The sequence below is a fragment of the Leptonotus elevatus genome, chromosome 19 (assembly GCF_054856555.1).
Source record: "Leptonotus elevatus isolate MCC_2025b chromosome 19, RoL_Lele_1.0, whole genome shotgun sequence".
Lineage (NCBI taxonomy): Eukaryota > Metazoa > Chordata > Actinopteri > Syngnathiformes > Syngnathidae > Leptonotus > Leptonotus elevatus.
This window is the reverse complement of record NC_141257.1, coordinates 7906033-8018307: the sequence shown is the minus strand read 5'-3', so window position 1 is coordinate 8018307 and position 112275 is coordinate 7906033. Positions and strand designations below refer to the sequence as shown.

Here is a 112275-nt window from a genome sequence, read left to right as displayed (position 1 = left end):
CCCACTTGTGTTTGGTGACGACAGCTTGCGGCTTAACTGCGATCCATCTCAGTGTCGACAACTCAAACGAGATGAAGTCTTCGCCGTCGTAACTGTAGTGTTGCCAACCGTCAACCTCGTCAGTCTCGTCGTCCCATTGGCAGCCAGACATCCTCTGGAACATGTGAACACCTGACACGCACACAAACACACAAACACACAAACACACAAAGCAACCTTACTTCTGCACGTCCGACTCGAGTACGTGTGTGTGTGAATAGTTAAAGCAAAAAGTATTCACAAATGAAATGTTTTTGTTGTTAGAAAGTTGAATGTAAACAAACCTCCAGTTTGGTTGAAGCGCTCTTTAAGAATTTCAATGTTGACTTTGTTGACCTGCTCATGACCAATATTGTACTGTGTTTCTGTCTCCCAGTAGTGCGGATCGTCGTCGGTGATTTTGTTCATCCAGTCCTGTTTGGCTTTTGCTTTCCTGCTCTTGCTGTCGTAACGAACAATCTGAACGCCGTCAACATAACCAACCTCGAAGAACGATGGCAAGTTTGGAATGTGAGAGGACGCAGTTTCGAAATATTTGAGCGTGTGAACCACTGAAAGAGAAAACAAAAACATTTTGTTTGTTTGACGTCCAAACTATTGACATCTTTTTGGGGAAATAATTGTTTTTATTGTTGTTAAAACACATATTTGTCTTTTGCATTCATTTCAATACATTGATTGATTTCAGCTCATTCTTACACACAAACCAAACAAACGCTTCCTTAATAAGTTTGCTTATTAATACTTTATTACACAGACATTGCTATTTTGTATGTACAGTGTTCCCTCGTTTCTTGCCTGTGTTACTTTCCAGTTTATTTTATTTTCTTTTCCGTTAATTATATATATTTGTTTATTTATATGTTTTTTCGTTTTGGTATGATTTTTAGTTTATTATGAATGCTTTTTCATTCATCATATGTTCTTTTTTCATTGACAGTCATTTTTCCATTAAAAGTATTTTTTAATTTGCTTATACAACACAGTATATATATTTTTTGTTTATTCTAAACATTTTTCGTTCAATCTATATATTTTTTAATTTATTATACAGTATTTAAGTTAAGTATATTTAAGAGGAGATTAATTCTGTTGATGAAATATTCCAATACAACCCTTACAAGTTTGGAATGTGAGCGAGTGAATCGGTCAAAGCGAGAACAAAAACATTTTGTTTTCTTGCTGTCCACAAATCTTGTCCATATTTGAAATTATATATATATATATATATATATATATATATATATATATATATATATATATATATATATATATATATATATATATATATAATAAATCATTGTTAAATTAACATTTTTTTCTACGAAACATTTACGACACTTAATATATTTAGTTTTTTGCGTTCATTTAAATGAAGCGAATGATTGTTAAAGTTAATTCATGATGAAATTCACGTTTGCTATTTTTCTCCTTTACAGTATACTTCATCACTAGATGACATATTTTGCATATTTCAGTTTGCAGTTCAAGTGTCGCTTCCTTCAACTAAGACGTGAACAATTGGGAGAGTCAACTTGTGCACTTACCAGGCGTCACGCTGTGAATTTGCACAACCACCACAAACAATCCCAACAAGTTCATCTTCCACATCTTTTGCTCCTTTCGGTCCCGCGTCAAAGCAAACCAGAAGACGCCGCTCAAATACCCGTCGATGACGTCACCTGAAAGAATGGCGTCCTTTTGCGCCTCAAATCAAGTCGAGTGTGCGTAAGAAGAGATGAAAAGCAGCACAAGTGTTTTGGGAAGTTTTGGGCTGAAACAGCGACGCTCTCCTTCCTGCTGCTCGGGAACCGGTAAGACAAGGAAGTGCTCCATTCGGGGAAATCACGTGACCACAGACCGGGTGACGTCAGGCCAAGAAACACACAACATACTGTACATAAGCATTTCACTTTGGACAGGAATATGAAAATGAATAAACGTTCAAGATGTGTTGACGCAAAAGTAATAAAATTTAGCAAATTTTTATTTCATTTTGTCAAGCTGAGCTTTGAATAATTAACTGTTTATCGGACGCGTCGGAACGCTTGAAACCGAAAGTGGTAAAGTTCAAGTTTCCTGGCGTGTGACGCAAAATTCCTTGACGCCACGCCAGCAAGAACAACAGCTCGGATTCGCATTCAAGGTGTGCAAATGCTGACTTTCAGCAACTCCTTCAGGGAGGGGGGTCAACGTCAATGCGAGAGGGGGACAGCATTTTTTTCATTAGCGCTACTGGGGGGCGGGGCACACACTAGAAACACACACTTATAAGATATACTGTATACCGGAAGCAAACAAGATGTAGTAATTGTTGGGTAACATGCATGATTATGTGACCTAATTAGGGCACTTGAACGGTGGAAACACTCGCTGTAGAATTGGCGGCTGTGAGAAATGTCGAGAAGGACCCCCGTATGTTGAAATGGTTAACATCCGCGACAGGGTGAGAAAGGAATGAGGTCATCGGGTAGCTTGACTTGAAAGGTGGGAATGCTTGCAGTAAGATGGAGAAAGGGCACCATCTAGGGGTGAAACCCTCATACTAACTTCCTTAGTAAGAGGGTCCCAGACAAGAACTCCTCCTTATCCAACTATCGGGTATATAAGGAGGAGAAGGGCTCATGTCGGGGCTTTTCCCGACAACCTTCGGGGACATGGCTTATCCTACTCGTAAGGTACGAAAAGGCATCGTAATATTGGCTGTTTTTCGTGGCTGTTTTTGAGTGTAGAAAAGAGAGCTGAACTATGCCTTAGATTGCAAATTCGAAATTAGACTTGAGTAGATAGGAGGAAGTCTGGGACAGTTAAGGAAAAGTCATGATTTCGAACCCATTTCTCCTATTGGGCCAAAACTAAGTCCGTTTGACAGTTGTTTTTTTTTATTTACTAAAAAAAGGGGTCCTTCTCCAACATTTCTGTCATTTATCTGGGTTTCACTCTTTCTAACAAATACAATTAGATTATTATTTTTATTCTTTTCCAACTTTAGGAGCACTGCTGGTTGACTTTTATTTGATTTTAACTTTAGGTTGTATTATTTTGATTTTGAATTAGTTTTACTTTTGTTTTTTAATATTTTGATTTATTTTACTTTTGTTTTTCTGAATCTTTTGATTGTTAATTAGTGTAATTTTATTTGTATTTATTTTTATTTGTTTGAAAAACTTTTGGACTTATTTTATTCTATTTTTTATTCCTGATTCGTATGATTTTGAATTTATTTGACTTTGAAAGCTTTTGACTGTAATTTCATTGTATTTTATTTTATTTCTGAACCTCACGAATGAAATACTATATTGTCATTTAGCCAACTCACTTGTTTGATGATCTTCTACGTTTAGAGGACGAACCGCTGTAAAAAGAGCGTGTTTAGATTTGATCCTTATTTCGAATTGGTTACTCAATAAGGGTTTATCTGAAGAAAGACCGGGCTTACGCTCTAAAACCGGGGTGGTGAGAACTTGAAGCGCTTAATGAGAAGAGAATGAGAAGAGTGCAGGGTGCATTGACGGCAATGTTCCTCCAGAGGGCGTGCTAATATGTGATTCAGAGCCGTTTATAGAGGGAGTTTGGCCAACTCGGTTTCGGCAGGGTAACAAGATGGAATCCGTATGTCATGTGACTAGCAGTTGATCAATCACAGCGTGACAAATCACATTGTGATTGGTCAACTGCTTGTCATGTGACATTTGGACGCCATCTTGTTACCCTGCAGAAACAGAGTTGGCCAAACTCACTCTATAAACGGCTCTGATGTGATTGATAGTCAGTAGGATGAACATTCAGTTGAAGTCATTTCTTGGAGACACTTTGAAAACAATGACAGCAGATTAACTGTGGTCCCGACTCGTTCCTGGAGGCAGTGACATTAAAATAACGACAAATGAACAACTGTGACCTGGTCTATTTACTACATGGGGCAATATTGGTAATAATGACAACAATTTGCAAGCAGGTGTGGTCTATTTCCAGGAAGCGGTGACTTAACATGTTTTAAGTGTGCAGAGTTGTCAAGAACCACGCGCGCGCGCGCGCGCACGCACATCTGTGACACCACTTAACAGCTGCCAGCAAAGAAACAAAACTTTTTTTAATTTCGTTAAAATCCCCACAGTTGTGACGTCACATGAATTAAAATAAAAAAGTAAAAACAGCAACAACAGCACCAGAATCAACGCGAGTGTCAGTAAACACAGTTATACAGAGAGAATACCATTTATCTATATTTAAAAAAAGAAAACACAATTAAAGCATGACAGGAATTAACAGTCAGTGTTTAGGAATTCATCTTTATATTAAAAAAGAAGAAGAAGAAGAAACCTGGGTGCAATAGAGTACTATTTGAGCTACATCATATACACTTTGATATATATAAAAAATTTTGTTCATATTGCAAGTGCTTTAAGTGGAGCGGTTCATAACAACAAATCAAGAAAAGCAATGTGTTAGCTTTGTTAGCATTGTTTTGACTCTGAACGCCTGTAAAGTTTTGTGAATATTTTTGATCATAGTAATATCATTTTTTATTCATTCTAGTGGTCATGCTCTTGTGGTCCAAATGCTAAAAAAAAAAAAAAAAAATAGATAAATAAAAATGAGTAAAAAGAGCCTTTGGATTATGCTAGTGTTAATTTTATTTTTTTTAACTGGTGTATAGCTTAGCTCATAACCTAACTTAAAAAAACCAACATGACATTTAAAAACTAATTTTTTTTAAATGTCAATTTAACGCTAACTTAGCCAGCCCAATTTAATTGATTTTTTTGCCGAGTTATGACACTGGCGCGTTAAAAACAATCGCTAAACTTTAGTCTGATTTGACGCCACCTAAAGAAAGAGCTACAAAGAAGAATTTGTTATAATTACGTTGATTTTTTTTGTATAGTTAAAAAGGCGACTGGAGTCTTTTGCCTGAAGCCTAAGGTTTACCACCACCAAGTTTTAGTTTTTGACACAAACTCATCATTAAAATGTCACAAAGAGGTTTGATAAATAAAAATAAGGACTCTGTCTACGCTATGCTAAGCTAACCCTTGCTAGCATTATGTTGGCTAATGATTATTTTGAAGGATGGAAAAAGATAGGAATGTAAAGATTTGGTAAATGCTGAAGTTAATGTCTTTCCAAAAATTTAATAATGTCAATATCTAGGTTATGCTAAGCTAACCTATGGTAGCATCATGTTACCAAATGGTTTTGAAAGATGGAAGCAGAACATTTTGATATATGTTGAATTTTATAGCTGACCAAAAAAACAACAAAATAATTATATGATAAGCTAAAACAAACTAGCATAACATTTTCTAATGATTGCTTTAAAAATGGAAATAGAAGATTTGGTGTCATATTGACGTTTACGTCTTACCTACCAATAGATGAACAAAACATTGTTATGCTATGCCAAGCTAACCTATTGTTTGGCTGGGGGGGGGGGGGGGGGGGGGTAAGCTATTTCTTGTTATATTAGCAACTGTGCGAAAGTGATTTGGGCATAAATGATAAGATTATTTTGTGGCAAACATTTTACAAAGAAGGTGGAGTGACACTTTTTGCTCCCAAATCCGAAACACGGACGACACATCACAACGTCTTTTAACTCATTTCAACGCGTTAGCATGCACATGCGAGATAGGCAGTTGTTATAAAAGAATCTATATTGTTAGCGTATTTACACCACATGTGTGTTGAATTCTTGAGGTCGCGATTGTAGAGTTGGCCAATAAGATCGTCCGGGTTGCATATTCACAAGCTGCAATTATTATTTTTTTAAATCACGAAAAACATCCGACATTACGGCGTTATCGTCGTCCACGGCTGTGCATTAAAACGGACGATCTGATTGGCTGTTTGACTTGCTGTGAGGCTTTCTGTGATTTTTGCAACAATTCCAAGGGAAAAAAAAATTGCACCACGACAGGACGTCAGAATTATGTACAAGCCCTTGTCAAGAAGGGGAAACCAAAATCAGATGTGAATTAGAAAAAAACAAAAAAGTAAACATAGCATTGTCATAAAATAACAACACAGAAAATGTCGTAGAAAAAAGTCCCGACGCCTTTCGTAAAATAAAAACCCAACCTGGAAACATTCCCACCGCTTTCCGGAGACGTTCGCTCCGGAAGTTCAATCAAAGCACATTCGGAAATCCGAAATTTTTGTTTGCTAACATTACTTTACAATTAAAAGGGGAATGGCCACAAGCCCCGCCCCCGTGCTGTCTGTCAATGTGGTTGCCATGGAGACAAGCATAGATATCCTAAACCGATGAATGAATGCGGTATTACAAACTGACCAAATTATAGAAGCAAAAATCTGAAATAAGAAGTGCTTATCAAATTCAACACAAAATGTGATCACAAAATTGATTAAAGTTCAGGAACTAGATGACAATGAGTACTTGGCTTAATTGTTACATGTCACAGCAAGGTGTTCAATTTGGTCATTTTTTACTTATGTTGTTCGAAAATGATTTTGAATCGGGATTCACTTCAAAAGTGACACATTGGATTTCATCACTATTTCTTCAAAGCGATTTCAATATTAGAAAATAAATCAATTTCTTTCACAACTCATGTTGTGGTAAAAGTGGATCCAGATTCAAATGTTTCCAGATTATGATCCAAATTTGCATTTCCACAATTGGTCTCAACTTGTTGAGAAAATGGATTCTGACAGGTTAAAAACAGGACTTTGTGTTTACATGTTCTTGTTACATGAGTGATCCTAATTTAAACTATTGATGCAGATCCAAAAGCGAATCAATTTGAAATTTGGGTGTACTGAACCAAACTGAATTGAAATTGTGAATTTCGGAACTCATGTATGTGTTAGAAAATGGATTTGGACCATGATCAGGTACGAAGGTTCGCACCTAATTTGATTCAAATATGTAAACAATATTGTCCTGGGTCAAATTCTGAATTTAGATCATGATCTGGTTTCACGCTTTAAGTTGATCTGAATCTGTTTTGCTGTTCAGAAAATCAAAACTCCTCCATATAGCAATACAATGAAAACACATTAGCTTATCTTAGCTGCACTGTTTAGCATATTGGCTAACAAGCGTGACCACTTGTCACCAAGCTTATCAAACTGTCAACATACTAGACGCCGTTTTGTATTACGGTATTAGCATTCAACTTAGCAGGTTTGGCTAAGCGGGTAAAATGTTCATTGACTACTATGCTAGTTTGGTAATTCCTCATTGATGGTCAAAATAACCTTTTTAATCCTCAACGCTGGAAACAACCATGAAAGCCGAAGCTAGCTATTTAACAAATGCTTAACAATAACATTCGAACAAACTTATCCCAAGTCCACTCAAATTCATAACGAAAATGATAGCCAACGAAAAATTCCTGCATGCACACCTTTTTTTTTTTCCCAGATCGCGTAGCAAATTCTGTTAGCTAGTTTTAGCGTAATTTTGAGCTGAATCAGGCATGGCCTAATTTTCTTTAAAACACATCCTCTTTACGTGCTAGTTCTTGAGATGTCGATTGTGCTTAGCTAGCATGAGCTACATTTAAATTGCTTGAAAAAAATAATAATAAAAAATAATAGCATGCAAGAAGTGTTCGCGGAGTCCCAGGAAAATCGTAAAGGAAAAAACACAAACAAATGTAAAAATAAAAAATTATATAGTATACGTGTAGGTTTGGACGCACACCATAATGAAACTGCTTCACCCTAGAAATATACACCACCCGACCGCAAGATTTTGTAAAAATCAGGTCGTTTTTGCGGAACCCTGTGAGCTAGTTAACAAACAAACTAACTAGCGATTACATTTTTTATTTTATTTATAACCTCTGTCTAAATGCTATGAACTTATTTTTTGACTAAAAGAAAGAAATAAAAAATAAAGATCTGGCAGAGGGTATCACCAAGATGTGTACACTCGAACTTTGAGTCAGGTTTTTTTTTTTTGCATGTTCTACAGCAACAACAATTCATACAAGATGGTAGCCAATGGCGAGAATAGCACCTCCATTTTAACAAGATGGTGTCCAGTTGTTGTTGTTTTTATGCAGTCCAAGTTTGGGAATATAATCTGAATTGGATTTGAGCCGCTAGTGTGTTAGCGGCTAACGTAGCACCGTGGTCCGGCTTCAGCCCACGAATTACCGGGGCGTCCTTCGAGACATCAAAATAAAAAAGCTAGCAAGAGCATGAAAAAAGTAAAGTAAGGATACAGTATACATATGGAAAGCATCAAAATCAACAAATAACATTTCATTTGTATTTGTTGATATATAGATGTTTCGCAAAACAGCGGCTAATGTTTGACTGAATTGCACGGAAGAAGCACAACGATTTTTACTATTTTTATTTAGCGGAAGCGACGTTAAAGGCCAGCGTCCAATGGAAACATCGGACAGCTCGTGTTTAAGGAGGTCGTAAACAAGCAAACCATGCGACAAATACTTACATGTTAGCAACAGTTTTGTGGTGTAGCGTTCATAAACAAAAAATAGCAAAAACAGGATTAAAAGGTGTGGGAAATAAATCCATCAGTGTTAGTAATGGCGGGAAAAAAGAAAGAAAAAAAGAAAACAAATCTGTAAACTTTTTCTGGGCTTTACGTTGTTTTCCCATCAACTAGTGACAATGAAAAAGAAAAAGCACAATATAATCCATATAACGACGCGCATTTCCCGATTACAATAAAACTAAAACAGTGACCTCATCAGTTAAGTGCTTTTTCCGCCTAGCTACAAAACTTTCAAAGTTTTTCCCGTTTGTTCCATCTTCATATATTCATAAAACGGGAGAAACGTTAAGGCGCTAACAAAGATTTACCAAGTGTCGACGCGTTTAAGTGCCTCGCTTTTGGTTTGAGGCCCTCCTCCGTTGTTAGCATCAAAATGCATCAACAACAAAAACAACAACAAAAGAACCATTTTACGGAGGAGGGCAGGGCTATTTTGTTTTTCGTTCTTTTGAAGAAGTTTTTATCTTTACGTGTTTTTGTCGGCTGTTCTTGGCTTCATATGGAGGTAAATATGGTGCAAAACTAACTTGTAAAAAAAAATTGTACCTGTACAAAAAAGTCTAAATTTGTATCTGTAAAAGTTGTGATTTGTACCTGTAGAAATGACAACTTGTAGTCGAAGAAGAGGACGTCCCAGGCGTGAACATTTCAACATGGTTCAATATACAAACACCGTGTGGAACAGCTTAAACGTTGGTTGACATGCAGAGCACTCCAAGTGGGCAGAAAGAAAGAAGTTTTAGTATGAAGGTAAGATTTATTGTACGTTCGTAGCTCGTAATCTGGTGCTAGCTAGCTAGCTAGCTCATCTCATGTTGTTGTCACGAAAACTGAACACATTGAAGTCACGATTTTTATTTCAAGATTTGAAGCCTACCAGTGTAAACATACGATCAATAATAATAAATCTAAAAAAAAAACCTCATAAACTGCTGCTTAGTGCTTAGATGTGAAAATTACTATAGAGAATGATGAGTTATTAACATTGTTTTTGGATTTAGTTGACTCAGTGTAGGCTCAATGAATTGTATTCTTGTCTGTGTTACTTTCATGAGAAAGAGCAACGGGTCTGTCTATTCATTCGCTATCTCTAAATGGGAGGGCTGGACTATGCTGTGTCGGAAGGGAGTCAGGCTTATTGTTATTGTATTTTTTCTAATCTGATTTATACCCATGGGAACGGATTCTCTTGTATTCATTCAGTTGTAACCAGGTGTGTTGTGGGCTGACTTTTCTATGAACCCTCTTTTGAATAAATAATGATGTGGGCTGGAGAGAAGACACACATTTGAACAGAGCACTGCTTGGGTGACTTCAATTGTGTGATCAGAAGCTTCTGAAAAATATTCACCTTTTGACTTCTTCACCAGGATCTCACCATTCAGTTAATTGAACACGCAAAGAGTACAATACTTAATATTGTCTACTCTAACAAGCTACAGAACCCTATTGAATGTTTTACAAGATAACCGAAACCTATAACCAAAAGTGGACAGTACTCAGCTACTTGTATTTGACTAACATTAAATTCAAGCATCTGCACTCTTACTATCATAATAAAATGAAAACAAAACGTTTGTGGTTCTTTAAGCCGCTACAGGTATTTTAACCGCAACCCTTTATTATCTGTTTTTAATCATTTGATTTTAAATATTACAATTTCTTGATGAATGTCAGTATTTTTGCAATGTATGCTTTGCTAACAGTTTAAAAAAAAAGGCTCTTTGACTCTTCGTTTACTCACAGTACTCAAATATTTGTGCAAGTATTTTCTCTGCACTTTTAATTTCGACTTGAGTTACATTTTCCAATGTAACATTACTCTTATTTAAATATTGGCTATTCTGCTTTTGAAATGCTCGTCTCTCTGTATCACTAAGATGTGAGCAGTGTCACTGTCACCGAGCTTCTTTAACAAAAATAACGAGGTCAAATGTGAGTTTATTTATTTTTCATGAAATGAGAATCTCATAAGTTTCAAAATCTTGCTCAAAAGGTGGAGACAACTGCTGCAGACACTGCTGAAGCATCAGTGAAAAGGATGACCCACTCCATCAGCAAGCAGCCAAGAGACAGGAGATGACACCTGGGGGGTATTCCATCAAGCCGGATTAAGGAAAAGACCTTGGCCTCAGTCTTTTTTTCTGGTGGCTACAATAAAGGGCGACATGTATTTACAGCTCAACACCTATTTAGTCTTATTGTATTTATTTATATTGTTATAGGCTCCTTGCCGACTTGTTGCCATGATCGCTTTTGGCTGCTGTTGAGATGTTACAGTGAAGAATGAATATGTAGGTCAGTTCAAAGTGCTTTACAATAAATCAATAATTAATAACATGATTAATGTGAAATACACATCTAACATGAAACAATTCTACATTTAGTCTGTCTGCTTCTTTTTTTTTGCCAATGATGTTTCCCTCGTCTTATTGATAGCAGCAGTATTGCCTTTTTTGGTGAGTCTTGAATTCCTCATACAGCTCCATCAATAACTTTTGTTCTGTTTGTGAGAAGAAGACTGTTCTCGTCTTGGATGGATGCAGAAACGGCTCTTCTGGACATCAAATAAAACATTTCAAATGATGCACAATCTTGTTTATTGAATGATACATGTTGTTATTTGATCCGACTATTTCAAATAACTCTCAATGTGGATTAAATTGAAAGCATCATTTCTTGACTTTCCCAAAGGTGATTGCAGTGAAATTCTCTCAGAACAGTAACCAGTGTATCAAGGATTCTCATTTGTTGGACTTCACAGCCACTTTGAAGCAGGTTTGATGTCGCACCATGGGCCACCGTCCAGAGATGGATCAAGAAGTAGCTTTGATTGACTGCATGCTGGCATCTGTGCAAACACAATGGTTGGGTCAGCATATTCATACAATAAAAAATAATCATAGCTTCCTGGCTGGGTCATTATCAAAACACAGCCACTGACATTATACGTAATCGGCTAAACGTTTAGCTTTATCTTGTTAGCCAGAAAAAAAAACGAAGATTTTGTCACATCTCAATATCAGAAATAGTGCTAATACTGATAGACACAGACATTGTTCATAAACATTCCCATTTGCATTATTTTTATTTGGCTTCAGTAATGAAGGCAAATGTGGATGTTTAAAAGTGTAAGAGCCTTTTTTTTTAACTGTTTGCAAAGCATACATTGCAAAATACCGACATTTATCAATAAATTGCAATATTTAAAATAAAATGATTAAATACAGATAATAAAGGGTTGCGGTTAAAATACCTGTAGCGGCTTAAAGAACCACAAACGTTTTGTTTTCATTTTATTATGATAGTAAGAGTGCAGATGCTTGAATATAATGTTAGTCAAATACAAGTAGCTGAGTACTGTCCACTTTTGGTTATAGGTTTCGGTTATCTTGTAAAACATTCAATAGGGTTCTGTAGCTCTATAGTCATTTTCACATCTAAGCACTAAGCAGCAGTTTATGTTTTTTTTTTTTGATTTATTATTATTGATCGCATGTTTACACTGGTAGGCTTCAAATCTTGAAATAAAAATCGTGACTTTAATGTGTTCAGTTTTTGTGACAACAACATGAGATGTGCTAGCTAGCTAGCTAGCACCAGATTACGAGCTACGAACGTACAATAAATCTTACCTTCATACTAAAACTTCTTTCTTTCTGCCCTCTTGGAGTGCTTTGCATTTTCAACCAACGTTTAAGCTGTTCCACACGGTGTTTGTATTTTGAACCATGTTGAAATGTTCACGCCTGGGACGTCATCTTCTTCCAAAATGACGCGTAAACTGGTGTGGCTACTTTGTTTGTTTGGAATTGCGGAATTTTGCATGGGCGTCATTTGAGTTCAACCCACGGTCGTTCGCTCAACCAATGAGGTTGAGCTTTAGCCCGCCCAAATCCTCCAGAGCCCGCCCTCTTCTTCTACGAGTACACATCACGGCGCTCTACAAGTACGAATCAGTTTTGCACCATTTGTAGCGAGATATTTGGTGCAAAACTCACGTGACTGGACAGCAGCAGAAAAACCACTTGTGACTCCTAGTGGCGACTTCTTTGACTACAAGTTGTCATTTCGACGGGTACAAATCACAACTTTTACAGATACAAATTTAGACTTTTTACTACAGGTACACATTTCTTTACAAGTTAGTTTTGCACCATATTTACCTCCATACTTTATTGGAGGAACAAAAAAAAAATCTACTCGAGTAAACATGGCACCGTAACAAAATGCTAACAAAAAAACAGCAACAAGCTTTTGGTGAAAATGAAATGAAATGAACAACAACAAAAAGTCGGAAATGAGCTGATGCTTTTTTTCACTTAATTCTATACCTGATAAAACAAACAAAAGGTGAAACATCAAGGTCCGACTATCCAAGTTTGTTGTGCAAATGTTCCCTCGGGAGCAATAAATGAATGTTGTCGGAAAACTGTAAAATAAAAATAATAAAAATGACCATTTCATGATGTTCTTCCTCGACGTTTCCTTCGAACTCTCTTACGTTTTTACGATTTCAGCCCGTACATTTTGTCATTTAAATTACATCGTTAAAATGTTCTTTCCAATGTGTGTCGTCAATTGGATCATTTCTAGCAAATCCTGTAGCGTGACGTGTTAGTTAGGCGACCCCGATACGATCTGGTACCGACACCGGAGCTCGCGCCTTTCTCCGCCTTCAAAGTCAAAACATGGTCTTTTATTTATTTATTTATTTTTACTTTACATACTATAGCCACGGCAGCCAGTTCCTTTCGCATTAAGCCCCCGACCGTTACCAGATAGACTTTAATTTGTCAAAAGCAAACGTCATTTTCCCAAAGTCTTTTGAAAGCTGCAAGTGAAACAAGCCACACACGTGCTGCTTCCAAATCGCTTACTAAAGGTGTGCATGAGGCAAAAAGTCATCTGCAGGCCACTTGAAATTATTTAATATTCCGTTAAAAATATATAAATAAATATGCAAACGGACCAGGTGAGAGTCGACACTCTCCAAAGAGGAAGCGTCTTCTGTCTGTGACGTCATCAGACTAACGCAGGTGTCGACCTAATTATTAAATGAGGTCAGCCACGGTTGTAGGATTTTTTCTCTCTCTCTCTACTCGTGCTGAAGGGGGTTTGAATGTCAGGATAATAAGAACATTGAGGGAGTTTCTTGACATGATACTTATGAGAAAGGTAGCTAGCAGTAGTGATGGGCAAATGAAGCTTTTGTGAAGCACTGAACCACTTGAGCCAATTGTTTTGAAAATAGGTTCATTACTCGAAGCTTCAGTTACAGTGACCTCTACTGGTAAACTGCAAGGCTGCAGTGGATTTAAAGCATCTTTGCTTTGAAAAATCTTTGATGGACTCACACTAAGACCGAATAGCATGTTCTATTGACAAATAAAGACTGATGAATGTGTGTATTTTGTCATTGAGGAGAAAGTGCTGGTAAGATATGGCATAGGTTGGGTGTGCTTGTGTAACTGACAGGGGGTCACGGGGGACACTCAAAGATTTGTATTGAGGTACATTATTTTTTCCACTGTTTTTGGATTGAGCCGGTTTCTTTTTTTGCTCACAACTTCTCCACATTTAGAGAAAACTCGCTCGCAAGGGACCGACGATGCTGGCGTGCATAAAAATTGTTTTGCAAGCTGAAACAGATGAGGGTACACATTTTGGTGGTTCAGCCAGTAAACCAGTGGATCCTCTGATCGGTCCAGGGGCGGCTCAGTCATATAACGCTGCACCTCCACTATAGCGTCTGCTGTGGCATTCCTTCCCTTCCTTGCTTCCGAAGCATCTCTGTCCAGTGCGTGCCAAAGGTTAGTATCTGAAAGACAAACATGACATTAACCATCAGTACTGTAAGGTTCAAGGTAATTAAAAACAATTACAAGTGGATGATGGATTTGCTGGTGCTGGTAGAGCTGATGTGGAGGGCTGTTCTTCTGTAAGTGTGTCAGGTCAGTTGTGAGCATTGTGCGGTCAGTGGTTTTATTGATGCTTGTGCCTGTACTTGATTGTAGAATCCAATTTTTTTGAATCTTGGATCCAGCAGCGTTGAAAGCGTCATTGCTGTTTGGGTTTCTGTCGGGTCAAACCTCTTTTGCATCCCTGACAATACGTTCTGTCCCAGTATTGCACCAATAGTGTCATTCAAGTATAGCCTCAACATTTTTGTCATTGGGATGACCTTTGACCCCGAGACTCTTTTCTCCTCGGACAATTCTACTGTTGCCTGGTAAAAGGGGGCAAGCAATTGGAGGCATGCAGCAACTGTTTGATAGTCCTCAGAGGACAGAGGTCTTACTTGTGTTTTCAGCGTTGCAAGAGCTGCCCCTACTGACTGTCTCTCCTCAAAAAGGCGCTGTAACATGAGGAAGGTGCTGTTCCAGCGTGTGTCCACCTCCTGGATAAGCTTCATCACTGGACGCTGCATCTGCTCCTGCACTTCTGTGAGCTTCTCTTTTGCTGTTGCGCTGGTTCGAAACAAAGTGACAACTTTCCGGGCCCTTGTGCGAAGGTCTTGTAGGCCAGGAGTTAAATCAAGGGACTTCTTCACCACTAAATTTAGTGAATGGGCAAAGCAAAGTGCATGTCTTAAATTGGAACTTCTGACAGAGGCTACCATATTAGCCCCTGCATCCGTTACAATAGAGGTCACTTTGCTTTCAATGCCCCATTTCTCCATCAGAGACCTCATTGCAGCAGTAATGTTAACTGATGTATGAGCTTCAGGGAAAGGCACCACTCCCAAAAGCACTGTGGCCAGCTTCACAGAGTCATCTACATAATGGCAGGTCACTGCTAGATATGCATCCATATTAATGGAGGTCCACATATCAGCAGTTAGGCTCACAGCCTCTACCCTTTGCATGACCGCCTTGGCCTTGGTCTTCTCCCTCCTCATATTTCTGGAGCACCATGTTCTTTAGAGCCCGCCTGGATGGAAGAGTGTATGTGGGATCAAGCAATGCCACAAACTCCTTGAAGCCACAGTCATCCACGATGGAAAAAGGCTGCGAGTCTTTCACTAGCATATTCACAAGAGCCTCATCCAGCTTTGGCTTCCGGTCCACGAAGACAGAAAAATAAAGACGCAAAGAAATAAAAAGAAAATAAGAATTTATGTAAAATTGCACTTAAACGAAGCAGGCCTATGAGTCATGGAATACAGTCATATCATATTGTGTTTGTGTGTCTGGTTAAGAATAGTTTAATACATATAGCATACCTTGATTTGTGTTCCCCTGGTTAACAGCAACTCCATGCTTGGCAGTGAAGTGCCTAATCATGGAGGAAGTATTCCCATGATACTTCAGTTCAGTAGCACACACTAAGCACTGGACCTGTAGAGAAAGCATTTTTAAATACAAATGCAATTTGATTGTATAAAGCTATAGCCAAATGGGTACACTAATCATATTACATATACTGTTTCTACACATGCACCTGACTGAGGTCAAATCAATTGAAGAAAGTAAAAAAGGTAAAGCCTATTTATATAAGCTTTACAACCAAGCGTTGGTTGTTCAGTGGTAAAATTATCACCTGCCACTCGGGTAACTCGGGTTCCATTCCCGTCCAAGTCAAAACGTTTTTTATTTAATTTGCGGCTCGGAAAAAAAAATGCCCTTCGAAAAAATCAATCAATAAATTATTGTCCCCCGGGGATAATTAAAGTTTTTTTCCGATTCTGATCTATATACATAACTTTAAACAGCCAGCACACCGACCTTATCAGGAGTGATCAGATTGAAGTGTTCCCACATTTCAGAACGACCTCTCTCTACCTGGCTGGCTCCAAATGTAACGACGCAAGGCAATGACAATTCAACAGCACCAACAACACACCGACAACCCACGAATAGTACATTGTTTAGAGCGGTTATAAAGGGTTGACGCTCAAATTCAAAACTGCTTTCACCTGTCGAGAATCACGTGATTGGACCGCGAACCAGGCATGTGATTCATTCGGACAGCGAATCAGTCGCTGCTTCGGACGTCATATGTCACGTGACTTTTTCCGCGCCAAAACAAGCTTTGAAGCAGTGGTTCTATGGAATTGTAGTTCATTGTTTGAAGCTTGTATCGAAGCTTCAGTGTCGCACTGCCATCACGAGCTAGCAGGAGAGCAGGTGAAAAGGAAGCGTTAGTTAAGAATGTCCTACGTCCTGTAGGTGAGAAGAAGACGCTGGTGGGCAGGAGGAGCTTCCAGAAACTTGACCAAACTCGGAAAAAAACATACATTTTGCTTCTTTTTTTTCATTCATCATCCTTTTATTGGTCCAATATTTACATCACGAGGTCAAATAAGTGCAAACAACAACATTGTGATAAATGTACCAATTAACTGCTGACTGTTGAAGTGAAAGAAATTCTGGAAGAATCGAAGTAAGGATGATAGAGGAGGCAAACCCACAATCAAAAAATGTGATATAAATCTATTATTGCTATTAACTGCTTGATACCAAGAAAATCCTTCTCACCATGTGACTGACGATTTCATACAAATCAAACGAACAACAAAAGGAACTCAAATAAATCTCCAAAACAAATAAAAATTCTCTCTGTTTTCAAATCCAAGCACTTGGACGGAGACGTCTCTGTCGTGTCCCCACACCTGCACGAAGACGAGCACAGCAAATGGTGGACATGAATCCAGAGTCCAAGAACACGTGGAGTCCGCGTCAGCTCACTCACCGTGTGACGTCACGAGGAACTGGTCCCGGAATGGGCCTCGGGAACCGACTCGGAAGCAGGTTCGGCATCAGGCTCGGAAACGGACTTTGAGGCCGGCTCGGGATCGAGCTCGGAAGCGTCAGCAGCTGCGGGACGCAAAGATAGCGAGAGATGTGGAGCGTTTTTTCGCAAAGGTGGACATCGGACCCGGACAGGACTGCGAAGACGTTTGACTTACAAGCTGGAGCGTAGTCGGCTGCAAGGAAGAAAAGAGGAAGAAAGTTGCGACTTGTGATCCCGAATGTTGCCGGCAGGCAGGCCAACATTTGCGTCCCTCACCTGGTGGGCTTTTGTAGCGCCTGACGAGGAGCACGAGCAGCGGCGCCAGCAGAGCGAGGAGCGCCAAGGGGACAACAACGGCCAGCGTCACCTTAGTGGCGTCTTCCTCTTGACCAGACGTGAGAAGGAAGACGTGTGAATGACACGCAAGGATCGCGTGCGTGCGTGCGTGCGTGCGTGCGTTACCGTGGTTACTCAGGATGCTTCTTCTGTCCAGCTTGGTGACCATGTCGTCCTTGACGCCGGCCAGCTGGAAGACGCATTCGTAGCGGCCCTCCGCGTCGGCCGGCAGCTCCGCTTTCAGGTGGGCCGTCGTCTGGAAGGTTCCGTCGTGGTTGGGGAGGAGCTCTCCCATCTCCACGTCCTCGTGGAGCTCCTCGCCGTCCTTCCTCCAAAACAGGGCGGACGCCGCCGGGTAGAAACCGCTGGCGTGGCACGTGATCGGCGACGAAGGCGTCTTCTGCAGCAGCGACACCACCGGCAGCTCTGCCGGGCAAGGGATGGAGAAAATGTGTGAGAGGAACAAAGAAGGAAAGAAGGAAAAGTGTGGAGAAAGTGGCAGATGGAGTGGATGTGTGAGAGGAGAAAAAATTTATAAGCATAACAGATGGAGAAAATTTGTGGGAGAATGACAGACAGAGAGAAGGTGTGAGAGGACCAAAGACGGAAAACAAGCGCGAGAGTATGACAGGTAAAGTGAATGTATGAGAGGACCAAAGAAGGAAAGAACAAAAGATGAAGAGAACAGAAGAGAAGAGAGAAAGTGGGAGAATGACAGAGAGACCCTGAGAGAGGACAAACTTGAAGAGTAATGTGAGAGGACCAAAAACGGAAAGCGTGTGTGAGAAGAGAAAAGATGGAGAGAAAGTGAGTGGATGACAGATGGAGAACAAGTTTAACCCGTGGGCGTTATTTTTTTTTGATTAAATTCTTGTAATTGTTGCCAAAATCTGGCATTTCCTTTGAAGTGTGATAACTTAGTCATTTATGAATATTTTTTTCACTTTCAACCGCTCAAAATGTTCACTGGCATCAGACCTATCTATACATATATAGTTTAAAAAAAATATTCTTTTTTTTAATGCCCTCTATGGACAATAATAGCTAACAGCAAAATTAACTATGCTGTGTATATATATATGTAAAATAAAGGTCTAATTTGAATATTTCATATGACATATTTAGAGGCTTGAATAAGTCCATAAGTCATAACAATATCATTTTTTTATGCATGCCCAGTTTTTCACAATGGCATTTTTCTGAATAGCACAAAACTCTTGTAATTTTGCCAAAATCAGGCATTTCCTTTGAAGTGAGATAACTTAGTCATTTATGAATATTTTTTCACTTTCAACGGCTCAAAATGTTCAGTGGCATCAGACCTATCTATACATATATAGTTTTTATTTTAGTTTATTTTTTTAATGGATTTTTTTATGGACAATAATAGCAGTATTATGCTAATAGCAAGACTAACTATGCTGTATATATATATAAAATAAAAGACTAATTTGAATATTTCATATGACATAGTTAGAGGCTCAAACAAGGTCATAAGTCATAACAATATAATTTTTTTATGCATGCATTTTGTATTCATTTATTAGCCTTTGGCGCCACCTAGTGGATTTTTGTGTTAACACTCAACACACAAATTCCTCTATTTTCATGTTTATGACTCGTCAAAGAAGCGATTGCATCAGTAATCACGGAAAATGCATTATAACACATCAGGTTTACAGCATATCAAAAACTGTGATTTATAATGGGAGTCAATGAGCCAAAAACGGCCATTATTACAACAATTTAGTGTGAAGCTCTCCCTCCTGTTTGGTAATAATTATAAATTACAGCATGGCGCCAATTTGAACTTCTACATTTTTAAACAATCCTGGTAAAATGTCAGGTCCCTAGTGTATTTTTTTCAAATGCTTTTTCTTTGATAAAAAACAGAAAAACAGAAAAAAGCCAGAAAATGGACAAATAACGCCCACGGGTTAAATGGACAAGGGTGACTTTGGATGATAGGGAAAAAGTTGAGTTTAATTTTAAAGCCATGATTATCATTATTACTGGATGAGTGATAAAAAGGAAAAAAAACAAATAAAAAAAACCATGGTTCGTTACCATCAATAAAACAGTTAAAGTTCCGTTTCTTTTGATTTGCCTTTGCACGCTGTTATTAATCCCAAGGCAGAGGTTCCAAAAGGGATGGATGGTTGCGCTATCTTTTATTTTCCGGGGGGGTAAAAAAATGGGTGCTATATTTAAAAAGTGATGTTTTGGTGCACAATCGAATGGGTATTGTTAGAGTAAAATGCCTCCGAAGTTGCTGGTTTGAGGCAATGTGTTGAAACCAAACAATGATTTTGTTCACAATTATAATTGGGTATCTTCCCTTGTAGAGTACGACATCCCTAAAATGTTTTGTTAAAATAAAATACCAATGGTAATATATTCCAAAAACAAAAAAATTATTAGGCAATTAATTAGATGCTGCTGAGCTGCTCGTCTTTTGACCTTTGCAATATGGCGGCCACGTAGTCGCACTCGGACGAATGGGGTCCATGCCACGGACTTCCGACTTCCGTATTTTACACCTCAGCGCCTTTTCCGGCCACTGCCGGCCGCGTTCCAACACCCGCGCCCCCCAACTGCGCGCTCCCGCTCATTGGCGGGAGGGCTTCTCGGCTATCTGAAATGCTGCGGACACCGAGACAGACACGACACCCTCGCAGCCTCGCACCCGTCAACGGGAACGCGCAAGCGAGGGGCACAAAGGCGGAAGCGCAAGTTCTGGGACGCGGCCCACACGTCGATAACCGTAAACGGAAACATGTTGATGGGTAAAACCCCGGAAGTCCCGCCTCCTCCGTGGCATATAGTCCATCGTATGCGATATGTTGATTGGCACGAGCCATATCGGCCTTCTGCTGGAATGCTATTAAAACGCTAACCGTTTTGTCAAGCGGACACTTGACGTACGGTGGCGTTGCCTTTGTATAAGTAACCAATTTCCTCGTTTTAGATAAATGTTTACACGTCTTGAATACGTGGTTGGCCAACACCTGTGATGCCGTGGGTGATTTTGGCGGCTTTTGCCGTGGGGCGGCTACTTCCTGGTATCAGTGTCCAACTGTCTATATATATATATATATATATATATATATATATATATATTTTTTTTTTTTTGTATGTGGGTGAGTATGTGTATGTGCGTGCGTGCGTGTATTTGTTAGCTCACCAAAAACCTATTAGAAAAAAATCCCATAGCGTTCACCTAAACCGAACACCGCCGTCAGGAGACCCGAGGGGACCAAAGAAAACCAAGGAAGGTGAAATCCAGCACCGACCAGACACCATCCACCGGGCCACCCACCAGAATTCTTCCCCAACCCCAGAAACATCTCAATTTTAACAAATCCCAAAAAAAAAAAAAAATCAGGGAGACCTCAAGAGACCGAAGGAGAGACTGAGGAAAGGAAGGAAGGACAGACGAAGCCGAGTCAGATCCACAGACACCAGCCTCCACCGATTCAATGACCTGAGGAGGAAGCAGATTGTGTCTGAGTTTCGATAGATGCTGGTGTGGTGGATCTGGCATGCATGAAAATCTCCACCTAAGAGGGGAGCCGTCGACCCCTGCCAGGACAGAGCAAGCGCAACACCTCAGGGCCCCCCAGGCCGCGGCAGCGCCAAAGGACGACCCCCGGGCCCCACCAGGGCCACCGGCCGGAGAGCAAACCCAGGAGCAGGAGCGCCCCCACCCCAACACGGCCCGCGCCCCCGACCCAACGCAGCATGACGGGGCACTGCAGGCCCGCCAGGCACCCCACCGGCCCCCAACCCCCGCACCCCCCACGACCCCCGCCCCCCATCCACCCCAACCCAGCCCCAGCCGCCCCCAGGTCCCCAATCCACCAGACACCCCCCCACCCCCAGCACCCCCCACCCCGCAACCCCCACCACCGCCCCCCCCCCAACAAAGCCGCCCCCACCCCGACCAACCGGCAGCCCCCCAACCCCCGACCCTCAGCCCCCGGGGACCACCCGCACCCAGGCACCGTCGCCGAAGAGGGGCCGGACAGCGGAGCGGAGAGGGCAGCCGCGCCCACCCCACCCCCCGCTGCGTGGAGGGACGGAACACCGGGGGCAGAAGGGGAGATGGGGGCACCGGAGGACGGCCGACACCCCCGAACCCCAGGCCCAGCGGGGGAAGGCCCCGGTCGTCACCCCAGCGTTCTTTGTGAAAGTTAACCCCTGTTACTGAGTCCGCCAGCTCGCCGACTGGCGAACTCTACCCCTAAACCGTGAATGTGACCCCACCCAGTGTATATACAAGTGTGTGTGTGTGGTGCATTAAAATTAGGAGCAGGTGAACCGGAGCCGAGGGAAATGATATTCCCACGCTCCGATCCACCCGCCTCCCAAGCATGTTACTGATCCGCCCCTTGCCCCTCATTTTGGTGGGATTTGGGAGAGGGAGACAAAGTCAGTTAAAGCTGCCCTGCAAGTCGTTCTTAAAGAAAGAGTTCTTCCAGAAGAAGTACTGCTCACTTTACCGCTCATAAAGCATCCGTAGGGAAGGATGATTCCTGACCCCCATGATCTTCATGGCAGTCCGCACCAGACCGGCAATCTGTGACCTTGACTGCACAGTCAGGTTGCCGTACCGGTCCGCAATGCCGCATCTGATGATACTTTCCAATGCAGCCCGGTAGAACAACAGCATGATCCTCTGCTCCACTCCATAGACCCTAAGTCTGCGTAGGAAATAGAGACGCTGTTGGAGTTTGGAGCAGAGACTTCCAACATGTACCCTCCAGCTGAGTGTGTTGTCAATGTGGACCCCCAGATACCTGTATGAACCCACCTGGCTGATGCGATTGCTTTTAATGACGACTGGCCCGTGGTCACCAACAGCTTTTGGATCAAATATCACCTCCTCCGTCTTCCCCACATTGAGCACAAGATGATTCTGGTCACACCACTGGACAAATTTCTCTATTTCTGAGAAATAGTCCAGTGGGCGACCGCCGGCCTGCAGCAACACCTGTGATGCCGTGGGTGATTTTGGCGGCTTTTGCCGTGGGGCGGCTACTTCCTGGTATCAGTGTCCAACTGTCTATATATATATATATATATATATATATATTTATTTATTTATTTTTTTTGTATGTGGGTGAGTATGTGTATGTGCGTGCGTGCGTGCGTGCGTGCGTGCGTGTATTTGTTAACTCACCAAAAAATCCCATACCGTTCACCTAAACCGAACACCGCCGTCAGGAGACCCGAGGGGACCAAAGAAAACCAAGGAAGGTGAAATCCAGCACCGACCAGACACCACCCACCGGGCCACCCACCAGAATTCTTCCCCAACCCCAGAAACATCTAAATTTTAACAAATCCCAAAAAAAATAAAAAATCAGGGAGACCTCAAGAGACCGAAGGAGAGACTGAGGAAAGGAAGGAAGGACAGACGAAGCCGAGTCAGATCCAAAGACACCAGCCTCCACCGATTCAATGACCTGAGGAGGAAGCAGATTGTGTCTGAGTTTCGATAGATGCTGGTGTGGTGGATCTGGCATGCATGAGGGGAGCCGTCGACCACTGCCAGGACAGAGCAAGCGCAACACCTCAGGGCCCCCCAGGCCGCGGCAGCGCCAAAGGACGACCCCCGGGCCCCACCAGGGCCACCGGCCGGAGAGCAAACCCAGGAGCAGGAGCGCCCCCACCCCAACACGGCCCGCGCCCCCGACCCAACGCAGCAGGACGGGGCACTGCAGGCCCGCCAGGCACCCCACCGGCCCCCAACCCCCGCACCCCCCATGACCCCCCCACCCCCCATCCACCCCAACCCAGCCCCAGCCGCCCCCAGGTCCCCAGGTCCCCAATCCCCCAGACACCCCCCCACCCCCAGCACCCCCCACCCCGCAACCCCCACCACCACCCCCCCCAACAAAAACGCCCCCCCCTCCCCGACCATGTGTGTGTGTGTGTGTGTGTGTGGGGTGCATTAAAAATAGATAGGGGGGGGGGGCGGGGACACGGACAGGGGACCGCAGCACTGCTCTATACCGCGGTCCCCAACCGATGGCACCCCCATAAGCCCCCCCCCCAGTTGTGTGGTGCATTCAAATTGGAGGGGAGTTGTAGGGTGAAGACGGTGTTTCCACCCTACCCCACCCCCCCAAAGTGTGTTATGTGCCCTATATGACTATAAAAGTGTATTGTGCAAACCTAGTGTAGTGAGTTAAGAGGAGCGACCAGCGGGGCCCTCCCCAACCGGGCGGGGGCAGGAGGCGCACCCGCCCACCAAGCCCCCACCCACCCCACCGGGACCCCGGCGGGCATATGGGACCAGCCACCCCCGCCGGCCGAGACCCGGGCCATGGATGGAGCCCCCGGCCCAGGGGAGGGGAAGGAAGGCATACCGGGGAGGGGGAGGGGGGGGAGACGACAAGAAGGGCAAGGGGCAGCGGCAGGGCCGCAGAGAGCGGGGGAGAGGAGGAGGAAGGGCGACGAGGGAGAAGGGACAGGGAGGCGGAAGACGGGCGGGGAGAGGCGAGGAGGGAGAGGCAGCAAGGGGGAGGAAGGGGGAGGGGAGAGGGAACCACGGGGCACCCCGGCGGCCCACAGGCCCCGAACCGCGTCGCCGGGCCCAGAGCAACGGACCGCGCCGGAGCGGCGCCGCCCCGGACTCCAGGGAGAGCCCCGCAACGCAGCACCCCCCAAGAGACCCAGGGAACGGCCAAGACGCAGCCGCCACCCAGCAGCCAACAGAGGGGCAGACCCGCCCACGCCCCGGGGGGACAGCACCTATAGAATTAACCCACTGGCATGCAGTGAATCCGAATATTGACCCTTAGTGCCCATTGGAGGAGAATTTGCTCGATCCTGTTGGCAGCAGCCGGGTTCCTAAAAACACAACCATTAGTTACAAATTGCCAAATACAGAAACATCAATGCAAGTTATCACGCTGTGGTGGCTCTCGCTAACAGGCAGAATTAAGTAACCAGGTTTAGGTTAAAAAATTCTATATACGTAGACCATGTTTCTTTAAATTTTGACATTTGGTTTTTATTTGAGGCAGATATTTTTTCCATTAAAATGTGATTTATGAGGAGGTTAGACCATTGGTCGATATTCAGAGTTTGTTTATTTTTCCAGTTAACAAGAATAGTTTTTTTTGCGATAGTAAGGGCTACAAGTGTAGATTGAAATTGTTTATGTGGTAAGTCAGTTGTTGTTAAGTCACCTAGCAAACACAAGTTTGGAGAGAACGGTATCCTACAGTCCAAGACAGCGGAAAGTTTCTCTAAGACTTTAGTCCAGAAACACATAACCGGAATACATAACCATAAAGCATGAAAATAAGTGTCTGTAGTGTTTTGTAAACACTGGAGACAAATGTCGGAGTCTGAGAGTCCCATTTTCTTCATCATATATTGAGTAATGTATGTTCTGTGAATAATTTTATATTGGATAAGTTGTAAATTTGTGTGTTTTGTCATTTTAAAAACGTTTTCACAAACTTGAATCCAAAAGTCAGATTCCGGAGCTATAGACAAGTCTGTTTCCCATTTCGAGATGGGTAAAGACGTTTGATCAGTATATGAAAGTAACTTATATATTTTTGAGAGTTTTCTTGTTGTTGTCGGAGAAAACTTGGTAATATCTTGAGCTAAAACAGGCGGTTGGAGCGTACCCTGAAGTGTTGGAATTTGTTTCTTTATCATACTTTTAATTTTCAAATAATGTAAAAAATGTCCGTTTTTTATTTGGTATTTTTGGAGCAAGGATGTATATGATATAAACATATTATCTGAGAAGAGATGGTGGAGATGTGTAATTCCTTTCTGCTCCCACACACTCAAATAAAACGATTGGTTGTTAATTTGAAAGTCGGGGTTATGCCATAGGGGAGAAAGCCCGCAGGGCTCCACTTGGGCTTTTGTCATTTCTAGTGCCTTCCACCAGGCAGTCAGGGTGGCGGAAATCATTGGATTTTTAAAGCAGTTATGTCGCTTAATCGATGTTGTAATAAAGAGTAAATCTAGGAGTCTGAGGTTATTACAATCCTTCTGTTCTAGTTCCAGCCAACAGTTAGTATCTCTATTGGGTTGTGCCCATAAAATAATATATTGTAGCTGGTTGGCTATATAGTAGTGCATAAAATTTGGTGCCTCTAGACCTCCTTTGGATTTATTTTTCTGAAGAGTAGATAGACTAATCTTTGCTTTTTTTTTATTCCAGTAAAATTTTGTAACGGCTGAGTCCAACAACTGGAACCAGTTAGCCGTAGGTTTAAATGGAATCATTGAGAAAAATAGTTTATTTGGGGTAAAACTTTCATTTTAATAGTGGCTATTCGTCCTATTAGAGAAATAGGAAGATTATTCCAGCGCTCCAAGTCACTATAAATGCTATCCAGAAGTGGAGTAAAGTTTAAATTAATTAAATCAGTTAATTTAGGTGAGATTTTTATGCCTAAGTATTTTAAATTACCTATAGGAAATGAGTAGTGTGGGTCCTGGCTTGCAGGGTTCCATGAATTTTCTGTAATAGGTAGAAGTGTTGATTTTGTCCAGTTAATAGAATAATCTGATAACTGTGAGAATTTAGTTATTAAGTTAAATACTTCCCCTAACGAAATAGCAGGCTTTTCTAAATAAAGTAAAATATCATGGGCATATAGATTAATTTTATGTTCTGTTACCCCAGAGTGAATTCCTTGAATCCTTCTTTCCTGGCGTATGGCTAATGCAAGCGGTTCAATAAATATTGCAAATAATAAAGGCGACAGTGGGCATCCCTGTCTTGTGCCTCTCTGTAGAGTAAAACTCTGAGATATAATCCCATTAGTAGTAACAGTAGCTTTAGGAGAATCATATAATACTGACACCCAGTGAATAAATGACTTCCCAAAGCCAAATTTATTTAAAACAGCAAAGAGGAAGGACCAGTTAACTTTTATCAAAAGCTTTTTCTGCATCCAATGATATAATAACTGCCTTTTTATCATGCCGCTGTGACATACTAATAAGGTTAAAGAGCCTTCTAATATTATTAGTAGAGTGACGCTCTTTAATAAAGCCTGTTTGGTCGCTATGAATGATTGTCGGGATTACTGTTTCTAATCTAGATGTAAAAGCCTTAGTGATAATTTTAATATCAGTGTTAATTAGTGAAATCGGACGGTAACTTGATGGAAGGGTGGGGTCTTTTTCTGGCTTTAATAAAAGTTTAATTGCTGCTGTATTCATGTGTGGGCGTATGTGACCCTTAGTTTTAATTTCTGTTACTACTCTTAAGAATAGTGGAGCAAGCATTGACCAGAAGTGCTTTAAAAATATAGCCGGATAACCATCCGGGCCGGGTGCTTTGCCATTTGGCATACTATCTAGAGCACTGTACAACTCGTTTATAGTAAGTGGTGCATCTAACATATCTTTATATTCAGTAGTTAACTGAGGTATATTTAAGCTACTGAGGAACGCCTCAATATGCTCTGGGTTAGGCTTATTAGTTTCTGAGTATAGGTTGTGATAATAATTATAAAAAATGTGATTAATTTCTTCTGGTGATTGTGTACATTCACCAGTTGTCCCTTTAATAGCCGTTATAAGCGATTTTTCCCGATTACGTTGAAGTTGGTTTGCAAGAAATTTACCTGATTTGTTATTATATTCAAAGTTGTTGTATCTCAATTGTTGTATTATAAACTGTCTTTTTAGTTAACATATCGTCTAACTGTATTTTTGTATTTTGTAAGTCAGTCCATATTTGGTTATTTGGGTTTATTGCGTACTCATCCGTCAGTTGTTTAATTTTATCTTCCAAGTCTTTTTCTAATTTTTGATCCTGTTTCTTTTTATAAGATGAATATGATATAATTTTACCTCTAATTACTGCTTTCCCAGCTTCCCAGAGAAGAGCTGGAGATAGGTCTGGAGAGTCATTTATTTCCAAAAAGTCTGCCCATTCTTTTCTTATAATTTTGTCAAATTCTGCGTCGTTTAGTAGTGAGATGTTAAAACGCCATGTAGGTGGTGGTTTAAAGGTATAATCAACTTGTAGGGAAAGGGAGACTGGTGCATGGTCGCTAATAATAATAGGATGTATTTTTGTAACAGTTTTATCAGCAATAGAGTTATTTGTAAGAAAAAAATCAATTCTTGAAAAGGACTGGTGCACAGCGGAAAATAAGGTAAATTCCTTCTTATTTTGGTTTTTAAGTCTCCTGCTGTCGACGAGGCCAAAGTCATCATATATTCCCCTATTACTTTTGTAGATTGTGATCGCCTTATACATGTTGTTTTATTAGAACGATCTATTAATGGATTTAAGACTGTGTTAAAGTCTCCTCCAATAATAATAGTAGAGTTCGCTGCTAATTCAAACAGCTTAGAGAAAAATTCATGGAAAAAGGCCGGATCATCACTATTAGGGGCATATCAATTACCAAATGTATATATTTTATTAAATATAGTCACCTGAATAATAATGTATCGGCCCTCTGGGTCTGTTATTGGATTATTTAGAGTAAAGAGTAAATTCTTATGTATGAGTATACAGACTCCCCTTTGTCTACTGTTATAAGGGGCAGAGTACGCTTGGCTAAAATTCTTATCAATAAGTAATTTTTCTTCAGATTTTTGTAGGTGGGTTTCTTGTACATCTTGTTTTCTGTAACGGTGGACGGCCATCCAGTCATCGTGACTTCACTATGCAGTGTCTTGCCCCGGGTGGCTCCTTTTGAAACGGGTCAGATTTATTGTAGCAACCGGCCATAGCAACGCTAAGCTACAAGCTCGGTGTGGGGTCTGCGTGAAGGAATGTCGCCGTGAACGCGTCGGGCACTTTTTTTCTCACACAGGACAAGAAGAAATACTGAAGTGTCGCTAACCGAGCTTGTGTCCATTCCATGGACGTCTGAAGCGGATAATATGGGATGCGGCGGCTCTAGCGCCACCACGGTGGTCCAACCTTTACGACCCACGGACGAGGTAAGGAAAAAAAGTTAACCCCGCCCCCCTCTGTGGCACTTGGGAATAAATGCTTCTTTTTTTTTTGTCATGCGAATGTTAAAAATAACTTAAGAGGTCAAAAACTCACGGCATAGTTTCCCAAAAATATATAAACCTAACCATGTACATATTGCCAACTAGCACTTTTTTTTTTTAAAACACAAAATCAATAGCTTAATGCTTAATGTATAATGTGAAATGCCATCGATGCGCTAACAGAAATTAGCATCGATTCTCAACTGCAACTCAACACACACACGAAGCATTGATTGTGTTTTTCAGCCAAATAGTTCTGTGTTTTACAGACAAAATTGGAAGGTAAGTACAGTAGCTATCACTGTGTGCTCTGTCACCAGGACGACCCGAGAAGCAGATGCAACCGCGGCGACTCGGCTGTGTCCAAACTGACCGAGGATAGTGGCGTGGTGGAGTATGGCGAGACTTTACCCGGCGAGGTGCCCGTGAAGCCCCCTGGCTTAATGGGGCGGGACGTCCCGATGCAAGAGCGCCCCATGTCCGGCGATATCCTGGAAGAGTTGCAGAATGAGGGGATCGTCCCGGTGAAACCCAGTAGAGAGACGGCCTCCGGGCAGGCCTACACCATCTTGGTGGGTAGACATGGGGCGGTGACCCCGAGATCAGGCACAATTGGAGAAAATGTGTTCGTTCTTGAGGGTATCTTATCTCTTTATTCTTAACTTGTGATGTATGTGAGAAAGCCGCAAAATCTGCCTAGTAACAAGTGACTCAAACGGGAACGATGGCTGAAACATTGTTTCACTTCATATTTTCCCATGGATTTAATATATCTTAATGTGTAAATGTAATTATACTATATGGGACCACCATTTGAAAATAAATAAAGTGAGTTTATGAGACAAAAAGTCATATGTACAGTATAAAAAAATGGTTCCATTACATATTTGTGTGTGTGTGTTAGCTGGACGACAGCGATGGTATCAGACGACGGCCCCCCGCCAGACTGGAGTCCCTCAGGGTCAAACGTCTGCCAAGCAAGGAGGAGATGGAGGAGAAGATGCGGCTCACCAACGACAGACGCAAGGTTCCTAGCACAACACCTGCTAGAAAGCAACACAAAAAAAAGTCATCAAAAGCCTACTAGAACATGTCAATTTGATCTGGTGTACTGTTAGTTAAAATTGAAATGGTGGCATGTGTTTCCCATTTAACACGAGATGGAATGTTTGTTGATTCAACAGCCGCATCTCCAGTTGTAAGAGGGTGTGCACTCTTTTGCAACCACATTATCTCCAGCGGTGTTTTTTCTCCCCCTTTTTTCCAGTTGAGCTTTAAAGGTTATACTTTAACTGTGGAAAAAGTTTTCAAGTCTTGGTTTCATTTTTTCCCCCCCATCACAAAATCATTTGAACAGGGGTGTGTAGACTTTTTCTAATCACTGTAGGTTCCACGTTAAGAGCCAACCTTCAGTTTTGTAAATGACGTGTCCGCTTGTGTTTTCAGTCACGGGAAGACGAGCTGATGGCCCGTTTGAGGAGCAAATCGGCCCGCATGCAGCGAGCCGCCGCCTTCGAACGCGTGCAACAAGCACCCGAGAGAGGAGAAAGCGCGGGAGACGAGCGCCGTGATGATGAGGAGTCCACGCTGATGGAGGTGGCTGAGCTCCTCTCGGCTTCGGGGGAGCTGGAGGGCGACTCCAGCTTCCAGCGAGGAGACGACAAGGAGATTTTTTCAACCAAGAGGACGAGGTGACGATGCCGAAGTCTTTCTTCCTTCACAACATCAAACTCCATTTTTTAAAATCCATTGTGTCTCAATTCTAATTAGTTTTTTTTTTATTCATTTATTTTTGAATTGAAATCATGTTTCAAAGTATTTTTTTTACACTTTAAAACGGTGAATAACATTTGTTATATTATATAAAATATTTTTGAGTGATTTTTTTTCTTTGTAATGTAAGAATTTGTGTTCCTTGTATATAGACCACAAAATGTATTTATTAAAATCCTATTTCATTTAATTCTGGTGTTTTGTGCTTTCATTTATTTTTAAATTATTTTTGCCATTTTATTTTTCATGTTTTTTCCATTTTGATATATTTGCTATTATTTGCATTATAATTATTTGAATTTTATTGTTTTTTATTTTACATTTTATATTTATTTGATCTCATTTATTATTATTGTTTAAATTTAATTCATTTTAATTCTATTCAATTGGATTGTATTATTTGTACTTGATTGTATTTGTTTTTATTTTCAATTGTTACTTTTGTTTTTTTCATTTCATTCAGTATATCTCTTTACAATCGAAAGCGGTACGAATCCATTTGGAAAAGATCTGCAAATCTTGTTTTCTTTGCACACCTGAATGCGAATCCGAGCTGTTGTTCTCGTTGGCGTGTCATCAATTGTGCGTCTCACGCCAAGAAACTTGACCTTTGCCGCTTTCTGTTTAAAGCGTTCAGGTCGCGTCTGATAAACAGTTTATTATTCAAAGCTTAGCTTGGAAATGACAAAAATAAACATCACTGGCAAGTTTTCTTACTTTGCCTTTAATACAGCTTTTTGGTTTTGGTTGTAAATCCTTGTTTCAAGTGAAATGTGTCTGTATTTGTTTGTAGGCGCTGCTGCGTGGCTGACGTCACCCGGTCTGTGGTCACGTGATTTCCCCGAAAGGAGCACTTCCTTGTCTTCCCGCCTCCCGAGCAGCAGGAAGGAGAGCGTCGCTGTTTCAGCCCAAAACTTCCCAAAACACTTGCGCTGCTTTTCATCTCTTCTTACGCACACTCGACTTGATTTGAGGCGCAAAAGGACGCCATTCTTTCAAGTGACGTCATCGACGGGTATTTGAGCGGCGTCTTCTGGTTTGCTTTGACGCGGGACCGAAAGGAGCAAAAGATGTGGAAGATGAACTTGTTGGGATTGTTTGTGGCGGTTGTGCAAATCCACAGCGTGACGCCTGGTAAGTGCACAAGTTGACTCTCCCAATTGTTCACGTCTTAGTTGAAGGAAGCAACACTTGAACTGCAAATAATCAACTGAAATATGCAAAATATGTCATCTATTGATTAAATATACCGTAGAGGAGATAGATAGCAAACGTGTTCGACAAGTGTATTCAAATTGTAACATGTCTGGCAAATAGAAGTCGTCAAAATTAATGAATTCTGATTGTCTGTTCTTGACTTATCCATCGAAAAGTTTGTAAAAATCAACTTTAATGATCATTCACTTAATTTAAAAGAACACAAAAAAAGACAAAAGTTTAGTGTCTTAAACGTTTCCTATAAAAAAAAAAGATGTTTTAGAATTAATTTGGAATACAAAATCATTTCAAATATTGACAGTCCAAAATTTGTGGACAGCAAACAAACCAAATGTTTTTGTTTTCGCTTTGACTGATTCACTCGCTCACATTCCAAACTTGTAAAGGTTGTATTGGAATATTTCATCAACATGATTAATCTCCTCTTAAATATACTTAATTTAAATACTGTATAATAAATGACGACATTTTGTATGAACGAAAAAACATTTAGAATAAACACAAAAATTATATACTGTCTTGTATAAGCAAATTAAAAAAAAAAGTTTTAATGGATAAATGACTGTCAATGAAAAAAAGAACATATATGACGAATGAAAAAAGCATTCATATAATAAAAATCATACCAAAAAGAAAAAACATATAAATAAACAAAAAATGTATATATAATTAACGGGAAAAAAAATAAAATTAACGGGAACGTAACACAGTCGAGAAACGAGGGAACACTGTACATACAAAATAGCAATGTCTGTGTAATAAAGGATTAATAAGCAAACTTATTAAGGAAGCGTTTGTTTGGTTTGTGTGTAAGAATGAGCTGAAATCAATCAATGTATTGAAATGAATGCAAAAGACAAATATGTGTTTTAACAACAATAAAAACAATTATTTCCCCAAAAAGATGTCAATAGTTTGGACGTCAAACAAACAAAATGTTTTTGTTTTCTCTTTCAGTGGTTCACACGCTCAAATATTTCACAACTGCGTCCTCTCACATTCCAAACTTGCCATCGTTCTTGAGTATTGGTTATGTTGACGGCGTTCAGATTGTTCGTTACGACAGCAAGAGCAGGAAAGCAAAAGCCAAACAGGACTGGATGAACAAAATCACAGACGACGATCCGCACTACTGGGAGACAGAAACACAGACCAATATTGGTAATGAGCAGGTCGACAAAGTCAACATTGAAAAATTGAGAGAGCGCTTCAACCAAACTGGAGGTTTGTTTACATTCAACTTTCTAACAACATAAACATTTCGTTTGTGAATACTTTTTGCTTTAACTATTCACACACACACGTACTCGAGTCGGACGTGCAGAAGTAAGGTTGCTTTGTGTGTTTGTGTGTTTGTGTGTTTGTGTGCGTGTCAGGTGTTCACATGATCCAGACGATGTATGGCTGCGAATGGGACGACGAGACTGACGAGGTTAACGGTTGGGAACACCACAGTTACGACGGCGAAGACTTCATCTCGTTTGACGTGTCGGCACTGAGATGGATCGCAGTTAAGCCGCAAGCTGTCGTCACCAAACACAAGTGGGACCAAGAGGACGTCGTGAATCAATACAGGAAGCATTCCTTGACTGAGATTTGTCCTTCTGAGTTGAAGAAGTTTGTGAGCTATGGGAGGGACTTCCTGATGAGAACAGGTACCAGCACGCCCCCTGGAGGAGCATGGCTGACATGGCAACATGCACTCTCGACTTGCCCCTCTCACACATTCTCCATTTTCCTCACCTCGCATGTTCTCGATTTCCTTAATCATCTCACACATTCTCTATAACTTTCCTTATTTCCACACATTCTCTCCATCTTTCCATCACACGTTTTTTCACACATTGGATCCTCTTCTGGCCATTTTTCTGCTCTCACACATTCTATCCATCTGTCTCTCACACATGCTCTCCATCTTTGGTCTTCACTCATGTTTTCTTCATTCATTATCCTCTCACTTTCTCTCCACCGTGTTCTCTTCCGCCTTTTGTCATCTCTCCATCTTTCTACATTTTTCCTTGTTACACATTATATCTTCATTCCCCTCACACACATCTCTATACACTTGATTTCCCCTCTCAAACATTGTCTCTATCTTTTGTCCTCTCACACATAATGGCTATATTTCTTCCTTTCACATAATCTCTGTTCTCTTTCTGAGTTGACTTGCTCTCCATGGTTTCTCCTCTTAAACTTGTTCTCCATCTGTCATCCACTCACTTTCTCTCCATCTTTTCTCTTCTCACACATGCTTTCCGTTTTTGGTCCTCTCACATTACTCTTCAAGTTTGTCCTCTCTTAGAGTCTCTCTGTCATTCTCCCACTTTCTCTCTCCTCTTCTGTTCTCTTCATCTTTTGTTATTTCCTTCTTTGGTCCTCTCATACATTCACTTTACCTGTCATCCTCTCACGCTTGTTTTCCGTCTTTGGTCCTCACACACGTCCTCTATATCTTTCTCCTCTCACACATTTTATCTGTCTGTCATTCTCCCATAAATTTTCTCCATCTGTTATTCTTTAAATTTTTCTCCTCTCACACATCCACTCCATCTGCCACTTTCTCCCCACCTTTCATTCTTTCCTTCTTTGTTCCTCTCACACATTTTCTCCATCCCTTGCCCGGCAGAGCTGCCGGTGGTGTCGCTGCTGCAGAAGACGCCTTCGTCGCCGATCACGTGCCACGCCAGCGGTTTCTACCCGGCGGCGTCCGCCCTGTTTTGGAGGAAGGACGGCGAGGAGCTCCACGAGGACGTGGAGATGGGAGAGCTCCTCCCCAACCACGACGGAACCTTCCAGACGACGGCCCACCTGAAAGCGGAGCTGCCGGCCGACGCGGAGGGCCGCTACGAATGCGTCTTCCAGCTGGCCGGCGTCGAGGACGACATGGTCACCAAGCTGGACAGAAGAAGCATCCTGAGTAACCACGGTGACGCTCGCACGCACGCACGCACGCACGCACGCACGTGATCCTTGCGTGTCATTCACACGTGTTTCTTCTCACGTCTGGTCAAGAGGAAGACGCCACTAAGGTGACGCTGGCCGTTGTTGTCCCCTTGGCGCTCCTCGCTCTGCTGGCGCCGCTGCTCGTGCTCCTCGTCAGGCGCTACAAAAGCCCACCAGGTGAGGGACGCAAATGTTGGCCTGCCTGCCGGCAACATTCGGGATCACAAGTCGCAACTTTCTTCCTCTTTTCTTCCTTGCAGCCGACTACGCTCCAGCTTGTAAGTCAAACGTCTTCGCAGTCCTGTCCGGGTCCGATGTCCACCTTTGCGAAAAAACGCTCCACATCTCTCGCTATCTTTGCGTCCCGCAGCTGCTGACGCTTCCGAGCCCGATCCCGAGCCGGCCTCAAAGTCCGTTTCCGAGCCTGATGCCGAACCTGCTTCCAAGTCGGTTCCCGAGGCCCATTCCGGGACCAGTTCCTCGTGACGTCACACGGTGAGTGAGCTGACGCGGACTCCACGTGTTCTTGGACTCTGGATTCATGTCCACCATTTGCTGTGCTCGTCTTCGTGCAGGTGTGGGGACACGACAGAGACGTCTCCGTCCAAGTGCTTGGATTTGAAAACAGAGAGAGAATTGTTCAATTCTGACGTTCCTGTTGGTGTATTGGTGATTTATTTGAGTTCCACAGGTTGCTTTCTTCTTTCTGTCTTGAACTTTTTGTCCGTTTGATTTGTATGAAATCGTCAGTCACATGGTGAGAAGGATTTCTTCTTTCTTGGTATCAAGCAGTTGAATAGCAATACTAGATTTATATCACATTTTTTGATTGCTGGTTTGCCTCCTCTTATCATCCTTACCTGATTCCACATTTTTCCAGAACTGCTTTCACGTTACCAATCAGCAGTTAATTGGTACATTTATCAGAATGTGAGGCTGTTGTTGATTGTACTTATTAAACCTTGCGATGTAAATATTGGACCAATAAAAGGATAACAAAATGGACTGCACTTTTTTTTTGTTATGATCTCACATGAAGACGGCATGTCATTAGTCAAGTCGGACACAAGATGGCGCTGTTTCCTCTTGGTGACTACCGTACAATTTGAGGGGACCCTTTTATGTTCATTTATGAAAAAAGACAATGTTATTGTTCATTTACCAAGAGCATATTCTTTGCTACATGTCACGTGACATGTCTGATTTTAATCCCCAGCTTAAAGCGACAGTACCCGCTTGCTCAGCTTGTTTGTGGGCTGACCCAAAGGAGGAGTTGTGGGCTTTTTTCTCTCCTCTTTCCTTTTTTAGGAATGGGCTCGCTGTGCATGTGGGAGAGAGCATTCACTTGGGACCAGCAGAAGAGGCCTTTAAGAGACTCTTGATCACGTCATTACAGCACCCGTAGACACGCGCCTTTTGATCCAGAGGGAGACAGCCCGCATCAGACTTCCTCGTTAACTCGCTCGTTGTGCGTAATTGATGCTAAAACCGCAACATCATCACACCCTCATAACTATAATACCATCAACATTCGATAATGACATGTTCTGCCATCATTGTGGCGATTAAAGACATTCAAACCAATCTCCGGATTCGCTGCAGTCTTTCTAACCGAAGACTTAGGCCAGACGAGTGTCGACCCAGCATGCTTACAATAATATTCTACAAGTGGTCCTTCGAGCCGGATCTACACGAGCTGCGCTATGGCCACATCCAGAGACGTCTACGATGGGCAGACACCCTCGAGTCCCCGTCCCAGCAGAGTGCGCCGCATTCCCGGACATCTGGAGGACTTTCAACCAACTAAGCTACTAATGACTAATACAGCGTCCACACACCCAATATGAGAGCGGCAAGAGGAAAGCCATACGAGATCCTCTGTGACAGGGCTCCAAACTTTCGGGGTGCGGACAGAGAACTGCAGAGAACCTTCGAGGCACTGGAGCCAGCGTTGAAAGATCAGTTAGCTGAGCAGAGCATCACATTTAAGTTCAATCCGCCCCTTGCCCCTCATTTTGGTGGGATTTGGGAGAGGGAGACAAAGTCAGTTAAAGCTGCCCTGCAAGTCGTTCTTAAAGAAAGAGTTCTTCCAGAAGAAGTACTGCTCACTTTACTAATAGAGGTGGAGGGCATTCTGAACTCGAAGCCCCTTGGCTATGCCACTTCTGACATTGCAGACACTGAACCCATAACACCTAACCTCCTGTTGATGGGGCGGCGAGATGCATCCTTGCCACAAGCTGTTTATGGAAGCAGCGATCTGATTGGACGTCGCCGTTGGCGACACAGCCAGATACTTGCAGATCACTTCTGGCTTCACTTCACCCGAAACGACCTCCCTAATCTTCATCCAAGACGGAAATGGAGTACCTCCAACCCAGACCTCACTACAGACCAAGTCGTCACGATACGATACGATACGATACGATACGATACGATACGATACGATACGATACGATACGATACGATACGATACGATACGATACGATATACTTTTATTTTCCCCGTGGGGAACTTTTTCCTGGACTCCGTCCAGCTGCAGTTACAGTAAGGAAGAAACAACAGAATAGAAAGAGATCAAATTAAAGTTAAATAAGAAGTGCAGCAATAAGAAATCTTCACAGAAGTATACATGTGTAGAGAAGTACATACATGAGGACTGCACATGCACACACCCATACACACACTCCTAAATATATATATATATACATGAGTATGTACAGCACGGCTGCATATATTCCACACACACAACATTGCACCATTTATCTATTATAGTTAATGTCGGTTGTTAAGCAGTTTGATGGATGTCGGCAGGAATGAGTTCTTGTAGCGGTTCAGCCTGGTTCTGGGGGCCCTGAATCTCCTGCCGGAAGGCAGTAGCTGGAACTCATGATGCAGAATGTGAGTCGGGTCGGTAACGGACCGCTCATAAAGCATCCGTAGGGAAGGATGATTCCTGACCCCCATGATCTTCATGGCAGTCCGCACCAGACCGGCAATCTGTGACCTTGACTGCACAGTCAGGTTGCCGTACCGGGCCGCAATGCCGCATCTGATGATACTTTCCAATGCAGCCCGGTAGAACAACAGCATGATCCTCTGCTCCACTCCATAGACCCTAAGTCTGCGTAGGAAATAGAGACGCTGTTGGAGTTTGGAGCAGAGACTTCCAACATGTACCCTCCAGCTGAGTGTGTTGTCAATGTGGACCCCCAGATACCTGTATGAACCCACCTGGCTGATGTGATTGCTTTTAATGACGACTGGCCCGTGGTCACCAACAGCTTTTGGATCAAAGATTTTTTATTTTTTTAATGCCCCCTATGGACAACAATAGCAGTATTATGCTAATAGCAAGACTAACTATGCTGTATATATATATAAAATAAAATACTAATTTGAATATTTCATATAACATAGTTAGAGGCTCAAACAAGTCCATAAGTCCGTTCCGTTCCGTTCCGTATTCAATTCCGCTTATCCGGGGTCGGGTCGCGGGGGCAGCAGCTTTAGCAGGGAAGCCCAAACTTCCCTCTCCCTAGCCACTTCAGCCAGCTCCTCCGATGGGATCCCAAGGCGTTCCCAGGCCAGCCGTGAGACGTAGTCTCTCCAGCGTGTCCTGGGTCGTCCCCGGGGCCTCCTGCCGGTAGGACATGCCCGGAACACCTCCCCAGGGAGGTGCCCAGGAGGCATCCGAACCAGATGCCCCAGCCACCTCAACTGGTTCCTCTCAACGTGGAGGAGTAGCGGCTCGACGCTGAGTCCCTCCCGAATGACCGAGCTTCTCACCCTATCTCTAAGGGAGAGCCCGGCTACACTGCGGAGGAAACTCATTTCGGCCGCTTATATCCGGGATCTCGTTCTTTCGGTCACGACCCACAGCTCGTGACCATAGGTGAGGACAGGAACGTAGATCGACCGGTAAATCGAGAGCTTTGCCTTTCGGCTCAGCTCCTTCTTCACCACAACGGACCGATACAGCGTCCGCATCACTGCAGACGCTGCACCGATCCGTCTGTCGATCTCCCGCTCTAACCTACCCTCACTCGTGAACAAGACCCCAAGATACTTGAACTCCTCCACTTGGGGCAGGACCTCATCCCCGACCCGCAGAGAGCACTCCACCCTTTTCCGACTGAGGACCATGGTCTCGGATTTGGAGGTGCTGATCCTCATCCCAACCGCTTCACACTCGGCTGCAAACCGCTCCAGTGAGAGCTGGAGATCACGGCTTGAAGAAGCCAGCAGCACCACATCATCTGCAAAAAGCAGAGATGCAATGTTGAGGCCACCAAACCGGACCCCCTCGACACTCCGGCTGCGCCTAGAAATTCTGTCCATAAAATTTACGAACAGAATCGGTGACAAAGGGCAACCTTGACGGAGTCCGACCCTCACAGGAAACAAATTCGACTTACTGCCGGCAATGCGGACCAAACTCTGACATCGGTCGTACAGGGACCGAATAGCCCGTATCAGGGGGCCCGGTACCCCATACTCCCGAAGCACCCCCCACAGGACTCCCCGAGGGACACGGTCAAACGCCTTCTCCAAGTCCACAAAACACATGTGGACTGGTTGGGCGAACTCCCCCGCACCCTCAAGGATCCTGCCGAGGGTGTAGAGCTGGTCCACTGTTCCACGGCCGGGACGAAAACCACACTGCTCCTCCTGAATCCGAGATTCAACTTCCCGACGGATCCTCCTCTGCAGCACCCCCGAATAGACCTTACCTGGGAGGCTGAGGAGTGTGATCCCTCTAAAGTTGGAACACACCCTCCGGTCCCCTTCTTAAAAAGAGGAACCACCACCCCGGTCTGCCAATCCAGAGGCACTGTCCCTGATGTCCACGCGATGTTGTAGAGACGTGTCAACCACGACAGCCCCACTACATCCAGAGCCTTTAGGAACTCCGGGCGAACCTCATCCACCCCCGAGGCCCTGCCACCGAGAAGCTTTCCAACCACTTCAGTGACTTCGACCCCAGAGATAGGGGGGCCCACCTCAGAGTCCCCAGACCCTGCTTCCTCAAAGGAAGGCGTGTTGGTGGAATTGAGGAGGTCTTCGAAGTATTCTCCCCACCGATTCACGATGTCCCAAGTCGAGGTCAACAGCACCCCATCTCCACTATACACAGTGTTAATGGCGCACTGCTTTCCCCTCCTGAGACGCCGGATGGTGGACCAGAATTTCCTCGAAGCCGTCCGGAAGTCGTTCTCCATGGCCTCACCGAACTCCTCCCATGTCCGAGTTTTTGCCTCAGCGACCACCGAAGCCACATTCCGCTTGGCCAGCCGGTACCTGTCAGCAGCCTCCGGAGTCCCACAGGCCAAAAAGGCCCAATAGGACTCCTTCTTCAGCTTGACGGCATCCCTTACCGCTGGTGTCCACCAGCGGGTTCGAGGATTGCCGCCCCGACAGGCACCAACCACCTTACGGCCACAGCTCCGATCGGCCGCTTCAACAATGGAAGCACGGAACATGGTCCATTCGGACTCAACGTCCCCCGCCTCCCCCGGGACAACGGAGAAGCTCTGCCGGAGGTGGCCGTTGAAACTCTTTCTGACAGGGGATTCTGCCAGACGTTCCCAGCAGACCCTCACAATACGTTTGGGCCTGCCTGGTCGGACCAGCATCTTACCCCGCCATCGGAGCCAACACACCACCAGGTGGTGATCAGTTGACAGCTCCGCCCCTCTCTTAACCCGAGTGTCCAACACATACGATCGCAAATCCGATGACACGACTACAAAGTCGATCATCGAACTGCGGCCTAGGGTGTCCTGGTGCCAAGTGCACATGTGGACACCCTTGTGCTTGAACATGGTGTTCGTTATGGTCAGTCCGTGACGAGCACAGAAATCCAACAACAAAACACCGCTGGGGTTTCGATCGGGGGGGCCGTTCCTCCCAATCACGCCCCTCTAGGTCTCACTGTCATTACCCACGTGAGCGTTGAAGTCCCCCAGCAGAACGAGGGAGTCCCCGGGGGGAGCGCTCTCCAGCACACCCTCCAAGGACTCCAGAAAGGGTGGGTACTCTGAGCTGTTGTTCGGTGCATAAGCACAAACAACAGTCAGGACCCGTCCCCCCACCCGTAGGCGGAGGGAGGCTACCCTCTCGTTCACCGGGGTAAACCCCAACGCACAGGCGCCCAGCCGGGGGGCAATGAGTATGCCCACACCTGCTCTGCGCCTCTCACCGTGGGCAACTCCAGAGTGGAAGAGGGTCCAGCCCCTCTCGAGAGGATTGGTACCAGAACCCAAGCCGTGTGTGGAGGTGAGTCCGACTATATCTAGTCGGAACTTCTCAGCCTCGCACATCAGCTCGGGCTCCTTCCCTGTCAGAGAGGTGACATTCCATGTCCCCAGAACTAGCTTCAGTAGCCGAGGGTCGGACCGCCAAGGCCCCCGCCTTTGGCTGCCACCCAGCTCACTGCACAACCGACCCCTTTGGCCCCTTCCACCGGTGGTGAGCCCATGGGAGGGGGGACCCACGTTGCCTTTTCGGGCTGTGCCCGGCCGGGCCCCATAACAATATAATTTTTTTATGCACGCATTTTGTATTCATTTATTAGCCTTTGGCGCCACCTAGTGGATTTTTGTGTTAACACTCAACACACAAATTCCTCTATTTTCATGTTTATGACTCGTCAAAGAAGCAATTGCATCAGTAATCACGGAAAATGCATTATAACACATCAGGTTTACAGCATATCAAAAACTGTGATTTATAATGGGAGTCAATGAGCCAAAATCTGGCATTATTACAACAATTTAGTGTGAATCTCTCCCTCCTGTTTGGTAATAATTATAAATTACAGCATGGCGCCAATTTGAACTTCTACATTTTTAAACAATCCTGGTAAAATGTCAGGTCCCTAGTGTATTTTTTTCAAATGCTTTTTTTTTGATAAAAAACAGAAAAACAGAAAAAAGCCAGAAAATGGACAAATAACGCCCACGGGTTAAATGGACAAGGGTGACTTTGGATGATAGGGAAAAAGTTGAGTTTAATTTTAAAGCCATGATTATCATTATTACTGGATGAGTGATAAAAAGGAAAAAAAACAAATAAAAAAAACCATGGTTCGTTACCATCAATAAAACAGTTAAAGTTCCGTTTCTTTTGATTTGCCTTTGCACGCTGTTATTAATCCCAAGGCAGAGGTTCCAAAAGGGATGGATGGTTGCGCTATCTTTTATTTTCCGGGGGGGTAAAAAAATGGGTGCTATATTTAAAAAGTGATGTTTTGGTGCACAATCGAATGGGTATTGTTAGAGTAAAATGCCTCCGAAGTTGCTGGTTTGAGGCAATGTGTTGAAACCAAACAATGATTTTGTTCACAATTATAATTGGGTATCTTCCCTTGTAGAGTACGACATCCCTAAAATGTTTTGTTAAAATAAAATACCAATGGTAATATATTCCAAAAACAAAAAAATTATTAGGCAATTAATTAGATGCTGCTGAGCTGCTCGTCTTTTGACCTTTGCAATATGGCGGCCACGTAGTCGCACTCGGACGAATGGGGTCCATGCCACGGACTTCCGACTTCCGTATTTTACACCTCAGCGCCTTTTCCGGCCACTGCCGGCCGCGTTCCAACACCCGCGCCCCCCAACTGCGCGCTCCCGCTCATTGGCGGGAGGGCTTCTCGGCTATCTGAAATGCTGCGGACACCGAGACAGACACGACACCCTCGCAGCCTCGCACCCGTCGACGGGAACGCGCAAGCGAGGGGCACAAAGGCGGAAGCGCAAGTTCTGGGACGCGGCCCACACGTCGATAACCGTAAACGGAAACATGTTGATGGGTAAAACCCCGGAAGTCCCGCCACCTCCGTGGCATATAGTCCATCGTATGCGATATGTTGATTGGCACGAGCCATATCGGCCTTCTGCTGGAATGCTATTAAAACGCTAACCGTTTTGTCAAGCGGACACTTGACGTACGGTGGCGTTGCCTTTGTATAAGTAACCAATTTCCTCGTTTTAGATAAATGTTTACACGTCTTGAATACGTGGTTGGCCAACACCTGTGATGCCGTGGGTGATTTTGGCGGCTTTTGCCGTTGGGCGGCTACTTCCTGGTATCAGTGTCCTACTGTCTATATATATATATATATATATATATATATATATATATATATATATTTATTTATTTATTTTTTTTGTATGTGGGTGAGTATGTGTATGTGCGTGCGTGCGTGCGTGCGTGCGTGCGTGCGTGTATTTGTTAGCTCACCAAAAACCTATTAGAAAAAATCCCATACCGTTCACCTAAACCGAACACCGCCGTCAGGAGACCCGAGGGGACCAAAGAAAACCAAGGAAGGTGAAATCCAGCACCGACCAGACACCACCCACCGGGCCACCCACCAGAATTCTTCCCCAACCCCAGAAACATCTAAATTTTAACAAATCCCAAAAAAAATTAAAAATCAGGGAGACCTCAAGAGACCGAAGGAGAGACTGAGGAAAGGAAGGAAGGACAGACGAAGCCGAGTCAGATCCAAAGACACCAGCCTCCACCGATTCAATGACCTGAGGAGGAAGCAGATTGTGTCTGAGTTTCGATAGATGCTGGTGTGGTGGATCTGGCATGCATGAGGGGAGCCGTCGACCCCTGCCAGGACAGAGCAAGCGCAACACCTCAGGGCCCCCCAGGCCGCGGCAGCGCCAAAGGACGACCCCCGGGCCCCACCAGGGCCACCGGCCGGAGAGCAAACCCAGGAGCAGGAGCGCCCCCACCCCAACACGGCCCGCGCCCCCGACCCAACGCAGCAGGACGGGGCACTGCAGGCCCGCCAGGCACCCCACCGGCCCCCAACCCCCGCACCACCCATGACCCCCCCGCCCCCCATCCACCCAACCCAGCCCCAGCCGCCCCCAGGTCCCCAATCCCCCAGACACCCCCCCACCCCCAGCACCCCCCCCGCAACCCCCACCACCCCCCCCCCGCAACCCCCACCACCACCCCCCCCCCCCAACAAAAACGCCCCCCCCTCCCCGACCATGTGTGTGTGTGTGTGTGTGTGTGTGTGTGTGTGTGTGTGTGTGTGTGTGTGGGGTGCATTAAAAATAGATAGGGGGGGGCGGGGACACGGACAGGGGACCGCAGCACTGCTCTATACCGCGGTCCCCAACCGATGGCACCCCCATAAGCCCCCCCCCCCAGTTGTGTGGTGCATTCAAATTGGAGGGGAGTTGTAGGGTGAAGACGGTGTTTCCACCCTACCCCACCCCCCCAAAGTGTGTTATGTGCCCTATATGACTATAAAAGTGTATTGTGCAAACCTAGTGTAGTGAGTTAAGAGGAGCGACCAGCGGGGCCCTCCCCAACCGGGCGGGGGCAGGAGGCGCACCCGCCCACCAAGCCCCCACCCACCCCACCGGGACCCCGGCGGGCATATGGGACCAGCCACCCCCGCCGGCCCCCGGAGCACCGAGACCCGGGCCATGGATGGAGCCCCCGGCCCAGGGGAGGGGAAGGAAGGCGTACCGGGGAGGGGGAGGGGAGGAGGGGAGACGACAAGAAGGGCAAGGGGCAGCGGCAGGGCCGCAGAGAGAGGGGGAGAGGAGGAGGAAGGGCGACGAGGGAGAAGGGACAGGGAGGCGGAAGACGGGCGGGGAGAGGCGAGGAGGGAGAGGCAGCAAGGGGGAGGAAGGGGGAGGGGAGAGGGAACCACGGGGCACCCCGGCGGCCCACAGGCCCCGAACCGCGTCGCCGGGCCCAGAGCGACGGACCGCGCCGGAGCGGCGCCGCCCCGGACTCCAGGGAGAGCCCCGCAACGCAGCACCCCCCAAGAGACCCAGGGAACGGCCAAGACGCAGCCGCCACCCAGCAGCCAACAGAGGGGCAGACCCGCCCACGCCCCGGGGGGACAGCACCTATAGAATTAACCCACTGGCATGCAGTGAATCCGAATATTGACCCTTAGTGCCCATTGGAGGAGAATTTGCTCGATCCTGTTGGCAGCAGCCGGGTTCCTAAAAACACAACCATTAGTTACAAATTGCCAAATACAGAAACATCAATGCAAGTTATCACGCTGTGGTGGCTCTCGCTAACAGGCAGAATTAAGTAACCAGGTTTAGGTTAAAAAATTCTATATACGTAGACCATGTTTCTTTAAATTTTGACATTTGGTTTTTATTTGAGGCAGATCTTTTTTCCATTAAAATGTGATTTATGAGGAGGTTAGACCATTGGTCGATATTCAGAGTTTGTTTATTTTTCCAGTTAACAAGAATAGTTTTTTTTTGCGATAGTAAGGGCTACAAGTGTAGATTGAAATTGTTTATGTGGTAAGTCAGTTGTTGTTAAGTCACCTAGCAAACACAAGTTTGGAGAGAACGGTATCCTACAGTCCAAGACAGCGGAAAGTTTTTCTAAGACTTTAGTCCAGAAACACATAACCGGAGTACATAACCATAAAGCATGAAAATAAGTGTCTGTAGTGTTTTGTAAACACTGGAGACAAATGTCGGAGTCTGAGAGTCCCATTTTCTTCATCATATATTGAGTAATGTATGTTCTGTGAATAATTTTATATTGGATAAGTTGTAAATTTGTGTGTTTTGTCATTTTAAAAACGTTTTCACAAACTTGAATCCAAAAGTCAGATTCCGGAGCTATAGACAAGTCTGTTTCCCATTTCGAGATGGGTAAAGACGTTTTATCAGTATATGAAAGTAACTTACATATTTTTGAGAGTTTTCTTGTTGTTGTCGGAGAAAGCTTGGTAATATCTTTAGCTAAAACAGGCGGTTGGAGCGTACCCTGAAGTGTTGGAATTTGTTTCTTTATCATACTTTTAACTTGCAAATAATGTAAAAAATGTCCGTTTTTTATTTGGTATTTTTGGAGCAAGGATGTATATGATATAAGCATATTATCTGAGAAGAGATGGTGGAGATGTGTAATTCCTTTCTGCTCCCACACACTCAAATAAAACGATTGGTTGTTAATTTGAAAGTCGGGGTTATGCCATAGGGGAGAAAGCCCGCAGGGCCTCCACTTGGGCTTTTGTCATTTCTAGTGCCTGCCACCCGGCAGTCAGGGTGGCGGAAATCATTGGATTTTTAAAACAGTTATGTCGCTTAATCGATGTTGTAATAAAGAGTAAATCTAGGAGTCTGAGGTTATTACAATCCTTCTGTTCTAGTTCCAGCCAACAGTTAGTATCTCTATTGGGTTGTGCCCATAAAATAATATATTGTAGCTGGTTGGCTATATAGTAGTGCATAAAATTTGGTGCCTCTAGACCTCCTTTGGATTTATTTTTCTGAAGAGTAGATAGACTAATCTTTGCTTTTTTTTTATTCCAGTAAAATTTTGTAACGGCTGAGTCCAACAACTGGAACCAGTTAGCCGTAGGTTTAAATGGAATCATTGAGAAAAATAGTTTATTTGGGGTAAAACTTTCATTTTAATAGTGGCTATTCGTCCTATTAGAGAAATAGGAAGATTATTCCAGCGCTCCAAGTCACTATAAATGCTATCCAGAAGTGGAGTAAAGTTTAAATTAATTAAATCAGTTAATTTAGGTGAGATTTTTATGCCTAAGTATTTTAAATTACCTATAGGAAATGAGTAGTGTGGGTCCTGGCTTGCAGGGTTCCATGAATTTTCTGTAATAGGTAGAAGTGTTGATTTTGTCCAGTTAATAGAATAATCTGATAACTGTGAGAATTTAGTTATTAAGTTAAATACTTCCCCTAACGAAATAGCAGGCTTTTCTAAATAAAGTAAAATTTCATGGGCATATAGATTAATTTTATGTTCTGTTACCCCAGAGTGAATTCCTTGAATCCTTCTTTCCTGGCGTATGGCTAATGCAAGCGGTTCAATAAATATTGCAAATAATAAAGGCGACAGTGGGCATCCCTGTCTTGTGCCTCTCTGTAGAGTAAACCTCTGAGATATAATCCCATTAGTAGTAACAGTAGCTTTAGGAGAATCATATAATACTGACACCCAGTGAATAAATGACTTCCCAAAGCCAAATTTATTTAAAACAGCAAAAAGGAAGGACCAGTTAACTTTTATCAAAAGCTTTTTCTGCATCCAATGATATAATAACTGCCTTTTTATCATGCCGCTGTGACATACTAATAAGGTTAAAGAGCCTTCTAATATTATTAGTAGAGTGACGCTCTTTAATAAAGCCTGTTTGGTCGCTATGAATGATTGTCGGGATTACTGTTTCTAATCTAGATGTAAAAGCCTTAGTGATAATTTTAATATCAGTGTTAATTAGTGAAATCGGACGGTAACTTGATGGAAGGGTGGGGTCTTTTTCTGGCTTTAATAAAAGTTTAATTGCTGCTGTATTCATGTGTGGGCGTATGTGACCCTTAGTTTTAATTTCTGTTACTACTCTTAAGAATAGTGGAGCAAGCATTGACCAGAAGTGCTTTAAAAATATAGCCGGATAACCATCCGGGCCGGGTGCTTTGCCATTTGGCATACTATCTAGAGCACTGTACAACTCGTTTATAGTAAGTGGTGCATCTAACATATCTTTATATTCAGTAGTTAACTGAGGTATATTTAAGCTACTGAGGAATGCCTCAATATGCTCTGGGTTAGGCTTATTAGTTTCTGAGTATAGGTTGTGATAATAATTATAAACAATTTGATTAATTTCTTCTGGTGATTGTGTACATTCACCAGTTGTCCCTTTAATAGCCGTTATAAGCGATTTTTCCCGATTACGTTGAAGTTGGTTTGCAAAAAATTTACCTGATTTGTTATTATATTCAAAGTTGTTGTATCTCAATTGTTGTATTATAAACTCTGTCTTTTTAGTTAACATATCGTCTAACTGTATTTTTGTATTTTGTAAGTCAGTCCATATTTGGTTATTTGGGTTTATTGCGTACTCATCCGTCAGTTGTTTAATTTTATCTTCCAAGTCTTTTTCTAATTTTTGATCCTGTTTCTTTTTATAAGATGAATATGATATAATTTTACCTCTAATTACTGCTTTCCCAGCTTCCCAGAGAAGAGCTGGAGATAGGTCTGGAGAGTCATTTATTTCCAAAAAGTCTGCCCATTCTTTTCTTATAATTTTGTCAAATTCTGCGTCGTTTAGTAGTGAGATGTTAAAACGCCATGTAGGTGGTGGTTTAAAGGTATAATCAACTTGTAGGGAAAGGGAGACTGGTGCATGGTCGCTAATAATAATAGGATGTATTTTTGTAACAGTTTTATCAGCAATAGAGTTATTTGTAAGAAAAAAATCAATTCTTGAAAAGGACTGGTGCACAGCGGAAAATAAGGTAAATTCCTTCTTATTTTGGTTTTTAAGTCTCCTGCTGTCGACGAGGCCAAAGTCATCATATATTCCCCTATTACTTTTGTAGATTGTGATCGCCTTATACATGTTGTTTTATTAGAACGATCTATTAATGGATTTAAGACTGTGTTAAAGTCTCCTCCAATAATAATAGTAGAGTTCGCTGCTAATTCAAACAGCTTAGAGAAAAATTCATGGAAAAAGGCCGGATCATCACTATTAGGGGCATATCAATTACCAAATGTATATATTTTATTAAATATAGTCACCTGAATAATAATGTATCGGCCCTCTGGGTCTGTTATTGGATTATTTAGAGTAAAGAGTAAATTCTTATGTATGAGTATACAGACTCCCCTTTGTCTACTGTTATAAGGGGCAGAGTACGCTTGGCTAAAATTCTTATCAATAAGTAATTTTTCTTCAGATTTTTGTAGGTGGGTTTCTTGTACATCTTGTTTTCTGTAACGGTGGACGGCCATCCAGTCATCGTGACTTCACTATGCAGTGTCTTGCCCCGGGTGGCTCCTTTTGAAACGGGTCAGATTTATTGTAGCAACCGGCCATAGCAACGCTAAGCTACAAGCTCGGTGTGGGGTCTGCGTGAAGGAATGTCGCCGTGAACGCGTCGGGCACTTTTTTTCTCACACAGGACAAGAAGAAATACTGAAGTGTCGCTAACCGAGCTTGTGTCCATTCCATGGACGTCTGAAGCGGATAATATGGGATGCGGCGGCTCTAGCGCCACCACGGTGGTCCAACCTTTACGACCCACGGACGAGGTAAGGAAAAAAAGTTAACCCCGCCCCCCTCTGTGGCACTTGGGAATAAATGCTTCTTTTTTTTTTGTCATGCGAATGTTAAAAATAACTTAAGAGGTCAAAAACTCACGGCATAGTTTCCCAAAAATATATAAACCTAACCATGTACATATTGCCAACTAGCACTTTTTTTTTTTAAAACACAAAATCAATAGCTTAATGCTTAATGTATAATGTGAAATGCCATCGATGCGCTAACAGAAATTAGCATCGATTCTCAACTGCAACTCAACACACACACGAAGCATTGATTGTGTTTTTCAGCCAAATAGTTCTGTGTTTTACAGACAAAATTGGAAGGTAAGTACAGTAGCTATCACTGTGTGCTCTGTCACCAGGACGACCCGAGAAGCAGATGCAACCGCGGCGACTCGGCTGTGTCCAAACTGACCGAGGATAGTGGCGTGGTGGAGTATGGCGAGACTTTACCCGGCGAGGTGCCCGTGAAGCCCCCTGGCTTAATGGGGCGGGACGTCCCGATGCAAGAGCGCCCCATGTCCGGCGATATCCTGGAAGAGTTGCAGAATGAGGGGATCGTCCCGGTGAAACCCAGTAGAGAGACGGCCTCCGGGCAGGCCTACACCATCTTGGTGGGTAGACATGGGGCGGTGACCCCGAGATCAGGCACAATTGGAGAAAATGTGTTCGTTCTTGAGGGTATCTTATCTCTTTATTCTTAACTTGTGATGTATGTGAGAAAGCCGCAAAATCTGCCTAGTAACAAGTGACTCAAACGGGAACGATGGCTGAAACATTGTTTCACTTCATATTTTCCCATGGATTTAATATATCTTAATGTGTAAATGTAATTATACTATATGGGACCACCATTTGAAAATAAATAAAGTGAGTTTATGAGACAAAAAGTCATATGTACAGTATAAAAAAATGGTTCCATTACATATTTGTGTGTGTGTGTTAGCTGGACGACAGCGATGGTATCAGACGACGGCCCCCCGCCAGACTGGAGTCCCTCAGGGTCAAACGTCTGCCAAGCAAGGAGGAGATGGAGGAGAAGATGCGGCTCACCAACGACAGACGCAAGGTTCCTAGCACAACACCTGCTAGAAAGCAACACAAAAAAAAGTCATCAAAAGCCTACTAGAACATGTCAATTTGATCTGGTGTACTGTTAGTTAAAATTGAAATGGTGGCATGTGTTTCCCATTTAACACGAGATGGAATGTTTGTTGATTCAACAGCCGCATCTCCAGTTGTAAGAGGGTGTGCACTCTTTTGCAACCACATTATCTCCAGCGGTGTTTTTTCTCCCCCTTTTTTCCAGTTGAGCTTTAAAGGTTATACTTTAACTGTGGAAAAAGTTTTCAAGTCTTGGTTTCATTTTTTCCCCCCCATCACAAAATCATTTGAACAGGGGTGTGTAGACTTTTTCTAATCACTGTAGGTTCCACGTTAAGAGCCAACCTTCAGTTTTGTAAATGACGTGTCCGCTTGTGTTTTCAGTCACGGGAAGACGAGCTGATGGCCCGTTTGAGGAGCAAATCGGCCCGCATGCAGCGAGCCGCCGCCTTCGAACGCGTGCAACAAGCACCCGAGAGAGGAGAAAGCGCGGGAGACGAGCGCCGTGATGATGAGGAGTCCACGCTGATGGAGGTGGCTGAGCTCCTCTCGGCTTCGGGGGAGCTGGAGGGCGACTCCAGCTTCCAGCGAGGAGACGACAAGGAGATTTTTTCAACCAAGAGGACGAGGTGACGATGCCGAAGTCTTTCTTCCTTCACAACATCAAACTCCATTTTTTAAAATCCATTGTGTCTCAATTCTAATTAGTTTTTTTTTTATTCATTTATTTTTGAATTGAAATCATGTTTCAAAGTATTTTTTTTACACTTTAAAACGGTGAATAACATTTGTTATATTATATAAAATATTTTTGAGTGATTTTTTTTCTTTGTAATGTAAGAATTTGTGTTCCTTGTATATAGACCACAAAATGTATTTATTAAAATCCTATTTCATTTAATTCTGGTGTTTTGTGCTTTCATTTATTTTTAAATTATTTTTGCCATTTTATTTTTCATGTTTTTTCCATTTTGATATATTTGCTATTATTTGCATTATAATTATTTGAATTTTATTGTTTTTTATTTTACATTTTATATTTATTTGATCTCATTTATTATTATTGTTTAAATTTAATTCATTTTAATTCTATTCAATTGGATTGTATTATTTGTACTTGATTGTATTTGTTTTTATTTTCAATTGTTACTTTTGTTTTTTTCATTTCATTCAGTATATCTCTTTACAATCGAAAGCGGTACGAATCCATTTGGAAAAGATCTGCAAATCTTGTTTTCTTTGCACACCTGAATGCGAATCCGAGCTGTTGTTCTCGTTGGCGTGTCATCAATTGTGCGTCTCACGCCAAGAAACTTGACCTTTGCCGCTTTCTGTTTAAAGCGTTCAGGTCGCGTCTGATAAACAGTTTATTATTCAAAGCTTAGCTTGGAAATGACCAAAATAAACATCACTGGCAAGTTTTCTCACTTTGCCTTTAATACAGCTTTTTGGTTTTGTTTGTAAATCCTGGTTTCAAGTGAAATGTGTCTGTATTTGTTTGTAGGCGCTGCTGCGTGGCTGACGTCACCAAGTCTGTGGTCACGTGATTTCCCCGAAAGGAGCACTTCCTTGTCTTAACGGTTCCCGAGCAGCAGGAAGGAGAGCGTCGCTGTTTCAGCCAAAAACACTTGTGCTGTTTTTCATCTCTTCTTACGCACACTCGACTTGATTTGAGGCGCAAAAGGACGCCATTCTTTCAAGTGACGTCATCGACGGGTATTTGAGCGGCGTCTTCTGGTTTGCTTTGACGCGGGACCGAAAGGAGCAAAAGATGTGGAAGATGAACTTGTTGGGATTGTTTGTGGTGGTTGTGCAAATCCACAGCGTGACGCCTGGTAAGTGCACAAGTTGACTCTCCCAATTGTTCACGTCTTAGTTGAAGGAAGCAACACTTGAACTGCAAATAATCAACTGAAATATGCAAAATATGTCATCTATTGATTAAATATACCGTAGAGGAGATAGATAGCAAACGTGTTCGACAAGTGTATTCAAATTTTAACATGTCTGGCAAATAGAAGTCGTCAAAATTAATGAATTCTGATTGTCTGTTCTTGACTTATCCATCGAAAAGTTTGTAAAAATCAACTTTAATTATCATTCACTTAATTTAAAAGAACACAAAAGTTTAGTGTCTTAAACGTTTCCTATAAAAAAAAAAAAAGATGTTTTAGAATTAATTTGGAATACAAAATCATTTCAAATATTGACAGTCCAAAATTTGTGGACAGCAAACAAACCAAATGTTTTTGTTTTTGCTTTGACCGATTCACTCGCTCACATTCCAAACTTGTAAAGGTTGTATTGGAATATTTCATCAACATAAATAATCTCCTCTTAAATATACTTAATTTAAATACTGTATAATAAATGACGACATTTTGTATGAACGAAAAAACATTTAGAATAAACAAAAAAATTATATACTGTCTTGTATAAGCAAATAAAAAAAAGTTTTAATGATAAATGACTGTAAATGAAAAAAAGAACACATATGACGAATTAAAAAGCATTCATATAATAAAAATCATACCAAAAAGAAAAAACATATATAAATAAACAAAATATATATATATATATAATTAACGGAAAATAAAATAAAATTAACGGGAACGTAACACAGGCGAGAAACGAGGCAACACTGTACATACAAAATAGCAATGTCTGTGTAATAAAGGATTAATAAGCAAACTTAATTAATGAAGCGTTTGTTTGGTTTGTGTGTAAGAATGAGCTGAAATCAATCAATGTATTGAAATGAATGCAAAAGACAAATATGTGTTTTAACAACAATAAAAACAATGATTTCCCCAAAAAGATGTCAATAGTTTGGACGTCAAACGAACAAAATGTTTTTGTTTTCTCTTTCAGTGGTTCACACGCTCAAATATTTCACAACTGCGTCCTCTCACATTCCAAACTTGCCATCGTTCTTGAGTGTTGGTTATGTTGACGGCGTTCAGATTGCTCGTTACGACAGCAAGAGCAGGAAAGCAAAAGCCAAACAGGACTGGATGAACAAAATCACTGACGACGATCCGCACTACTGGGAGACACAGACACGGATCAATATTGGTAGTGAGCAGGTCTACAAAGTCAACATTGAAAGATTGAGAGAGCGCTTCAACCAAACTGGAGGTTTGTTTACATTCAACTTTCTAACATAAACATTTCATGTGTGAATACTTTTTGCTTTAACTATTCACACACACACGTACTCGAGTCGGACGTGCAGAAGTAAGGTTGCTTTGTGTGTTTGTGTGTTTGTGTGTTTGTGTGTTTGTGTGTTTGTGTGTTTGTGTGTTTGTGTGCGTGTCAGGTGTTCACATGATGCAGTGGATGTTTGGCTGCGAATGGGACGACGAGACTGACGAGGTTGACGGTTGGGAACACTACAGTTACGACGGCGAAGACTTCATCTCGTTTGAGTTGTCGACACTGAGATGGATCGCAGTTAAGCCGCAAGCTGTCGCCACCAAACACAAGTGGGACCAAGACGACGCCTGGAATCAATACAGGAAGCATTTTTACTCTGAGATTTGTCCTTCTTACTTGAAGAAGTATGTGAGCTATGGGAGGGACTTCCTGATGAGAACAGGTACCAGCACGCCCCCTGGAGGAGCATGGCTGACATGGCAACATGCACTCTCGCCTTGCCCCTCTCACACATTCTCCATTTTCCTCACCTCGAATGTTCTCAATTTCCTCTCACTAATTTCATCATCTTGCACTCCAACTTTCCTCATTTCCACACATTCTCTCCATCTTTCCATCACACGTTTGTTCTCATATTGGATCCTCTTCTGGACATTGTTCTGCTCTTACACATTCTATCCATCTGTTTCTCACACATGCTCTCCATCTTTGGTCTTCACTCATGTTCTCTTCATTCATTATCCTCTCACTTTCTCTCCATCTTGTTCTCTTCCGCCTTTTGTCATCTCTCCATCTTTCTACATTTTTCCTTGATACACATTATATCTTTATTCCCCTCACACACATCTCTATACACTTGATTTCCCCTCTCAAACATTGTCTCTATCTTTTGTCCTCTCACACATAATGGCTATATTTCTTCCTTTCACATAATCTCTGTTCTCTTTCTGAGTTGACTTGCTCTCCATGGTTTCTCCTCTTAAACTTGTTCTCCATCTGTCATCCACTCACTTTCTCTCCATCTTTTCTCTTCTCACACATGCTTTCCGTTTTTGGTCCTCTCACATTACTCTTCAAGTTTGTCCTCTCTTAGAGTGTCTCTGTCATTCTCCCACTTTCTCTCTCCTCTTCTGTTCTCTTCATCTTTTGTTCCTTCCTTCTTTGGTCCTCTCATACATTCACTTTACCTGTCATCTTCTCACGCTTGTTTTCCGTCTTTGGTCCTCACACACATCCTCTATATCTTTCTCCTCTCACACCTTCTCTCTGTCTGTCATTCTCCCACAAATTTTCTCCATCTGTTATTCTTTACATTTTTCTCCTCTCACACATCCACTCCATCTGCCACTTTCTCCCCACCTTTCATTCTTTCCTTCTTTGTTCCTCTCACACATTTTCTCCATCCCTTGCCCGGCAGAGCTGCCGGTGGTGTCGCTGCTGCAGAAGACGCCTTCGTCGCCGATCACGTGCCACGCCAGCGGTTTCTACCCGGCGGCGTCCGCCCTGTTTTGGAGGAAGGACGGCGAGGAGCTCCACGAGGACGTGGAGATGGGAGAGCTCCTCCCCAACCACGACGGAACCTTCCAGACGACGGCCCACCTGAAAGCGGAGCTTCCGGCCGACGCGGAGGGCCGCTACGAATGCGTCTTCCAGCTGGCCGGCGTCAAGGACGACATGGTCACCAAGCTGGACAGAAGAAGCATCCTGAGTAACCACGGTAACGCACGCACGCACGCACGCACGCACGCACGCACGTGATCCTTGCGTGTCATTCACACGTCTTCCTTCTCACGTCTGGTCAAGAGGAAGACGCCACTAAGGTGACGCTGGCCGTTGTTGTCCCCTTGGCGCTCCTCGCTCTGCTGGCGCCGCTGCTCGTGCTCCTCGTCAGGCGCTACAAAAGCCCACCAGGTGAGGGACGCAAATGTTGGCCTGCCTGCCGGCAACATTCGGGATCACAAGTCGCAACTTTCTTCCTCTTTTCTTCCTTGCAGCCGACTACGCTCCAGCTTGTAAGTCAAACGTCTTCGCAGTCCTGTCCGGGTCCGATGTCCACCTTTGCGAAAAAACGCTCCACATCTCTCGCTATCTTTGCGTCCCGCAGCTGCTGACGCTTCCGAGCCCGATGCCGAGCCGGCCTCAAAGTCCGTTTCCGAGCCTGATGCCGAACCCGCTTCCGAGTCGGTTCCCGAGGCCCATTCCGGGACCAGTTCCTCGTGACGTCACACGGTGAGTGAGCTGACGCGGACTCCACGTGTTCTTGGACTCTGGATTCATGTCCACCATTTGCTGTGCTCGTCTTCGTGCAGGTGTCGGGACACGACAGAGACGTCTCCGTCCAAGTGCTTGGATTTGAAAACAGAGAGAGAATTTTTCAATTCTGACGTTCCTGTTGGTGTATTGGTGATTTATTTGAGTTCCACAGGTTGCTTTCTTCTTTCTGTCTTGAACTTTTTGTCCGTTTGATTTGTATGAAATCGTCAGTCACATGGTGAGAAGGATTTCTTCTTTCTTGGTATCAAGCAGTTGAATAGCAATACTAGATTTATATCACATTTTTTGATTGCTGGTTTGCCTCCTCTTATCATCCTTACCTGATTACACATTTTTCCAGAACTGCTTTCACGTTACCAATCAGCAGTTAATTGGTACATTTATCAGAATGTGAGGCTGTTGTTGATTGCACTTATTAAGCCTTGCGATGTAAATATTGGACCAATAAAAGGATAACAAAATGGACTGCACTTTTTTTTTGTTATGATCTCACATGAAGACGGCATGTCATTAGTCAAGTCGGACACAAGATGGCGCTGTTTCCTCTTGGTGACTACAGTACAGTTTGAGGGGACCCTTTTATGTTCATTTATGAAAAAATACAATGTTATTGTTCATTTACCAAGAGCATATTCTTTGCTACATGTCACGTGACATGTCTGATTTTAATCCCCAGCTTAAAGCGACAGTACCCGCTTGCTCAGCTTGTTTGTGGGCTGACCCAAAGGAGGAGTTGTGGGCTTTTTTCTCTCCTCTTTTCTTTTTTAGGAGTGGGCTCGCTGTGCATGTGGGAGAGAGCATTCACTTGGGACCAGCAGAAGAGGCACCAACAAGAGAAGAAGACAAACACGAGTTGTCCTCATGCTGATGCAGAAGCCCCCTGACCACCACCACGTCCATCTACCTCCAGGCTGGAACTCCCTCCTCCTCCTCCTGCTCCTCCGGCTTCCAACAAACACTCAAGACACTTTGCACTAACTTATTTTTCTAAAATTTATTATCATTATTTACCCCCCTTTTTTTTTTTTTAATTAACGATGCACACCACGCAAAAGGACACCACCTACACCAAGATCTTCGTCGGAGGGCTCCCCTACCACACCACCGACTCCAGTCTCAGGAAGTACTTTGAGGTGTTTGGCGAGATCGAGGAGGCCGTGGTCATCACCGACAGGCAGACCGGCAAGTCTCGGGGCTATGGATTTGTGAGTACCCGAACCCCCGAATAATTACAAGAATTGATGGCGATTGCAAAAATGCCGCAGGATCACATCCGACATTCTCGCTTGCGCACTAAGGAGATGAAAAAGTCTCATCGCAAAACATTGTAAAAGCTTTATTATTGACTGTGCAGGTGATGATTCTTAACTGTCGCTCAAGTGTGGGAAAAGGATGCGTTCAGCGCTATGAAAGAAAACTAAAATAAAAGTACTCAGCATTTGGTGGTGGTTGGGACCAAAATAAAAGCATGTATCCATATTTGATTGAGAGGATTATGTTTGTATCATTTAAATAAAATGAGTATTCCGCCCTCGATGATATAATCAATTTTACTTTTTTTTCTTCCTGATACGTTAACTTTATTTATTTATTTAATTAGTTTACAGTTTTTCATAATACAAATACCCCCCTCCCCTCCCCTCCCCAATACATAAATATAACATTTAAGATACATGCTATATCTATTAGGGATGGGTCCCTAAAAATGATGCAACATCAACTTTTTTTTTTCTCACATAAAAAAAAAATCACATCTAGAATTTAAAAATATAATATTCCTGTCCAATGAATACCACGCATGAGATTTTGTTTTCCCTTTACAATACATTGTAAAGGGTCTTGGTCGTGATTAACATCAAGGAAATCAAATTGATAGTTTAAAAAAAAAAAAAAAAAAAGGTCAAATGTTTGTATATAACCTACATGCTGATTATTGGCGGAATGACAAATTTGGCTCATTGTCACAGCACTAAAAAGCATGATAATAAAAAAAAACCTACAAAATATCAAAACATCTCATGTTAGCTTAAAAGAATCAGAGAAACTAGCGTTAGCTTAAATGGTGTGTATTAACGCTAACGCAAGAGAGTATAAAACTGCTGATCCTCAGGTAGAATCAACAAGAACAACAACATGACATCCACGGATTTGCCAGTTTTGCTCCCGCCGCATTGTTCAGTAGGCGTACCAAGGAATTCCTGGCGCGTTCCCTCACCATTAATCCTCAAATTCACACTTCTCGTTCCAAAATAGCCAAATAGGCCGCTTCTACGTGCGGTACCGTCTCCCCCGACAACCTTTGCAGCCAGCAAAGCCCGGCCAGTTGTAAACAACAACCTCACTTGGCCGACGTGTGTTTTCCCATTCCCCCGATTCCCCAAAAACCAGGTGACCATGGCGGACCGCTCGGCCGCCGACCGGGCCTGCAAGGACCCCAACCCCATCATCGACGGCAGGAAGGCCAACGTCAACCTGGCCTACCTGGGGGCCAAGCCTCGAGTCATGCAGCCAGGTGGGAACCCGCGTTGGTTTCATGTGTAATTGTTTTGCCAACCCCAGTACTTCAAATAATTGTGTCACAGCCTTTGATTTATTTTTATGTGTATTTAGGCAAAGCACTTTACTAATTGATTGTTTTGACTCTACAAGGTGTAAGATTGTTTTGCTGACTCCAGTACTTTGGTCAATGATTGGGTCCTATGCAGTATTTTATTTATTTTTATGTCAATTTAGATCAACACAACTTAAAAACACCCAAAGGACACAGTTTTAACTCTACAAGGTGTAAGATTGTTTTGTCAATCCCAGTACTTGGCCTAGCAGAAGATCTTTGCAAATAATTGTGTTTTAGGCCTTATATTATTTATTTTTTACATCTATATCTTTGGAAAAACATATATATTTTAACAAGTCATTGTTTCAATCTACATGTGTAAGATTGTTTTGCCGATCCCGTTACTGGGACTAGCAGCGTGATACTGCAAATAATTATAGTTATTTCATGTATTTTTACATATATTTAGGCAAACAAAACCTTAAAAACACCTAAAAGGTGCATTTTATTAATTTACAGTTTTAACTCTACAAGGTGTAAGATTGTTTTACCAACCCCACTACAATGTTTAATACCTGTAAGATTGTTTTGCCGAACCCAGTGGTCCAACCGGGTTCAGTGTCTTAACCCATTTTTTTCCTGATTATTATTATTTTTATGGATATTTATACGATCCACACCTTAAAATCGCAATGCGGGCGTATTTTACTAACTGGCTATTTTAACTCAACAAGGTGTAAGATTGTTTTGCTCAACCTGGTAGCAAAGTGGTACTACAAATAATTCTGCCTTAACTATTATTTTATGTATTTGTATGTGTATTTAGGCAAACTGAAAACACACCTGCAAACTACTTGAGGGGCATATTTTAATAAGCCAACATTTGAACTTGACAAGGTTTCCTGTATAAGATTGTTTTGCCAACCCTGGTGCTCAGTCCAGCAGAGTGGTACTGCAAATAATTGTGCCGTTATCATTATTCTATACATTTTTACCTTCATATCAGCAAAATATATATTTCACAGACACCTTAGGGTGATAATTAAATCTGTTTGAAATTTGCAGGTTTCACCTTCGGGGTCCCTCAAATCCACCCTGCGTTCATCCAAAGGCCTTACGGGTAAGTTAAGACTGATCCATGACCACGGGTCGATGCAATTTAAAAAAACACAATTGAATTAGAATCTTATAAGATTGGATTGTGTGTGTGTGAATGCATGTGTGTGGAGAAAGTTCCAGTCTGACTCAAGGTTGTGTGCGTGCGTGTATGTGTGTGTGTCTCTCTCTGGTCCGACAGCTAAACTTTGTGGGCTAATTGAAAAGCGTAGAATCTGAGAAAAGGGTGATGACATCCGCATGTACGTGATTTTAATTTCATTTTCTTTTTGGAGTTGTATGAAGTGGTGCTGTTAGCTCCCCAACTTGCGTGCTTTCTTAGCGTAACGATCGCCAGTAGTTGGATTGATGACGTTTTTTGGGGTGTTTCCTGTGTGCTTTCGTCTCTTTTTGTTAACGGTGCACTCTTTGCATGTGATAATAGCATCTTCCTGTTGTTACTAGCAGATTGACGCCCCCTCACCCCGACCCCCCTGGTGTTTTTCACGTTATTATTTGTGTGTTTTTGTGTGCGTGTGCACACAAAAGTTGCAAACAAATCTCTTTCTCTATCTCTCTCTCTCTCTCTCTCTCTTATTCTTATTCTCTGCGATGGATGGATGGAGCTTTTTGGTCACATGGTGCGCTTGGTGTTAACGAAAACAAGCGCGCCCATTGTGGTGGCACAAAGCCCCGAATGCTGACACTGCAGTCGCATGAAGCTCAGTGTGTGCGTGTGTGTGTGTGCGTGTGTGTGTGTGTGTGTGTGTATGTTTCAAAGGGTCTCTCTCATTCAAGCAGTAAAAAATGTCAGCGGCCTTTTAAACAGGATCTTACGAGACACTTGATTAGGTACACCTGCACATTATAATGCTTTTTTTTTTATGACAGTTGCACAATATTTTTGTTATCGTGGCTGAAAATGTATGCACTGTCCTTACTTGGGTGAGGGGAAAACATTTCAGTCCAAATTTTGTGAGTTGTGGCGTGCCGTAACATCGTCCAGCTGAGTTGCATTAGCGCCGCTCGCCGTTTGTCACATGACGTTCCCAAGGATTTTCCAATTAGAAGATTGAACACACAACGCTCTCTTCAGTCTTTCCTTTTTTTCTTTTTTTTTCTGGGCCGCCTAATAGTGGACCTCCCCCAAGGCTGGACTGTGAACAAATGATTCATGGGTTTTCCTGCGCGAAAACCCCCCCCCGGGCATTGACACAGAATGTGGGTATGAAGTTGACCTTAAGATTTTCCACCTGTGGAGGTATCAGAATGGCAACGAGGCGGGATTCTGCCATTTTACAGCCGGTCCCAGATTTCCGCTATTCCCTTGAAAGCTGCCACACCCGCCATTCTGAGCTGTTCTAAGCTCTCTTTGCCAGATTTTGCTGGGTCATTGTTTGTGAAAAAAAAAGAAAAAGAAATACAAAGTTGACCCTACAGTTTTCCACCTCTGGAGGTAGTATCAGAGCTGTAACAGAGGTAGCTGCCACTTTGCAGTTAGTTCCTGTTTTTTTTTGTATCCCCTTTCACACAGAGACCATTCGACCCCTAAAGTCGAGAAATTTGCCCACCATTCCACAAAGTCCAGCAACGTGAGGAAATTGTTTGTTCAAAGCTGTCTTTATCTCAGATAATCTGCGATTTTCCACTTTTGGAGGTAGTATCAGACTCTGGAGGCTACCACTCTCCAGAGTGACGACTATTCCCTTCCACATTTGATCTCTGGAGCCGGAAATTTGACACCCACCTTTGTCCCTGCCCATTTCGCCTAGCCAGCTTTCACACAGTCCAGCAACGAGGGAAAAAAATGGTTAAAAGCTGTACATGAATGGAGGTACAAACTTAACCTAGAAGTCTCCGTTCTTCTGAGGTAGTATCAGAGCCATAACTGTAAAAAGCTGATTAAAAAAAACGTGGTCTTGGCAGACAGCGTGAAAGGGGTTTCAGCAAATCACGTTTGCTGTGTTGCTGTTCTTGAATGGACCGCCAATCTGGGAATTTCCCCCATTTTGGAGGTGGAACCAGAGTAAAACCTGCTAAGACTTGAATTTTGCAGACAGCATGAAAGGGGTTTTAAATGAACACTGGTTCTAATTGAATCAAACGTGAAACCATTGTGAGCTCACTCTTGCTTTGAAGTCCGGGAGGAGACCCAATAGGGCTTGGATGGGGTGGGATAAGGCTACGTCCTGGAGGGTAGAATGTGCTCATTGTTCATAGTTGTTGATTTAATCAAAACATCCCCCTTGTGAGCCCCCCGCCCGAGTCCCGCCACCTCGCCAGCTCTTTTTGAAAACTGTCCAGCTGTCAAAGTGGGGCTGACATTTTCACAATGCTGCGCCGGGGCTCATCGCCTGCGTCCCGGACCCGGACACCACCGCTGTAAGCCGACCCTAAAACCCCCCAAGCCCCACTAAACCCAACCCCACCCCCTCCACCTACAACACACCCCCACCTTCCCCCCTCTCCCAGATCATGTGAACATGCAGGTCCCAGTCCATGTGCCAAAGCAACAGGTGGTGCTACAAACCCTTAAGTCCATTTTAGCCATTTTAGCCTTTTGGAGAAGGCGCCATGACAACAGAAATGTTTTGTTTCTGGTTGTGCCCTGTCATTTGTTTCTGTTTTTGACACCTCCACTTCCTGCTTGGCAGTGTGGTAGCGATCAAGCTAAGCTAACCGTCTGGTTTTGTCCCGCAGCATCCCGGCGCACTACGTGTACCCTCAGGCCTTCGTGCAGCCCAGCGTGGTGATCCCGCACATGCAGCCCACCGCCGCCGCCGCCCCAGCCCCCGCCACCTCCCCGTACATCGACTACACCGGAGCAGCCTACGCTCAGTACTCGGCCGTCAGCGCGGCGGCGGCAGCGTACGAGCAGTATCCCTACGCCGCCTCTCCCGCCGCCACCGGCTACGTGACCACCGCGGGGTACGGCTATGCGGTCCAGCAGCCCCTTGCCGCCGCCGCCCCGGGTTCTGCCGCAGCAGCAGCCGCCGCCGCCGCCGCCTTCGGCCAGTATCAGCCTCAGCAGCTGCAAGCTGACCGCATGCAATAGCAGGAACGGGAAGTGGATTCTAGATGCTGTGCTTCAACCAAAAACAAGAAAAAAGTCGCCGTACAAATATGATAATGATCACTTTTTCGTAGCTTACTTCTAGAGAGGAACCGCAGGAACTAATCCCTGTTACTTAAGCCTTCAAAGTCCTATTGCTGTCTTTTTTTTTTTGTATATTTATTATTGTCACACACACTGAGGGTTGTTCTTTTTTTTTTTGTATAATCAGGGAAAAAATGAAGCTGTTTCCAGCATGACCTCCTGTCGGGACATTTGAGGCGCTATCCTTGACGGCCACCCCGGTCCCCTTTGACCTATGCAAAGCTAAAACAGAAACTAGCAAAAATGTTGATAAAAGGCGGGTCTATATTGAAAGGTTGGGGCAAGGGTGCTGGCCCAGATGGATCTCTTTGTGATAAGAATGTATCACTCGTAACTCCAAAAATAGAGCAGTCACATTGATTTTTGGCTCGTCAATCCTGTCGGTATCAGAAAAAATATACCCGGCAACTGTCTGCTTCGGGTCTGTTTCTCTCTGGGACAAACTCTGCGTAAAGGGCGGCTGGCTATAATGTGGAAGTTGGAGCAGGTTTGGGAAGGGTGCTGGCCCGAGCCTCCAGATTGATCACTTGTTGCTTGTTCGTTGAGCTTTGATGAGAAATGAAGCAAAAAAAACACATTGTTAGCATTCAGCTGCGGCCCAAAGTGGGCGGTGGCTTCTTGGGGGCGACCAAGTTCACAGGGCCTCCCACCAGCCCTACCAACCACAAAAGTGCCAGCAAAAAAATCTACCAGGACACCGTCTGTGCCAGGGTGTTTTCCCCTGCTGTTGAAAACTCGAAATGCTGTTGTTGCCATTGTGACCTCCAGCCAGGATATTTGATGGCTACTTTGAACCCACATGATCTACTCGAAAGCTAAAAAGTAAAAATGCTGGGGAATGAATGGAGGTTGCAGACGATGACAGAAACACAGCTGCTGAGCTGGGAGGGGCATGTGGCAACATCGAGCCTCCTCGCTACCCCCTCCCTGCACAGGCGGATCACTCTGGAACAGGAACGCATCACTTGTTGCTCATTTGTTGAGCTGTCACATTTTAATCCCCCTGCTGGGCCCTGCTTTTTTTTTGGGTGGGGAGGGGGGATTGAGTTTACAGGGCCACCCACCAGCCCCGCCAAACCCTCCAGTGTCAGCAAAAATCTACCCGGCAACCGCCTGCCTCAGTGTGCCTTTCCACTGCTATTTAAAACAAAGAGACAACTGCTATTTAAAATATTTATTTTTTATTTTGTTTTTGTTTTTTGAGAGTAGTAGTGGCGGTACTGTATTAATAATATTATTGTGTACTCATCTCAAGGCATATAATATATATATATATAAGTTATTGATTTTAGATTTAGTTTTAATATAATTATTATTATTATAATATATTAACATACTCAACCAAAAAAATGATTTAGTAGCTATTTAAGATACAATGCACTGTACTTTTCTTTTCTTTTTTAGCTTAGTATTGGTTAGATATTTTTTTAATGGATAAACTTTATTTAAATGCATGCAGAAAACAAAAAAAACAAAAAAGTAAAAATGCTGCTTTATCCACTAGAATGTAAAGTCATTGTAGCTGTGCTTTATTATCATTATTATTTTTATTTTTGGTTCATATTCATCAGACAATGTTGGGAATTTTTATACTTGAACTATTTCTTACAAGGGAAACGAGAGAGAGAAAAATAATAAACATTTTAAGGAAGCTTTTCATTGTCACTGGATGAAAATATGTAAAGTGTTAATAAATATTACAAAAACATTGACAGAAATTGGAATAAAATGTTCTATATTTCAAACATTTCCTTTGACTTTTTCTTATTATTGTTTTCCCACGTGCCCCATTTGTTCCACCATTTTGAAGAAGACCGGACGCTATTTTGGAGGACTGCATTCTCAGGTTAGCGTCGTTATCTTCACGCATGGCGACGCGCTGATGAGGACACGCGAAGACAACTATCAATGATGCAGCGCTAATCAATAAGTCATGCTTTTCACCGTGTTAAGGGAGAACAAGATGGGAGTGTTTCTGTCGTGTGACATCATCCCAGAGAGGGATATCTACCTATCTATCTATCTATCTACTCCTGCTAGCTAGCTAGCTAGCTAGCTATACATGTATCTATTAGTTATGTAAGTAAATTAAGGTAACATGTATATCTTAATGCGTATACACATTATTTTTGGAACCTATCTGGGTTTTTTATTTAAATGAGAAAATTGTATTCATTTTTCCATGGCAATTAATATTGTAAAATATTCTTACCCAGTCCCTGTCTAGGCAGTTAGCTACCTAGCTAGCTAGCTAATTTTATGTCAATTTATCTAGAGCTAACTATCATCTATGTTAAATCTTATCATGCGTTCCCCCCCCCCCCCCCCCCAATGTTCTTTCATGTTGAATGTTGCTGACGTAGATTATTATGTCATGTTACTCGGAAATATGTTTTAAACAAATATGAGCTATTTGTCTTTCTACAGTTTTCATGTATTGAGTTTTATAGGCTATAGTGTGTTACACAGTTAAAACAAACTTTTTTGAACTTGAGTCATTGGAAATACACACACGGGACATAATATTGCTAATGTAAAGTGAATCCCATGTATCTAATTATTAGATACATGAGATTCACTTATTAAACAATGGCTATTTATTTAACAATACAACATTAAGAATGATTATTGATTGGAGACTGTTCCTTGTGCTTGTGTGCCTCGCTCCCTGTTGGTTATTTTTAGCGTGTGTGCGTGTGTGTGTGTGCGTGTGTGTGTGTTCTGAAAGGTTCTGCTCGGCTGAACTAGGACATCCCAGACGGACGGGAAGGCAGGCAAGCAGGCAGCACTCTTGGCGTGTTCAAGAACAAGAACAAGAACAGCACAGGAGGAGGTACAGTACACGTTCTTGTAAAAAAAAAGAAGTTGCATTGGAGTGTGTGTGCTATATTATGTGTGTGGGCGTGCACGTTGGAAATAGACGGACAGACTTTTTCCAGTATCATACCATGACCTTTTTTATTCCCCCAACCCCAGTGTTGGCTACGAGCTACATGTTTAGTTGCACTTTGAGGAGTTGAAATGTTTTTTTTTCTTCTTTAAAACGTGAATGTGAATTTTGTGGTTTGTTAAAAAAAAAGAAGACTATTTTAATTTTCTTTCATAGTTTCCTTCTCCTTATTTGCTTTTTATTGGTTTTTAGAATAATTGCTTATTAGTTTAATTTATAAATGAATTTCTTTATTGTAAATATTTTATTTAATACGAATTATTTTTGTTTATAAAGTATTTTCTTGTGTGTTTTTTAATTAACTGCTCATTTTCTAGTATTTATTATAATTAATTTTCCAGTATTTAATTTACGTATTTTTATAAATGAATTTCCTCATTACTGTTATTTTATTTTATTTTATGTAAAGCCTTATTTTTTTTGTCATTTAAAAAAAATATTTTCCTTTCTTACTGTTATTTTATTTTACCTATATCATCTTAGTTTTAATTAAATATTTTACTTATCTATTTATGTTTTTCCAAATCACTTTAAAAAAATGCTTTATCGTATATTTTTTATTTATTTATTATTGTTTGTCAAATATTACCTGCTTTATTTAGCCTATTTTATATCCTTTGGTTTTCATAAATGCTTGAGTGTGATTCATGTTTCAAACCTTTCTATAAATAACAGATGTATTGATCGCTCACCTCATCATTGATCAGGTGTACCTAATATTGTGGCCTCCACACACGGCGGCCTTTTTGAATAAGCTAAACATCCAGCAAGCTGAATTTAGCCTTGCAAAAGATCAAATAGCAGAGCCGCACGTGTTCTAACTCAGCTGTCGCTTGGCGTCTGCTGTGATGCACCTGTCTACTTCCTGACTACTAGTTGCTATGGAAACAACAGGCAGAGACTCACCAGCAGCCCATTAAGCGGCAACAGTTGTTGTTGTTGAAGTTGGCATGTGGCACCCTGAGGTGAGGTCTCAGCGACTTGGCGTTGAGGCGTTCGCCCGCTCCGGCATTGCTGCCGCATTAGCACACACTTTTATTCTTGACGTGAATGCAAACGTTGACGCTGATTTATGGCCGGCAGATTAGCATGCGCTTGCTAGCTTGCAGTCGCTTGGGGAAACCAATCAAATATTAGCTTTGCGGTTTTACTTGTCGCTACATTTAGCAAATGGATGTCAATCAAGGACAAATTACAGATGTTATTTAGCAATACTTGGAAACCATTTTTTTAGTTACCATTTTTTGATTGACTTGATTCATTTCAACTTCAGGTACCCGTCCGGTCATGGAGGCTTTGACGGAGCGTCTGGAGCGAGCCGTGACTCGACTGGAGCAGCTGACATCGTCAACAAGTCTGCCAAACGGCGACTGCATCAACAGCATCAATGGCGGTAAGACAAATATGCTACGAGGGTTCCCTCTAGTGGTGCGCCAAAGAATCACTAAGTACAGTTTAGTTGTATTCAACGTTTTCATACATTAACTTTGCAAATAATCTTGATTTTGATCTTTTGTGTAGCTACAATTTTAGCTCATGTTAACGTGCCAAATGTTTGAACTGATTCCAAATGTTTGTGTTCGCGACCAGCTGCGACCGGGTGTGTGGACGCCTTCGACATTCTTCTGAAAGGTCCGCTAACGGACTACGTGAACGTCAGCAGGACCATCGGGAGCGACGTGGAGAAGCACGTAAGTCCGCAGCGTCATCAAGAATCATGACGTAGCAGTTGGCATGTATTATTCCACTCCGCTGTTCAGCATTGTGTTCCAAATGATTTGTCAAAATTACCATGAAATTCAATTCAATTAGAAATGAAATAAAAAAACAACAGTCCTTTAAAAACTACTCTAGGGTTTACACAATTTACAGCCGTTATGTCTCCACCATGTCCTTGGACCGACGCAAATTGGACCACTTAACGGTGGGCAAAAAAATAACGTGTGTGTGCGTGTGTATGTGTGTGTCCGTCTGTGTCCCATCACTGATTGGAGGGAGTGCAGAGTGACTCACTTTAGGCTCGCGTGGCTCCTTTTAAGGACAAAAGCCTCCCTGGTGTTTCCCTTGGGAGACCTCTTCCCACACACACACTTTAATTTCCAAGTATTAGAGTGAATCAATCACGTCCCCCCCCCCCCCCCCCCCCCCCCCCCCCCCCCCCCCCGCACAGGCGGAGATGGTCAATGACGCCCTGCTGATGCAAAGGAGCTTCCTCAAAATGGCGGCCAAGCACCAGGAACCCGCGCAGGTATGACGCCGAGCTGTACCTATTATTATGGCTCAAGTAACAACTCTCGTGTTATGAATGTGCTGACTTTTCATTGGTGAGTAGTGCTGGCAAAGCATCATGGGAAATGTAGTTCAGACTACTGATTTATTATTTACAAGCTATTCAAGGCCGTAGGATAGCAAGATTTGATAACTATTTTCATATATAAACACACAAATGACACATGCACTGACTAGATACATACTAGACACACACGCATACTCACTCACACACGCACACACGAGCTCCGACCTCTCCTTCCAAAGGAGCAGCAGCCCTCAGACTTTTTATGGGCATGGTCTATATTTGAGGCCTGTTGTCAGTGTGTGTGCGCGCGCGTGTGAGACCGTTCACTCCTCTGTCACCACACAGTGTCTTAAAGGCATGCTTGGATGAGTTTGGTGAGAAAGAAAATGCAAAAAGCATCTAATTAGGCGCCGATTGTAGCAAGAAGAGTGGAAGAGATAGGTGTCCCAATACTTTTGTTTAAGTCAAGCAGAGGCATCACATAGTCAACAACATAAAAAAAAAAAAAAGCTAGTTTTCCCCAGCATCATGAAATTTGGTAGATGCCTGAAAGAGCACAAGAAGTCTGCCATTTTGGTTTGAAGCAGACATTTTGGGTTTAATTTGCCATTTCCTTCAACAATTGTTTTTATTTTTTGTCCAATTGTTACGATACAGACAGACGGACGATCAGGGCTGGACTGGCACAAAAAAAATCGGCCCTGACATTTTGACTTAGGCCCGGCTCAGTCCGACTTTTGCCTAACATGTAGTTCTGCCACTGATGTTAATTGATGACGTTTCAGTTTGCTATCTATATTCGAAAGAGATTAACAGACTGGTCCCTCTAAATTGTGGGGTAAAATGTAGGAAAATTATCATTAAAATTCAGTCCATCGGCCCCAAAATGAGGGCGGCCCACCGGGCATCTGCCCTGTAAACCAGATGGCCAGTCCAGCCGTGTGGACGATGCTGTATTTTGTAGAATTTGAGATTTTGTCATTGCGTGTAGGCACAAAATTGTGGCAAAATTTGATAATGATTTGAAGAATTTTGGGGGAAAAACGACATCAATTTTAACAATCAACATGAAAGTAGGTGGACACGAAAAGTCTTGAGGACTGCAATCAGCTATTTTGGTTTGATGCGGCCATTTTGGGCAAATTCCCAAATTTGATGTCACTTTTAGGATTTAGTAGGATTCATGAAACATTCAAACAATAATTGATTTAAAGAAACTGGATTACAAACGCTGATGATATCTTACAAAGCAGATTAGTTTATCTCATAACAGTGAACTGCGACAGCTCTCTGGCCAGTGCCTGCTCGGCTGGATCGGGACTATACACAAAGTCTCCGGGCAGGGCTTCACCTCTCAATTTGCACGCGTGTGAAAGGTAAAATGTAAACAGTGAGACGTGAGGTATGCCTTACAAGGCCACAGGGATCTCCTCGTGCGCTCCGGAATGTTGCAGGAAGGGAGTGATGACGAGCAAGAGGAGGAGGAGGAGGAGGAGGAGGAAGGACAAAATGGCGTGGCGGGGATCAGATGGAAAAATTTGCTGTTGTTAAAAAGTGCAACTTCATTATACACTAATTGTACGTTTAATGTAATATTTCTGTGGAATAATGTTGCTTTTTTTCAGCTCTTTGATTGTAAATGGGAAGAACTCGGCATAAAGGTACTTAGTTAAAATGAAGGAAAATATGTAAAAGGGTGAGACAAGGGCAAAGCTAGAATTCAATCAAATTCAGTGCAGGTCTGGATATTTTCCCCACTGTTTTTAACGCTGCAAGATTTTTGAAACATTTCCTTCATTTTCTAGAAATAATTTCCAAATATTTAAATGAAAGTTGTGTTTGGGGCGGAGCTCTGCGGTCCACCAGTAACTGCGTGACATCAGCTCATGGCAAGTCATCGTGAGAGCGTTTGCAGCTCCGTGCTACGAATACAATCATGTCACACGAGCTAAACATAGCATTAATAACACCCCGATACATTCTTGCGCCATCCGCGCAAGTTGGATTTAAAGCAGAAAATGACAAACGGCGTCCTGAACACAATCTGTCTGGTGTCCGTAGACGGAGCTCCACGACCTGCTGAAGCCCATTTCGGACCACATCCAGAAGATCCAGAACTTCCGGGAGCGCAACCGCGGCAGCCAGCTCTTTAATCACCTGTCGGCCGTCAGCGAGAGCATCCCCGCCCTCGGCTGGGTGGCTGTGGTACGACTATGGGTTGAAGGAGAAAACTAGATTTTGTGGTCGACTATAATGTGATGAAAGTCGAATCAATTCATCGAGGTCTTCACTCTCTAGAACCAAAAGCCGGGTCCTTACGTGAAGGAGATGAACGACGCAGCCACCTTCTACACCAACAGAGTGCTCAAAGACTACAAGGAAACGTAAAGGCACTTTGATTTGATCTTACAAGTCAGGCACACGCCCACCAGGCACACATTTTAGTCATAAAATCATTACATTTGACAAAATTAGAATTTTTCTGTTAACCACTGCATCACAATGCAAATTGTTACCCCTGCAGGTTTACTATCATTTTTTATTTTGATATTGTATAAAATATAATAAAAATAACATTTTATTTTTCAAAATGTATGTTTTAATATAAGTATTATTTTTATTTTATAAAATAAAATGCGCCTTTAGAATAAAATGTAAGGCAAAATACTAAAAAAAAAAACATTTTGGTTTAAAAATTTATAAATTAAATGTAAAACCTCACTAACTAATTTTTAAGATTTAATTAATTGCATAATTGCCTAAAATAAAATTTTCATACTTTCAATGTTGAATACAAATAATGTAAAGCACTAAAAGTTATCATTTATTCTAATATTTACAATTAGCAATTTTCAACATTGTCTATATAGTTTTGTATTTTATAAATTTTTCTCTACTGAAATAGAATTCTAAATATTTTCTGTATTAACATTTTGTAGGATATGATGAAAATTAGATTTATTTTATTTGATGTATTTGATCAACTTCATGTTGCATTTAAATGTATTTTATCCAATTTAAATGAAATTAATTTCGTCTGTTTGTGTCAGCGACAGACGTCACGTGGACTGGGTGCGCTCGTACCTGTCCATCTGGACCGAGATGCAGTCGTTCATCAAGCTCCACCACATCACCGGGCTGCTCTGGAGCAAGACGGTCAGTCTGCACCGACGCAACATTAGCATTAGCATCCAGGCTAATTGTAAACTTTTCCACATGATGGAGCAATGCATTCATAAAAATAAAAATAAACATGAAATGTTCAATTAAAAAGTGTCCTTTAAAAAGCTAAAGCGGAACTAACACGGGACAAGTGGGATGAAACTTGAGTGCTGATCATGGCGCTCGTGTGTGAGTCAGCTGTTATGCTGAAATGTGTATGAAAGGATGTAGTTTACAAGTCGACAGGTGGTCCTCAGAGGGGGAATGAGGATTTTTGACAAAGGGGCCCGTATGCCGGCGGTAACCTAAACTGCAGGGCCGCCAAATAACGCTCAAAGTGCTCACCAAGCCTTTGTCCAGCTGTCCTCATCCCCGAGGACACTTCTACGCACTTTTTTTGGAGTTCATTGGAAATAGGATCCAGTTTTGGTCCAATTCAGTTCTGATGGGGACTCGGACAAACAATATCAATACAATTGCGATGTTCGCAATCCAGTTGTTCCATATAGAACTCTTTTGTTCTGTCTACATTTTTTGCGAGTAATTCCACCATTGACCACTAGATGGTGGCACACTATGTTGTTGACAGTGTAAAGATCAGTTTGTTTTGAAGATTATTGAATGTCCATCCTCTTCATACCTGCTTTTTATGCCTACGGAAGGTTTGTTAGTCTTGAATTAAAGAGATTTTTACAATAATTTTGGTTTTATCCATTGCTCTTTTTTCAATATATGTGTTTGTATTATTTCAAAAGTGTGTAAAGACCTTTAAAAAATGTATTGCTGTAAATGCTATAAAAACATGCTTAGGGAATATTTAAATAGAGTAATAGATTTGATTTATTGCTGTGGTGGCATAAAAATATGAACAAAAATAAAATATAAAATGAAATGTCTTGTGCAACACTCCCCCCTGGTGGGTAACTTTATATTACACTAATCATTCCTCTGCTGCAGGGTCCCCTTGCCCCGGTCTCCCTCTTCAAAAACCCCAGCGCTCCCTGCCCCCCACCTCCGCCTCCACCACCTCCGCCCGCACCCCCAGCCGAAGACCCCCAGCCCGCCGGATCCACCTCGCACTCCGCGCTATTCGCCCAGCTCAACCAAGGCTTGGACATCACCAGAGGTGGGCTCCCCTGTGGTGGTCCACAAAGTCACTTTCTGGTCTTCACTCTCCTAAATCCATCTCGTAGGTCTGAAGCACGTCTCGGACCACCAGAAGAGCCACAAGAACCCGCACCTGCGCTCCCAGGAAGCATCGAGTGGGAAAGCCGGGTCCAAGAAGACGTCCCCACCGGCGGCCCCTCAGAAGAAACCCCCACTGCTGGAGCTCGAGGGGAAAAAATGGAGGGTGGTAGGTGGAACCAGGAGTTATTTTTCGACCAATCACAGGGGGTTTTACTAAAATGAGGTGTGGTCTACGCAGGAGAACTTTGAGCACAAACACAACTTGACCATCGAGGACACGGAGCTGCGGCAGGTGGTCTACGTGTTCGCCTGCAATGACGTCACCCTGCACGTCAAGGGGAAGTTGAACTCCATCATCGTAGGTAACACAATCCTCGAAAATTCACTGAAGTGATCTACGGTGGCTCCCTCTAGTGGCACACTAAAGAATCTCTGCTTGAATACGGTTCAGTCATGTTTAATGTTGATGTTTGATAAATTAGCATTTCATCTGTAAGAACTGACTCGCGCGTGTTTAGATAACTGCAAAAAGCTTGGTCTGGTGTTCGACGACGCGGTCGGAATCGTGGAGATCATCAACTCCAAGGCTGTTCAGTTACAGGTGAGAGTCCAGTCAGGGTTTCAAAGAAGGCCTCAAACCAGGATTAGAGTTTCGAGACTGGCAATAAGTGTAGGTGCCAAGTCATTGTTTATTGTGGTGTATCGCTTGCCAGGTGTTGGGAACAGTGCCCACCATCTCCATCAACAAAACGGAAGGATGTCAGCTGTACCTCAGTCGCCAGTCGTTAAGCTGCCACATCGTCAGCGCCAAAAGCTCAGAGATGAACATCCTCGTACCGCACGATGACGACTACGTGAGTGTCTGTGAACGTCAGCGTGTGTGCATCCAGACAGGAAGTGAGTCAGCCATTTTGTTCTATCATTTTTGTTTTCCAGAAAGAACTGCCGGTTCCCGAGCAGTTCAAGACCGTCTGGGACGGATCCAAACTGGTGACAGAACCCAGCGAGATGGCAGCTTGATTGATGGTTAGCATAGCAAATGCTAACAGTTAGCCTATTGGATGTTTTTTCCCTCTCTTATATTTTAATCAAATATACAAATATAACAATGCCAACAAGAATTACAAAAATAAAGATATTCGACTAAAACTAGCTCTTAAATTCTTGAGGGCTTGCTGAAAGAAAAAAAAAAGGTAATCATGCCCTAAAATGTATATAAATATCCCCGTCAGATATTGTTGGGGGGAAAAAACTAACTCTTTTTTTGTCCAAACCCCAACTAAATTCTTGTGAGAATATTGTTAGCTTGCAAAATTTCCCAAGTCATTTACCGTCACGATAACAATTTTTAAAAAAGTGCTCAATAAAAATAGTTTTCAAACCAAGTTTGTTAAAAAAATAATAATAATTTTTAAATTGTTTTCCTAAAACTTTCAAAAATGAGAAGTATGCTATGAGGCTAACAATATGATGATCTGAAACTAAAGATAGCTCACAAATGGAAACATTTACATTTTCTGCGCCATATAAGGGCAAGAATAGGTTGCTGTTCTCTAATGTATCTGTTTATGAGGTCAGTAGTTTACAAATACAGTATAACAACTTATATGAATGTCAGCTGTCACTTGGTTGCGTTAAAGCACCTGTTACATGGAGTTAGTGTAATAAAAGAAAAGCTTTAATGTACATGAAAGTAAAAATGTATTTTTACAAATAAAATGTGTCTGCTGTTCCCCTGTGTCAATGTTTAATCACCATATTTCCCTGAGAGTCTTGCGTGAAGAGCGCGTCGAGGTCAGAAAAAGATTTTGTGGGTTTCGTCGCGGCAGTGGCGACAACGTCGTCGTTGCGGTTTTTGAGGGGACTCCTCCAAGCTCGGTGTGCCATCACCCGAAAGCCGTCAGAGTCCTGTGTGAACATCAGGCTGTCCTCGTCCTCACGCTTTCTCGCTCGCTTCTTTGGAGGAGAAAACGACTCGGCGAAGAGGCTGTTTTCTTTCTCGGCATTGTGAGGAGAGTGAGCAAGTTGAAGCGGTTTCTGAGTGGAGGTTTTGCCTTCTGCCTCCAACCGAAAGGCCTCTTCGCTTATATCAAAGTCTATTAAGATTTGATTTAATGGAACAGGGGATCTTTGACTCCTGCTTATCTGGTCTGGGTTGTCCTCTTGGACTTTACGTTCTGTTTCGTCTGGTTGTTTTTCTCTGACTTTTTGGTGGATGTTGTGTTGTATCTCATCAAGTTGCCTTTCTTCGTAGATGTTCTCTTCAATCTCATCTGGTTCCTCTTCTTGGATTCCGCAGTGAATGTTCAGCTCTTCATCCTGATCCTGAACGTCATCATGCATCTCACCGTCCGTCTCACGTCTGCGTTTTCCGTCCGATGCCACAACTGACTTATTTCGAGGTGAAAAGTAGCTGGATATAGAACTCTGTTTGGTCCTTGGCATCTCCGTCTTGGTCTGCGTGAAGTTGAACACCACGGCCAAGCTGTACCGGGGACCTTTGGCCAGAGGGTTGAGCATCTTGGAGATGGGACGGACTGATTTTTTCTGCAACAAATTATTTATTTGTTTTAATTGGTGAAAAGGTGCTCAAGAATGTCTACCATCTTGTTCGTTATCGCCAATAACCTGCTTAGCTTTTCCTTTGAGCTCCACGGTGTCCAACCACACACCACATTCTTCGGGTGCAGGGTTCGACTGAACCCCTTTAGATGTCTTCATCGTGGAAGCTTAAGGAAAAACAAAACAAATGCATTATTTTATTTCGCTGACACGACACACGAGCTGTTGTTAGGCTTGACTACGTCTACTACAACGAACGCGAAACAGGTACCCGTCAATTCTAAACGCTCGGAATGAATTTTGAACCTAACATTTTAAGCGACTTGATAAACACAATTGTTTAAACTCTTTATATTTACATTTTACTTGTTCACGTCGCCTTTTTTATTTGGTCTTCCTTGTTTGAGTCTGGCGCTTCGACGACAAGCTGCCTCTGACGTTTGACTGTCAAAAAATGTATAGGCTCCTATGCGTGAAACGGCTTGGGAACAACACTGACCTGTAATATTGTTGTATTTAGGTGTTATAAAAATTTTAAGACTCATTTTAACCGTCCTATAGTATGATTTTAAAGAAAAGAATCGTCCATTTTCTATCAGGCGCGCTGGACGCACCTCCGCTGGTCCTGACAGGAGGGAGTGTTTACACTGATGTGATAGCAGCTTCACGGAAAAGGTAAGCGTCTTTCTTTTTTTTTATATTTTCGTTTATAAATCCGGTTAGAAATCTAACTTTGATCATTTCAAGACACATGGAGTGACCTTCCGACGTATAACGTAACGTTAACACGGTCAAAAGGTTACCTTTTAACTACATATGTCAAGTTCTGGCAATTTAAAAGGCCGGTGCTACCAATTAGCACTGAAAGCTAACTTCTAGCTAGCTTTTTACTGTAACAAAACAAGGGCGACAAGCTACTTGTTTGTCGACATTCTTCAACTGGGGGATTTTATCCGTTGTTGTTTCATTTGAAAGATTTTGAAAGTAATATGAGGATTATTATTCGAGTTTCGAGCTAGTGAAATTTGTCGTGGCAATGTGTTATAATAATAATAATGATAATGATAATTTACCCACTGAACAGTGACACAAATTCTTCTTTTCTTAGATTAAATTTATACATCAAGAATCATGTTCCATGGCATACCGGTTACAGGGGGCATGGGAGGAGGTAAAGTTCATTTTATTAAAATACCTTTTTTTTTTTGCAATTAAATGCAAATGTGGTGTCTCTTGTAAGACACATCTAAAGTTGTGGCCATGTCTTCTTCCAGGAGCTCCACCCAATAAACCTGAGCTGTACGAGGTAAAAGTTGAGCAAATTCACAGTTTCTCTTAATTATCGTGACCTAATTTGTTTATTTTTATCATTCCAGGAAGTGAAATTGTACAAAAATGCAAGAGAAAGAGAAAAGTAAGTGTCACAACGCACGCAAAGCTTCCTGTTGTTTTAAGGGATCGTAATGAATGTGGGATGCTTCTTTGTGAAGGTACGACAACATGGCAGAATTGTTTGCTGTGGTCAAGACCTTGCAGGCCCTGGAGAAAGCCTACATCAAAGACTGCGTCACACCCAATGAGTGAGTTGGGAGTAAGTATTTTTTTTTAAGTATCCAGTTTTCTGCTTGTGTCCATGCAGAGTTTTCGTTTGTAGGTACACCGGCTCGTGTTCCAGACTCCTGGTACAGTACAAGGCGGCGTTCAAACAGGTGCAGGGCTCCGACGTGGGCTCCATCGACGACTTTTGCCGCAAGTACAGAGTAAGTTTTTTCATAAAAAATAAAAATAAAGATACAATCGGTGCAACTGGGAACAGATTATGTCACGTTTATTTGATATTTATTTCGTCTGGGTGACAATGATGGATGGAAAAAAGTCAAGTGTGTTCCACTTTGGGGTCTCGCTGTATGTCATCAGCCAATTTTTGTTGTTGTTGAGCGCTAATGCTAATGAGGTACTTATAGTGATCCCTTTTCTGCCCTCTTCTAGCTGGACTGTCCGCTGGCCATGGAAAGGATCAAGGAGGATCGGCCAATCACCATCAAGGACGACAAGGGCAACTTGAACCGCTGCATCGCCGACATAGTTTCCGTATGTTCCCACTTCAATCAGCTGGGATGGGACACTCATGACGGGATATTTCCAAATGAAATGATGGAGTGTTCATGTGATCAGGTTGAACGTTTAGTGGCTCAAGTGGATTAATTTATTCCTCTGGCCAATCATTGGAAATTGCACTTAATCTCAGCTAATGATGCATAGAGGCGAGGTCTTTCTTTCTTTCTTTCTTTCTTTCTTTCTTTCTTTCAGGTACTACTTACTCACTCGTTTGTTTTTTCCACTTGTTTTTAGCTGTTCATCACTGTGATGGACAAGCTGAGGCTGGAGATCAGAGCCATGGACGAGGTAGGTGTTTTTTTTTCGTTAACATTGGCGCGCACAAGTCTGTAGATCAACCACACATCGGAAACGACCAGAACGCTAATGATCGCTAAAGAAGCCAACACACAAGAAAAGACCGTCTTTGATACTGTGCAGGGATAACAATGTCAATCTGAGGGAGGCATTTATTTATTTAACACGGACTTGCATACAACATTGCAGCGAGACCGCTCGTCGGGAGTGTACCAGAACACTAATTGTTGTTAAAGAAGCCTTCACCTTAACACCTCCCTCACATAGAAGTTCAGTTACCTCTATGCTATATTTAAAAAATCATATTAATATCGTCCAAGGAACACACAACATTGTGAAGTGTCTACATTTCGGGAATCCGATGCCGTTTCTACCTAACATAAGATTATCCTTAATACCATACAGGGTACTGGGCTTCTATTGAAGGGAGGCGTTTCATTTATTTAACATGAGCGCACACAACATGATGAAGTACATTTCACAGTCTAACAAAAAGCTAATAGTCGCTAAAGATATCGTCTCCGTATACCGTAATATCTCTAATACAACGTCAAGTGAAGTTATTTTTGTGCCTCAGTGTTTGGTTAGCAACAGAATTACAACGCTTGAATGTTTAACTGGACTTCTGTTTGGATTAGATCCAACCGGATCTGCGCGAGCTGATGGAGACCATGAACCGAATGAGCAACATGCCTCCCGATTCGGAGGCCAAGGACAAAGTCGGCCGCTGGTCAGTCCCTGGCAAGTCCATTTGGCAAAGCACGTGCCCGCCATTTTTAACGACGCCTCGTATGTCATCAGGTTGAGCACCCTGAGCAGCATGTCGGCCTCGGATGAGTTGGACGATAGCCAAGTGCGCCAGATGCTCTTTGACCTGGAGTCGGCCTACAACGCCTTCAACCGCTTCCTGCACTCCTCCTGAGCCAATCGCGTTTGTCAGATTTGGTCACATGACCTTTGTGTCCTTATTGATGTTCGGTACCAACGTCTTATTTTTTCACTTTATTTCTTTCTTTCTTTTGTCTATTTTTCCCCCCCTCCTACACTATTATTGTGTCAGCAGAATGACAGGGAAATCACAATATATTATAAATAATTGGGTTTTATATCCTATTAAAACCTGAAAGAATTAGATTGTTAATTAATGTACAGTAGTTTGTTCGAGTTCTCGCAGTGTCTTCTTTTAACCAATCAATCCCCCCTTGATCTGATTTAGGGACTACAGTAAATATTTATTGACGTATCGTTGTATATACAAATGTTTGGATAATGACATCTAAAACCATACACACTTGTCTTTTTACCAAATAAAAGTTGCAATATACCTCAAAATCTGATTTTTTTGTGTGGTGGGATTTCATAATCTGGTTATTACATAGTCATTTATTTTTTATATATATATATATATATATATATATATAAGTAACGAAAATAGTAAAAAAGTAACAAATAAATGATTACTTTCAAACAATTTCTTCTGCGGGTATGTCACATTTATTACCAGCAGGGGCCGACAAAGCTAACACCTTCTTAAGTCTTCCGATATATTGGACACAAAACAATATTTTACTTCCTCTTTAGAATTTCACTCAAGCGATGCAACTCTGATGAAAGGTGATAAAGCAGCACGTGCCCCTCTCTTACGTCAAGCGTGTCACCATGACAACAGCGAACGCAGGACGTCACCATAATCGTCGCTGCCCGTTGGCCGGGTGCTGGCCCTTTAAACGACACGCGCCGTCCGGTTTCCACGACGACAAGTAGAGACAAAACTCACCCCCCAGGCTCCCACCAGCACCTCGGTTCGAGCCCGACTCGTCGCTACACGCTACACAGCCGACCGGGAACCATGCTGCGGTCACTCGGCTCTAAACTGGCCGCGAGAAGGGAAGCGCAACTTTAAAATGGCTGTTTAGCGTCAGACATAAAATGGCTCCACCTGCTTGTCTCCCCTTCCCCGGCCGATTTCGTTTAACATGACTTGCTAACCACTTCAAACTACTAAACAGCCATTAAAGCTATCAAAGTAACATTTTAATGGCGTGGAAGGAGTAAAAAGAACAACTTTGTTGGCTGTAGAATCGTCACCACTTCCGGCTAGCCCCGATCACTTTGCAGTCATCCGATTATCGTCCGACTTTTGAGGCACCGTCGTGGAAGGAAAGTGTGGAAGTGTTCAAAATGAGCAAAAGTGTGAAATCCGGCTGCATGCCTGAAGTGGAGGAACATATATCCACGAAGTACGAGATAAAGAAAAGACTTGGCAAAGGGGTGAGTTGCTTTTTACCACTTTTACGGACGGGACATGAACGCATCGTCCAGTTTTTTGTTTACCTCTTTTTCCATGCAGTTTCCCCCCGTTTTATTCGGAAGTTTATTTGCTTTGGAAGGACAAATTATTTGCTCAGTAGAAATTTCCGATTCTACTCCTCCCTTGTATAATTGCCACAAACTGTAGTTAAAAAAAAAACAGTCATTGTTTTGCTCAAACTTGCCAACAGGTTGTGACGTAGAAAAGTGGGCTACTGTGTGTCACGTTACACAGCTGGTTCTTGTACACCTGAGGTGGAATTATGCACATTTAAATACAGTTAGTAACTACATACAATGAATGTGGAAAAACCTGTAGTTCTCAGCATGAAAACATATTGTGCCAAGTTCTCCGTTGCAAATAGCATATACTCGCTAATCCTTTCAACTAATTGTGCTTTAATTTGTATAACTGCAGTAATAAACCATTAGAGACAAAGTACAAGGGCTGGCAATTGTTTTAACTCGGAAAAACATGTATTAAAAATAAGAAATGTCATGTATACTACTCACTAATATCTTGTAACAATTGTCCTTTATTTGTTTTAATATGATTAGATCCGATGAACAATGTTCGGGTTTACCAATTGTAGCTAGGAAAAACACGTTTGAAAAAATAGTTGTCCTTTAATTTGTTTATAATTAAATTTAAGAAATAAAGTATTGGGGTGAAGATTGGTTTAAATAAAATGTTAAAAAAAAAAAAAAACATAATTTATTCTTACTTTAATAAAAAAAAAAAAGGGATTTGAAACAATAATTAGCAAATTATGTTTTATGTTTAATATTGTTTTGTGTTTGTGTGGCAGGCGTACGGCATCGTTTGGAAGGCGGTGGACAGGCAAACGGGCGAGATTGTGGCGGTGAAGAAGATTTTCGATGCCTTCAGGAACAAGACGGATGCTCAGGTGGCCCATTTTGTACATCATTTAATACGCGTACCATCAGAAATTCAAATTCACCCAATGATGACATCATTCAGGATGCTTGAGAGCCTTGAGTTTTTACATCCTGTTTTTTTGGTTTTTACAGCGGACCTTTCGAGAAGTCATGTTCCTGCAGGTAAAAACTGTCCCATTGCTATTCTGCAATCCATGAAAATAAAGGTGTAGCGTTTTTTTTATTTTTTATTATTATATAACCCCTTTGACCTTCGTTGTGTACAAGACCTTGACACACTTTCAGCCTGTTAACATTTAACCAGCCTTTATGCCGGTTTCATAAAATTTGGTAGGCTTGTCCATCATGAGTTGACCCACAAAAAAACCTGCGTGAAAAAACACAGGATGTCTGCCACCTTGGTGCGAAGCGGACATTTTGATTTGTTTGTCATCTTTTCCCAGTTTTAATTTGGTCGAGAATCTTGAGTAGACCAACAAAAAAAAAAGTCTCAATTAGCCATGCTTGAAAAGAGACAGGAAGTCGTCCATATTTGTTTGAACCGGCCATTTTGGGGTCATGTTGGCCATGTACACTACACTAATTACGCAACGTTCTGTTGTTGTGTGCTCAGGAGTTCGGAGATCATCCCAACGTGGTCAAACTTCAAAATGTCATCCGGGCACAAAATGACAAAGACATTTATCTCATCTTTGAGTACATGGGTGAGTTCTGGAATGAGCTTCTGCGCTTCTAAAATGCGTAATAATTTCACCCCCCCCATCCAGACAGCGACCTGCATGCAGTGATCAAGAAAGGAACGCTACTGAAGGACATCCACAAGCGTTACGTCATGTACCAGCTGCTCAAGGCGGTCAAATATCTGCACTCAGGGAACGTCATCCACCGGGACCAAAAGGTGCCCTTCCAGCATGTTTGATACACTTCCAGCCATGAAAACAAACTGGGTGACCATGTCTCAGGAAGTCGGCCATTTTGATTTGCGTACAAAAACACTGCAGCTCTGCTTAGCTTGTGTTTTTTTTTTTCTTCCTTCTTTTCAGCCTTCCAACGTGCTGGTGGACTCGGACTGCGTGGTCAAGCTGTGCGACTTCGGCCTGGCCCGATCGCTCAACCAGGACCAACATGACAGCGGCAACCCAGCGCTGACGGAGTACGTGGCCACCAGGTGGTACCGAGCCCCCGAGATCCTGCTGGGGTCCCCCAGGTACATTTTTGACTTGTTCAAAGGGGTAACAGTCCTGTAGAAGTGTCAGAAACGAGAACTCGTGGTTGTGAAGGTACACAAAGGGCGTGGACATGTGGAGTCTGGGCTGCATCCTGGGGGAGATGTTGCTGGGAAAGGCCTTGTTCCCCGGAACGTCCACCATCAATCAGATTGAGAAGATCATGAGCGCCATCCCGCACCCGTGTCCAGAAGGTGACCAAAACGCCAACACGAGCATGTCTTGCAGTTATTATGTTTTTTTTTTTTTTTTAACAAATGTTTTTCAAATTCCCAGACGTCCTAGCCGTCAAGTCTGAAATCGGGTCGTCGGTCATTAAGAGAATATTACAAAGGTGAGGCAACTTTTATTTTTTGTATTCTATATTTATTTAATCATGAAATCCCCGTCTGCCCTTGGCCAGGCCGCAGGTTCTTTTGGAGGATCTCCTGCAGTCGTCGGTGCCACCTGACGCTCTGGACCTCCTGAAGAGTTTGCTGCTCTTCAACCCTGAAAAGAGGCTGACTGCGGAAAAAGCCCTCCAGCATCCTTACGTGGCCAGGTACTAACACGACAGGAGAGGGATTCACTTCCTTCCAATGCACTGATTGTCATGTGATCGATGCATCATGATACCATTGATATGCAATGTCAATTATTGCGTAATTGTAAATATTTCAATATCAAGGATTTTCTTCTCTAGGTACCCTTGTTGTCTGGTGTAGTATTTGATGTGCAATATGTGCTGCTGTTTTCGGAGGTTCCACAATCCGGGCAAGGAGCCGTCTCTCAACTACGACGTAGTTCTGTCGCTGGACGATGACGTGCAGTTGTCAGTGGAGCAATATCGCAACAAACTATACGAGGTACAAACAAAAATTTTGACTTCGGAATTCAATTTGTTCTGTGAGCAATACAATAATTCCGTTTACTAAGTGTAAAGATGCTCCTTCACTCACAGAAAGATTTCAAGCCTAATTTAAGGTTTATGTCATCTTTTTTGACATTACAAATTCCCATTTACTATTTTTTTTATGGATAATTTTAATTCAAACCTACCAAGTAAAACTTGTCTAACAAAGACGTCTAAAATGTCTAACAAAGCTTATTTATGTGAAATGCATAATTTGCAGGTTTATGTATTTAGTATTAATAAAGTATGCTTACTTATTAATTTTTTTTTACGTTTTTGGGATGTCTGCATTTAGTTTAATCCCAAAAACATAAAAGTGTAAAAAATTGGGGAAAAATTTGACATAAGTGTTTTTCACATACCACTATATTCATCGTGTATAGATAATCTGATTATAATGCAATTCAAACAATATACTTTATGTATTTTAAATAAATACTCTCATTATTACTATTTTAGGGTAAATATACTTAATACTAATTACGTAAACCTAAGGATTATTCATTTTAAACAAATAGGCTTTATCAGAGTAATGAATGTTTATCATATAAGGTTTATTTGGTAGGTTTGTGTTAAAATTATCTTTAAAAAAAAATTCAATTGGAATTTGTCATGTAAAAAACAACAACATACATTTTAAGTTAGGCTTTAAATATTTCTGTGAGTGTCGTGAGTGCTTTCATTTTGTATTTCTGTGTTTGACGCGTGCATCGGCAAATGAGGTTTGTTTTTCCACTTCACGAAAGCGGCTTTGCGTCTGAAAGCTCCCTTGTGACAAATTGGATCTGGCAAACAAAGCCACAATTTGCCAATTAATTAATTGATAAATTAATTTATTATTTAATTACCAGTGCCCAATCTTGTGAATTTTCAAATTGCGAGCAGTCCCAAAAAAAAAGGGCTTTGCTTGCCAGATAAATTTTGTTTAATTAATGATTTAATTAATTACAAGTGCCCTATCTTGTTAATTTTTCAAATTGCGAGCAGTCAATTAAAAAAAAATTGGCTTTGCTTGCCAGATAAATTTTGTTTAATTAATTAAAAGTGCCCCATCTTGTGAATTTTTCAAATTGCGAGCAGTCAATTAACACATTTTGTCTTTGCTTGCCATATCAAATTTGTTTAATTATTTAAATAATTGATTATAATGTTGCTGCCTCGCAGATGATTCGAGAGAAGAAAAGCCATCAGGGCAGGCTCCGGCTCATCCACCCCACCGGCAATGATAAAGTTGGCCGGAAGGACCAAGGAGATGACAACCAGGATGTAAAAACCAAAAGTGAAAGTCCACACAAGGCAGAGAACGCATCACCACCACCACCGCCGCCTCCTGCGGACAAGACGGACCCTTCAGAGAACCCCCACCCGGGCATATTTTACACTTATAACCCCATCACACACGTGCCGAGTAGGTCTGAGGTTAGCCACTAGCATCGTCAAACTAGTAGACTAAACTGTAGCGCTGATTGTCTTCATCCAGACGGTTTTATTCACTCAACCGCAGCCAGCACGAGAGCGGCAAGACAGAGGAGCGGCAATGCCACCCCGTCACCAACAGAGGGCGTCAGAGATAACACAGTAAGTGTGTTTCAGTGGACACACGCTTACATTTTTTTTTTAAAGTGTTCTTCCTTCCCCACAGTCCATGGACCAGATCATCAAGCGCGGCCGCTCAGCCCCGGCGCACCCCAACCGCGCCTTCTCCCTGACGCTCAACCATACCCACAACAACCCGCTGGTACGCAAGACCGAGTCGCCTGCGGGACTGAGCATCACCAACTCTAACCCGGTGAGCGAGAGAACGTTTGTGGCTATTTTAAGCACTCGCTGTTCTATTTTCTTATTTCGTTGTTCCCGCGCAAAACCAGCGCTCCGCCTCCCAGGCCCGCGACGGACGAACGGCGCCTCGCTTCAGCAAGAAAGTTTTTCAGAATAACTGTAACGTGTCGGCGGCGGGCGACCCCCGCGCCAAGCTGGGCAGCTACTGCCAGGCGTACGGAACCATCAGCAAGACGGAGCTGGACAACCTGCTTCAGGCGCGAGCGTACAACCAGTAATGAGTTTTGCCTTCACCAGCTAAGATGTGAAGAAGAAAAACTCCTGAGATTGTGCTTGTTTTCTGTGACAACAACACATGTTGGTGTTACTTTACAGTTCTGTAAGGAATAATGCGGGGGGGGGGGGGGGGGGGAAACAATTTCTAATCGATGGGTTTTTATGAATTTTATGTGTTTTTGTGAGAGGACAACTTTCAGCCGTTGTTTGTGCATTGTTTCTAGGCAATGCGATTTTGTGATAAAGCCAACTTCTCCTTGATTTAAGATGGAACGCTCGCGAGAGTAGCAGAGCTTGTAAAAGTTTTTCTTGTCGCAAAGAAATTTTGAACATGTTCAAAAACCTGACCAAAACCAAAAATCTTCACAAGCATTCACAACATCTTTAATTTTCATTTATAGGCAATTTTGGTCACTGAGGAAAAGACAAAAATTATTGTCAATGGGAAGAGAAGAAAATATCTGGTAATTGGGCATTTTTTATTAGATAAGCCAATTTCTTCTCCATTAGCTTTAGTAAGAGAAGACAATCTTGGTCACTGGGCTTTTGTGAGGAGAGAAGACAATTCCACCTCAATTTGCTTTCATGAGAAGCGAAGACCATTTCTCATCAATAATCCTTCTTGAGAAGTAAAGCCAACTTCTGACCAATTTTTTGCTCAATTGACTGTAAGAATACCAAACTGGATAGGTAACTCAAAGAGGCCTCCATGGATGAGTAAGAACGTCATCTGTGCTGTTAATAAAAGTTTTATGATGACATTTACGTGTATTTGTATTTCCAGTGTGTGTGTGTGTGTGTGTGTGGTGGGGGGGGGGGGGGGAGATTAACCACGATATTAGTTACCTGCTTTTGCCTTTGTTTTTACCCATTTAAAAAATTCAAAAAAAAAAAAACATTACATCAGCTGGAGTTGAGATAATCACATAACCAAGAACATTCTAGCTCTAAGTAGAAATTCTGAAAGGTGGGCAAATAGATACGCAGTCGTTTTTGTCATGTGCCTTATAAACAAAACAAAACTGACATTTGGGTTGAGATAACGGCAAACCACATGACTAGGAACGTCACTCCGGCATACGTTGTCACGTGACCACGTCGAGCGGTGACGTAATCGACTGGCCCACTTTGACCGTTGGAGGATCCGCCGCCGCGACATTAACGGAATTTTTAAAAAAAAAAATACATACATAAAATCACCGCACAACCTCCAGCGAACGTTCCAGAAGGACATAAGAACAAAAATAAAAGAAACAGACGGTAAGTCGCACTATTTGGCTGCGAGTTGTTCACCTTTCAGCCGTAATAGCGGTTTTTTGTTGACGGGTGCCAGCTAGCTTAGCAAGTAACATCTCGCCTTGTTGACGTTTAAGCGTCGCACAAGCAGAAATAAACAACGTAATTTGTCGGGTTGAGAGTTGAGCTAAAAGCCTTATATTTTAATGCTCGAAAACGTTCACGCGGTGTGAGGTTACTGGAAAGCATCGTCATCAGCGCGAGATAACGGCGATCGCCCGGATAACCGCTCATCACGATCCATTACCACTCAGTGGTCGCCATTTCTTTCCATACGGTTGCATGTTTAATTTGAGCGTTAAGGTTTTGAGTGTGTCGCATTCGTCTGCCCAGGTGAGGCCTCGGAGTTGTTGGAGGTTTGCCCGCTGCGGGTGCTCCATGTTTAGATGTTTGTGTTTCGCTTTCTCCGGATGACGCAGAACGCCACCTTGGCGCTACTTACTTCATTCAAAAACATTTCAATGGGACTTATTTTGATCTATTTGCATCGAAATTCACGTCTTTATTGTTATGTTAAAAAAAAAAAACGTACAGTGGTTATTATTTTTACATTTGCAGAAAAAGGCTGCTATGTGGTCATTACTTTGTAGTTTGCATGAGTGCAGAATTGTGGATTTTGTTAATCATTGGGGCTAAATAAAACATTGGACCAACATCAAGCATCCTTCAGTTTAGTGTGTCATGAATGTTATGCTTTTGTTTTGTTGCCAGTCAAATTGATCCATATATAACCTGAGTTTGAAAAGATGTTATAAGCAGTTTTCCAGTTGTGCTGTAATCAGCAAGCTTGTCCTCATTGCAGTCTCGGGTTTGCGAGCCTGGAGCCCATCCCAACCGACTTTGGACAAGAGGTGCGGGGCATCCTGGACTGACTGGTTGCCTGCTCGTCAGACAATTCTTCTGTTAACCTAACTTCTTGGTTCTCTCCACATATGTTCAAGTTCAATTAATGACGTCGATCGGGATACGCTGCACCCCCCACTTATTTGGGACATTATTGCTGTTCTTGAGTTTAAACATTAACAGGGAGGTTACGATTGTCAGTGTACAAATTAGGCCACTGTGGTGAAAATGTTTTGTTGAAATGATTGACCATGACTGTAAATAATTCATCAGTCTTATCATATCCCAACGATTTGAGCTTTGGCTAAATACAGATATTTTCTCTGTAATCTGTATTAGATTAATTTCCAATAAAGTCATCCAGTGGAAATCGACTTTTTAACGCTCAAAACTTTAACAAAAGAGTTACGATTGAATTGTGGGTTGTCGATGACCAAATTGAGAAAGGAAAAATAAAGAGTTTTGACTGTAAACATATCCGCCGGTCACAAGGCCAGGCGTCAGCGCCTCGGACATCGCCGGCAGGGATGCTGCTGATGCGGCATGTCTGATTGACGGCAGCCTGACACGTTGCTGCATTAGTTGCCTGCCACACACGGTTGATGTCCCTTGTGACACCAGCCACGCCACGCTACGGTACTCAAAGACAGTTCAGCGTTCGCTTTTTCCGCAACGAGTGCGATTAGCGAACCGCCATGTGACCACCGACTAGCATGTGTCCACGAGAGTCAGTTATGTCTTAATGTTTATTATTTATAGCACTGTGGATTGGAAACAGACCTAAAAATACCTCCCTTGAAAAACAAGTTTAGCAACTGTCACTCGTGGACGCTGCGTTAACTCCTGTCCTGTTGCAAGCCAAAACAGCAGCACCTATTGATGCTTGTAATCCTTTGCATCATGTGACATAAATTAAAAATGAGAGTTTTTATGTCATTAACTCATTCACTGCCATTGACGGCTATTGACGTAAAAAAATCATTTGAACTATTTCTATTAGTTTAACATTTTTTCCACTCTTGTTAACAAGAGTATGAAAACCTACACATGTTTTTTTTTATTGTACATTTAGAACAGATAGAAAATTTATGATTAATCATGAGTTAACTATCGAAGTAATGCGATTAATTACAATAAGAAATTTTAATCGCCTGACGCGATTAAAAAGAAAAGAAAAGGTGATTCAAAATGAGGAGCGTCAGGCGATGAAATATTTTAATCGTAATTAATTGCATGACTTCACGAGTTAACTCGATTAATCACAAATTTTATATCTGTTCTAAATGTACAAAAAAAATTAGGTTTTCATACTCTTGTTAACAAAAGTGGATTTTTTTTTAAATTTAATAGAAATAGTTCAAATGAATATTTGACGTCTATAACCGTCAATGGCAGTGAATGAGTTAAAATGGCAGACTGGCCTTTTATTTTTATATATTTTTCAATTACCACTCTAGCCAGTGTTGCTCAGGCATGCACATAACATGTTGCTAGGCATTCGTTAGGGCATTGTGCTGGACTAATTGTGTTTAACTCCACCCGATCCCTCCCTCCCCCAACCCCCCCTTGTTTAACTCAATTCCAACCCCCCGCCTGCCACAAAGGACTTGATCCACATTGGCAGAGCGTCTCCATTAAGAGGATTGGAAATGTACGTGTTGGCTGTAAAGCTGCGCAAAAAAAAAAAAAAAAGTATCCTTCCCCTTAAGTCATTGTGATCTAACATTTTGGGATGTTGGACTTTGAGGAGATGACATATTTTGTCACATGATTTGGCTACATCTGCTGGTTACGCAGATGACCTGGCACAGTTGTGTAAGCGGAACGTCCCTTCTGCCTCTGTGCACAATCTTGTTGTCTTAATGGTTGTAATCTGTTAAGTGTGGGTTCGTCCTGTCCCCGAGTTTTGTTCCACTGATGATCATCATAAGGATGATCATCACATGATTTATTTATTTTTTGGTAGGATGTGTTGTGAAAGAAGAGGCTTTACTTTAAAAAAAAAAAAAAAAAGAAAGAAAGAAAGAAACTGGATTTGATCAATTTGCCAGTCCAGTTTGCTATATCACAATGATTTCTTTGCACCCAAGCAGGCCTGTTGCCGGCAGCTTTAATAGTCTCAAAGTCGGGTCTCATCCGGAGCCAAATTAGATTAATAATACATTTGGTTGCCAAGGCAGTGCACCTCGCTCCATGGTAACCAAGACTAGCGTGCACTTGCGCGTGTGTGCTGAGCTGGCTAATTAGCTTGTACTACCATGATGAGGAAAATCTTGTAACTTTTTACTGCACACGCGGTTTTAAAAAGGCCATTTTAGACTCATTTTGGCCATTTCTCAAAAAGTAAGATGGGACTCATAGATGATGCTAAATTAGCTTTTTTTTTTTGTGGTAAAAATTTCATGACCTGGTAGCACAAAAACTGTTTTAAAAAAAGAAAAGAAAAGTGGACATTTAGGAACGAAACGTGAAATGTTTTTCTGCGCTCTAATTTTCCTAGCTTGTTCCTGAGCCGCCCACGACAACATGTCCCAGGACAAGAGTGGCTACCCCATTATGGGGGAGTCCAACCCACTCCACAACAACGTCTACGGACCCCCGCAGCAGGGGTTTGGCATGCCGCCGCCCAACTACAACCAGGCCCCCGGGGGCCCGTATCCGCCAGCCGCCGGCTACGGCCAGCCTGGCTTCCCTCAGGCGGGCTTCTGCCCCGGTCCGTACCCGCAGATGCCTTACCCTCAGATGCCCTACCCGCAGGGGCCCTACCCCCAAGGCCCCTACCCTCAGGGGCCCTACCAGCAAGGACCCGGGCAACCGGGCTTTCCCGGGGACCCCTCTGGTGAGTCAACAAGCCAAGGAAAGAATATTTTCAATTTTGGATAGCTTCATGTTGATGAACGTTTGTTTTCCCAGCACCTGGTGACAGCCCCGGTTACCATGGCGACGTGCCCCCAACATACTACGACAACGAGGAGTTCACCAACTCGGGCTTTGAGGACAAGAGCATCCGACAGGCCTTCATCAGAAAAGTAATTTCCTGCGTTAGCAAACTTACAACAGCTTGCCTGTTATCCAGGGCTTTAGCGCCATCTTGTGGCACCATAGCGACAAATAACCAGAGGGTCTCCTCCTCCTCTTCCTCCTCCTCCTCCAGGTATTCATGGTCCTCACCGTGCAGCTGCTGGTCACCTCCTCCTTCGTGGCCATCTTCACCTTCGTCGACGAGGCCAAAGTGTTCGTGCGCCTTAACCCGTGGACGTACTACATCTCCTACGTGGTCTTCCTGGTGTCCCTCATCGTGCTGAGCTGCTGCGGGGAGTTCCGACGCAAGCACCCCTGGAACTTGGTGGCGCTGGTAAAGACAAAAAAAAAAACAACAACAAAAAAAACAAAAGGAAAAGAATGGTGCCAAATATTCACAAGTACTTAATTTACACGCCCCCTCCCTCCCTCCCTCCCTCCCTCCCTCCCTCCACCAGGCCATTCTTACTCTGAGCCTGTCCTACATGGTGGGCATGATCGCCAGCTTCTACGACACGGACACCGTCATCATGGCCGTGGGGATCACCGCTGTGGTTTGCTTCACCGTGGTCCTCTTCTCACTGCAGGTCAAGACAACACAAATGAGGATGATCGTTACGCGCGGGTCACTCACTGGACACAGCATTGCATCCCCACTAGTCTAAATATGGTATTCTGGTTCATATCGCGGGAGTGGAATATGAGTTAAGCAGCAAAATCCAGCCGTTTTGATCCATCTCAGTGGGCGGCCATTTTGCCACTTGCTGTCGACTGAAGATGACATCACAGTTATTCGGGGCTCGTGTGACAACCAATCATAGCTCAGCTTCAGAAAACAGCTGAGCTGTGATTGGTCGTTGCCTGAGCCTGCCCTGAGAAACTGCGATGTCATCTTCAGTCGACAGCAAATCTGAAAATGGTCGCCCACTGAGATGAATAAAAATGGCTGGATTTTGCTTTATAACTTATATTCCACAAATATAATATTAATCAGAATGTCATGTCATGTTGCTCGGGTGTCTGGTAACAACTAATCGCAGCGCAGCTTCAGAAAACTGGTGAGCTGTGATTGGTTGTTGCCGGAGCCCTGAGCAACAGTGATGTCATCTTCAGTCGACAGCAAGTGGCAAAATTGCTCATATTGCACACATGTAATATTAATCAGAATGTTATGTTTAGTGAGGTTACATATAACATATTATTGTCAAGGAATTTTTAAGGATGACTTCCACTTTAATGTTAATCGTGCTCCATGAAACATTTATGAACCATACCATTTTTCTCTCACTGTTGCACATGTTAATTGCTTTAAATTAGAGTCAAGTGACTCAGCTATTAATTAACAGCATCGCTCATTTTGTACTGTGTCGTCTCAATTTTCAGTTCTGTTCTTATCACAATCTTTTTGATCACTGCCAAAGCCAAAAAAAAAGAAGCAAAATTGTGTAGTATGACACTGCAAAGGGAATTCAGAGATTTGTTTCTAAATACTTTATACACCACCATTTTCAGTTTCTAAATGGCGCCACATGACTTGATTTAGAGCGCCTTGTTGTAGGCCATGAGTGTGTACGTCACAGTGAGAAATGCCGAAATGAGAAGAGGGAACTTTTTTGTTTTGTTTTGTTTTGTTTGTTTGTTTTTTTAATCTGACTTTGCGCCACTTTAGAGCGCCGCGTTGTTGCAGCGTGGAAAAGCGCCACGTGACCTAGTGAGATTTACCGTATTCTAGCCACCAAAAACTTTTAGTGGATATTTTTTTCATTTACGAGGACTTAAATCTCTTTGATTCTCAGTGAATGAAGTCACTCGTAATGTTTGAACTGACATTTGTGTTTTTTTCAATCTCCTTATTTTTTTTTTCGTCCTTCAGAGCAAGTACGACTTCACTTCCTGCCAAGGCGTGCTGTTCGTGTGCCTCATCGTCCTCATCCTCTTCGGCATCCTCTGCATGTTCATCCGCCACAAGATCCTGCACATCGTCTACGCCTCGCTGGGTGCTCTCTTGTTCACCTGCGTGAGTTTTGTGGGGGAGAATAAAAAAAAAAAAAAAAAAGGTTTTGGATACTTATTTGAAGTTGTTAATGCATCTTTTTTTTCTTTTTTTTTGCGGTCTCAGTTCCTAGCTGTGGACACGCAGCTTCTCCTGGGCAACAAGAAGCTGTCTCTGAGTCCCGAGGAGTACGTCTTCGCCGCCCTCAACCTCTACACGGACATCATCAACATTTTCCTCTACATCCTGGCTATTGTGGGACGCTCCCGCGAATGAGCAAAGAGCGAGAATGTGGGCCTGGGGGAGATGCCTTCCTTTTTTTGTTGTCTTTTCACCCCCCCCCCCTTCCTTCATTCTGCTATTTAATTTACTGAATGTTTTTCGCCAGTATCGCCCTAATGTTTCCCTCCCGCTTGTGACACTCCCCGCGATTCCACTAACACAAAATGGTGGCTCGCCGGTGACCTCACCCCCACCCGTTGCCATCCGTTTTGGCTGCGCACGAGACGCGTCTTTTATGTCCCGTGGGTGTTTGGCACGGACAAATGGAAATATCCTCCTAACTGTTAACTGCATGGCAACAGCGGGAAAACATCCAACGTCCATTTATGTAGGTACAAGTGAATATCTCTTGCTTGTTAGTCCGGCTGTAAATAGTTCCGCGTACCTCTATACTCGCCACCCTACACTCATTTGGGGACGTCGCTTTAAGGCAGGGGGGTCCGAAACAGAAGGATGCGTGGGCCATTTTGATTCCTAGAGCCTTTTGTTTGATTAAAGTTGCGAGAAGCAAATGTCGAAACAATTTGTTCTTCATAGGGGGTGTAACGGAACACCCCAAAAAATGATGTGTATACTCACTGTTGGTACAGTAAAGAAACAAAGTACTGCACACTTTCCACTGAAATGTGAAAAACTTGAAAACTGCACAAAATTCTTCTAATAAATGGGAGTATCAAAAACAAAATAAAACTACACTAAAATACAAAAATAATATATCACAGCTTAATTTTTTTCTTTTTAGTACGTGCAGCATCTGTCGACGCAGAAAAGTGCAACAGTAACTTTTAATCTGTAAAAAACGCAAATGGCCTTTTTCACGGTGTGACGCCGTTTCAAATGAGGTAGTTTGTACCGCTGAAAAAGCGTGCCGCTCGCCAGATGATGAGCTGTAATGTTTGTTTGCGTAAAAATCAACACTAGTCATGAGTGTTTTTTTTTTTTTTAGAAACATTTCAGCTATTTCTTGTGAAAGTCCCACTTTTTCCTTTTGTAAGCTGTTGCTTTTGTATGTTCTGGTCGTATTTAAAAATTGTATTTTCATATATTATGTTATATTGCTTTCACTTAACTCAAAAAGTGAAAATTGCCCTCTGAGCCACTGACACCTATGCTCAAACCTTTCCTGCGCGGTAGCGCAGCATTGTAAAAACAAAAATGACAAGCAAGCCTTTTTCATGTTTATCCCCCCCCCCCCCCCTTCTTTTCTAATTGGTTATTAGTGTGGAGTGAATGTTTTTCTTTTTAGTGTTGTATTTTTCCATTAATACGAAGTATTGGTAATGCTGCTCCACTTTTTTTTATTATATATATATATATATATATATATATGATTATTTCGGGAATGACCACTAATGAAGTAGATATACGCTGGATTTACACATGCAATCAAGACAAATGCATGATAACTTATTTATTTATTGAGCTTCATGTAAATGACAGTTGAGTTGAGTTATGAACTCAGAGCTGAAAATGTAGTATAAACACTGGTTTAACAAAGTGACACTGAAGGTACCGCCGCAATCTCCCGCTGTAGTTTGTATTATTTATCTTTAATTTTATTGTCATCCCTTGCATGGCCTGTCGCATGTGCATCGTCAGCACAGTGCAGTTTGTATTTGGGAGGGTTTGTTGTTTGGCAAAGATGTTTGTATCTAACGCAGTGTGTAGATGTACATATAAGTGCTTTGCTGTGTATAGGCCAGGTACTCGTTTGCATTGTATATAATGCATTCAGTTTGGGTGAAAATGCATTCCTCCTCACGTAGTCGGCTTTACATTAAAACATACCATGTGGAACATGTAATGCCATCTGTTGTTTTTATTTTAACACTTGCCTCAGGGAAATGCGGCACACGTTGGACTGGTCAGATCGTAGGGCACTATATAGGCAAACAACCGTATTTACAATTTCAAGTTTTCAGTTCACCTAAGATTACTTTTGGCAGAGAAGTGGGGCACACCTTGGACTGGTTGCAATTCATTCAATCGCAGGGCACATTTAGACAAAACAGTTTTCATACTCAGGCCTGTTGACAGTTATAATAATAAAGCGATCAACATACAAATTCCACAACTTAAGGCCTGAGGTTCAAACCCAGAACCACTCAACAGTGACGCAGATGTGCTACACACTTGAACACTGCTGCCACCGTGAAACATCTCATGTAAAATGGATGGTGGGTGTTAGTAAAATGCCCGCCGGTGAAGTGTAATATAAGTTTCTGGCGCCTAATTGCTTGAAACTTCCAGTGGACGAAGTGGACATCATACGAGCTCGTTAAACGAGGCATTTACAGCAAAAAAAAAAACCAGTTAATTTCCTGGACAGTGGACATATACATGGGCGATTCCGCAGGTGAGTCGACTACTACTTATTTTATTACTTGGGTAGAACATGAAAAATACGCAGTGCGACTGCTAGTTGTTATCAGTTGTTAGCGTTGGTAAAATTGCAGCTACTAGCATTAAGTTAGCTTCATTAGCTTAAATATATTGTAATATACGCTGTTAAATGTGTAACATTCGTGTATTTAGAGTGCTTTATTTAAGTCTAATGTGACGTTGTTGTAATTGATATTTGGACAAGCTCACTCTATGTGACCATATTGCACTCCGTTGCTCGTGGCTAAGCTAAAGCTAAAATGTATTTATTGTCAAAAGTGGCGCTTAACTGACTAATATCTACAGTATGCTTATAATTATTAAATAATGGCTTTACCGGTACTGTATTAACTGATAGTAGTCGATACTTTTAAACATTTATTTTCTTGTCTTGTACAGGGTTCAACATGGAATACATTATTACCGCTAAAGCAGGCGAGCGTATCTAAATTGTGTTCAAATATTTTATACACAAGTACATAAACGTCTTAAATTATCTAAACTGTTGATCCACTAGGTGGAGGTACAGACGAGCCCAACATTGAACAACTGAAGCTAAAACTCGCTTGCCTGCAACAAGGTAGTCAACCTTTTATTTCTGAACACATTGTTTTAAATGACATGTTTGGTAATTATTTATACAATAAATGTTGATCAAAATGATCCTATTTGCACTATGTATTAATGCGATGTGGACGATGGTCTCCAATGGAAAGTTCAGACTCAGCAGTAGTGACATCTTCTGGCCTAATTTATTTATGTTGGCTAATGTGAGGCTATTATATTATCAAAAATAAACGTTAGTGTCCGTTCAGTGCAGTAAAAAGAATCAGTTACATTTTTATAATTTTTTTAATATCGTGTTTTTTTGGATAGACTCTAAAGTGACACAGTTTGATACTTTGGATAAGTATTTCCGCTCGACTCTTTATTTAAAAAAAACAAAAACAAAGAAGGAAGGATGCAATTTGTTTGCATGGCGTTTATAGTACGTAGTTCTCACACTTCGTTCTATTTTACGTTTTGGTTTTTAATTTGATTTGAGCGGAAGTTGCTCTCTCCTGTATTTCCGTTTCCGCTTTTTTTTTTTACGTCGGTGTGTTTTACCGTCTGCATTTATTAACACAACATGCTAGCCACAACACGTGACAAGTATGTGCATTATTATCTTATTTAGGGTTTAAATTTGATGTTAGCGTCAAAATGTTCCCCCCAGAAAGTTCAGTTTGCTTCGTTTATCGTTTTGCGCCAATAAGAACGCATGCTTGCTATGACGTCAATACAAAAATTTAGCATATATTATACGTTTAACCTTCGAAATCAGTACAGAAATAAATGTCTCGTCGTGTTGTGACTCGTTGTCCGACATTTTCAGTACGTAGCCATAACGAACTTACCCCTCTCTCTTTTAAAGAGGGACGGCTAACAGAGGAAGGTGAAACCGTGAGTTAGTTGGCTGTACCTCGAAATTAAGTTTGCGATTTGGCGATGCAAATGTTGTTATCAGTGAGGTATATCCTTACCTGTTACTCCTTCAATGGAGTATCAGAACATGATGAATGGAGGTTTATGAGGTATGATTAATATCTCTCTCCTGCTTGGACTGCAACACCCTTGCAGGAGCCATTCTGATTTATATCGATGTTGAAAATAATATTATTAATTGTCTCTTAGGTTAGTTTCCTGTTTGAGATCATCGAGTAATGCTAAAGAACATTAAGTTCCGTCTTTAATTTTACTTCTGCTTTTCCTGGTTTCCCTAACTTGTTATGTGTTTGTGTTGGATGTGTTCCTAAAGGCAAAAAAGTCCTAGTGGAGGAAATTATGGAGAGGAAATCACTCATTCAGGTTCTACAGAAGGAGCTTGCTTCACGTAAGGAGCTCATATATTGTCATTACATACGTGGAACCTTCAAAGCAGAAATTCCCTTGCAAAAGTAGTAGGAATTATCATTAAGACGGTGGTGTAGTGACGACAACGACGGAAAAAATGAATAATGATATGATAACCAGGAACCAGGACAGACACGGTAATGGAATTCTAACTACATAAAAAGCCACAGAGCTTTACTAAATGCCACTAGGGGGCAGTATAGCACAGTCAAACACCTCCATGTTCCCTCGCCATAATTTCCAACAGCTTCTTACTTATATCACGCTGAACTTTTCTTACACTTATATGTGAGATACTTTACATATATTTGTCTTAATTTCTTTAGAAAAACGCCCATTTGAAAATTCTACTTCGGAGTGTTCTCTGTCTGTTGCTGCCAGCATTTGTAATGGGATCGTGTCTTAGTAGAGTACATTAAAAAGTCTCTGTTGTTGTTTCAGTGCAAACAGAGGCCTACCAACTGGAGAGGACCGATCACCAAAAAAGTGGTACTGCATATTCACGCTTAGTTTATGAAGCTGTCAATCAGTCTGGTGATAAAAAGGCCTCTTTTCCTCAAGAATTGTCACAGAAGTTGCAGTTCCAGTGCGAGGAATCTGAGCTCCAGTCTGTCAGGTGATCTCTCACATTCAAACCGGAGGAACGACATACCTAAAAGTCCTGAAGACATTATTAATTTTCTAAGATGAACATGTGTTACTTTCACACTAGATGGTAGTCATTTATTATGGCCCTCGCCAAGTTGCCTTCCCTCTGTGGAAAATACGTTTTTTTCCTAGTTGATTGATTCTGTATTGGTTGGTTAGCTTTTAAGCAGAACATGATTTGGAAGATTGACTTTTTAAATTGTGTGTAGTATGTAAGAAGTACATCTTTTGCCAGCTGCATATTTTGAAAATACTTTCTGAGCAAGAGTTTGTGAATCAGTGAAGCTTGCATGTGTCGTATTTTTACATTTTTGCGCTACCTGACGTCCATTTTAGGCTTGCCAAGCAGAACAAGAAGAGCGAAGAACTCCTGGCACAGTACCGGTATGAAATCCAGGAGTTGAAGCTCATGCGGCGCAAGCTTCGGTGCATATTAACCATCAGTATTATCCACCATTATTTATTACTGTACATCTACCGTAACTTAAAAGTGTTGAAACTACAGGATGAAGTTTGAGAATCAGCTCCATCAACTGATTGTCCAGCACAAGCAACTGCACGCCATCATTGTAAGTTGACCAGTTTTCCAGCACCTTGTAATACTATTAATAACTTAAACGTTCTTCTTATTGAATTTCCAGAAAGATTCTCAGCCGAAGAAGTGAGGCAGAGCATTGGCTCAAGGTAAATAACCTTAGCGCATATTATGTTTTTCCTGGCGAGCTTACTCTTATTTTCTCTTTCCAAACCTTTAATTTTTGTTCCATCGCTCTTGCAGAATGTGCGACTTCAGCCTCACCTGATGACATACACCCCAAGGACTTACAGTGCACATGGACTTGTACTTTAATGGGAAAAAAATAGGGTAGTTTCCTTCTTTTGTCCCAAGTTGACCCAAGGTAACTATCAAAATGTTCCCCTGGTAAATCTGTTGGATTTCTCTGCTTCATTTTATGTTTTAATAACCTGTTTCAGACCTGTTAAATTCTTAAGCCAAAGCGTTGTCACTTCTGTAATTGCAAAAGTGCCCAGACAAGCATTATTGGCTTTGAAGAGGTTTAATAAAAAGTATTTGCAGCATACTTCAAATACAATTTAATAACACTAAATGACTACATATTCAAATTTTATTTAAAAAACCCAAATATGAATACAAGGTTCTTAGATACTACAGTGTGACAAGTATTTGTTAATTAAAAACAACCAGCCAATTCATTATTTCGAATATGTACAATCCCACATATAAAACTGTGCAGCAAAAAACAAAAAACTAGACCAGCCTAAATCTTTGGTTCATGCGCAAAATCCGACCGAGGTGTCAACGACATCCAAAATGAGTTGAATAAGTCACGTCGGCATAACGTTTGTATCCTTTCGCATCTCGCTCCAAAGGCGGGAACACGGACTTTCTCCAGTTCAAGTCGAAGCTGTAAACATGTGTATGTACATTAAATAACTATCTCAAAGCCAAAAACAACTGCACCTAGCTTAGCTCTGTTGCGCCGACCTGTTGAGAGTCTTGCACGTTGACTACAGGCTCAGTATGAGACATCAAAGAACCCTCCTGTTATGGCGCGGTTCAAATGTGAAAATCTAGAAAAAAATATTTTTTTAATACAAAACGAAATTTACAATAAAATGTTTTATGCCGGCTTTACCTTCTTATTTTCTTTTTATTATAAATATTTTTATATTATGGTTTCATTTGCATTACTTGGCAGATAGACACAAGTGGGGTAGAACTGTCTAATGCAGGGTAGGGTGTGTGCATATTTGATAATGAACTCATAATCACAATAAGACAATGATTAAATAATTTTTTTTTTAAATATGACTGAGGGCTTTCATTATGTAAATGCTCAGTCGACCAAATCAAAGAACATTGTTCATCCTATGCGGGCCATACTTTGTCCACCCGCTCTAATATATACACAGTTTCCTCTTGGCAAATATACGCTTATTCCCACTTTATTTCATATACATCTTATCTTATTTCATACCAATTAAACACAAAATGTTTCAACATGGATACGTGTGTCATCTCCAATTGACATAACAGGAGGGTTTTAATAGTTTCGAACTGTTAATATTTGTGTTAGATTTTGGCACACATTCCCGGAAGGAAAACAAAACAAAAGACAAAGTACATGTTTTTTGTTGTTGAATGGCGTCCGCTCAAATTGTTTTTTAACTTCCACTTTCAGTCAACAAGCCCGCACCAAGCCCATCTTCTCTTTTGCACACTATCCACTTTCGGTCGCGTTATAAGGTCAAAGTTTTACCAGTGTTTGGCAAACAGGCGCATTCTGCACCCATTGATTTTTTTTATTTTTATTTTTATTTTTTTTTGCATTTTTCCATGTTGTAGTTTCAAGCTTTCTTCCGGGTAAAAAACAAACAAACAAACAAACAAATCCAGCAGGAGAGGTTGCTGTGTTGGAGCGTTGTTGGCACGATAGTAGGTTTGATCAACGCCCTTTGGTCGATTCCCACGCCGTCATCACCCGGGCATCTCTTTGCCCGTTATCCTAGGGTATTCCCCATCTGGTAAAAGAATAACAATGCAGTTGGTGGTGGTGTTAATTTAAATAGTTGAACATATTTGAGGTGACTGAATTAATACTTTATTGGGAACTTTTTATTGCTCACAGCATTTTAGAAACTTAATTCTTATGTGTTTTCATTAAACCAGTTCATATTGCCGTATCGAAACAGATAAAAGATCTAAAGATTAAGATCTTATTTTTGTTCCAAATATCATTTCTACATTTTACGCCTAAAGCTGGGCATATACTGTGTGAAAATAATCCAGTTTCAAAACCAGTTCTGAGGTTTTTTTTGATTGGGGCACTTTTCAAGTCTCAATGTGCGTCGAAAAACAAAGATTAGGTGACACAAACAAGGTTGGCTAGATTACTGAATGTAAAGCAATCAAATGACAACGTTGTGCTAATGTAATTTTACGCCGCTGCACAAACTAGTGCATTGCGCGACATTCGCAACCTTGAAAGGTCGTCACCTGAGGACCCCCTGCATTTCACCTGTTAAATTTGACTTGCATGATTTGGATTATAAAACCAACACATGGTACAAATCATAGGTCATGTTGCCAAGCTACCACCCAAAACCACTTGCAGGATGGTCTATTCTGTTGACAAAATTTTTGTGATATTGGGTTTTGGAGTGAAACTTCAAGATGAAACTAAAATGCACTATAACCTTCACAGGTGTACTTAATTTAATCCTATCCAAACCTTTGACCACTCGCATTTACACATCATGAGACAAAAACGATGCGTCAACAATACGTCACACCATAGGAAGGCCTCAAACTGGAAGTAACCTTTGAGCTTAGCGCACCGTAGGCAGGTTGCAACAAGATACTGGAAGACTGAAAGCATCACATAATGTGGACCGCCTTGTAAAGTTGGAATTAAGTGTTTACAAGTTTAAAGGTCAAATTAGGCTAACTTCTAAAGGCCGTTTTAGGCATTTAAGTTTTATCTTGACATTTTATCGAGATACGCCCTCCTAACTTCTCGTGTGGAGGGTGTATCTCATCTCTGTAAATGTCATCATCGTACATAGCAGCAAACTACCTCAAAGCGGCTGTAGACCTTCTTCTCCTTCCTCAGGCTCTCTATCCTCTTCAGTAGCCCCTCCCTTTCCTGTACAACGCCTTGGGGTCGCAGCAAGCGGTTCTTCTTGGCGGTGAAGTCGTTGTCCTTCGCATCGCGGTCTCCATCCTCATGTCGGTTCTTCTGGCTGTTTGCTGAGATCTGCTCCAGGATGACTTTGGTGTCGTCGCGGAGGTTGCTGTTGAACAGCACCGAGCTCCCGGAGGACTGGTACCGTGATGAGCCTGACGTGCCAGGCAACGTCCTGTGGTTGGCGGTGGTCTGATCGGCAGCGCTGGATCCTGTGTCCTTGTTTTGTTTTTTATTATAATCTTCCACTATTTCTTTCACTGTGCTCATACCACCCCTATCTTCTCCCGACGACTTCTTCTCCTTATCCTTGGGACCCAACAATCCCTTTAGCCTCTGAGTCTGTTTCTTCAGGAAGTCAAGCGTCTTGCCGTCCCCCTTTGCATCGCCAAGCGTGTTTATGGATGTGTTGGATCCCATAACTTTCTCTTTAGAGTCGTCGTGTGGCAGTGTGGAGGAACTATGAGAGCGAGTCTTCTTCAGCTCGCTCTTCTCGGAGTCCGTAGCATCCGTCAGGATCTCCTCACCACAGGAGACCCTACGAAGATGAAGTCCCTTAAGCTTAAGCGGGTCCCGTTTAAAGATCTTGGGCGACGGAAGGGGCTTTAAAGTCTTGAATATGTCTTTCTTCTGACTGTCCGACGAGTTATCCTCCTTGTGGGTTTCGGGAGGCTTCGCACTTACGAAAGGCTTGGGAGAGAGTAGAGACGGTTTGGTGAGCGAAGATCGCCTATTGATTTCCAGCAGCTTTTCTGAGACTTCCGGTTTCTTTGTCTCGGATTCTTTCGAACTAATAGCAGAACTGTCTGTTGTAATTGCGGGGGAATTGTCCGAATAGTCTGTCTTCTTCTCAGCTGGCTCGGGGACTTTTAGCGATGCTTCAGTCTCTATTTTGGAGGCTTTTCGCTTAGCAGCTACGTCTTTGAAATACTTAAGTCGACTGGCAGGGTCATTGATGTTCAGTGATGATGATGTGTCAGTGCTGGAGGTCTCAACAGTTAGATTTGACTCCATGTGCTCTTGAGGTTTCTGGAACTCATCTTTCCCTTCTGATATGTCTGTCAATCGTTTCTCGCTTTCATTTGCATCCCCACTTTTCTCCTCGTCCTTCTCCTTACTCTGTTCCTCAGGCTTTTTTTTCCACTCGAAAGGTTCCCGAGACGACAACCGCCGCTTCTCTAGGATCTGGGCCACGATGGAGGATTTGCCCTCGTCCTCCGTGGCGGATTTTAGGCCGCCGCTCCCACTGTGCATTTCTGCTTTAGACGATGAGAATATGAGTGACGAGCGTAGACGTGAGCTACGCTGAAGGAGCGGGTTTATCCGTGAGCGGAAGGAGTCATGTTTGGAAAGGAAGAGTTCTGGAGGATCCTTGGCTTCTTTTTCCCTACTGTCCTCTTTAGCAGAAGCCCACTTATCATCTCTCTCCCATTCTTTCTCCACTTCTTTCTCACTTCTATCCAGCGAAACTGAAGAAATCAGGTTCTTGCTGGTTGACTCCTTGCTTGTGTCATTAGGGATGATGGGCTTCCCAAAGCGTGGTTTTTGGATTTCCGCTCTGGGCCAAGGGGCGACATTTGGTGGTTCCTTTAGTCCATATTGGGAGCCTGAGCTATCACTGGGGTCCTGAGAAGGTGGGCGATCTTCAAATGCGTCAGGCCCTGCGGGTTGATTCAGACCCTCTTCTCCGCCGTCCTCATATGTACTCAGATATGAGTGGATCCTCCAGTTCCGCAATCCATGTCGGACGCTTGCATCCTGGCTGTGTTCCTGATCTGACTGCTTTGGAAATGACTTTTTGTCTGGTAGGTGAGGATGTGTTGGTGAGCTCTGGCAAGCATACGCCTGACCAATGGTTGGCCTCTTCTGGGCGGAGCTCCCTCCATACCTTCCAGCGACCGGAGGTGCATGAACACCATCGGGCCCGCTTAAATCATCGGAGGAAAGATGTAAATGGCCTCTCCCATAGTTTCCTGTGCTGAACTCTAGGTCTGAGCGAAATGAGCTTGAATCTGAATACTGGTCGATGGGTAGATGTGGAGGACGATGTCTGTCATAGTGTCCGTGGCCAGAGCCTGGTCCAGGACCTTCACTGTAGAAATTGTGTCTTGGGTCTCTGTAAATAAAATACAATTAAATACAATTCAGTGAGATTTATCAGTGGCTATGAACGCTAACACCGAAATATTGGGGGTCGAAAAGGCAGTATACCTGTGGAAGTCTGTCTCATCCAGATTGTTCATGACCCTGTGCTTCATGTAGTGCCTGGAGGGCATGTAATTGTCCTGGGTTCCTTCTGCGTAGCTGTGCCTCTTGAAGCCGCTCATCTCTATCTGCCGGGACACGATGGACCGTCCCTGCTCCAAGTAGGACTGCTGTGGACGAAACTGCTGCTGGGAATACTTCCCAATCATAATTCCCGCCCCATGCTCGATGGTGTGACGAAAGGGGTCGTTTCTTCGGAAAGGAAGTGCCAGGTTGCGCTCCTGATCTCCGTATGGGAAGCCCGAGGTTATCTCGGGCTGCCTCCGGAAGCCCAGGGGGTTCCGTAAGGACTGAGTCCTCTTTAAGCCCAACTGTCGGCTTAAGTAACTGCCGGTGTCTGGGACTGCAAGCGTTCCATCCGACGGGTCGATGACGAGGGGCTCCGACTGAGCGTAGAGGATGCGAAACTCTTCGTCGAACGTGGCCACCAGTTCTCCAAGAAAAAGGTGAGCGATGCAGCGATTAATCTTCTCATACGACCACATGAAGCTGTAAAAAAAATAGTAAGAAAATGATCTTAATTATATGATAACTAGAAAGGAATCCAACAAAAAAATCCCAAGGAACAGCACTCACCTGTAATTACCACTGAGCACAGCCCTGCAGTCAGCCAATAAGAACCGATCTTTCATTTGCCCCTTGAAAGACTTCCCTGTTCGGGATCGATACGTTATTCCTGCCACAGTCCTGACACGCATCATCTGTCAAATTTAAATACATCGTAATGTGTCAGGTTTTATATTATTGAGGCAGGCCTACCTTACTGGATGATAAGCATCTGACAAAACACTTACCTGGATTAAGTCCAAGTTGACCTTGCAGTTGCTCACCATGGAGACAAAGTTATGAGCTTCCTGCTCGTCCAGAAGAATATAAACCGGAATGTGGCGCGCCGTCGCGTCCAAGAGGTCGGCGAAAATGTCCACATCCGTAAATGTGTCCATCACTACTGCAATAACCTGAAAAATAGAATAAAATGATTACTTGTTAATTGTTATACAAATCAAATAGTCTGACTGAAATCAGTGACAGTGCCACTCCAGTCATGTAGACTAGAGGACGGTAATATGCATGACCTATGTTGCTTTCCCACTACAACTACACTGTGCCAGGTGGAAATGGCAAAAATGACACTGTATTGAATAAATCAGACATGATGAGACAAACCACCAGGGTCTCTATTATTTAGATATTGGTGTGTTGGAGAGATTTTATCAATCCATTCAATCATCAATCAATTTTAGCAAGTGTCCACTGGAGTATAATGCCGGGTGACAGACAGGGTTAGACTACATCCATTTAAAATCTCCATAAGCAGCCAGTTAGTAATCGTGCTATGTTAAAAAGCTGTTTCCAGACTTAAAGAGTCTGAAACATCTTCAGACTTGAACCTAAAAAAAATCATACGGTGCAAAACTGTAAAACCGCAACGTATTAATCACATTAAACGACTGACACAATGACAATGGGAGATCAACTCCAAACACAAGCCGCCAATGCGAGCAGGTCTAACTAGCAACTACTCATGAGCCCTCACATCTGGTATGTGCATCTCTTCTTAATTACCTCTCTTTAGCCCTCGCCAAAGCCTGGCAGCCAGACATTTGTCGGGAAGGGCGTAGCAGCAAAGTTGGCAGTGTCAGATTAAAAGTACAATTATTCTCACAGAGGGAGCATTACCCAAACATGCATGAGTCAGCAACGCTCTGGCTGCTCAGTACATGCGATAAAGACAAGATAGGATACGACATGTTGATTTATGACATGTGTGGGTTGCACACTTGCTTTTACGTGGTGTCCTGACTTGAGTGCACACTGATTGCCGGTTCATGTGGGATGCTTTAAGCTGCAGGTGCCACGTTTCTCCCAAAGCTGGATCAGCATATTTTCTTACCTGGCGAGCATTCTTGATGAGTCTCCTGGCCTGCTCCTTGATGCTTGGCATGCTTGGCTCGGATGGGTTCACCAGAGTGGTGACCTCTGTGGGCCCGATGAAGCTGTTCTGTGTCAACGGCCACCCGAGGTCCAGGCCCGGAGCGGGCAGGTCGGACTGCATTGGCCAATACGTGTCGGACGAGCCCTCCACATTGTGGCCTGCCTCCGGGGACCTCAAGTCAGGAACGCTGTGGGCGTGTGTGGGCTCCTGGATAGTGGATTTGATGTGCTCAATTTCAGCTTGTGCCAGAAAGCTGACCACATCCGCGCACTGGAGGAACTCATAGTAGCCCTGGTGGGGTAAAAAGCACACAATCAACTCATAGTCTTGGCACAAATATGCTTGAAACACCCCGGAATTCTTTCTTCTTCTTTTTTTATTACCGGTGTATCGTTCTCTATCAGTGCGTCAATGGCAAGTCGGTATTCCTCCTTGTAATGCGGAGGCAGGTAGTTTGGGTCCAGGGGGTTATCACCAATGGATGAACTCTGAGACCCGTGAGCCATGGTTGGAGATATGAGTAGGATGTCAATGTCAAGGTCGTTGGTGGGGAACGCGGAACTCTACAGCACAAAAAGCAAGAGAAAAAGGGATCACGACACGTCAAAGGTTGAGTTTGCTGAAAACCACAGAGTGAGAATTGGTGAGCAATAAGTAGAAACATTTGGAGCAGGAAAGGTATGCAGAGGTGTATGGACAGGTTCTCTTGCTAAGATCTCTGCTGAGTCAACCTGTCACAGCCGGAAGACATTCAGACGCCAAGTCGGGAGGGATAGCGCGATGAATACGTTGCGAAATAGACACAGTTTTGGCTGTGAAAACAGATACAAATAAGTTTCAGCCAAAACTCAACTCAACTTCAACACTCACTGTTTAGTGCTTCCGTTTTGACTCGGTCCTTGTCATTTCATTCAACCCTCAACAGTTTAGTACAATGTTACGTTTGCCTTATGAGTTTTTCATTTCATGACCAAGCTCGTAACTACATTTACAAATCATTTTCCCCATTGCAAGTAAGGAATTTAAATTCAATCTGTTCCAGCTGTCTAAAAACACAATTTTGTCATTCTGTTTAAAAAAAAATAAAAAATTGTAAGTTGAGATACTACAATATTTGGAAATACCACAGACATGAAACCTCACTCACAGTTTGTAAAGAATGACCCTCTGCATATCAACACAAGGTCAAACAAGTCACCTACCCTTAACTAATAATGAGCCCCAACTGTAGTTTTTAGCCTCTCTTGCAAACTCAGTTTTTATTATTATTCCGAAAATGAATGTGATATAAATGTATGTATTTTAGAGGTTAAGAACAGAAACCCCTTCCCTCAAAACTCACCCTGTCGCGCCCCATGGAAAGTTTGAAAACAAATCAGCCCTCGACACCAACTTCCCCAATCAATTCGAAATTAGGCTGGCGATTCTCAAGAATCCACACCTGAAAAGGATTATTAAGCCGGCCATTTTGCTTTGAAGTAGCCAATTTTCAGTGAATTCCAGGATTTAAACGTTGCCAAATTCCTATTAAGGAATTGGTAATGCTCCCAAGCTGTATTCCAAGCACAGCATTGTGAGTGATGTGTAGAATGCGATCAGCTGAGCCAACCAGGTCCCCCCCCCCCCCCACACACACACACACAACCCCCAATTGTTTTAAAATTGAATTTGGCCCTAACAGCTGCGTACGAGATGTCTCATCTGGTGGCGGCGGCACTTTACGAGCTCCTCGAGAGAGAGTTCGCTGGGCACTTTTGAGACTGTGAACTTGCGGCTCCTGTCTCATGTTCCCGAGAGAATTCAGACTCGCGGGTATGCTGCGAAAGTCACATTTGTCTTTGTTTTGAGTCAGAACCGAGGCAAAAACCACAATCCTGTTCAGCAACTTGTTGCAGCACGGTTTTTGACTGCGTGGCTACGTCTCCGTGGAAACGTACGGTCTGTCATACTATGTTGGGAGGCTGATTGTCAGTGTGTGCACAAATGATCCTTGTTATTTAGGAGGCCAAGTGTTTTTGTTCAAACTTAAAGAGCGTGTGATCTTTCCACATTTGTGGCTGTGATAGCCAGGCGGACCTAAGAGAGGTTGCAGGCAGGGAGAGCCAAATTTACTAAACGTGGCCCAAGTGAGTCACCAGGTAGCTCTTTTTTTTTTTTTTTTTTTTCTAGCCGGTGAATCATCAGGGAGCAAAATGGCCGACTTCCTGCTTTCTTGAACTTGAGCATTTGTGGTGTGGCCCACTCTTTTAAAGTATGTTGCGCATACATGCTACTTCACATGGAATCATTTCACAACCCCCAAATATTTGATTGTTGAATAAATCAAGCTGCCTCGGTCGGTCGGGGCTTGATCCGTTCTGCTGAATCATCACATTTGAGTTGCGTGATGAAATTCCCGCGTGTGAAGAAATAATAACGCGGAACAGGGCCTGGAGGTTTCCGAGTCAGGCTCTACTGCGGAAAAAAAAAGAAGCACTGATGAGCCGCTCTCTCAAAAGCCAAACCCTCCCACCTGGCTTACTCGTTGGGATAGTCAAACAAACACGGTCTGCTCGCTTTGTTTTGACAGCAACATCAAGCTGCTGAAAGTGACGCAGCGCTCGGGATCGTACACTGTTCCTCCCGTGGCGAAGCGAAGTGACTCTGGACAAGGACATGGCGGCCTCGACGAAGGCTATTTTAAAACACAACAGGCAACGACAACGTCGTTGGACGCACATGCAGACCAGAGGATTGTCAAAACAACGCCTTGGGTTAGGGTATAGGTTAGGGCTTCCAAAAAAAAAGGATTTAATTACACCGTTCCTCGCTTCCATGTGAAACTCGGACAAGGACACTGCCGCCTCATCAAAAAACTTGTCAGGCACGTTTACATGACAACGACAAGTATATGTTCATATCCAGAACACAGTGTTGTCGAAACATTATTTTAGATTAGAGTAAAGATTAGATAAGCGTCAGGCTAAGTGTCCGGATCAGGGTAAAGTTAGGCTAAAGGGATTAGGGTTTAGAGGGAATGACAACTTTTCTACTTTTTCCACCTTAACTCGAATATTGACCGCATGTAACACAGTAAATTTTGTAGAGCAAATTTTACTTTGAAAAAGACTACATTCGGTGCCAGTCTAAACAGAGTAAACTTTATACTTGGAAGAGAGTAAAATATATATTTTTTTATTTTTTTAACTCAACCGTTGACTGACCCATGCCAGTCTTACTCGCAGGTGTCAGGTGGAAAACTCGTATCTCAATTTTGGGTCTCCTTTGGGACACATCAGCAATATGTTCGCTAATAATAAGTCTAGCATAGCTCAAGTAGTAGAGTGGCCATGGTTTTCCATGCTGAAGGTTGTGGGAACGTTCTTCCATCCAAGTGTAAAAGTTTACTCTTTTTAGAATGGGAACGAATATAGTCTTTTTTGAGTCGAATTTACTCGATGAAATTTACTGTGTAGTTTGTTACCTTGATGTAATTCTGCATGACCAGACATCGGTGTTTATGCCCTTCGTTTTCACCGTTTTACAAATTTTGACAGAGAAAATAGTATTTAAAAAAAAAAAATTGGAATATTCATGCTAAATCGTCTTTTGGCATAATGAAGATTGGTTTCAAATTGACTTTGATATAATTCCATGTCCTTCATTGTCAACGTTTTTCACATTTAGATGGAAAACAATGCTAACATATTAAGCTCTGTATTCAAATGTTTGCATTTCAAGGCTCCAAACTGTCGCCGTCATTGAAAACTTGCCTGTCTTTGTTATCAGTCAGGCCTTCAACCTCTGGCAGGTTTCTAAGCCCGATGTTGAGATGAGCTCATTCTTGGCATTCCTGTGTTGACATTTACATGAGATACCGTTCGACAGAAGATGTTCGCCCACACCCAAAAAAATGAATTTCCATCTCAACACCTGAATCAGTAACCCGGCGCAGATCGAAAACTTCATCTGACGTCTCCTAACCCGCCTCGCCCTCTCGCGCCGATCGGGCATACCTGCCGTTCATTTGATTAGATCATTCGGTCCAGCAAGGAATACCTGAGAACAGGTTGGGAGGGACGAGCCAGTTCATGCGCTGGCTGCACTGTCGCCGCTTCTCAGCGGCGGCTGGCGTTAACGCGCCCGGACAGACGAGCACAAACAACGCACGCCGTAGCTTTCCGCGTTTCGTCACACCTCGGCGGAACTGTTGAGTGCCGCACAAAAGGCAGGATTCAAGGTCGAGTTCGGTGTATGGAAGCCAACGGTCCAGGGCTTAGTGCTGTTTGCCGGCACAAAACCCAACAAAAGACATTTGAACTCTTTGTATGGTAAACATTGAAACGCAGTGGTGGCTTGACCTTCAAGTGCCCCAACTTATGAATTCTTCTAGTTACAAGCTGTTGACTTTTTTCTCACGTTGTTGTTTAGGGACCTTTTTCTCATGATAAAAAAACCTTGGACTCAGGACTTTTCATACTACAACGTTATTCACATAATATTGCAACTTGATTGCTGTAGTAATTTTTACTTAAAAAATATATAAATATATATATAATTCTCGCGATTTTTTTGAACTTTTCTCTCAAAATAGTTCTTTCTTGCAGTTGCTACAACCTTTATCTCAAGATGCAAACACATTTTTCCTTGTAAAATATTGATCTTTTGTAATTTGTTTGTTGCAACTTTATTCCCGTAATCTTACCATTTTATTCCACTAGTATTCTACCTTTTTTTCTGACACAGTTTGTTCCTCGCAGTTGTATCTCATGATGCTTAGGATTTTTTTTCTCATTGTTGTAGCAGTTACATTCTTCTTGTGAATTTTTTTTCTTCTTCGCTGGTTTCCCTGGAAATGATTCGTGTGAAATCTGCATTGCTGCCCCTGTGGTTTCCAGGCGGTACTACAACATTCTGTCCGTATCCGCCAGCTTCGGAAGTCTCTTATCTAACGCAGAGCATGAATGGACCTTTTCCAGTATCTTTCAGAACAGAATGAAACCACTTTAGCCTGTGGCTACCCCAACAAAGACCACATCTATAAAAAGAAGCACCGCAAGAAATTCTTGCCCCAATACCGACTTTCCCCCCTTGTAATTACACACACTGGAGTACTGTTTTCCAAGTGAGTGACTCACCGGGAAAACATGGGCAACCCGATTTGAATTAACGCTTTTTTTTTTTTTATGACTGCAAACCAAATGTGATGTGTGCAATAATGACTGTTATCGAGGTATCAAAGTCCACAGGCGAGGAACGTCTCGAAACTGGGTTGACTTAATTAGGCACACCTTTTTTTTTGACTATCCTGTCTACTTTGAATTAGTTTTTAAGGTATGTCCATGGGCAGTAGTTTACCTGGAGGATGTCGTCCTCCAGCCTGGACTGCAGGTCAAAGACATTCTACTTTTTTTCCGACTGTAACTGCACCCACACATACACACGGTGAACTATACAATACAATCAGAGAAAAATATGGAAACTTTTTTTTGCAAAGCAGAAGGAGGAGTGCAGAAAAAAACTGGATAGGACATAGGAAATGAAATAAAACAGCAGCCTTATATATAGGACAGAATACAGTAGAATAGAATGGAATGTGGAGCATGAATAGAAGCGTAAAAGTCAAGTCAGGAAGTAAATTGAATAGAGCCAGTTTACCGACTTGATCTTTTGTCCAACTTCGTCTCGCCTTCCATTTACCTCCAAACTTGTACAGCGTCTTCCCTTCGTTTCCGCATTTGAACTTGTAAAAAAAAAATAAAAAAATTTAATTGTCAAATCCTCCACCGAGGCGAGGCTCCAGGCCCGAGTCGACTGTTGTGCGTGCGCGTGTCCGTCCAAGTGCACCCTCGGGGCCGCCGCCACTACGGCGAATGAAGAAGGAGGGACCGGGACGCTCCGTGAGAGGCTCGAGTTCCCCCGCTCACCGGCCGAGAGACTCCGCCCAGAGACGTCTTTGGTGGGAGAGAGACACTCGGAAGCTCCCGCTAGAAGCTCCGCCCTGAGTGGCGCTTGTGAGTAGTGCTGCCCCCCCCCCCCCCAACTCAAAAATGGCTGCTTGTTGTTCATTGTTATGAAACTTGTTGTAAGTTTACTACAATTAATTCATGTGTGGTATATTTGTGAAATAATTGTATTGTAAGTGTGCTACATTCCTCTTGTTACAGTTTGCTGCTAATTTGGCAGTTAGACAATAACACAATTTGAGATCATATGGCATCTAATTTCACTGTTGTGCAAATACGTATTTTTTTCCCTTTAGACATTTTTTCATCAAAAATTTACATTTTCTTTTTTTTACTTAAAAATGTATTTGTTGACTTTTTTGTTAAGTTGTTCTCTTTCTTAAATTATTTTTTTCATTAAAAAAAGAAAAGAAAACATGTAATTATTTACTGTCGTTAGAAAAGAAAAGAAAAGAAAAAGGTCCTCTCTGGAAAATTATTGAATTTTGACTCCAGAATAACAACATTCTGGTACATTTGTTTTGTCTAATAACACATTCTAAGATGATTACCTTCTAAAGTAAATGTTGCTATTATGTTAATGATTGCACAATGCAGTGTCAATTTGTCACCATACGTACATGACCTTTGATTGTGTGTGGCCTGCATGTGTTTGCTTGTCACAAATGGATGTGTATGACCATTTTATATGACTAAATCAATTGATACTTGGTTGTTTAGCTTTAAAGTGACTACATTGTTGTTACTTGTTAATAAGTGAGTGATAAATGCATCACAGGACAATAGAAATGACTCACTTTACTGATCAGGTCGCAGCTTGAGTTATTTTAATGATGTTCTGTTTACTCAGTACACGCCTACCTTAGGTTTTGCATCCCCAGAATATTTTCCATTAATTTCCATAATTAGAAAATAAATTTTAATTAAACAATGTCATATATTTTTCTTCGGAATATTTTTTTTAATAGACGTTTTTTTTCTAAATGTAAAAATAAGTGTTTTCCCCACCAGAATAGTTGCATTAAATCTTGACTTTTCTTTTCTTTTCTTAAATATTATTTAAAATAGAGATTTTGTTTTCCTCCAGAGTATTTCTGTTGGCTTTTGAAACCTCTCGATTTTATGCATTTCTTTTTTTACATAAGTCAAAGTTAATTACAAAGAGGCATTTTGTTTTGGCTTTTGAATCTTGACTTATTGTTTTATTTAATAGTAAAAATAGGATGTATTTTTATCCCCAAAATAGCTTTTATATTTTTTTAATTCATAAATGTAAAAACAATTATTAATTCCCCCAATTCTCCAGAATAGTTTCCTTGAATTTTGCCAATGTTAACATTCTTTTCCCCCCTCCTTGTCTTTCTATCCGTGTGTAGGACTGATTAAGTGAACTTTAGCTTTCTTTATATGGCTTTCATCCTGAACACACCTTGTTCCATGTGCACTCCGATAGCAACGCGCACACACACACACACACACACACACACACACACACACACACACACACACACACACACACACACACACACACACACACACACACACACACACACACACACACACAGGGGCCACTATTTCCCAAGGGTGCGCCACCTGTTTGAATGTGTGTTCACCAGCCATGTTTTCAAACTCTCACCATACCTTTGTTTGTGCTCAACTACTCGTTCAAATGTGCAACTCTACCATGTTTGCCTTCAGCACGACTGCATGAAAACTTGAAGCGGGAGTAACAAAGGAGGGCGAAAAAGACGCTGCAGACGGCAAACAGGTACATACACAAACGGCAAGGCGGAGGGCGCGGCTGCTTGGAGGAATGCGCCGGAGGCATCTCGCCACACCTTCCCGAGCTCCCCCCTCCCGTGTCCCTCCTGCCATCTTGCCTCGGCTGAGTCACCTGCTCAACCTGTATGCTTGCAAGTACAGGCTGGAAGTCCCAATGTTGGCCACACACACCTTGAAACGCAAGCAAACTTGAAAAGTGGCTGGGGAGGGCGGGGTTTTATTTATTTTTTGCACTACTCAACTAAAGATGGGACAGGCGTACAATTCAAATCAGTTTTCTCCACTGTGATAAATGGAAATGCCTTTCATCCATTCCAGCCATCCAAACCAAACC

The 112275-nt window shown here is 42.5% G+C and overlaps 14 protein-coding genes, 1 long non-coding RNA gene and 1 other non-coding gene across 39 annotated transcripts in view; 12 read left to right on the top strand and 4 right to left on the bottom strand.

Moving 5' to 3' along the window:
- The window catches only part of LOC147157742 (major histocompatibility complex class I-related protein 1-like), a 4307-nt gene extending 2415 nt beyond the window's left edge, over window positions 1-1892 (bottom strand). Inside the window, exons 1-3 of one of the 2 annotated variants that reach the window (XM_086062557.1) lie at window positions 1587-1892; window positions 324-590; window positions 1-171 (exon numbers count right to left, since the gene is read on the bottom strand). The exon at window positions 1-171 is cut by the window's left edge and continues 108 nt beyond it. In XM_086062557.1, the coding sequence (XP_085918683.1) occupies window positions 1-171; window positions 324-590; window positions 1587-1650 (502 nt within the window). In that variant the 5' untranslated portion in view covers window positions 1651-1892. The remainder of the gene's footprint in view (window positions 172-323; window positions 591-1586) is intronic. The other variant, XM_086062558.1, reaches the window with a different exon arrangement.
- A 200-nt stretch (window positions 1893-2092) lies between these two features.
- LOC147157741 (uncharacterized) lies at window positions 2093-11123 on the top strand. 2 transcript variants are annotated; one of them, XR_015091209.1, is made up of 3 exons: window positions 2093-2185; window positions 9137-9286; window positions 10533-11123. It is a non-coding gene; the product is annotated as an uncharacterized LOC147157741 (long non-coding RNA). The 2 variants fall into 2 exon arrangements; XR_015091210.1 differs by having other exon boundaries at window positions 2168-2185; window positions 9118-9286.
- Window positions 11124-16785: 5662 nt separating this feature from the next.
- LOC147157740 (uncharacterized) lies at window positions 16786-18048 on the bottom strand. The gene is made up of 5 exons (XM_086062933.1): window positions 17735-18048; window positions 17549-17656; window positions 17448-17465; window positions 17231-17355; window positions 16786-17150 (listed from the first exon to the last, which is right to left on the bottom strand). Exons 1-4 carry the CDS (start codon window positions 17901-17903, stop codon window positions 17240-17242), a joined length of 411 nt encoding a protein of 136 aa, XP_085919059.1. The 5' UTR covers window positions 17904-18048; the 3' UTR covers window positions 16786-17150; window positions 17231-17239.
- Window positions 18049-28433: 10385 nt separating this feature from the next.
- On the top strand, window positions 28434-30343 carry LOC147157739 (stathmin domain-containing protein 1-like). The gene is made up of 4 exons (XM_086063447.1): window positions 28434-28558; window positions 28936-29187; window positions 29520-29642; window positions 30062-30343. Exons 1-4 carry the CDS (start codon window positions 28499-28501, stop codon window positions 30308-30310), a joined length of 684 nt encoding a protein of 227 aa, XP_085919573.1. The 5' UTR covers window positions 28434-28498; the 3' UTR covers window positions 30311-30343.
- An 886-nt stretch (window positions 30344-31229) lies between these two features.
- On the top strand, window positions 31230-35554 carry LOC147157738 (class I histocompatibility antigen, F10 alpha chain-like). 2 transcript variants are annotated; one of them, XM_086062672.1, is made up of 8 exons: window positions 31230-31522; window positions 32564-32830; window positions 32983-33261; window positions 34233-34532; window positions 34619-34726; window positions 34810-34827; window positions 34920-35044; window positions 35125-35273. In XM_086062672.1, exons 1-7 carry the CDS (start codon window positions 31459-31461, stop codon window positions 35033-35035), a joined length of 1152 nt encoding a protein of 383 aa, XP_085918798.1. In that variant the 5' UTR covers window positions 31230-31458; the 3' UTR covers window positions 35036-35044; window positions 35125-35273. The 2 variants fall into 2 exon arrangements, with proteins under 2 accessions (XP_085918798.1, XP_085918797.1); XM_086062671.1 differs by having other exon boundaries at window positions 34810-35044; window positions 35125-35554.
- A 12958-nt stretch (window positions 35555-48512) lies between these two features.
- LOC147157737 (stathmin domain-containing protein 1-like) lies at window positions 48513-50422 on the top strand. The gene is made up of 4 exons (XM_086062257.1): window positions 48513-48637; window positions 49015-49266; window positions 49599-49721; window positions 50141-50422. Exons 1-4 carry the CDS (start codon window positions 48578-48580, stop codon window positions 50387-50389), a joined length of 684 nt encoding a protein of 227 aa, XP_085918383.1. The 5' UTR covers window positions 48513-48577; the 3' UTR covers window positions 50390-50422.
- A 900-nt stretch (window positions 50423-51322) lies between these two features.
- Window positions 51323-55651, top strand: LOC147157736 (major histocompatibility complex class I-related protein 1-like). Of its 2 annotated transcripts, XM_086062255.1 has the most exons (8): window positions 51323-51591; window positions 52628-52894; window positions 53076-53354; window positions 54330-54629; window positions 54716-54823; window positions 54907-54924; window positions 55017-55141; window positions 55222-55368. In XM_086062255.1, the coding sequence occupies exons 1-7, from the start codon at window positions 51528-51530 to the stop codon at window positions 55130-55132; spliced, it is 1152 nt and encodes a 383-aa protein (XP_085918381.1). In that variant the 5' UTR covers window positions 51323-51527; the 3' UTR covers window positions 55133-55141; window positions 55222-55368. The 2 variants fall into 2 exon arrangements, with proteins under 2 accessions (XP_085918381.1, XP_085918380.1); XM_086062254.1 differs by having other exon boundaries at window positions 54716-54924; window positions 55222-55651.
- Window positions 55652-55883: 232 nt separating this feature from the next.
- Window positions 55884-63739, top strand: rbm24a (RNA binding motif protein 24a). Its single transcript, XM_086062256.1, has 4 exons — window positions 55884-56391; window positions 57575-57698; window positions 58806-58860; window positions 61536-63739. Exons 1-4 carry the CDS (start codon window positions 56224-56226, stop codon window positions 61888-61890), a joined length of 702 nt encoding a protein of 233 aa, XP_085918382.1. The 5' UTR covers window positions 55884-56223; the 3' UTR covers window positions 61891-63739.
- Window positions 63740-63782: 43 nt separating this feature from the next.
- cap2 (cyclase associated actin cytoskeleton regulatory protein 2) lies at window positions 63783-73320 on the top strand. 5 transcript variants are annotated; one of them, XM_086062309.1, is made up of 14 exons: window positions 63783-63838; window positions 64721-64825; window positions 66216-66335; window positions 66533-66633; window positions 67113-67190; window positions 69300-69443; window positions 69537-69622; window positions 70295-70394; window positions 71358-71526; window positions 71594-71754; window positions 71827-71950; window positions 72107-72189; window positions 72302-72442; window positions 72525-73320. In XM_086062309.1, exons 3-14 carry the CDS (start codon window positions 66230-66232, stop codon window positions 72606-72608), a joined length of 1377 nt encoding a protein of 458 aa, XP_085918435.1. In that variant the 5' UTR covers window positions 63783-63838; window positions 64721-64825; window positions 66216-66229; the 3' UTR covers window positions 72609-73320. The 5 variants fall into 5 exon arrangements, with proteins under 5 accessions (XP_085918435.1, XP_085918431.1, XP_085918434.1 ...); XM_086062305.1 differs by having other exon boundaries at window positions 70289-70394; XM_086062308.1 differs by having other exon boundaries at window positions 63802-63838; window positions 64678-64825; window positions 70289-70394.
- Window positions 71832-78568, bottom strand: aunip (aurora kinase A and ninein interacting protein). Of its 3 annotated transcripts, none has more exons than XM_086062311.1 (3): window positions 78343-78568; window positions 74217-74317; window positions 71832-74135 (listed from the first exon to the last, which is right to left on the bottom strand). In XM_086062311.1, the coding sequence occupies exons 2-3, from the start codon at window positions 74307-74309 to the stop codon at window positions 73329-73331; spliced, it is 900 nt and encodes a 299-aa protein (XP_085918437.1). In that variant the 5' UTR covers window positions 74310-74317; window positions 78343-78568; the 3' UTR covers window positions 71832-73328. The 3 variants fall into 3 exon arrangements, with proteins under 3 accessions (XP_085918437.1, XP_085918436.1, XP_085918438.1); XM_086062310.1 differs by lacking the exon at window positions 78343-78568 and adding an exon at window positions 74510-74588; XM_086062312.1 differs by lacking the exon at window positions 78343-78568 and adding an exon at window positions 74422-74563.
- On the top strand, window positions 74763-77902 carry vps28 (VPS28 subunit of ESCRT-I). 2 transcript variants are annotated; one of them, XM_086062313.1, is made up of 10 exons: window positions 74763-74825; window positions 75259-75321; window positions 75425-75456; window positions 75527-75564; window positions 75641-75730; window positions 75805-75910; window positions 76140-76241; window positions 76503-76556; window positions 77204-77295; window positions 77367-77902. In XM_086062313.1, exons 2-10 carry the CDS (start codon window positions 75282-75284, stop codon window positions 77485-77487), a joined length of 675 nt encoding a protein of 224 aa, XP_085918439.1. In that variant the 5' UTR covers window positions 74763-74825; window positions 75259-75281; the 3' UTR covers window positions 77488-77902. The 2 variants fall into 2 exon arrangements, with proteins under 2 accessions (XP_085918439.1, XP_085918440.1); XM_086062314.1 differs by lacking the exon at window positions 74763-74825 and adding an exon at window positions 74868-74948.
- Window positions 78239-84062, top strand: mapk15 (mitogen-activated protein kinase 15). Of its 6 annotated transcripts, none has more exons than XR_015091151.1 (14): window positions 78239-78836; window positions 79685-79783; window positions 79908-79937; window positions 80389-80479; window positions 80543-80673; window positions 80819-80982; window positions 81056-81195; window positions 81278-81335; window positions 81405-81542; window positions 81741-81846; window positions 83058-83312; window positions 83398-83471; window positions 83536-83682; window positions 83762-83910. XR_015091151.1 is itself a non-coding variant. In XM_086062299.1 (14 exons), the coding sequence occupies exons 1-14, from the start codon at window positions 78747-78749 to the stop codon at window positions 83948-83950; spliced, it is 1731 nt and encodes a 576-aa protein (XP_085918425.1). In that variant the 5' UTR covers window positions 78239-78746; the 3' UTR covers window positions 83951-84062. The 6 variants fall into 6 exon arrangements, 5 of the variants coding, with proteins under 5 accessions (XP_085918425.1, XP_085918430.1, XP_085918427.1 ...); XM_086062299.1 differs by having other exon boundaries at window positions 83517-83682; window positions 83762-84062; XM_086062304.1 differs by having other exon boundaries at window positions 83058-83301; window positions 83517-83682.
- A 969-nt stretch (window positions 84063-85031) lies between these two features.
- grinaa (glutamate receptor, ionotropic, N-methyl D-aspartate-associated protein 1a (glutamate binding)) lies at window positions 85032-93187 on the top strand. Its single transcript, XM_086062112.1, has 7 exons — window positions 85032-85208; window positions 88588-88926; window positions 89001-89116; window positions 89242-89442; window positions 89567-89695; window positions 90982-91125; window positions 91228-93187. The coding sequence occupies exons 2-7, from the start codon at window positions 88614-88616 to the stop codon at window positions 91375-91377; spliced, it is 1053 nt and encodes a 350-aa protein (XP_085918238.1). The 5' UTR covers window positions 85032-85208; window positions 88588-88613; the 3' UTR covers window positions 91378-93187.
- Window positions 93188-93344: 157 nt separating this feature from the next.
- LOC147157728 (synaptonemal complex central element protein 1) lies at window positions 93345-97388 on the top strand. Of its 6 annotated transcripts, none has more exons than XM_086062115.1 (10): window positions 93345-93739; window positions 94165-94200; window positions 94283-94345; window positions 95564-95638; window positions 96100-96147; window positions 96220-96274; window positions 96643-96690; window positions 96812-96875; window positions 96948-96990; window positions 97085-97388. In XM_086062115.1, the coding sequence occupies exons 1-9, from the start codon at window positions 93724-93726 to the stop codon at window positions 96969-96971; spliced, it is 429 nt and encodes a 142-aa protein (XP_085918241.1). In that variant the 5' UTR covers window positions 93345-93723; the 3' UTR covers window positions 96972-96990; window positions 97085-97388. The 6 variants fall into 6 exon arrangements, with proteins under 6 accessions (XP_085918241.1, XP_085918244.1, XP_085918242.1 ...); XM_086062113.1 differs by having other exon boundaries at window positions 93440-93739; window positions 96643-96732; XM_086062116.1 differs by lacking the exon at window positions 95564-95638 and having other exon boundaries at window positions 93424-93739; window positions 96643-96732.
- Window positions 95266-95398, top strand: LOC147157729 (U8 small nucleolar RNA). Its single transcript, XR_015091488.1, has one exon. It is a non-coding gene; the product is annotated as a U8 small nucleolar RNA (small nucleolar RNA).
- Window positions 97389-97419: 31 nt separating the features above from the next.
- sack1hb (scaffolding CK1 anchoring protein Hb) lies at window positions 97420-110126 on the bottom strand. 3 transcript variants are annotated; one of them, XM_086062108.1, is made up of 8 exons: window positions 109852-110126; window positions 104598-104777; window positions 104173-104505; window positions 103073-103237; window positions 102855-102979; window positions 102225-102767; window positions 99906-102129; window positions 97420-98850 (listed from the first exon to the last, which is right to left on the bottom strand). In XM_086062108.1, the coding sequence occupies exons 2-8, from the start codon at window positions 104718-104720 to the stop codon at window positions 98830-98832; spliced, it is 3534 nt and encodes a 1177-aa protein (XP_085918234.1). In that variant the 5' UTR covers window positions 104721-104777; window positions 109852-110126; the 3' UTR covers window positions 97420-98829. The 3 variants fall into 3 exon arrangements, with proteins under 3 accessions (XP_085918234.1, XP_085918236.1, XP_085918235.1); XM_086062110.1 differs by having other exon boundaries at window positions 109856-110126; XM_086062109.1 differs by having other exon boundaries at window positions 109894-110126.
- Between the last annotated feature and the right edge of the window lie 2149 nt (window positions 110127-112275).

Bases quoted from the DNA above. Each gene is read 5' to 3' on its own strand.
- LOC147157740 (XM_086062933.1), bottom strand. From the start codon at position 17,903: ATGGGAGAGCTCCTCCCCAACCACGACGGAACCTTCCAGACGACGGCC. The intron at 17,657-17,734 runs GTAACGCACGCA...CGTCTGGTCAAG, and splicing joins AAGCATCCTGAGTAACCACG to AGGAAGACGCCACTAAGGTG.
- LOC147157739 (XM_086063447.1), top strand. From the start codon at position 28,499: ATGGGATGCGGCGGCTCTAGCGCCACCACGGTGGTCCAACCTTTACGA. The intron at 29,188-29,519 runs GTGGGTAGACAT...TGTGTGTGTTAG, and splicing joins GGCAGGCCTACACCATCTTG to CTGGACGACAGCGATGGTAT. The intron at 29,643-30,061 runs GTTCCTAGCACA...TTGTGTTTTCAG, and splicing joins TCACCAACGACAGACGCAAG to TCACGGGAAGACGAGCTGAT.
- LOC147157738 (XM_086062671.1), top strand. From the start codon at position 31,459: ATGTGGAAGATGAACTTGTTGGGATTGTTTGTGGCGGTTGTGCAAATC. The intron at 32,831-32,982 runs GTTTGTTTACAT...TGTGCGTGTCAG, and splicing joins GCGCTTCAACCAAACTGGAG to GTGTTCACATGATCCAGACG. The intron at 33,262-34,232 runs GTACCAGCACGC...CTTGCCCGGCAG, and splicing joins GGACTTCCTGATGAGAACAG to AGCTGCCGGTGGTGTCGCTG.
- LOC147157737 (XM_086062257.1), top strand. From the start codon at position 48,578: ATGGGATGCGGCGGCTCTAGCGCCACCACGGTGGTCCAACCTTTACGA. The intron at 48,638-49,014 runs GTAAGGAAAAAA...CTCTGTCACCAG, and splicing joins CTTTACGACCCACGGACGAG to GACGACCCGAGAAGCAGATG. The intron at 49,722-50,140 runs GTTCCTAGCACA...TTGTGTTTTCAG, and splicing joins TCACCAACGACAGACGCAAG to TCACGGGAAGACGAGCTGAT.
- LOC147157736 (XM_086062254.1), top strand. From the start codon at position 51,528: ATGTGGAAGATGAACTTGTTGGGATTGTTTGTGGTGGTTGTGCAAATC. The intron at 51,592-52,627 runs GTAAGTGCACAA...TTTCTCTTTCAG, and splicing joins AATCCACAGCGTGACGCCTG to TGGTTCACACGCTCAAATAT. The intron at 55,142-55,221 runs GTGAGTGAGCTG...GTCTTCGTGCAG, and splicing joins GTTCCTCGTGACGTCACACG to GTGTCGGGACACGACAGAGA.
- rbm24a (XM_086062256.1), top strand. From the start codon at position 56,224: ATGCACACCACGCAAAAGGACACCACCTACACCAAGATCTTCGTCGGA. The intron at 56,392-57,574 runs GTGAGTACCCGA...CCCAAAAACCAG, and splicing joins AGTCTCGGGGCTATGGATTT to GTGACCATGGCGGACCGCTC. The intron at 57,699-58,805 runs GTGGGAACCCGC...TGAAATTTGCAG, and splicing joins GCCTCGAGTCATGCAGCCAG to GTTTCACCTTCGGGGTCCCT.
- cap2 (XM_086062305.1), top strand. From the start codon at position 66,230: ATGGAGGCTTTGACGGAGCGTCTGGAGCGAGCCGTGACTCGACTGGAG. The intron at 70,395-71,357 runs GTCAGTCTGCAC...CCTCTGCTGCAG, and splicing joins GGCTGCTCTGGAGCAAGACG to GGTCCCCTTGCCCCGGTCTC. The intron at 71,527-71,593 runs GTGGGCTCCCCT...TCCATCTCGTAG, and splicing joins AGGCTTGGACATCACCAGAG to GTCTGAAGCACGTCTCGGAC.
- aunip (XM_086062311.1), bottom strand. From the start codon at position 74,309: ATGAAGACATCTAAAGGGGTTCAGTCGAACCCTGCACCCGAAGAATGT. The intron at 74,136-74,216 runs GTTATTGGCGAT...AATTTGTTGCAG, and splicing joins TCAAAGGAAAAGCTAAGCAG to AAAAAATCAGTCCGTCCCAT.
- vps28 (XM_086062313.1), top strand. From the start codon at position 75,282: ATGTTCCATGGCATACCGGTTACAGGGGGCATGGGAGGAG. The intron at 76,557-77,203 runs GTAGGTGTTTTT...TGTTTGGATTAG, and splicing joins AGATCAGAGCCATGGACGAG to ATCCAACCGGATCTGCGCGA. The intron at 77,296-77,366 runs GTCAGTCCCTGG...GTATGTCATCAG, and splicing joins AAGGACAAAGTCGGCCGCTG to GTTGAGCACCCTGAGCAGCA.
- mapk15 (XM_086062299.1), top strand. From the start codon at position 78,747: ATGAGCAAAAGTGTGAAATCCGGCTGCATGCCTGAAGTGGAGGAACAT. The intron at 79,938-80,388 runs GTAAAAACTGTC...TTGTGTGCTCAG, and splicing joins GAGAAGTCATGTTCCTGCAG to GAGTTCGGAGATCATCCCAA. The intron at 80,674-80,818 runs GTGCCCTTCCAG...CCTTCTTTTCAG, and splicing joins TCATCCACCGGGACCAAAAG to CCTTCCAACGTGCTGGTGGA.
- grinaa (XM_086062112.1), top strand. From the start codon at position 88,614: ATGTCCCAGGACAAGAGTGGCTACCCCATTATGGGGGAGTCCAACCCA. The intron at 88,927-89,000 runs GTGAGTCAACAA...TTGTTTTCCCAG, and splicing joins CTTTCCCGGGGACCCCTCTG to CACCTGGTGACAGCCCCGGT. The intron at 89,117-89,241 runs GTAATTTCCTGC...CTCCTCCTCCAG, and splicing joins GACAGGCCTTCATCAGAAAA to GTATTCATGGTCCTCACCGT.
- LOC147157728 (XM_086062113.1), top strand. The intron at 96,275-96,642 runs GTGATCTCTCAC...CGTCCATTTTAG, and splicing joins TCTGAGCTCCAGTCTGTCAG to GCTTGCCAAGCAGAACAAGA. The intron at 96,733-96,811 runs GTGCATATTAAC...TTGAAACTACAG, and splicing joins CTCATGCGGCGCAAGCTTCG to GATGAAGTTTGAGAATCAGC.
- sack1hb (XM_086062108.1), bottom strand. From the start codon at position 104,720: ATGGCTCACGGGTCTCAGAGTTCATCCATTGGTGATAACCCCCTGGAC. The intron at 104,506-104,597 runs GTAATAAAAAAA...TTACCCCACCAG, and splicing joins TGATAGAGAACGATACACCG to GGCTACTATGAGTTCCTCCA. The intron at 102,130-102,224 runs GTATACTGCCTT...TTTTATTTACAG, and splicing joins GATGAGACAGACTTCCACAG to AGACCCAAGACACAATTTCT.